General features: G+C 39.5%; 1 protein-coding gene across 1 annotated transcript; it reads right to left on the bottom strand.

Annotated features, from left to right (window-relative positions):
• Positions 1–20658: 20658 nt before the first annotated feature.
• LOC145981286 (protein deadpan-like) lies at positions 20659–90482 on the bottom strand. The gene is made up of 3 exons (XM_083114461.1): positions 90296–90482; positions 46731–46826; positions 20659–24717 (listed from the first exon to the last, which is right to left on the bottom strand). The coding sequence occupies exons 1-3, from the start codon at positions 90362–90364 to the stop codon at positions 23989–23991; spliced, it is 894 nt and encodes a 297-aa protein (XP_082970587.1). The 5' UTR covers positions 90365–90482; the 3' UTR covers positions 20659–23988.
• Positions 90483–144179: the final 53697 nt, after the last annotated feature.

Here is a 144179-nt window from a genome sequence, read left to right on the forward strand (position 1 = left end):
GGAGGAGACGAGAAGAGGGGAGTTGAGAGTAGAGTAAAAGAGAGAACAAGGGAAGAACGAAAAGAGGAGGAGAAGAGTGCAGTGGAGTCGGAAATCTAAGACAGGAGAGGAGATAAGAAGAGTGGAGAAGAATGGGATGGAGACAAGAGGCGAGAACAGGAGGGAAGATGATATAAGCAGAGGAGAAGAAGGGGAGAGAAGAAGGAGAAGGAGAGGAAAAGGAGAGAAGAGAAAGGAGACGAGAGGAGAGATGAGGTATTTGTAGAAAATATCGTCTCAGCGTCAAGAATTGATGCATTGATCAAAATATCGACATGAAACATTCAATAATATTTTAAAATGAATTGGAGAATGTATTAGATCGGTGCGAAATGCCTTTTGGCTTAGTTCAGAGCGAGTTAAAATCTGCCACGTAAGATCTTTGATTTTACCTCCGATTATACCACTAAAAACATGAATGTAATTTTCATATTTATAAAAATTATCCAAATTTTCTCCACTTCTCAGTTCGTTGAAATGGAGGCATTGTTATTTAACATTTCTCCTCCCCTCATCGTCAATTCCAAACAGAATCATTCCGTTTCAAACTGCGTGGACAATGAACACAATGGGATATGTCTAAAACTTACGAACATTTTCTGCCACAGGAGGGGTTTGAACCTACGATCATTATGTTGGCAATTAACCACTACCCTACAAACTTTCGTTCTTGATAATAGCTAGGAGGAGCTGACCAATGTGAAATGTAGATGCAACACTCCTCCTACATGTAATGTGCACAGAATACTTGTTTGTAACAAAGAAAACGAAGGTAGTACGAATCGGCGCAAACATTTAATGGAGAATTGCCCATTTTTAATTTCATTCGATATTTGCGGAGGTATCCTTGCATTGAACTTGAGTGGGAAAAGGGGTAAAATTAGTATGTCCTAAATTACCACAAATATAAATTGTTATTTCATTAATATTTGTCAATGTCTTTGAAGCAGTACACAATTATCGTTAGAGTATCGTAATTCACGATCTTATACGTAACAAAATCCCTTTGAACATGTGTCAATTCATTTATATCTTTAATTTTTTTTAGTAAATTCCAGATGCAGAACAATGTAGCTACTTTACACTGCTATTACAAAGAATGTTACAATGCTCTTGTTTAATAAAAGGCGATTTAAAAAAAACAAGACGTCGTAAAGAGACTCGAACCTGGGACCACTAGATGGCCCGTCGAGAACTCTAACCACTACACCACGCCTTTACCTTCTGCTCATACAACAATTTTTATATATTCAGTCACTCCAATATTGTAAATGTCGTTGGATATTCAAAATTAAAGTAAAAGTTCAACTAAATGAATATCCAACAACATTTACAATATTGCAGTGAAATAAATCGACTGAAATAAATCCTCACTTGAGTTAAATGATGCACTTTGGTGTTTCCTTCACGACATACAAAAATGCACCCAAATGCATCAAATGTGAATCTGATTCTTTGAGGAAGCCATAAAACACACTTTAGTGCATCAATAGATGCATTCTGGTGCATCAATCGATATGATGCATTTAATCGATATTTTCGTGATTACGTAAGTGTATTAAACTATTGATAATATCTAGACAACAGTGAAAGAAAAGTACACGAAAATTCACGTCAATGCTCTAGAAGCAATTCTAAGCGTATGTAATTTTTCATATTTTGAAATATCCAAGAGATTTTTCGAATAGAGAGGAACATTTGAAAAAAATCGCCCATTCGCATGCCAAAGGTCCACCCGAGAGTAACTCTTAGTGTCTTATGACACCTCTGTGTGTGTTACTTATAGGACCCTAAAGCACATCGCTTCCAGTCCTTCGTCATTGCAAATGCCGTAGGCAAGGACCAATGTCCCCTATATTCAGTTCCAACGACCGACGCTCCTAATAAACCTCAGCGGTGGTCACCGCCGATGGAGATGACAGTTTGACAAGCGTCGGACGCACATCACAAGGCGGCGAAACAAAGGGGCCGTCGTAAGGACTCCTGATGGGCAAATCCGCCCCTGAAATTGCTCCCTGGAAACGGACTCTAATTGGTCAACTCCTCCGGACGGCCAGTCGCCATTGTTCAAACAGAACCCTCAACATTTTTGCCTGGCAGCGCTCCCTGTAATTAAAGGAATGGGTACTAATTGGGTTCCCCCTGGTTATGATGTTTGGATTGGGTTTCCAGAAGTCAATTACCGGGTACCGATGGCTTCAGACAGAGACGTCACGAGGCGGGGGCTGCTGAGGATGGCAGACTAATAGTCCACCCCCTTACGTCAAGGACACTTTACCCTCTTGCACGCGAGGAAGCCAGATTGACCCTTACCCCCTCCACCAAGTATTTATCCATAATGGAGCTTTTGTGGTGGGATTAGTTTTCGGTCGTTTGCTGATATTTCTGAACATCCATGCTGTTCCTTTATTCGCCAAGAAGTAGTTCAGACACAAGACTTGGTCCAATTGTGTTCCGGCAACTCGCCTCCATTCTCGGCCTTGTCTCCAACAGTTATCAATACTTTTCAAAAGTTAGAAACTATACCCTGTCCCAGCTAACTCTGGAGCAAGGCCGCGCATAACGGCAGAGAAGGGGAGGAAATCGAGTGGGCAGAGCCACTGTTTTTCGTAAATGCGCTGTTGTCACGTTGCCTGCAGTGTTTAGACATCCATTCAATTAGTGCGACATTATACTCCCAAGGTCTTTATATTGTATAAAAAAAATAGCACAACCCAGAAAAGATAACGCAACTGCAGCATCACGTTCAGTAATCTCTAAAGAAACTGAATTAGCAACACCTCATTTACTCCACGTGGACTTGACAAGTGCTGTCATTTCTTGGACGGACGCTATCGGTGGGAAAGGTTTGAGGGGACAATTTACTGGTTTCCACATGGACTTGACATATAATTGTTAGAGGGAAAACTGATCTTTCGAAACTTTCTTTGAAGTAAAGTGAGGTTTCAAAGCGGACGAACACAATAACCGCAGTCGCTTTTTGCGTCACTACTTGCGCAGAGACTTGTTTTCGTTCGCCTGCTGGGTCCCGGGTTCGAATCCCGCTCGGGTTTAGTTGTTTGTAAATGTCCATTCATCAATTTCATTATTTCATCCCTCACCCCCATCTTCGCAAATTAGACAAGAGGCACAAAATGCGAAGTAAAATGAACTAAATCAATCAATCTATCGTTGGCCTGCTCCAGAGTAGTTGGGACAGGGCATAAGGCAAAAGTTCTTGCATAGTACGTGAAACCTACCTATAAATTAGGTAAGCCTATCACTCACACTCTCTAGCCTTCTTAAACCCGAAGGTCTATGGCTGCAGCAACACAAATCCTCCATCTGTCCCTGGGCAAGATTAATCCAATCTTTTTCATCCTTACAGATTCTCCAGCTCTACTCTCACAATTAAACTTTTATGTTCCAAAAGCTAGTTTAAGACCCAGAAATAATCTCTTTAAAATCTCGCATGGAAGAACCAACATGGTTGAAATGGAACCCCTGAGGAGAATGTGCAAGTTATTCAACTCGGCGTCTAGTAATAACCCTAGTGTCGATCTTTTCAGATTTAAAAGTCATTGTATTTTCTGAGCACTGTAGCCTATACAAACAGGACACAATTAAGATTGTTATGTTCATAATCTCACCCTAAATTAGACATTATCTCTATTTTTGTTTAACATTATTTAATATAAAATACTGTTTCAATTTCACTGTCGTATGTTTATCATTGTGTCTCTTATATGTGCAACTTATTACTCAATATCTCTATTACTCTACTACTATTTAGTGGCCGCGGTGGCTCAGTCGGTAACGCGTCTGACTACCATGCTCAAGGTCCCGGGTTCGATCCCCGGCCGGTTCAAATCCGGGAACTTTTCTAACGGTGGAAGCGGCCCCGGCGCCTACCCAGCGTCGAATAGCGTCGAATAACATGGGTACCTGGGGGAAACCCTGGGGGGTAAAGGCGGTCAGGGGCGTGATGCTGATCACATCACTCCTACTCACGACCGGATCAAGAAAGTGTGGGGCGTTACCCCCACACCCCCTATACGCCTTCATGGCGTGGTGCTATGCACAGGGGAACACTTTACCTTTACCTTTACTCTACTACTATTTACATGTAAATAAGCTCATTACCTCTGTATAACTTATATACAAATATTACATAAACTCTATCAATTCAAGCAATATATGAAATCACTCATGTTTATAAGTATGTTGTAGATTAAAATGTCATATTTCTCACTTGATTTAATATTATTTTTGTATTACTTTCTTGTTTACTCTGTGAACACTGTAATTGGGCATGTGCCTGTGTGTTCGAAATAAATAAATTAATAAATAAAAAAGTAATCCCCGTCCCGAGATCCGAAGGACTATTTTAACTCCGGAATATATTATCTTGGGAACATCCAGGGCCTCATATTACTGATTCTTGACATGTCTTTTTACAGTGCAGAGTTGTCAGCTCTACGCCTAACCCCCAATATGAATGGAGGACCGCACCTGTCGTTGGTCAGCTCATCCCTCGGATCTAGCTGGGAGGACCACATAGTAATCCACCAACCGTACCCCACCTTTGCCAATTGTGGGACGCTCATAGAGCCATGATAGGACAGCTCTATAAATCTCAACAGAGCAAAATTTTGTCAATTTCACTGCAGTGAACAAGCAACAGGGCGATAGGGTCGTCACATCCGGACGCTTAAAGTATACTCGTAGGTAAGCCTATGCCTGAATAAATTGCATACTGAAGCGACTTTGATCAGTGTTGTCGAAGAGGCTTTTCAGAGAAATAGGCAGTCTTTTTCAGATAGAGTGAAATTTCATAAGACTTGTTTTCGGTTTTGAAAACATATGCATGTGTGTGATAAAATCGAAAACCGAAAGATTCTAAAATGTAGACAGCGCTAAATTTTGATTTAGAAGAAAATTGATGCACCTTACATAGTAATTTACTGAAGATTTCAACGAGACGATAATCTCGGACAGTATGTCTCTGTCTCGTCTAGATTTACGAAAATGACGGGCGACACACGTCTCTTGGGAACGAGCCAATCAGCGGTAACGTTTCACACTGTAGCGGCATGACACGCTGCACAAACCTACGTTCGATTGGTGGAGCGACACTTGTCTCCTGTCGCTTCGGTGTGAATTCTCCCACCCCGTGCACAAATAAGGTAATCGCGACTGGGCCTACAGTTTAAAGCGGGAACCTAAGCACTATGTGCCTCTGCCGGGTATCGAACTCAGGACCCCGTGTTAGAGCCACGGCTAATTCGAGTGTATAGCATTTCTATCACTTTTGCACTCCATTCGGCACACCGGTAAGATCTGACAATGATATAGTGATGCTGGGCAAATGACAGAACTGTGATTTAATCACCGGTGATTTGCAATTATTTCTTTCTTTTCTCTTAACAGATTGGAAACTAATATTTATCAAGACATTCCTCTGCACTGATTACGTAATCAAATTTAACAGTAGTCCGATAAAATTTTAACAGACCTACTCGTATAGTCCCCTTTCAACTAACTGCTTATCAGTACAGTATAATGTGATTGATGACCCTGGCCTGACAAGTGAATTTTCCACCATGACAATGCCCCTGCGCATAATGCGTTAAGAATTCGCGTTCATGGCTAAGAAATCCATTGCAAAAAGTTAGCCATCCACCTTATCTACCTGACTCTTTCCAAGTTAATAATGTCATGAAGGGACAAAGGAAAAAAATATTTGCTTACATTTCTGACATCCAACCACCTTACTGCGAGGAATTCCGGAAGACGATTTCCAAGGCTGTTTCCGGCAGTGACAACACTGTCTCGCGAAGTGCAGAGCTTCACAAGAAGAGTATTTCGAAAACGGTAGCAGCTGCTAGTAGACAGGTGGGCAAATTTAGATTTTACTGGACCATTCAGGGAAGTAAATTGTCAAACCTCGTAATGTGCTTCCCTGTGCTTTGCACCACGCCACAAAGACGTGTAGGGGGGTGTGGAGTTAGGGACCCCACACTTTCATCCTCACGGCCGAAGGTGGGGTGGTCAGCACCACGGCCCTGGCCGCCTTTACCCCCCAGAGTTTCCTCCATGGAAACCTGCAGGTACACACTTTATACGCCGTTGGGTGAGCGCCAGAGCCGCTTCAACAGGTGTAAGAAATCCCGGTTCTCCACCGCCAGGGATCGAACCTGGGTGTCTCGCATAGTAGTCAGACGCCAAAACGACTTTATTAAAAAAAAAAAATTATCAACATGAATAATACAAAGACAGGTATTTTTACTTACATAATTTCTGCTGCAAATATTGTATATAATTCTTATAACATTTGTATATAGTCAGAGTTCTATTTTCGCTACCTTATACAAGATTTTTGGCGTAAACATACATAATATATATACACTTTCATATTTTAAATACCTTTTTACACATTCACACCACGGGCCTCCCGATGGCGCAGTGGTAGCGTCGTCGCCTTGTAATCAAGGGGTCCCGGGTTCGATACCCGGTGGAAGCACATAGTGGTTCGGATTCCACTTTAAACTGTAGGTCCAGTCCCGATTAGCCTTAATGTGCACAAAGTGGACTTAAAACACCAACTCAAACTCAAACATTCACACCACAAGTATACAATTAATGTTTTCTAAACAACACTGAGGTAGTTTCCAAAATACTCATACATTTTTGGATATTGTGACATTTTCCATCTAGTTCTATTTAAATACAGTGTGAACACGACTGAGCTACCGCGTCTGAGTATCAAATTGTCAAACCTCGTACCTCTAAGTTCTAAGTAGCTATTGTTTCTCTCTTCCGCTCTCATATCTCTCTCTCTCTCTCTCTCTCAATCTCTCTCTCTCCCCTCCTGTGGGACCTCCTCGATGGCGCAGTGGTTGCGCCGTCGCCTTGTAATCAAGGGGTCCCGGATTCGATACCAGGTGGAGGCACATAGTGGTTCAGATCCCACTTTAAACTGTAGATCCAGTCCCGATTAGAATTTCTGTGCATAAAGTGGACTTAAAACACCAAATCAATCAATCTCCCCTTTTGCACTCTCTCTCTCTCTCTCCCATATTGCACTCTCTCTCTCTCCTCTTGCTCTCTCTCTTTCCCCTCTTGCTCTCTCTTCCCCTCTTCTTCTCTCTCTTTCCCGTTTTGCAATCTTCCTCTCCCCTCTTGCACCCTCTCTCTTCCCTCTTGCACCCTCTCTCTCCCCTCATGCTCTCCCTCGCCCCTCTTGCACTCTTTCTCTGCCCTCTTGCACTCTCTCTACCCCTCCCATAATGTTCTTTCTTTCCTTTTTCTCTCTCCTTCTTTCCCTTCTCTCTCTCTCTCTCTCTCTCTCTCTCCCCTCTTGCACTCTCTCTCCCCTCTTGCACTCTCTCTCTCTCCCCTCTTGCACTCTCTCTCCACTCTTGCACTCTCTCTCAACCTCTTGCTCTCTCTCTCCCCTCTTGCACTCTCTCTCCCCTCTTGCACTCTCTCTCCACTCTTGCACTCTCTCTCAACCTCTTGCTCTCTCTCTCTCCCCTCTTGCACTCTCTCTCTCCCTCTTGTACTCTCTCTCCCCCTCTTGCTCTCTCTCTCCCCTCTTGCACTCTCTCTCCCTTCTTGCACTCTCTATCTCCCTCTTGTACTCTCTCTCCCCCTCTTGCTCTCTCTCCCCTCTTGCACTCTCTCTCCCCTCTTGCACTCTCTCTCCCCTCTTGCTCTCTCTCTCCCCTCTTGCACTCTCTCTCTCCTTCTTGCATTCTCTCTCCCCCTCTTGCTCTCTCTCCCCTATTGCACTCTCTCTCCCCTCTTGCACTCTCCCTCTCTTTCCCGTCTTGCACTCTCTCTCTCCCCTCTTGCACTCTCTCTCCCCTCTTGCACTCTCTCTCCCCTCTTGCACTCTCTCTCCATTCTTGCACTCTCTCTCAACCTCTTGCTCTCTCTCTCCCCTCTTTCACTCTCTCTCCCCTCTTGCACTCTCTCTCTCCCCTCTTGCACTCTCTCTCCACTCTTGCACTCTCTCTCTCAACCTCTTGCTCTCTCTCTCCCCTCTTACACTCTCTCTCCCCTCTTGCACTCTCTCTCCACTCTTGCACTCTCTCTCAACCTCTTGCTCTCTCTCTCTCCCCTCTTGCACTCTCTCTCTCCCTCTTGTACTCTCTCTCCCCCTCTTGCTCTCTCTCTCCCCTCTTGCACTCTCTCTCCCCTCTTGCTCTCTCTCTCCCCTCTTGGACTCTCTCTCTCCCCTCTTGCACTCTCTCTCCCCACTTGCACTCTCTCTCCCCTCTTGCACTCTCTCTACCCCTCTTGCTCTCTCTCTCCCCTCATGCTCTCTCTCCCATCTTACACTCTCTCTCTCGCCCTATATCTTCCCTCTCTCTCCCCTCTTGCTCTCTCTCCCCTCTTGCACTCTCTCTCTCCCCTCTTGCACTCTCTCTCCCCACTTGCACTCTCTCTCCCCTCTTGCACTCTCTCTACCCCTCTTGCTCTCTCTCTCCCCTCTTGCACTCTCTCTCCCCTCTTGCTTTCTCTCTCCCCTCTTGCACTCTCTCTCTCCCCTCTTGCACTCTCTCTCCCCACTTGCACTCTCTCTCTCCCCTCTTGCACTCTCTCTACCCCTCTTGCTCTCTCTCTCCCCTCATGCTCTCTCTCCCCTCTTACACTCTCTCTCTCGCCCTATATCTTCCCTCTCTCTCCCCTCTTGCTCTCTCTCCTCTCATCTTGCACTCTCTCTCTCCTCTCTTGCACTCTCTCCCTCCCTCTGGAACTCTCTCTCTCCACTCTTGCACTCTCTCTTCCCCTCTTGCTCTCTTTCTCTCCCCTCTTGCACTCTCTCTCTCCCCTCTTGCTCCCTCTCTCTCTCTCTTCCTTCCCCTCTTTCTTTCTCTCTCTCTTTCCCCTCTTTCTTTCTTTCTCTCCCTCTCCCTCTCTCTCTCTTTCCCCTCTTTCTTTCTTTCTCTCCCTCTCCCTCTCTCTCTCTCCCCCTCTTCCTCCCTCTCTCTCTCTCCCTCCCCTCCTGCACTCTCTCTTTCTCTTGAGATAAGCGAGATACCAAAAGACGAAATCCTTATACAGAATTCGAAAGCAAGAGTACTTGGTACGATGATAATCGCCATAGTACAATTGTCGTGGCGTTAGCTTCTAAAGTGCCAGTTATGAATGTGTAGTCGGTGCTTTAAACAGAGCTCCAACTAGTCAATTTTCCAGAAAATTTTCTTTTGTATTAATTAACGGGTCATTCCACGTCAATTCATCCAGGCCATGTCACCAACCATCCCCGATTTTGATGAAATTCGGTATGCTTATAGAACTTTTGATGCTGATTACAAAAATGACAACTTTTTTAAAATATGTTCAAGGGGATCAGAAGTTACGCGATTTTTAAGATCTCCGTGTACGCCACATGCGGCTCCACTTTGAATGACACGCATTAGGTTATAAACGATCGTATCTTCCCTCGGGTTTGCCGTAGAAACTTCAACTTTATTTTATTTTCTTCAGAATATTATAAGCTTTTATTTAAATAACGTTTCAGATTAATGCATCAGTAAACATGTATTTTTATATATAGTTTTATGTATTTTTTTAGAAAAATAAATGACTAACTTCAAGAGGGAATTTCATGCAATGCCCCCCTTCAATTTCCCCCCAATTTTATATGTAGGTAGCTCAGAGTGTGTACTAATGCCTGATGGAAAAATTGGGATGGGCGGTTCAGAGACAGGGTGATAAAAAAATCATTTGCATAAAATGACATTAAAAGTAAATCTTATTAAAAATGCTTATGTATTTAGCACAAAGCCTGAAGTACAATATGTTTCAAGCTACAATATTCAAAATTTATGTTTACTATGTGTGAATGTAAGCATAGGCGTAACCTGGCGGGGGCAAAGGGAAGCTCTTGCCCTCTCCCAAATTTATAGATTAATTAAAATTTATAAGTTAAATATATCTTGTTATCCTCCTGGCACTTGAGGAACAAACGAATAAAGAGTAATAATTGTGATTTTTCAAATGTATTTATGAAATAATCCTGGACACACTTTTTATGCGATGGAAAACTTTGTGATTATCTCAACCCAAAAATAGTTCCCAAGTGACACCCATTAAGATAGTACCTAAAATTGTACTCTATGCATTGCCAAAATTTCATGTACTATAAATTGTGCTGTTCACATTTTAGATGGATATTTTGACCATTTCAAACACACTGAAGTATTTGACTTATCACTAAGTACATATGTCCTTCCATTTGTGTTGTTAATGTTCCCACTGGACATAGCATACTTTTTGGCCAGTAGTAGGAAGTTGATGGACCAAGTGGATGCAAGAATTTAATAGCTGCATCTCCATTTTCACGTGGACTTTGAAGCAATCCTACAAACAAGTTTGAGTCACGCACACACATGCTACTACATAACTGTTTACAGTTGGAATTCGGAAAGCCACTCCTTCACAAAAGTCAAACCATACAGTAACAAAACATATTACATCAGCACTTACTATTTTTGCTCTAACTGTTAAACAACTAGTGTTTCGAAGTAACTAGTTACAAAGTTACAAGTAACAGTTACTTTTTATTAGGAATTCTAACTGTAACCAGCTACTTTTAAAAGTAAGTACCTGTAACGTTAACAACGGTAACAGTTACATTTTGCAGTAGGGAAATAGCAAATTGGACAATTCTGTTCCAGACTATAAAAAAAATATGTACCTTCTCCAGATGCTACGTGAAAGGATTTTCTTGGAATTGCTGGCAAGGAAGCTATGCTTTGTTGCATACTAAATTTAGAACATCCATGCTTTACTGTAATTCATTTCTAATTCTATGTGAAAACTCCATTGTTTTTGGTAGACTGCTGCGTTCATTTGGAATGTGGTTGTCCAGCTAGGAAAAAGTCACTGTCGAGGGAGTGGATCTTTGGATCTTGTTGAACTTGACTGTTTTTTCTATAATTTATTAGCAGTAATAATGTAAATATATGAATACATATTATGTACTAGAAACATAAGTAAAATTGGAACTCTTCATGATCATTGATTGTGTGTAACTTTTACACAAATCAATGATCATTAACAGTACGTTACTGTTACAGTAACTGTAAGTCAGTAACTTACGGAACCTGTTAAGTTTAAAATTGTGCATACTTCCTGATACTGTTGTAGTACTTTGCAATTGCTGACACATTGTACTGTGGGTTGTTGTCATTTTACCCTAGATGATTACTAAGAAATTTATGCCTTGAATACTACTTCTATGGAATTGGTACATAATTGCCGTACTTGTTGTTTTATCCTATAGAAGTCTATACAAGTATTTTTACTGTTCCAACCATCCCGTCACAAGGATATTTTCGGTGGTACTTGGCGAAAAAGCTCCATTTGAAAAAAAACTTCAATCAGCACAAATGTGTAGTATTGATTCTTACTTCATATTACGTATCCCCATGTAGAGTAGCCAAAAAAGATCTCCCATATTGAGATAAAATGCACAAAAATAATGTTCACGAAGATAAATTTGCTAAACTTCGGAATGTTAATAATGATTATATATAAAATTATATAATATATAAAATTTAAAAAAAACTGAAGACAGTTGAAACTAACTTAGATACAGTGGAACATCGATTTTACGTTATCCAGGAGATCAAGCTGAAAAAAATTAATACGCGGGAAAATGTAAAATCTTGGAAAATTTCTAAACAATTTGCTATGTTGGGACCACCAAGATTGAATGCAAAATGAAGGAAAATGTAAAATCGAGGAACTTAAATCGGGGTTCCACTGTAATTACTACTTGCAAATTTTAAATTAATCTATAAATTTGGGAGAGGGCAAGAGCTTCCCTTTGCCCCCGCCAGGTTACGCCTATGCTTACATTCACACATAGTGAACATAAATTTTGAATATTGTAGCTTGAAACATATTGTACTTCAGGCTTTGTGCTAAATACATAAGCATTTTTAATAAGATTTACTTTTAATGTCATTTTATGCAAATTATTTTTTTATCACCCTGTCTCTGAACCGCCCATCCCAATTTTTCCATCAGGCATTAGTACACACTCTGAGCTACCTACATATAAAATTGGGGGAAATTGAAGGGGGGGCATTGCATGAAATTTGCTCTTGAAATTAGTCATTTATTTTTCTAAAAAAAATACATAAAACTATATATAAAAATACATGTTTACTGATGCATTAATCTGAAACGTTATTTAAATGAAAACGTATACTATTCTGAAGAAAATAAAACAAAGTTGAAGTTTCTACGGCAAACCCGAGGAAAGATACGATCGTTTATAACCTAATGAGTGTCATTCAAAGTGGAGCCGCATGTGGCGTACACGGAGATCTTAAAAATCGCGTAACTTCTGATCCCCTTGACTAATTTTAAAAAAGTTGTCATTTTTGTAATCAGCATCAAAAGTTCTATAAGCATACCGAATTTCATCAAAATCGGGGATGGTTGGTGACATTTTGACAAAATTCTGGATGATTTGACATGGAATGACCCTTAACACTGTTTTTCCCTGGAGCTTCTATCAGTTCCTTCTTTCCATTTCGTATTGTTGTCTCGCGGGTCACTGCCGTATCGCGACCCACCTCTTCATCAACACGAATAGGAACTCAACCCCCACGTGTACGCACACGTGCCTGCTTCCAGGGGATATGTGGGGCGACATGAGAGATTTCCCCCGGCTCCAATCGCCCCCTCTCCTCCTCACCCACCCCTTCCTTAAGCGCTCTCCCCGTTCCCCCTCGCCGCACCTGACTAGCTGCTCTTTTAATTAAGCAATGCTTGGCGGTTCGGGGGAGGCGGGGGAGCGCTGGGGGACCCTCGTGAGAGTCGGGGGAGGGGGTAGAATTGCCAGTTTCCATGGCAACCGCCGGACCGATCCACCGCATGCGATCAATACGTGAACCACTGACCTTATCCTGACTTATGCCCGACATCGAACCCAGAACCATCAAGAATATACAGGGAAGCAGACACACTGCAAAACATAGCATGTTATTTAACTTCTAAAACCTAACTCAACAGTCTGATATTCCCAAACCCGAAGGGTTATCGCCGCAGCAATTATGAATGGTTTCGATTGATTGAATTTTTATTTTAAGTCCACTTTATGTGCAGATAGGCTAATCGCGACTGGACGTACAGTTTAAAGTGGGATCAGAAGCACTGAGAAATGTGCCTCAACTGGGTATCGATCCCAGGACGCCGTGATTAAAAGGCGACGACGTTACCAACATTTTTTAAGGAAGACCCCTAAGCGTATCATATTAATATCAATTAATCTCAATTCTCTTTTTCATTCAGGACAGACGAACACAAACACCCATGTCTCAACTGGGATTCGAACCTATGACCCTTGGTGTCGTAGCCGCGCTATGCTAACCACTCCGCCACTAAGGTCGACGCTACGCCATTGGTGAAACCTGGGTCGAGATTAAACAAGTTTTATTTTTGTTACTTCAGCGTCACTTTTATGCTAATTTTGGTTAATCGCTACTATGATGATAATATAATGAAATTAATGAAGTAACATACATAAGGAACACATTTGGCTCGTTTAAAGGTTGTGCCATCAACCTCCTGTCAGTGCGTAAATGCTAATCAAACAGTCAACTATTTATTTTTTGAATGTCACTTAAGGCAACAACACCGAGACACTTTATATAAAAACTTACAACACGCACGGGTTCCATTTCCGATATCCTTCTCTACATTAATATCTGAACCTCGTACTGCAGTCATTTGGATACTTTATAGTTTCGCTAGAAAACGTAGGTTTAGAATCTAAACAGCCATGACCCTCACGTTAGTTCTTGCAAAGTCTTTATATCGTAAGAACAGAATGGACAACAGCAATCAACAAGTCAATAGTGAAAGATATTCATCAACAGTTTGGAACATATATAATAGTACCTGAACTTTGGCTAGAAATCGCAAAAATAAGCGGTGTGAGCCAAAAAAGAAAAGAAGAACGCAAATGCCCATGGCGTCATAACGAACTACAGTGCTTTCAAAAGATTTTGTGCCATCCTAATGCGGTCCTCGTAGCGGATGGAAGCACGCCGCTTGCCGGCTGTATCGTTTATACATAACTCCTCAGCTCAAGTGTATTTGAGACCTTTGCAAGTCACGTTTTCATCAAGTTTCTTCTCGGTAAGCAATGTGATTTATGTGCGGCTTCTTTTTCCGAGAATAGATCCCGTTTTACTGAATTTATTAGAAAGATGGCGTACAGTATTTCTGTGTGGAGCAGGAATGCAGGGCAATTCCCTTAAAATTGCCTTCTTACTTCTCTGCAGGAGTTTCTTTTAACATAAGAGACTTGTATCTAAAAATTCTTTGTTCTAAAGTGTACTTATGCATGTGTACATTATATATGTATGTATATTATATGTGCATTATACCAACACTATTCGTTTGTATTATGAACGAAAATATTGACTTAAAGAAGTTCATGAAGGCTCTTTCCCAGGTGAACAATGTGAAGTTCTGTCTCAATTTAAGTTGTCACACTGAGAGTTTTGGGATTTTTTTAGTTCCTTGCATGCACTAGTCTTCCAAATTGAGATGTCTTGAGTCAGGTTCTGTGTTACAATTGACAAGGTATACATCCTTATGCAGTTTGTAGAGTACATACGTTGTAGTCTGATGGGCATGTGCTGTTTTCCTCACATGCGAAGCTTTACTAAATGAATCCCTTGTACCAAATAAGAAGGAATTTTGGTTTGCTCCAGAGTTTATATCTAGGCTCCTCCAGTAAGAACACCGCCATGCATTTCAAGGTGGAGCATCCCAACATGATGACTATTATCGTCTTCATATAGTTGTGGCTAGCCGGGAACCACTGAATCCAGTTCGATATTTTGAACATGTATATATCAATATCAATATACAAAAGTTGGAACTGTAGTGTTTTCAGATGATTTGCATTTTTTTAGTGACGTCAAACCCATGTCACATCATTACGACTTATTTAGTCATCAAGAAACAAGAACAGCAGTGCTGTGACATCACGTGAATGGGTTGAAGTTTGGGTATCTACTCATTGTTATCAACTCATGTAGTTCATAACATGTCAGTAACGGGTGGTTTCTTTACTTGCAAGTTCATAATTCATCAGATCTTGAAGGCTGGAAGGTACTCAGCTCAAGTAACTCGCTCACTTTCTAGCATTTCTAAACCCGAAAGTTTATGGCTGCCCCTATCCTGAGCAAGATCAATCCACTCTTTTCCATCTTTACAGATTTCCTTTAGGTCCATCTCAACGTTATGCCTCCATTTTCATCTTGGCCTTCCTACAGGTCTCTTACCATTAGGTTTCCCAACAAGAATCCTGTAAACTCTTCTGTGAAAAGTGACAATATTTACAGAATCCCGTGAATTCCTTATGGACAACAACTTCAAGTTACGTCCATTCAAATGGAAGTTTCGTCTTTTCTCAACATAAAAAAATCTTCAACCTGTCCTCATTCCGTTCATGTGTTTTTCTACACCATCAATATTCTCATGAGAACAAGTAAAAGAATACTATGAGCGTAATGCTAAGTTTTCTCCCCCTCGTACGATCATCCAGCGCACAGACCTCTGTTTCCCCAGTTCGCCGCAGGAGAGGTCAACGGGGAATGAGCAGTTTAGGATCCTCGCGTCTGGTTGGACCTGGAAACTGTTCTCGTGCCCTTAAGACCGAATTCCCCAACAAGGACCATGTGGTGTGGGCTTATTGTATTGGTTTATCCTAACACAGCTCACGTCAAGAAATAATCAGTCATCTGCGGGGCGCAGTTGCCAAACGTAAGGTGCAAACATAGCGACTGACTGTGCTGTTGCAAGATTCTTTGGAAAGTGCAAACAAATACTATTAGTGAGCTATTCAAGTCCTTAGAGGGCAAATTATTTTGCTCTCGCCATTTGAAATACCAGCTTCCTATGTGTCAGTTGTCTTTTCTTCCCCTTTGCTGCAAATGTGGCAACCAAGTGTTCAAATTCCCCTCGCAAAGGGGACAGGGAGCTCTGGCTGACAGAGAACAAAGCACGCGCTGTCTTAAGCGCTCTTCTTAGTGGGTGGAAGCACTCACGTGATACCTGACAAGATCTTCCAACAGACGAAAGATCACCGAGTGGCGGGAGCGGTACCAGGATAAAGCTGATTTGTATCTATCTTATTGCACACTGTGCAACCTCCGAGATGACGTAGTGGTAAAGCCATGGCCCGATTCGGTCTCCGGCCTAGTTCTGAACTTTAGGTTTAGTCCTCAATCTGTGTGTGCACATACGAACTTTGTGAAACGTTCATCGCAATGTCCCAGTTTCTACGTCACACGATGTTACATTTCACACAAACACTTCAATGATATCTGCCGTAGTTTTTGGTTCAAAAGGCAGCCGATATATCGCGATATTGAAAAAAATATCGTTCAGGCGATATCAACTAGACGATATATCTTCACGATATTTGGCGATATATACCGGGTATCCCAGAAGTCTTTCCCTGATAACAAACTTTATTCATATCCGCTATATGCAATGTAGAGATGTGAAAGTGGTGCCAAAATGTTGGAAAACTAACCAAGTTTATTTGTTTCAGGTTTCAGTAATGTGGCTGTAGTGTAGCAGTGTCAGTGCCAAGGAATCCGGAATTAATGCTCTTGACATCGGGTGGCATCTTTCCATACAATGTTTCTTTGACTTGACAGGTTTTGGGAATCAAGATGAATTCCATTTTTTAAATAACAACTTATTGATGGCAGATATTCTAGACGAAAGAATTCTGTACATTTGAAAGTTCCTCTGCACTGTTATTGGTGACCGGGTCTCGTGATACTAGAGGACATGCTGAGCTTTTTCCTGATTTGTGAACATTTCCGGTTTTCTGGGCACTGACACTGCTACACTACAGCCACGTTACTCAAACCTGCAACAAATAAACTTGGTTAGTTTTCCAACATTTTGGCACCACTTTCACATCTCTACCTTGCATATAGCGGATATGAATAAAGTTTGTAATCAGGGAAAGACTTCTGGGACACCCGGTATATCGTGGCGACGATATCACGATACGGAAGAAAATATCGTACCGCATCGTCTGTGACGATATTTTTTTGACGATATATCGCGATATCAAATTTCCGATATCGTCCATCCCTATTCAGAAGTACATCAAAAAATTGCAAAGGACGGTGTAAGTATTGTGAAATTTTTGCCATTCAGCACTGAGGGCCAACAAAAGGAGACTAACAGCGTTGCCAGTAGCATAATAGTAATTGTCCCCAGTTGCAGCTGTCTTAATTCTGCCCAAATGTTACATGTACAATTAAATTATTGATGTTTATATTAGATAGAGGGGTAAGAAAGACTGCGCACCGTGTTTTGGCGGTGATATGATTCACATGTGGCACTTTGCTCCATCTTAGTTCACGATATCCTGAGTTCGAATTGCGTCCCTTCTTCAATTTCATCATGTCGCTCATCGTCACGATTAACAAAAAGTGCTAGAGAAGCGACGTAAAATAACCTTTTTCTTCCTCTTGCAGGTCTGGCTAACCGAAAGTTGATCATTCTATCAGTGATATGGTCTTGCTAATTTTCTTTTTCTTTTTGGCCTGGAATTTTCGAGGCAAACGGATAATTGATATCCTCAGAACATATTGATTCCACTGATCATTTTGAAGTTCTTACACCATTGTTTCGACCTTAAATTTATTTCGGATTTCTTCACTTCTAATTTTGTGTTATAAGGTTGCTACACTTAACTAAAAGGGCGCGAAAATCTCATTCATGAGCAATTTATTCTAGTTTTATCATGTTGACGAAGAGTCCAACATTCGCTGCCATATAGAAAAGCCGGTTTTGAAATTATATTATGGTGTCTAATTTGAATTTATTTTCTGATTTGTTTTCCAAAATTTATTTTCAAAATTCAATTTAACTATTATATTTCATTAAATTTTTCTCAAAATGTTTGTGGTGTTCTGTAAAATATGGCTTCTGAAATATACAAAGTCTGTTACCTATTCAATTATTTTATTGTTTATCTCTATTTTCACTCTAGGAAGTGTTTACCCTTTATTACCAGTGACTTTCTATCTGAAATTTTCATGCTATAATTTGTAAGAATTGATTGAAGTTTGAGAAGAGTGTAGATAATTTTCACCTGCTGCCATCATCTGCAAATATTACTATTTATAGTATTGTGCTTCCGTCTATATAGCTATATTCCTGAATTATTTTATCAAGGTACAGAATAAATAATAATGCTCAAAGACAGGGCCGTACCCAGATTTTCTTGAAGGGAGGCCAAGCCCGAAACTGTGCATCCATATACATACATACATGTATATGTGTGTGTGTGTATTGCCATTAAATATATGTCAATTATTAATAATTAAATACTCTCATTTAATATAAAAATATAAATTATATATATAATAAATTTCCTACGTTCATAAACTAGCAAATTAATTCCTATACTTCTATTCTGTACATGTTGCTATTGGTGTAAATTGGTTAAAGATCTAATATACTAATAGCATGAACAATGTTTTATGTAACTAGGTGGAGGGGCAAAAATAAGACATTAAGAAGGAAAGCAATTAATTTAATTTAACATGTAAGTGCTATGTTTTATTTATATATTTATTTGGTATGTGTTTCTGATAGCATTAGTACTTAAGTATGTTTGAAGTCAAAAATAATTGCTCATCTTACTTGTTTAACACAAACTCTTCCTCTCGAAAGATTTTGATTGGGGAGCGGGATTTTAGAACAAGGTCGTTGGTGGGAAGGTGAGGGAACACTCAAATCCCCTGGGATTTGGTACCCTGTATGTAACTACCAACGCTATGGTAGTATTGCAGCTGGGCATACAATTATAGAGTTACAATATTAGTCCGAAATAACAGGGAAAAATTCAACTTAGCGATAGCCCCTTCTCCCTGACCCGACAATCAACAATACGGTTGCTTACAGAGCAAGGCTGTCACACGGAGTACAGCTTGGTGCTTATTCCTTACATTCAATTCTCAAAAGTAATCGAATAGTACAGTGTTCCAAAATTAACTATGTTTTCAAATTTCCCTTAATTGCCTTATACCAGGACCACTGAACAGCCATGATTTGATTTGATATGATTTGATTTATAATAATGATAATTCTATGTTTAGGAAATAATATATTTATAAGTTAAATGATAATTAGCATTTTAATGAAGAACACGTCTGAATGTGAATTAACCAAAAAAAAAGTACGTTTTCGCATCAAGACTGCAGTTCGAAAACGTAAGGACAGGGATTAAGAATAATGAACTGTCCCGATCAAATTGGGATGTTTGGTAGCTTTGCACAAATGGTTATAAAACTAAAATTGCTAAATATACTACACTGCAGACTTCTGGAGTCTGCCTCTCCCCAGAAACAATCCATTCATTTAGGCAAGAAGAATTTCGAGATTCTGAAGAATCGTCCATGTTATTTTTGTAGCTTTTCATAGGTTCACATTAAAATATGTCATGGTTTGAGGGGGGCATGGTATAATATGAAATATTGTTTCAAGATTAGGATCAATCTTATCATTTACAGCAGTAATTATTATAATTTTTTAAAAAAATTTATTCTTATAAAAGTTAATATTAATAATAATAATAAAATAATTAACAAAAATATAAATCTTGCCCCCTTGAGTACGGGCCTGCTCAAAGACCACATCCTTGCCTTAGTCCTTGATTTATTTCAAATGCTTCCGTTGTTCTTCCATGTTCTTTGATTTTCATTAATGTAGTTCACAAAGGCTCTTTATTGCATTTACTAATTTATTTGGGACTTGATAATGTTCTAAGATTTCCCATAATTTATGTATTTTTGTGCCTTTTCGAAATCCAATAATAATAGTTCAAGTAGACAACTAAATTCCTTTATTTTTTTCGTGTAATAATCTGATTCAATCAATCCTGACCTTCGTCCGGCTATTGAATCTCAACCGTTGAACATAGGTCGAGAAAAATCGAATTCAATCTTTGAAATCTTACTCTCTTCAATCAGGGTTGTTAAAGGTCGAGGAATTTGAAATCAAATCAATTCCGGTCCAGGAGAGAAAATCAATAAGCGTAAATGGGTTCTGGACCGTAAAGAACCTTTATATCAATAAAGTATTTCAATTCGGTCCAGGAACAGTTTTTCCGGCTAAATTTAAATTCTGTCCAGGAACCTTTTTTTCCGATCAATTTAAATTAGGTCCAGGAAACTTTTTTATTCAAACAATAAGCAACTTGGACCGAATTTAAATTGTGCGAGAAAATAGGTTCCGGTCCTACAGAGAAACCCATTAGAATTTATGTGTTCCTGGACCTTAACAACCCTGTCTTCAATGGTCAATATTCATAAGCGCGCACACACACACACACACAAAGAAATAAAAAATACCCTTTGGAATAATCAAGTAATTTGTAGTGGTGATCAATTACTCGTTCAAATACGCGTAAAGCACCATTTTTAGAAGTAATTAGAACAATTTTGTTTAGTCAAATTTGGTATAGGTTGCCAAAATGTTCAAATCATGTCTGGGTTTCTTCTCGTGTAAGAAACGGGAAAGGTGTGTACAAAAATGAGTATTACATCTATGAAAATACAAGGTTTATTTTCACAAAATATACACATAGGTTACGTGCGGTCAAGGGTAAATAAACATTATGTACATTCACGATACACAAAAGAACTATACAAACATATACGTTAGTATGGGGGGGGAGGCAGGATGTGACCAAGGACAAAACAAGACAACTCATATCGACAGTTTGAACGACATTAAAAGTCCTATTGCCCCAAATGTTCCCTTCATTTGTTTTTGAGCACGCATCACAAATTGGTCCTCTGTTCATCACATATCGAAGACACACTTTAACAAACTTTATGCCTAGTTTCAACAACAGTATGTCTACTATAGAAAGCAGCTTTCACTAATGGGTGGGTAGATATCATCTGGATGTTCTATTTGTGGTTATTGAGACACATGTTATCTTTTTTTCCAAACATCACTATTTCCGAACAATGACAACCACCTCATAGCACAATACTGAATGACTTATATACTACTGGTTATCACGGACTATGCTTATTCATTATTCTAAAAGTCGCGGGTAACTATGCTCCATGTCAAATTCATGTCATTTTTGGGCAGATGAACAAACACACACGAAGTTCCTATGTGATCTCTTTGTTCTGGCAACATTTACTTTCAGTATTATTTAAACAGATAAAACTAAAAACAGTTATATTCCTCTGACCTATCTGGTATTGGAGCATCTTATGACAATGTTATACTGAAAATTAGCGAGCCTAGTACATAGTAAAGATACATGCAGTCGATACATTAGGTAGTTTCGTGATCAATCAAAATAGTCCAGGTCAAGAGAGGCCATGTTGTTTACTGAATGAAAAGAGTAATTATTGAGCGTCATCATTTTTATTACATTTATTACCTACTTATAAAGATGAGAGATACTTCATAATGTGTTCATTTCTCTTAATGGTGGACAAGTGTTAAGTAGATATATGCAAGATCTCTCCTTGAAAATAGAATTCTTCTGTGTGTATGCAAACACGCGGCCACCGTTGCTACTACAATTTAGTCTCCTCCTCCTGTCAGATCACACACTTAAAACGACAGAAGGCTATACTGGCGTCCTAAGCCAAAAAGGATTAACTCCATTTCATATAGTGTCGTGAAAATAGGGAAAGAGTTTTCCTAGATTTTATTTGGAGCTATTGTCACGTCTGAAATGGAGTTAAGGCTGATTTGAACTGGAACTACAGTTTAAAGTTGGATCCAAGTCACTGTGCTTTGACCGGGGATCGAACCTGAGATCCCTTGATTACAATGCCGCGGCGTCATCACTACGTAATCGCGGAGACCCTTAAGGTAACTTAGCAGGGCAGTACAGCAGAGTCCAACATAGCGTTTCATAAATTTTGCCCATACATAATCCTACTCCACAGGAGCTCGACGCATGAACACATTTTATCCATAACAAACAAAAATCTTCGTCATTTTCCGACAGAAAAAGTAATTACAGTGGCAACCCTGAATTTGTGCTGCGTAACATACATAAAAAAAAGAACAAGATATCAAGGTTCAAAACGTTATTAAGATAAATGTTTGACTTGGATGCCATCTACGTACTGTGAAAATTTGTGTGTTGTACGGACAGGTTTCGGTTTAATATTTACTGATAGAAAAAGCTTCTGCACTTGAATAACAATTTGCATATTGGCTTGTACTTGAATTCGAGATATTATTTAGATTTATTACATGACTATATTAGTCAACAGCAAATTCGATTAATCGAAATTCATGTAATGTATGAAGATTCACACATTTATTGTTATTTCGACTTTACTCTTTATCCGCAAGGCCCGTTTATGATACATCGCTTAAAGCTATAATATTCCTCGCAGATAACTTCCCCGGTCATATAAAATAATGAGGGAATTCCCGTATTAGCCGAAGCCTCGAGAGTACATTGATATTCCACTCAGGGAGACAGAGAAACTATGCGAGGAAGAGCGTTTTAAAGGGGAACATACGATATCAGAAACGCAAGACTCTTGAAAACTGGAAGTGAACGTGGAGAGTGTAGTACATTTACGATGTTTCATATTCTTTCTGTATACTCTGTTTCGTGCCACAATGTTTACATTACACTAATGGTCATGAAAATAGGCGGCTGGGCAGAATTGCGCTGTTGCCACATTTGGGAAAAGCAAAGCGAGAGAGTGACAAAGTCGCTGGTTCCAGCGCAATGTGTGGCAACGTCAACCGGGCTGAGTTTCCTAGTTCGAGCGTCAGACCGACTCTCCGGGGCACTTGTGTCTCATCCCTGACCTTTCGAGCAACTACTGTCAGTTTGTATCACATGGATTACAAAAACCAACTCTACAACGAGATCTTACATTCTCTTAAACCTCCGAAACTCACGGAGCTTCTAGAAACAGACAACACATACAGGCCGGAAATATTAATTAGTAATTTTAGTTGTACATTTTGGAAAAAATAACATAATGGAATTCAAGCAATGTATACTATTTTAAGTTAACTAGCGATAACACACACCAATTTATTTTATACCCTTCATGCTAATAACGACACATTGGTTTATGCGGAATTCTGTTTCCTGCCAATGCATATTACAACTAAACAAGATTTTGTCCCATACGTTTACAGATAATAAATTACTCAAATTGAAGACACAAGTTTAAAGACACCATTCTGAGCAGTCGACTAAATGAAAGATGTATATATTTACTTTGCACCACACTGCCATCTAGTTTTTAAAATGTAAAGTAAGAGATGGATAAGTTCGCTAGCTTAGCTACATATTCATCGAGTCATGGTATCCAGATGCGAACAATCTAAGGTACTCTAATAATGTACGAAAACTTTGAATATGTTATTATGTTATCTTGACCTCAACATCGTTGACTCATCGTTGTGAAACTTACACAGTAAATTATCAGTGTTTGGCAACCTTCTGCTCGATAGGAGCACACGAACACAGGCTACAAAAGTTTCTTCGTCGTCTTTTCTGTTGTTTCCAAATCAGTTCTAAACATGCACACAGCTACTGCGCAACTATATGACATTTAGTATATTAATATTAGTAGGCGACAGTTTTGTAATGGTTATAATGTATACTGTAATGCTGTCGTAGGAACACAAGAAATCAAATTTCACAAAGTTTAGATGCCACTTTTGAGATCATGGAATGAACAGTTCTTCAGAACCAACTTAAGATGGCTACTTTGTCCAGAACAGGGTCTTGTTCACTGTCTGGCTACACTGCTAGAAGACAGAAACGACGCCATTTTCCTGGTTGGAGTTTGACTTCTAGGGGATTAAGGTCAGTTGAACGAGGTGGGGATATACAGGGCTGTTTCACACTATACTACGTCACACTTGCGTCCAATGTTACCAGGGCCTCCACACTGGGTTTTCCTTGTCAGGTTCCCCAATTCCAGCCGCCATTACGGCGTTCATGGGGCCAGCTTCGTCTTCGGACCCCCGATGCGAGTCTTCGCTCGCGCTGCTCGAAGATTTCCGAGAACAGTCGAGCGGCTGTTCGGAATCCGAGTCGTCGGCCAGCTCCGGCTGTTCCTGCCGCGGCGACGAGGACCAGAGCCCGGCCGCCGCAGCCAGTTGAACGTAGTGGCTGGGGAGGAGGAAGACGATCTGGCCATCGGGGAGTCTAGACGGGACGACCTGCACGACGGAGAGCAGGGGGTTGCTGGAAGGAGCGGGCGACGGGGTGGAAGCGGGAGGGGTGGGCGACTTCTCGGACGCGCTGTCGCGATTGTTATTCTCGTCCCCCGTGCTGTCGGGACGAACGGATCCGATCTGGCTCGTCGGCGGGGTTGAGGTCAGTTCCTCGCGGTGGCCGGAGTTGTCCGCTTCGGCCTTGATGACGTCGGGAGCGTCCAGATCGGAGACGCAGCTTTGAAGGTGCTGCACGAGGCGCTGCTTGACGCTGGCGTCCAGGCTGTCCGTGCCCTCTAGGAAGCGGGTGACCTCGCGGGTGCATTCCTGGAAGCCCGCTCGGTACTTGCTCAGCACGGCGGTTCCCAGTGCCCTCTGCCGTTGCAAATGTCGAACTGTCAGTTCTAGGATGTCTGCCTTCTCCAGTTTTGAGTGCTTCGTGTTCTGAAATAAAGGAAAAAGAAATAACGCTTAAAAAGGCTGTCATTTCCAAAAATGAGACAATGTACAGTTTTGCTAGGTACAGTCACCGGCAACTTTCTATTAAAACCAATTATCGCCGTAGAGTTAACCAACACACATAACACCTTGGAGGGAAGCGAGTATTTCAGGATCTAGGTGTCCCGACAGAATGTACCAGCGACAAAACGTACCACCTGAGTTTTGGCGACGAAACGTACCACTCAGATAAACACCTACCTTCAAAATATTTACTCCGCGACAAAACGTAGCACTTCAAGGCAAACGCTTGAACTTAAAATCAAAAGAGAATAAAGTGGTTATTGGCCCGTCGAGTGATCACGTTTGTGGAGTCCCGAATGATGCTCAGTTAGATGTGAAGAAGCGTACGCAAGAGGCGAAGAAAAGGGTTCGAGAAGAAGAGTCCTGAATGATGCTCAGTTAGATGTGAAGAAGCGTATGCAAGAGGCGAAGAAAAGGGTTCGAGAAGAAGAGTCCCGAATGATGCTCAGTTAGATGTGAAGAAGAGTATGCAAGAAGCGAAGAAAAGGGTTCGAGAAGAAGAGTCCCGAATGATGCTCAGTTAGATGTGAAGAAGCGTATGCAAGAGGCGAAGAAAAGGGTTCGAGAAGAAGAGTCCCGAATGATGCTCAGTTAGATGTGAAGAAGCGTATGCAAGAGGCAAAGAAAAGGGTTCGAGACGAAGACACGCCAATTACCAAAATTTACAACGATACTCTAGGCAACCTACACGACAAAGATTAGGTTAGGGTAGGTTAGGTTATGTTAGAACTGACATAACTAAAACGAAAATCGAAAAACAGACGAAAAGATAAAACAAAACAAAAAATGTGTACGAAAGCTGATTTTAAACACGCCAAAATAGCTATAGGTATATTCATTATATAGTAATTTTGCCAGTCCAAAGCCTGGATAAAGTGTGATGGAAATCAGCAAAACCATCAAGTGGTACGTTTTGTCGAATCGCAAATATTTTTAGAGTCATTAGAAGACTCTTCGCAGGTAGCCGGTCAGGTGGTAGGTACGTTTTGTCGGTCGCGTTTTCAGGTGTCCAATTTTTATTGCCACTGACTATACAAGAACATACTTAAGATGTCACAACTCTCCTCCCCCTTCCCGAATTCTAAGCTCTCCAGCGTTTCCCAAATGCGAAGCAGTTTGGAATTTTAAATTTCGAATAATTATTTCAATGCTTAAAAACTGTCACATCTAAACCTGTGTACAAAAAGAGGACCATTTCATTTGAAAAACTGTGCATACAAACAAAACACCAAATATTTTTAATTTATACTATAATTCGATACATGCACGAGTAAAATTAAATAAATTATACTTAAATAACATAAATTCTCAAGTGCATGATATAACTTGTAAAGTGAAATTGTTAGTCAAGAATGTGAGTACAAAAAATACACTTCTTCAAGAGCAGTGGCGGCGATTGGGTTCCAAAACTGGTGGGGGGGGGCAAGTTGGCAAAACAAGGGGGCAAGGACAGTTTACTTCTTCATGTTAGATAAGGTTTAGCATAGTGCGGGAGCATAAGTTGCAAAAAGTGGGGGTCAACTGTCCCCTCTAATCGCCGCCACTGTTCAAGAGTAACAAAATATATCTACGAGGTCAGACAAAGTAATGAGAATGATTTTATATTGTGAAAAGTAAACAAAATAATTGAACATTGCTTGTTTATTACTAAAAGTACATCACAACCTGTTGACTGGTCCTGTGCTCATCAAAAGTGCGTAATTTCAGCAGCAGCTTCACTTTTGGGAACGGGAAATAATCACGGGGGAATAAATCTGGGAAGTAAAGACGATGATTCAACACATTCACTTGTTTTTGGACTAGGAATGTATAGACAACCCCTGCTCTGTGGGACCGTGCATTATCGTGGAGCAGGAACCAACTGCCTGGTTCAGGATACTGAGGTCTGATACGGTCAGTTCTCTTCCATAATCATTCCGAGCACTACGATAGTAACAACCAATTACACTTTCACCCTCTGGAACAATTTCATGATGAATAATGTCTTTGCTATCAATAAAAAACACAACATTGTCTTCACTCTTGGCTTTTCGAGCTGCATTTTCTTGCCTCTTGGCAAATTTAGTGACTTCCATTCAGCGATTTGTTAGTTCGTACAAGGACCGTAGTAAAATGTTCTGTTTTGTCCTCCACAACAATAGAATGGCGGCATAATTTCCAGCATGCCTATCGCAAGTTCATGAGGTGTTGCCAGGTTGTGGATTATGAACCACAGTACATCAGGAACGTGTTACTTCAGAGATAGAATGCACATGTGGGACAATATAAAATCATTCTCATTACTTAATTGTCGGTCCTCGTATGAGAAACACACCTGACTGCTTTAATGTCTATGTTTACTGTCCGTAAAGTATAAGCATTCCTCATATAACTAAAATGTACAAAGTTTACTGGGAAAATTACCAATAATTTCTGATCTGATTTGACTGTGAACATTCTACAGCTTGCTTTTTAAATAAATATAGAGGTATAATTATTGTACACTTATTTTTATATATTTACAAATGCAGTATATTTTTTGCAAGGCAAAACCCTTTCCAGTCAATTGTACATGCATTAATTAACATGATTAGATATCAGATAGATGTAGGCAAAAAAAAACTAAAATTGGCTAAAAACTAACGCTTTCCATTTCGAGTGTAGTTAAGAATCTATCCTTAGTTCTTATAAAAATTCCCTCAATATATAGGGTGTTTTTTTTAGAGTGATAGAACTTTGAATTGAAATAAAACACATAAAAAAATAAGTTTAAAGCCAATTTTGTTTTTATTTGAAAGATAACTTTCTGACATTTACTTTTGAAAATAATTTCCGGCATATGTCCACCACGACTAGCTGTAATGAACTGGATTCGATCAGTCCAATTTTGAACCACTTTTTTCAAGTAATTGGGGACGTATGTCGTTAATAACACGAGTTATGTTGGCTTCCAAAGCGTCAATTGTTGCTGGTTTATCAACATAAACCAGAGACTTTAGATATCCCAAAGAAAATAATCCAGGGGCGTTACGTCACATGATCTTGTGAGGCCAATTCACTGACAGCACCGATATTTCCGAAGTGCTCTATACGTTTGCCGAACAGAACATTGATTTTGGAAATATATTTCCACAATTTGTAAACGTTGCTGCGGCGTCAGTCTTTCCATGATCATTTATCAATGCTCACTGATATGAAATGACAAAACAACATGTGATCAAAACAAAACAAATGACAGTTATCCCTATCGAAAGTTCTATCACTCTTAAAAAAACACCCTTTATTTGTCTACGTAGAAATATTAGGGGAAACAGTAGCCGCCCAACAAAAAATCAGTGGCGGAGGCAGAGGGGACAGGAGTACTTTCTGGGGGGTACTAACATTTAAATTTTAATATTGCCCTTAATGCCATGGCCATAGCTAGGGAAAAATTTCATATGGGCTTAATCCACAATTGATCCTATGCTTAGTACTTACTATATATGCTATGCCAAGTTCGTGAAGAGTTCCCCCCCACCCCGCTTGAAGATGTCTGACCATAACAGCCTCTTTTCAGCGAAGAGCGGGGATCGTAAACTTGTGACGTCATCACGGAAGCAAGCTATCCCTCTGTTTTGACAAATTGAAAACAACGACGAGGTGTCAATATTTTCCAATAGTAACAGAAAACATTTGACTCATTATATTCACGTACTTTATTTCTGGGGCATGGCATGGACGGAGGCACTTATCTAGACATATATTTCGGGAAGGGTTTCTGGACGCTGCACATGTAATAATAATACCAAATTGTCTTGATATTACAAACAAAACATATTTATTAGCTAGCTTCTTTTTACTTCAGACCACTATTCCTTTTATCAGAGAGATGTTCTACCTAGAGAATTGATCTCAAAATACTGTAAATAGTAAAATAGGAAATTTATAGATTAACGAAAAGATTTGTTGATTTGTTGTTTTAAGTCTACTTTATGCACAGATAGGCTAATCGAGACTGGACCTAAAGTTCAAAGTGGGATCCCAACCACTAGATGTGCCTCCACCGGGTATCGAACCCGAGACCCCTTGATTACAAGGCGACGACGAGATTAACGAAAAGATTGTTAGTTCCAGGCAGCGGCGGCTCTAAGAGGAGAGCCTCCGTGCCATGGCTCTACCCTCAGAAAAAGAAATAACACTTGCTTTGCCAAAATATAGTTAAATTAATACATTTACGAACGAGGAGATTAGAATCTCGTAAGCGTTCCAGCTTACGGCCGCCTCAATTCCTTCGCCGCATCCCCAGCTGTTCTCTCACTTGCTCTGGGCCAGCATAGTCTGGCCTGTGCGCAGAGGCATGCGCGGAGGCATGAAAAAGTCTCCGCAGTTAAGGAGCGAGGAGGTAGGGTGGTAGCCCAGTGGCAGCCATAAGACAAAGAGCCGTGCCAGCTCGCGTCGTGGCACGACGCGAGAGCTTTCGCATTGTGGTGACATAGTTGCAAACTTCACAGAGAAGTGACTAATCCTGACCGATGTGTAATACTCGTTGGAGAAGTAATTCGCGAGAAAGATACTTGCATACTTGGCAAGAACGAACGTAATATCTTCCCCAAATTTATATAACCATTTAGATAGATTCGTCTTAAGAGCCATCCAGACTTTTTTGTTATCGATTTCTTCCTTAAGAAAAGATATATCTCTTTCTCTCACGCACACAGACACTCATGTGTTGCAACTGACGTTGACAACTTTGAAGACATTTACTGTACAAAAGAATTGCCTAAATATCAAAGGGAATTCGCATCACCAGGGGATTACTTTCATATTTGTAAAAAATCACACTGAAAATCTAGCAGTATAAGAATTTCACTTGGAGATATAATTCAATTTCTTGCATTGAATTCTAAAAATTGTAGATCTACAGTTCATTTAGCAGATAATCATATTTCAGTTGTTAGTAACACCGATTGTTGATGTGCCGTGCTGGGGTTGCAAATTATAAACAAAGCAAGGCGAGAATGCCGTGGTCGACTCTGTGTATCTAATTGTTCAGTGTTTATCTTTTTAGTGAAGTGAAAGTGTCCGATGGTGTGTGAACGGAAGGGTAGTTAGTAAAGATGAGTCAGATTAGAGCATTATTACATACACCGTTTTCCAAGGTACTATACGATATTAAATTAAAATTTAAACAACTTGGCTAACCCACGCTAGATTTAAACATCAATTCTATTTTAAAATATCAAATAAATGGTAAAGGTGACAGGGGTCGAAATTTTAATAGTCGCATTTATTTCCTAGAAACCTCCGCACAGCATGCTACGACGCCAGTTATTGCGGGTTCGAATCTCGGCTTGGGCATCGGTGTTCTTTGTGAGTGTTCACTCACCCTTATATTCGCAATTAGCCAAAAGTAGTAGAAATGCGAAGTAAAATAAACCAATCTTAGGAACTCTGAATTTTTGTCTGCAATTTTAGTAAACAAAGTTCCATTAAAATTACCTCTTTCATTAGATTTCTATGACATATGTTAGCAAAAATTTTTCGATTTCTTGATCACGTTGGCATTACCCATCATACTAGCTGCCAGCCGCCACTGGTTCCAGGTGATAAAAATATAACATATCATCATGCACTAATTTCTGCAGACACTGTCAATACAAAAGTAACTCATTCAATAGCCGGAACGTCAACCACAAATGAATAGACATAATTGGGAACTACCGTACTTTCATTTGGTTTGGTTTGGCTTATTATACTTCGCTTTTCTGCCACTTTTTGGCTAATTGCGAAGATGGGCACGAATGATGATATGATGAAATTGATGAATGGACTCTCACAAACACCCATGCCGGGATTCGATCCGGGACCCCTGACGTCGTAGCACAATGTGCTAACCACTCGGCCACGGGGGCCGGCTCACGGGAACTACTACTACTAATAGTAGTAATAAAAGCGTATTAAAACAATGTCATTTTATTTACTATATTATTATTATTATTATTATTATTATTATTATTAGTGTTTTTTTTCTGGGAAGAAAGGTTTCGGTACTCTTCACTCAAGTTCCTTTGTTTTTATTATTACTCCCTCTGTCCCATAATTATAGTCCGGTATGCCAAAATGGTAGTACAGGAATTGCAGACGAAGAGGCAGATGGATGAGGAGAGGCACAGTACATCAGTCTTCAAGATTGTGAAGAGGAACAACGTGACCTTATCACAACGAGCAAGAAATACCGCCCAGACGATTACCAAAAGGAGGCGTTGGGTTGCAACACACCGGTGTGGCACTGTATGGCAACCGGTCTACCAAGGCACGCTGCAAATCGTTAGTAGAGCACTCCTTCAGTGACTACGTGTGAGAAGAACAGCCATGAACACACAACCCATGATAGGAAGCGACAGGGGTAGCAAGAACCTCACGGACAGTAAACGACAAGCAGTGCACGATTTTTTCTTTGAAAACAGTACGACTGGAGTAGTGAAGAATGGTCACCAAACCATTAACTGTTACCAAAGATGTTTATCGGGACATGCTCATCAACAAGTTAATCCCAGCAATAGATGCACAATGGCCTCGTGGACTGCGCGCAGGGAGAATCCAGGTGTCCGTTCAGCAGGACAATGCGCGTCCGCATATCGTTCCCAATGACCGCGCCTGGATGGATGCTGCAGCGACCAGTGGAATCACTTTGGATCTCCAATGCCAACCGCCAAACAGTCCGGACATGAATGTTTTAGATCTGGGGTACTTCCGGGCAATTCAGTCTCTCCAGCATCAGGCAGCTCCACAAACTATTGATGAGCTGATCGCCGCAGTTGAAAAATCTTTCTATGATCTGACACGCGACAAACTCAACAACATCTTTTTCACTTTGCAGTCCTGTCTCATTGAAATTATGCGCCTCCAAAGGTGGGGACAACTACAGGATTCCCCATATGCAAAAAGCACACTTGAACCGACGAAACGTCCTGCCATCTCGCTTGGAGTGTCCTCGAAACATTTACGACGAGGCTAGAGCAGCACTGCAGCACTAGATCTAGCTCGTTGAGGGGATGACAACCTTCCTGGACCAACAATATCTTTCGTCTTGATGTTTAATTTTGTCGAACTTCTTGGTCACTTTGTATTGATCCTGGATTGATTACTTTTTATTTAGGTTCTTTTGGATACTTGATCGGCCAATTTGTACTGATCCTTGAGTTATAAAGTTGTATGACTCATTCCCGTGTTTCATTTTCTTCTTCTGTATACACGAATGTCACAGTTTGAATATCGGACAATTATTATGGGACAACAAACAAAGGTGTACCGGACAATAATTATGGGACAGAGGGAGTATTTGTTATGTTCATCATGGGCGTTCCGGAAGGGGGAGCAAGGAGGGCCGTGCCCACCCTGGAAAATGAAAGTCAACCAAAAATTATATATTTCACACATATAACTTCATTTTACCCACAATAATATGTGTTAATTATTGCATGAACACCATAAATTCAAATTTAAGCAATGTTTTTTTTTTAGGGAACAACACTATTTTGGGGGAAAATGTGCCTTGTTTGCCCCCTGGAAAAGAAATACCTTCCTTGCCCCTCCCTGAAAAAAATCCTGCGGACGTCCATGATGTTCATCATAAAAAACTACTCTAAATGTTGTGGTATGTTCGTAAATGATCGTGCAGGGTGTAAGGAGTGACCCCTTCTCAACACACCCAAATGTCGCTGGACTACATTATTCAAGAACGTCTGAATCCATGGCCAATATCTATGGGGCTTGTGCTGTCAATATGTACTTGTGATTGTCCCTCATCTATATGTATATATCTCACCATCATTTTTCCTCGTGAAAAAAAGCGCCAAGTAAAATAAAACAAATCCTCATTCATAATTGATCGTGCAAGAGAAAAATGGAGTGATTATATTATTATTATTATTATTATTATTATTATTATTATTGCATCCAAAATAAACACAAGATGTATCGCATCTGTCATTTCAGGAAATTAGGTTCTCAATTACAACTTAAACGAATTACACTGACTGAAATGTATATTTTTTTCAAAATTGCGGACCACTCACCGACAAGAGACAAATTTAGTTCCCTTCTTTATTTACCTATTGTTTACAAGGTGTAACAAAGTATGGACTTTCGTGTATTATGTCGCAGCAGGAACTAAATTCCGACAACAAAACGGAGTTCCGGGGCGTTCCGGCTCACTTTAAACCCTGATCATACTGTAATCAAGTATTTCGCTTATTTAATTTTAGTACTTGACTTTTCCGGGGGAGCTTCACCCCCGGATCCTCCCTCTAAATACGACGTTGCATACAAACACTCCAACAACAATTGCAAACATATAGGTCTGTATACAAATTGAAAACATTCGTGCTTCCAATGCGCTTCCATGTAAGGGACATCACAGAATTCTTGACCCCAGAGGTTGTTAGAAAGCCCAGATATGGCGGGACCTTCTCAGGCAGGGAGGAAAACTGATTCTACGAACCTTAATGCTATGCTATCACCATAACCTCTATACAACTAATAGCATGTGCTTTATGGTAACGAATAGGTTGACCGCTGGAGGTTGCTGAAAAGACAGATCCCAGGTACAAACTCTTGCCAAGAGGGATTAAAGAGCCTTATCCAACAACACGGGGAAATGTAAGGGTTGGAAAGGGAATTTTTGTGCAATCGTAAGGGAATTTTTCAATCTGAACCAGGAACATCACTGGGAAGAGGACAGCCAGACGAGATCGAAAAGATGGACTATGATCCGAAGAATAAAACTGTCTCACACAAGTTTCAGGAATTCCAAACGTTTGACAATTGTGCCTCGTTTGTCTCAAGGAAGGTTTCTCTCAGCCTTGTTTCCTCGTTACTTCTTGTAAAGCTTTGAATAAGCATTTGAAAATTAGTTGCCAGCCGTGTTTCCTCGTTACGTCTTGTAAAGCTTTGAATAAGCATTTGAAAATTAGTTGCCAGCCTTGTTTCCTCGTTACTTCTTGAAAAGCTTTGAATAAGTATTTGAAAATTAGTTGCCAGCCTTGTTTCCTCGTTACTTCTTGAAAAGCTTTGAATAAGTATTTGAAAATTAGTTGCCAGCCTTGTTTCCTCGTTACTTCTTGTAAACCTTTGAATAAGCATTTGAAAATTAGTTGCCAGCCGTGTTTCCTCGTTACTTCTTGTAAACCTTTGAATAAGCATTTGAAAATTAGTTGCCAGCCGTGTTTCCTCGTTACTTCTTGTAAAGCTTTGAATAAGTATTTGAAAATTAGTTGCCAGCCTTGTTTCCTCGTTACTTCTTGTAAAGCTTTGAATAAATATTTGAAAATTAGTTGCCAGCCTTGTTTCCTCGTTACTTCTTGTAAAGCTTTGAATAAGTATTTGAAAATTAGTTGCCAGCCTTGTTTACTCGTTACTTCTTGTAAAGCTTTGAATAAATATTTGAAAATTAGTTGCCAGCCTTGTTTCCTCGTTACTTCTTGAAAAGCATTGAATAAGTATTTGAAAATTAGTTGCCAGCCTTGTTTCCTCGTTACTTCTTGTAAAGCATTGAATAAGTATTTGAAAATTAGTTGCCAGCCTCGTTTCCTCGTTACTTCTTGTAAAGCTTTGAATAAGTGTTTCAAAATTAGTTGCCAATTCTGATGTCTGAACTTGCATTAATCCAACATGACAGAAGTAGGGGGAGAACCATAAACCCACTTTTAAGTATGCCATGCTTAACACCATTTTCAAAACGATATATTCTTGCCAATAAGAGCATTTATTCATCTATTTTCTTCTTCTCAGCTGTAGAGAGACGGACTGCTGTCACAGAGAGGAAAGGTACTATAGATGTCACTACGCGGTGAGAATTTTAGACAGTAAAATTCTCACGAAGCTAGTCGCATATATCGTGTTACCTGACACAATTATCTGTAGTTATATGGTAGTTAATTTACAGAGCTTCCTTTATTTACTCTTTACCATACAGGTAATTTAAGTTTACAAATTCCTGTAGTTCCTCATCTCGATAGTTTAGCACGCTGGCATATCAGTAATTCCTATTCGTATATTATATATAGATTTTTTTTCCTTATGTGCTCCAGTGTTGATAAACAAATATTTCGTTCGGTTTTTCAAATCAATATAACTGGGAATTTCTTTCTCGTGCTTCGTGTTTTTGAAACACTATTGTGTATTCTGTATTCCGACATTTGAAAATTTGTGCATTCTTACATTCCAGTACATACATAACATTTCGGTATTTTGGAATTTAATTTTTCTTTTTCGATGATTCCATTTCTGTAAAGGTAAAGGTAAAAAGGTAAAGTGTTCCCCTGTGCATAGCACCACGCCATGAAGGCGTATAGGGGGTGTGGGGGTAACGCCCCACACTTTCTTGATCCGGTCGTGAGTGGGGGTGATGTGATCAGCATCACGCCTCTGACCGCCTTTACCCCCCAGGGTTTCCCCCAGGTACCCATGTTATTCGACGCTGGGTAGGCGCCGGGGCCGCTTTCACCGTTAGAAAAGTTCCCGGATTTGAACCGGCCGGGGATCGAACCCGGGACCTCCTTTTCTGTTAATTTTCAATTTGATATTTTCTTTCAGAACTTCGATATTTCGTGACTTCTCATCATATCTATTTCAATAATTCGATATTTTGTAATTTCGACAGATACTTCAATATTTTTGTATTTCGATGTATCGGTATTCTCCATATAGACTTCATGTTCGATAACTAGGTTCTAAAAATCAAAGCAGGAGGGATATACACTTAGGCACGAAGTCTAAGCGACCTCTGAATTTCTCGTGGTTTCTTATTTCAGAAAAAGAAGTTCTCCGCCGTTGCTTAGCTACGATCTCCCCCGCCCTTTTCCCCAGGAGTTCCCCTCCTTCCCGTTGAGCGTCGGAGGTGACGAAAGGCGAGGCTGTGACACGTGCGGCTCCCTGACGACAACAATGTATCGTCGAGGCACATCGATCACGGCAATCGATCCAGCTTGACGGTCAGCCAGCGAAGAGGGATACCCGGAACGAAGGAAGGGATTCCCCGCGGCAAAGCGACTAACGAGCGCGACGTTGCCAGATCGTTTGGGCACTTTGAACCCCCAACATTTAGGAATGGATCCACTTCATCTTGCAAATTGTAATTTTATTGAAAATTTAAGCACCCTTTCAATTTCATTCCGAATCTATACGAAGATAAAATAATCCTTGTTCTTAAAAGGAGAATTTCTAAAATCCACTGACTTGATCTACGAATCCTATTCAGAAGGATTCCTGTAGTAAAGTGTCTTGTTTTACGATCTTCATTCTTCAGAATCTACGTAATCCATCGTCTGGTTCCCCGGGATCTACGGAAACTATCGTCTGGTTATGCGGGATGTACGCAATCTATCGTCTGGTTCCCTGGAATCTCCGCAATCTATCGTCTGGTTCACCAGGATCTACGCAAACCATCGTCTGGTTCCCTGGAATCTCCGCAATCTATCGTCTGGTTCCCTGGAATCTCCGCAATCTATCGTCTGGTTCCCTGGAATCTTCGCAATCTATCGTCTGGTTCACTAGGATCTACGCAAACCATCGTCTGGTTCACTGGAATCTCCGCAATCTATCGTCTAGTTCCCTGGAATCTCCGCAATCTATCGTCTGGTTCCCTGGAATCTCCGCAATCTATCGTCTGGTTCCCTGGAATCTCCGCAATCTATCGTCTGGTTCCCTGGAATCTCCGCAATATATCGTCTGGTTCAAGGATCTACGCAAACCATCGTCTGGTTCACTGGAATCTCCGCAATCTTATCGGCTGGTTCTCCAGGATCTACGCAAATCATCGTCTGGTTCACTGGAATCTTCACAATCTATCGGCTGGTTCACCAGGATCTACGCAAACCATCATCTAAACCCCGTACCAGCTAACTGCAGACCAGGCGAACGAGAACAAGTCTCTGCGCAAGAAGTCACGCGAGACGTCTCCACCAATGAACAGTGAGAGAGACGGGATTGCGTAATGGGCGACGGGAATTGCCCGATTTCCTCCTTGGCTCTGTAAGCGTTGCAAACTTTTGAAAAGGATAATACCGAACGCATATGGCAAACTGACCATATTTTTGTCTCCAGGTCCGTACGATTTGTTTAAGATTTCTTAGGGAAATATTATGGATAAAACTCTAAGAGCAAATTTTGACAAGTCGTGTATTTAGCGTACGAACTAAGGTCTGGACCGTACGTCCGCACATGACATGAAATTTCCATACATGTACAGTCAGGACCATACGGTTGGCAACGCTGCACTTTCACCACTCGGTTTCCTCCTCTTCCTTTGCCGCTATGCGCGGCCCTGCTCTACAGTTAGCTGGGACAGGGCAGGGTGCGAAATCCCACGGGGGACACCAATAATCTTGTCCTGAAACTTCCCTCCCACCAAATTCTTCCGGGGGGGAGAGTTTTTGTTTTAACAATGAACATAACCAATTAGTTTGGGATTCGAATATACTTGAGTGGAAAATATCGAAAACATACAAAAGAAAAAACAGACAACAAGAAGCCTCATGTCTTAGGACACCGAACCCAGCAATCCCCAGAACACAGAAATTAGACCGACTTGTTATTTCTTCTCCATTTCTCATCGCCTTTCGTTAGCAATCACGAAGTGTGTGTGTGTGTGGGGTGTGTGTGTGTGTGTTTATATATATACAGGTATTGGACAAAATAATGGAAACCCTGTGAAAGTCTGAACATATTTTCAATGTGCCTGGTAACACTGAGCACAGCGAAAATCAACCTTCTCTTGCTTGTTGCAGATAGTATGGACTGTGCACTGACAGTAGAGTGAGGTAGTGTGGTAGTGGACTTTATGCACGTGTGGTGAGTGACCAGTATGTCCGATCTGACGTAGTTTGAAAGAGGTCGAATTGTTGGTGCCTGTGGCGCTGGAGCATCTGTGAGCAAAAAAGCGACGTTATGCGGTGTAACACAAGGCACGGTCTCGAAAGTCATGACTGCATACACATTGCACAGTAAAACAGGGTCTGCTAAGCACAATAGTGGTCGAAAGACGAAGCTGCAGGAGAGAGACTGCTGGGCCTTGAAGCATATTGTGACGTCACAGAAGGAAACAACGGCCGCCAGTAACTTCAGAACTTAATCAGAACCTAAACACTAGCGTCATGCAAAAAAAAAAAAAAAAAAAAAAGGGGGCGTGAACTGCATCAAATTGGGTATCCATGGGCGTATTAATACATGATACATGATATTCTGACTTCCACAGTTGTTTCCATTATTTTGTCCAATACCTATATATATTAATAAAACACATAATAGCATTTATACGTGAATTTTACACTGGAAACTATTTTCTTAATGTCTCTTAATTTTTGCCCCTCCTCCCTTACGCAAATCATTGTTGATAGCATCAGTAGTATATTAAAATCTTCAATTTGCAATTACATTTTGAATGAAAGACAGTCGATATCATATTTTGTATTTTGTATATTTTATAATATTTATTTATTTAGCAAGAATTCCAAATACAGCGTTAACCATTTTACATTTGAATGTATAACAGCAGAAAAAGAACATTGATTATTTAATAATTGACATATATTTAATGACATATATATATATATATATATATTATTTATTTTGTGTGTTTGTGTGTCTGTCTACTCCTTCCCCTCCACCAATCTGCAGTGATTTCGCACCCTGGGACAGGGTATACTTCCCCGGAATCTCCGCAATCAACCGTCTGGTTCCCCGTGATCAACGCAAACCATAGTCTGGTTCACCGGAATCTCTGCAATATATGGTCTGGTTTCCCTGTGATCTCCGTAATCTATCATCTGGTTTTCCTGATCTGCGTAATCTATCCGCTGGTTCCCCGGGATCTACGTAATCTATCGTCTGGTTCCCCGTGATCTACGCAATCCATGGTCTGGTTCCCAAGGTCCTGCGCAATCCACTATATCTTCTATCTATCGTTATATTTATTTTCACAATGTTAAGGTTCTATGAAGAATGAAATGTGGGGTTTCAAAAATTCTGCTGATTAAGTTAGTTGGTTGTAAATCTTTTCAAGAATGAAATAACAATAGGTATCGGTAATTATGAATAACCGTGTAGTATGAAAGCCTACAGAGCACGAGAATGAACTACAGGGGCGCTGCCTTGGTTGTGTATTGTTTGCTAATTTAAAAGCATATTTTGTTATGGTTAGGTTCTACACAGTGATGTGCCGTAGACTAAAAGTTTACGTCTACATGCGTTGTCTACACGTAATCTAAGCGTAGATTACATTGGTTGTAGTTTACATAGACTACGTAGACAATCTAAGGTGCATTAAAATTGATTTTCAAGGGTTTCATGAAAGGAAAGTGACATTTTCAACTGTATTGGTTCCTAACAAAATGAAAAGAATCATATTTACGACAAAATTTCTCTTCTATTATCAACTATGTATGAAGATAAATAGTATGCAAAAAACAACAGATGGCAGTCGTGAGGCAAGAGTAGTCTTTTTCCCATAAAACACTAGAATATTTCCTATATTACGTTTCTTCCTAGGTGAGAAATTGTTCGAATTTGGAAGAAAGAGCATGAAACGTTCTCCTCACACATCAACAACTGATACGCAGTATAATTTTGTTTTACTTCCACAGCGCCCTTTGCTAAGTTACCACCTTTCGCCATGTTGTTTACATAGATTACGTAATCTACGTGTATAAAATAGTCTACGTGTAGAATGTAGACTATCGTTGTTTGCGCGTAGACGCACATCACTGGTTCTACACCACCAGCCTCTGAGACACAGTAGTTAGTTCAGTGTACTACAAAGTCAGCGGTACAAGGTTCGGACACTGGACGTTAAGAGGCAGAAAAGCCATGTAAAGAGTAACGAAAATACTAACCACACGACCACATGGACTGCCAAAGAATAGAGTTTTAGATTTCAGAGAGGGATGAAAATAGTGGATTATATAAACACCCAAGAAGGAAGTTTTCTGATCAAGGCTGAAAGAGTTTAGTGAGCTTTAGACGAAGGTAAGAGGAAAACGTCAATCTAACGACAAGAAATGAGCGAAGGTTAGCCTTCTGGAGAGCAGCCTAGAGGGACAGCTTCACGAATCTCTAATGAAACCAAATTGACCTGTGGTATTTAGGGCATTTTATTTGTTATTCCTCTTGCCGTGTCCGAAAGGTGCAAGACCGTACTTGAAGCGAACATCCTCCGAGTATGGTCTTGGGAGTGCGGTCTTCAAGTCGTGGACTGGAAGTGAAAGTCTTTCGAATTGCACTTCGACTGCAGCGCCAAATACGATCAGTAGATAAAACTTTGTACTCGTTGTTTTCCCCACGCTTTAAAGACTTTTTTATAACCATAGAAATCACATGGCATTTTCGAATGTTCGTAAACATACCTTTCCACACATAAGAAGAACTTTAACCAACAACTTGCTCACCCGTAACGCACATTTAACCCGTGTTGTTGGCTTTCTATCTCCGCGATTCAAAACAAATGAACAACGAGTGTGGATATCACGTGACCTAGTCACCAACCATCTGCACTGCGAGCTGTGCACTTGCGTGCTGCTGTTCTTGGCGCTTTCGAACTGTACTCGGTGACGTCACTTCCGCCAAGACCATACTTCAAGTATGTACTTTGCACTTTTCGGACAGAGCCTATGATAGCGTTTACTGTACAATCCTCATTCATGTCAACGGGTGGTCCTTTCAGACCTCTTCCACGCGTGTTCTCCCGCCGAGATGGAAACTGGAAAAAAGTGACAAGCGTTGAATCTGAAAAGTTTGAAAACGTCTGGATTCCCTGCAACCCCTGACTGAATGTTCTACTCTGGAGAACAAGAAAAGTGGTGGTACACCAAACGGCAAAGGTAATAGTAGGCGAGGGGTGTACAAAATGTCAACCTCTCTTCCACGTAGTACACCCTGCATATAGGAGCCTAACGAGGCTCTGGCGTCTGGACGTGGCTCTCATCAATTTCATCTTATCAACTTGCATTCCCATCTCCGCGATTAACCAAAAGTGCCAGAAAAGCTAATTAAAATAAAAGTTATCAACCAATAGTAAGCGAGTTTTCACCATTTACCACAATGTGACGAACATGAATTAAATAAAAACGCCAATATGCAGACGACATTATCTGCTTCCCATCAACAGAATTTCATTCCTTGAAACAACATAGAATCAGTGTTGCCACAATCTGAGGACACAATTTCCCTTTCCAAGGGGTAAAATTTCCCTTTTTGAACTACTTTTCCCCTTCACCTAAACAAATATAATAATAATAATTATTATTATTATTAGAATTATTAGCAGTTGTAGTAGTAGTAGCAGCAGCAGCAGCAGTAGTAGTAGTAGTAGTAACATTTCCGTTGGTCCATGCTTGTATGAATAAAAATGTTACACAAATTTTTCACATACATATCAGCTTCATCGCTTTCTGGTCAGATGTCCCAGGTTTTAATCCTGGAAAGGAACCATTATATCGTTAATTCACATCGTTACAATTATCCGAAGATACAGAAAAGCGACGTACAATAAACTTAAGAGAAATATAAATAGATATAAGCTAAGGATAAGAAAAAATAAAAATGTGAATATGAAACTAGAATTCGACAAACTCTAAACTGTAATAATGTAAAGTCAGAAGTCTTAAAATTTCCCTTAAATTGTGATATTTTCCATCGAAATTCCCTTTTCCCTATCCGAATTTCCCTGCAAAAGGGAAATTTCCCTTCATGTGGCAACACTGCATAGAATGTAGAAAAAAACGGAATGCAACTATGGATAGACAATTTGCCTGCTATCATCTTTGCCGTTGACTGTACGAGAGATATCAGATAAGGTAGCAGCAGTATGGATAACTCGCTATCTGACAGGCAGACGTAGAGTATTGGTTATAGCGAAAACGAGGTACATTAACCCTTGTTAGAAGTTGTATTTACGATGTCCTCCCCCTCGGAAGCATTTCGACTAGTTTCGTTTCGACTTGACCGCAAGCAGATGTTTTCTCGCGCATTGAACTCAGTGTTGCCACATGAAGGGAAATTTCCCTTTTGCAGGGAAATTCGGACCGAAATTTTAGCCAAAAGGGAATTTCGATGAAAAATAACCACAATTTCAGGGAAAGTTTAAGACATTTGACTATATTATTACAGTTAATGTTAAGTTCCACTTTCATATACACATTTTCATTTTTTCTGTTCTTTTTAATGCTTCCTTGAATATAGCCTGTATCTATTTAAATTTATTTTAAGTACATCGCTTTTCTGCACCTTCGGATAATAGTAACGATGAAGATTAACGATTAAATCGATTCCTGACCAGGATCCAAACCTAGCACATCTGGTCAGGAAGCGATGAAAGTGACATGTATGTGAAAAATTTAACATTTTTTTCCACACGGACATGGACCAACGGAAATACTACTGCTACTGCTTCCACCACCACTAATAATAATAATTAAAGCTACTGCTACTACCACTAATAATATTATTATTATTGTATGCTTTGCTTAGGTGAAGGGAAAAATTTGTCCAAAAAGGGAAATTTTGCCCCTTGTGGCAACACTGATTGCACTGTGGGTACAGGCTGATCTGGGCCTACAAAGAGACCGGTTTCTTCTGTCCGAGCAGGAACTCATTTTAGGCGTGGGCGGTGTAAACCAGAAGAGACAAGGCAATCGGGCTTTTCTAAATAGGCACATTAGTACAGGCGGGAGAGAGGAAAGAGCCGATAAAATCTATCAATAGCCCGATACAAGATCACAAGACAGTGGATTCTGGAACGCCCGTCAAAATGAATAATCCATGAAATGGGTCAAGTAAGAAAACAAACCAGGGATAGTCAGCGTAAAATGTAATAGTCAAATTGTCCACCAACAAGCAGTGTTGGTAAAACCAGAAAACAAAATATCACTGTTTCGTCCAATTTTCCACTTTATCTAAGAAAGAACGAAATATCGATCACAAAACTTTATCAGCTATTATTATTATTGTAGTAGTGGTGGTGCAATTATTCGTTGTACTTACTTTGAATCATGAAAGTATTATGGTTTATTGAGTGCATGAAAATGAGAGAATAACGAAGATTATAATTTCGACATTTCGTACACAATTTTAAGTTAATAATTATTAGTAGAAAATTGTACACGAAATGACGATTTTTTCTAAGCATTATTACAATAATTATATAAAGTTAGCATAATAATCTTCCCAAATCTCGGAAGTTAAAATATTCGATCATATCTAGGGTATAAATTAAGCGAAAAAGAAAGAAATCAATATACAGGGTGATTCTTTATGTAGTTTACAACTTCAATAAATTATAAGTATTTATTGGAACCACATACAGACTTGGTTTATATGTCATTATGCAGCAAAACACTTCAAGTTTTGACTCACGTAGTGTGTAGTTGCGGAGTTGATCACATGCGGTGCCACCGGTCTATCGTTGAACATGGCGACTTTCACTGGTGCGGAAAGAGCTAAGTGCCACGGTCTCCAGATTACACTCCACTAGAATTTTTTGTGGGGGTTTGTGAAAGATAGGGTGTACACCCCTCCCCTACCTCATAATCTTCATGAACTTCAAGATCGCATCACAACAGCCATCGCTAATGTTACCCCTGAAATGATGGTTAATGTTTGGCAGGAAATTGACTTTCGTTGGGATGTGTCCAGGATGACCAACGGTGCACACATTGAACCATAACAGATTTCTAATAAAAAACTTGAAGTATTTTGCTGCATAATGACATATAAACCAAGTCTGTATGTGGTTCCAAAAAATAATTATAAATTATTGAAGTTGTAAACTACATAAAGAATCACCCTGTATATCACGCCTCAAGGACCTGGACTTTAATAACTAACTAACTCTCTAGCCTTCTTAAGCCCGAAGGTTTATGGCTGCAGCAATACAAGCCTTCCATTTGTCCCTATCCTGAGCAAGATCTATATACTCTTTTCCATCCCTACAGATTTCCTTTAGGTCCATCTCAACATTATCTCTCCATCTTCGTCTTGGCCTTCTTGTTGAGAAACCTGATGGTAAGAGACCAGCAGGTTTCCCAACAAGAATCCTGTAAACTCTTCTTTCCTCTCCCATTCGAGCCACATGGCCTGCCCACCTAAGTCTTCTTGATTTAATCATTCCAATAATATCTGGACATGAATTCAAATTACGTAGTTCAAAATTACGTAACCTTCTCCACTCCACCACTTTTAGGTCCAAATATTTTTCTAAGGATTTTATATTCAAATACTCTTAATTTATGTTCCTCTTTCAATGTAAGGGACCAAGTTTCGCATCCACATAATACTACAGGTAAAATTACTGTTTTATATATTTTAACTTTTACATAGTTTCTTAGATATTATATGACAAGATAAAAGTTTATGAAGAGAAGGTAACAAGAATTTCCTTAATTTTCCCCTTGATATCATTTTCATTTGTTAGTATTACTCCTCAGTACTTGAATTTGGAAACTGGTTCAAACGAATTGTTATCAGTAATTAGATTTTGATTGGAAGTTTCCCTCTTTTTCCCTTTTCACCTAAACTTCTGCCTGAATTTCGCAACTCCGAGGGAAAATTACCTTCATGTGGCAACACTGTCAACAAGTACATTCGCTTTCATGCACTGTGACGAGGTTCAAGAATTGAAATATAGGTGTCAGTCTTGGAGCAGATAATGTCTGCTCCAGGCATAAAATGGGCGAGGATAGTGGTTAGTGCTGGTGGACAAAGAAAAAATAAGGGAATTAGAAGAGAGTAAATGTCGTGGCGTTCCATTGAATTAAAATTACTGTAATATTAATTTAAAGATTATAATCCCAAATATTTACTGTAAGTTTTCAAGGAAACAGATCTAAATCTTTTCACAGTTTCGTTTTTGATAATGTTAAGTTTTCCTTGAAACGTTCTGCTTATAATCGTTTCTGTTCAAGCACATCCAATTTATGTTTGTTGCTTCAAAACAGTTACTGTTTAAAATTTGTTCACAATGACTGTTTAAAATTTGTTCACAATGATCTCATCAATAATATTATCTGTAGGGGTGTGTGTTGTCCTTATAGCCTATGTGCCGAGTGGCCCTCAGCTTGTAATTAGGTAAAGAGATTTAAATTCCGAGACATGTTGAATTTAGCAACGGTATTAATAGGTTGGACCTCGTATAATGTGATGGGTGCAAATATCCTAAGTGCTGACGCACACGCACCCATAATTGTAATTTCAATCAACATTGCATTAAAGTTTTCCACCTGCATCGCGTATATGTATACGCAACAAACCGCATCGTAACGCATTGTATATTGCTAAGGACAGAGCACTAAATGACGCCAAATGTTCGCTTTATATCGAGGAAGCTGGAGTAGTATCTTTAACCAGAGTCCCGGACGGTCACTCCCATTTCCTTTACCCTCTCCCTTCCACACATTATCCTCTCACAATTATAAATTAAACAGCATTCAATGTTAATTGCACATTATACATTCTCTGGTGTTTTTAACTATAAGCCGTGTCCCCAAACTGGCCCACGTCACTAAAATCATATTAGTATTTAACACAGCTAACAGATGGCACTACATTAATATACCCAGTCCCCCTTAGGTGCACCATGCAGAAAACGAACTGTGTCAGGCTGCCAGCAGCCATTTTGTGCAAGTTATTGTGAAACCCCTGGCGCCGTAGGAGATGTGCAGACCCCTCCTCCGCGGATGGCGGCTATTTGTCGCTACTGTATATAAGGCATGCCAACAATCAAAAGTTTGACACCAACAAGTTTCTCTAATAAGGTGTAGAAACGTGAATAAATGTATTATCTTGAGCACAAGCATCATTTTCTAAGCCAACTATAAGCTGTGGGCCACCTTTTGGACCCATGGGACACCTTTGGGACCCATGGACCACCTCGGGAAGAGATGTAATGGTTTTGTAATCCTTTATTCAAAAAAAATTACAAGTAATGTTACAAAATATCAGAGGCGTCTCGTGAACGCATGCGGTGCATGCTGCGCATGTGTCAATTGTGGGAAAAGGGCAGCTTGCTCTGCGACGACATTCATGAGCATTTCTACATTCTAATTTCTTCATATAGGAGAAGTGTTTATTTTACACGAGAGCGCTGAACTAAGCTTATATTACATTTCTTGGATCTGAAGTGACGCATGAGTCAATTGTGGGAAAAGAATTATTACTTTCTTTCCCTTCAGATCCAAGAAATGTAATACAAGCTTAGTTCAGCGCTCTCGTGTAAAATAAATACTTCTCCTATATGAAGTAATTAGAAGTAGAAATGCTCATGAATGTCGTCGCAGAGCAAACTGCCCTTTTCCCACAATTGACGCATGCGCAGCATGCACCGCATGCGTTCACGAGACGCCTCTGCAAAATATCGATTTAGTACACGTTGCTAATTAGTTATGGGAGTTATTTCTTTTAATTTCAGAAATGTGTCTCCCATTACACATTTGTAAATTGCTCTAGAAGCTTAACTAGGGCCACCTATGGTTCATCTACCTTACTTATTCCAACACTATATTTGAAGAGAGCGCCCTTTCTTTCGTCTTCACGTGAGTAAATATATTTTTTGCCGGTGATAAGGATCGAACATACAGCAGACGTGATTTCACTGATAAGGTGCGCTAAGCAACAGCACGGCGCTAACTGGCAGTGGAGTTAGCACATCGTGCTACGACGGCAGGGGTCCAGAGTTCGAATCCTGGCCTGAGCATGGATGTTTGTGTCCATTTATCAATTTCATCATATCATCACTCATCCCCATCTTCGCAAATTAGCCAAAAGTGGCACAAAAAGAGAAGTAAAATAAAGAAAATCAATGAATCACAGCGCTAGTCATGAATCAAGTCTAAATTAACATTGCTAATAGAGAACAATAAATTTAGCACTTACAAAGTTGGTACAGAGTTTCGTTTGACTTAAGATTATAATCCCAAATAATTACTTACCTCTAATCTGGCAGAGTCCAAAATTAAGCTTTTCAACACAGCCAATGATTGGTTGATCCTAGCTCTCCGTCTCTTCTCCATGAGTGGCTTATTGGCCTATAAAATAAAAGATATCCGTGTTAATAAAATCTGCAAATACATCTTATGAAGTATTCATTCTAACTTATGGTACTCGTTATTTTTAGTTGTGTTGACTATATGTTTATGTTTAAAGGGTTACCAGACGTCCGGTTTTTTCCCGGACATGTCCCACATTTTAGCCTTATGTCCGGCGTCCGGGTGGAATTTGAAAAATATCATAAATGTCCTACATTTTGAGCGTCACATAATATTAATTAGGAAAATACGTAACAGAAAGAAATCATTCAAGTTACAAGTTTATGGAGTGCGCTTCCAAACTCAATACTGAAATTTATTTTGATTCAGTCATTGCCCAAAGAGAAAAAAGATCGTCATGCTATTAAACAAACGGGAAAACGGAAGCACTTAATGAACAAAGTTTTGGGACCACTTTCTGATAACGTCACTGTTCAATGCCTGAGCAGAATTTCTTGCCTTGGGGTTTATACTGATGGAACAAGGTGTTGCCCATTCTTATTCAATATAATGTGATTGTAAAGCAGGGATATAGAGAACAGAGTTATTCAGGGTGTCTGCCATTCAAGAAAGTCATGGAAGTCAAGAAAAAGTAAAGAAATCAACAAGTAGGTCAAGAAGTCAATAAAAAAGCAATAAATTATTCTTGTGGTCAAGAATTTTTGCTATAATAATGACTGATTGGTTGATTTAGTTTATTCTGTCTCTTTGGCTAATCGCGAAGATGAGGATGAATGGTAGTAAGATGAGATGGATGAAGGGACAGTCACAAACATATAGGGACAACAGACACAAGCCCCACGTAAGATTATACTGGCTGTGAGTTCAGACGCCAAAGCCTCGCTTGTCTGCCAAACACAGTTCAGGATGCATTAATACGATAAAGCAGATCTAATTCTCTTCTTAAATTCAGCTTCAGTCTTTATCTTAACTGGCCCTTTGGTAGGGGTTTTCATTAAATAAATATTTATTTTCTTAATTACTAATTTCCAACTTACCTAAGTAGGGGTCGAAGGAATAAACGTTAAGAAAAAACGGAAAAAGGTCCAAAAAAACTCAAGAATTCTGGATGTGTTATTTTGGTAGACACCCTGTTATTGAACTAAAAACTACAAGATGAAACTTCTGGAACCATTTCAAATTACGGTAATTGCTGAATATTTGTTTGTCATTGTAGGTCATAATTCAAATGTTGAGAGAGTACTTTCATTACCATCAGCACAACAGACTCACGATAGATATGGTTTTTTCATAAAGTCATTAAAATGTTTGGTACTGGGCCGTATAATTTCAAAGAGTTTGACTGTCCACTCTAACATAAATATAGTTTTACTAAACTTGAAATTTTGATAAAAAATGTCTCCTCAGAGAAGTAGATGTAGTAAGAGGTGCATTGATTAGTATGATTGCATTTAAAAATTCATTGAGAATTCATTTTTTTTCAACTGAAAAGTGTCATTTTTCAAAAACTTTCTAACGTGTTTTATAGAAATATGTAGGCTATTTATTATGTCTTACATTTTGACTTAATGTCCTACATTTTGGGACAGCATGTCCTACATTTCCCTTACAGCGATCTGGTAACCCTATACCTGGTACACTTCGCAACATCTTATTTGACCGCCCTGAAAAATTTCAAAGTCCGGAATTCGTAAATTTGGCAGCATAGCGCTTCAGAGCCAACTAAGAGTAGCCAACTTTGCAACATTTCCTCTTCCTTAATGAAAACGCTCTTGATGTTTTTTCATTCTTTCACATTCCATAAAGTAAAGATACCCTAAAGCAGTAATCAAATATATGAGTAGACAAAAAAATGTTAAGTAGAAATACGAATGTTGAAAATATTTCAAGATTCTTCGTTCTGAATTTGAAAATAGGAAAATGTATGTGCATTGTGAAACACTGAACAGGTTCTCATCCACCTGGAAAGAATTGCGGTCACATTTGAATGCAAGAAGGCAAATTTATGATGATTTTATTCGAAATGTTTAGTAAAGATACCTTGCACAACACCAAACAATTCTGCAAAGTGTGTCTTTTCCTTGGTTCTTGACGAAAAATGGTTCGAAATTCCGGCACAATGTTGCTTCAACTGAGATTAACGTGTTTTACTGATCTTTCTGTTAGCAATCTCCTGGAGTAGTTGGTTAGGTGACAGCACTTTCGTTTTTTTACTGTTTTTTGTCAAGATCGAAACATTGTGGTTCAAATCCCACCCTTTCCTTATTATTTTTTTCCTTTTTATTTACCGAGTACGAAGTGTTCTAATAACGTAATATAATATTATATGATATTACTGTAAATATTTATGCGATGCATGTTCAGTGGCGGCGATTGGGTTTCAAAACTGATGGGGCAAGTTGGGGGGAGTGGGGAGGGCAAGGACAGTTTCTTTCCCTTGGTAGATAATGTTTAGCATAGTGCTGGGTCATCTGCCCCTCCACACTCCATAATCGTCGCCACTGTGCATGCCTCAAGTAATGCTTCTACTAATGTTCTTAATCTTTCAGTGATTGGCAGGATTTTAGGAAATACTTTTCCTTTCATTCAGCTGTTATAAGTTAACACATATTAAGAAATTACATGTCAACTTTCTGCATCCGGAAATGCTGGACATAAATCGCATAAATATCAACGGAAATATCCAAGAAACGTAGATAAGCATTCTCGTCCAAAGCCGTTTACTTCCCGAAAAAGATTTTGCAAAGAAGTAGGTTTGAACCCATGACCTTCCATTCCATAAGCAAACGATCCCCCTACACCACACGGTTCACGTTATTTTATGCACTCGGTTCGGATCCCACTTTAAACTGTAGGTCCAGTCCCGATTAGCCTTACTATGCATAAAGTTGACTTAAAACAGCAAATCAACCAATTCATCTCCTTTCAGAGTGGTGGTCCTTCTATGATACTGTAGTCGGCCAGCATCCGAAAATACAGTTCTGCTTCGCGTATACCAGAGTGTAATTGCATTTAATATTGAGACTAATTTTACTTTAAAACTACAGATTAAAGCGATAATAGGGTCCAGGAAAAGAACCTCAAAGTAGATCTTCACACAAAGTATTTTAATCCATTGCCAAACATTTCAGTTATGAATAACTTTATGCTTTTCCATTGACCGTATTTTCGATTCATGGTGAATTTGCTAAAAGGACAATGTCAAGAAATCTAAATATGTAAGTTTTACTAGTAAATGCATTTAAGATGCAAGAAACACGAAACAACAGGGGAGGAGAAAAATAAACTTCAAAAATAAGTAAAAATGTAACAAAAACTGTTAAAAATACTGACAAATAAACTAAAAGTCAAAAAAGGCTGAAAAATGCAAAAGAAAATGTAAAATAGAAAGTGTTTTCCGGCTCTAACTGAAGGGAAACGGACATGATATCAGGTTTAGCATTGTTTTTAAGGGTCAGAAAAAAAGTTGAATTTTCATCAACTTCCGGACCCTAATTAGTAATTATGACCATTGAAAATTTGGAGGTAGCTTACTTAAAATTTTCTTGATGAGTGATCATACGTCCCATACCTCCACTTCATAATAAAGAAAAACATCAAGTTCATATTTCGAAATTGACTTGGAGTTTTCCACCACGAAAATATGTTTTTCATAGTTCGTTAGTATTATCTTTCATGGTTTCCATTGTATTACATTCACACATATTTTATATTTCATACGTTCCTCTCTCTTTTCATACAGTCTTTGGAAAAAAGCTGAAGTTTCTTGTCAAACGGGGTCTGGTTCAAATGACTCCTTTTCGCTCTCCTGTTCCTACTTTAAACAAACAACAAAATACTTCGTAACTAAACGATTACTTGTTCAAAACACGGAATTTTTACACAATTTACAAAATATGACAAAACGCCAATAGACATGTTCATCATTTTTCCCTTTCAGCGTTTCTCGGTTTTATCTGAATTCGTTTCCTCATGAAAATTGCCATGAGGAAATTATAGATATGACATTATGTGTGAATTGGTTTCTTTAAACTCTTAGCAAATTTTAACATGAGCTACCTGGAGAAGAGGTAGCGTGCTTGATTCGTACGAGGGAGGTCGTAGGTTCGATTCTCCACCTAGGCAGGATTTTTTTCAGGACTATATCGTTGGGTGTAAAGTTTCTCCACCGTGCTAAGAAGTTAACATTGGTCTCTGTATTTCACGAGAGGAAAGGAAATAGTTGGAGGAAGTTATTTCGATGATAGGAGGAAGTCACATGCCACGTGGAATGCGCAGAATCAAGTTACATAGAGCTAAGTCTGTAATGGTGGTTTCGAATATTGCAAAGTTAGTGCGGAAAGTTTGTTATATCTGATACTCGTACTTTCTGTTCAAGGAAGACCAACATTTTAGATTCAAAGCAGTGAGGAATTAACGATCATTATGAGGTTTTGAATTATTTGTTTGTCACTCACTATATAAATACTTATTAGTAGTTTCTTATAGGCCTTCGTCGCAATAACAATTTATTTATGTTAATTAGCGATTTACTATTAGTTTTAGACGCATGGTAAGATGGTGGTGAGGAGATTGACAATAGTCATTACGAAGGAACGGACATAAAGTTACCAATCTTAGAAATTTGAACTCATTAAACGCTCTCCTTCGTTGCAGCACTGCACTACATCACTACTTAACATAACTGTATATCTTTTTTTAGTATATCGAAATCAAATAATCAATAATTTAGGTGTCAGTGAAGAACAAACAACACATAACTTAAATAACATTACATTTTGCATCCTGAATACATATATGTGATTTATGAATTAATCATGATGTGTGTGTTAACACAACATATGAACGATAACTAAAAATAGCTTTTAACTTTAAATCCTGGAAATCCAACTTCTAAGGGGAAATATGCGCAGAAGGGACGTCCCTCAAGTGTGCATCTAATTCATTTTTTTAAATATTCTAATATCAACGGTATCTGTTCAGCAAACAAAGAAAAAGAAAAAAAAGAAAGAGGAGAGGTTGGGATTTGAACCCGCGACGTTTCACGCTTGATGAAAAATAAGAATAGCAGCGCCTAACCAACTGCTCTAAATTAACTTAATGACGTTATACCCTTAAAAACATGTTGACGTATATGAAGACTCCCACCTTCCTGTGTTTTGACCTAAGCTAACACTATTGTTGTATATTATATATGCGTTTCTGCCGGATATGAGTCACAGATGATTTATACAGACGTTGGAGTTTGGAATTAATGGTTTTTCCATTAAGGTACAAAAGACACTATTGTGGAGTTCGTTTTCGGACTATTCTAACACTATTGTTGTATATTATATATGCGTTTCTGCCGGATATGAGTCATGGGTGCTTTATACAGACGTGGGAACTTGGAATTAATGGTTTTTCCATTAATGTACAAACGCCATTTTGGCGTCGGTGGTGAGTCATATTTGGTATAATTGAGGATCCGGATTTACCCGTATTCAACTGGTGCCGACGCGTTCGATCGGAGGTAGAAGGTATTATAACACATGTTCGCTTTAAAGGCGAAGAAATTGAACGATGTATCCTATATGAAAACGAAGTATGCGAGCAGAATCCATGTTATTAATATTAACCTGTTACGGAAGAACCTGTTATGTGGTTGCATTCATCGGCACCCCCAAACCGCGCGCGTTCATGGACACGTGAGGAGAAAAAAGGTTCTCTATTGTTACGGCCCCCATCGCTTGGTCTTCTTCCGAAGTTGAATGGAAGTCAAGTGTCGCCAAATTTTTACACACGAGTATTGATTTTCTTTGAGGTTCCAATTTTTTTTGGTGGAAGTAATCTACGCGGTATTTCTGCCGCCTTTCGTAACATTGCAAAGACTATTTAACCTAAGGCGTAACGAATTTGGCTGAACTAGGAACATCAGATCCAGTATCTACAAGTTAAAGTGGATGCGATCCACTATTTGCCCTTATTTCGGGGTTGCGAACCACAGTCCATTTGATTATTGCCTTATAAACATCAGGATTCACGTAAAATTGACCAGATGTTTTTACTGTTAGAGACAATATTTCGCATTTTTTGTGTATTTTTACTCAGAAAACGCTATTTGAACGATTCAAGCAAGAGTTCGCATGGGAATTTAGACACACAAACTGTGTTTCTTCAACTTTAGCTGAAATTTAGGTTTATTTTTTACTCTAATATCACAATTTCTTCTATTCAGGCAACATTTTTTATTAAATTTTGGACTCACAAAGACATTTTTCAACTTTTAACTTGCTATTTTAAAAGTTTATTTCCATTTTTTACTCTAATATCACAATTTCATCTATTCTTGCAGAAGTGTTTATTGCAATTTTGACTTGCAAAGATAATTTTTTCAACTTCTTTTATTATTTTTTCTATTTATTGCCTTTTGTATCTTATATTTTTAATTCTTAACTTTGAGTTTTGTTCTTTATTTAAAAAATTTCTCTAATCACTAAGGAAGAAGTACTTTTAAGTAAAACTGTACCCACAAAGTGTATTATTATTATTATTATTATTATTAGTATTATTATTATTGTTGTTGTTGTTTTTGTTTTGATGTAGTTGTTGAATCTTGTTGTTGTTGTTAGGGTTTATTGACTTCCACTACGCTATTTTTGGTTTGCTTCGTAGGAAAGTTTGTTTATTTTAGAGTTTCCTCGGTATTTTTTTACTGTTAGGGTAGGTAAAGTTTCTTAAATATATGAGTAGGGTTCCATATATTCTTGTTCTTGCATGTTTTTCATATGATGTGATCACAACAACTCTCCAAGTGCTTTTACTGCATGTTTCCATTTTTATTGAGGCTTAGTGATTCCTAGAGCCACTTTATGCATGAGAGAAAGCTTGAAAATTTCGATCTCAGATAGCCGTCAACCTTATGTCAGAGTATTTTCGAGTATATTTTAGACTTATTATGTGGCAGTAGAATATCACGGCTTGCTTATTTTTTAAGTATGTTGCGCAGTTATTGTATTTTTGCTTTTGCTTTCTAGATAAACTGTATGAAATGTTTAATATTTGTACTTTTTTTTGCACTTATAAGAGGCCAAACTTTTACTGTAACTAAAATTATTATGTCTCTAAGCACTGAAACCCCTTTACCAAGAGTACTATAACTGAATGTTTATTAATATTGTTTCTTTCATCCCTTAAATATAACTACTTAACAATATAATGACAAATCACAGGACAAGTCGATGTTAGCAGATGACTACGTGGCTCTTAAGTCCAACTGCCAAACTTTTCTTACCATGCTATTTACCCTTATAGTCTTTTATTCGGGGTACGTTTCAAGTACTATTGACTTTTTGAGTGTTTGATTAACACCAGGGGTTATTTGTATCTGTTATGCTGTATTATTTGAGGCTTCTTTTTTTATTCTACAATCACTATATGTCCCTGAGAACTAAATTTCCACTGACTGAAGCTTAAAGCTTACGCTCTACAGCATGTTGAATGGTTAAGCACTGGTCAATATGAATTTTACAGAGGCTAGTAGGAGGCATAGGAACACACGCCAGAGCCTTATTAGCATGCAAGAAGCATTTTCAGGGAGTACTACGAGGAAACGAAGTTGATTTTTTGAGTGATTTACCAGTTACACAGCCAATATTTGCTATTTCAAGTAACTACAGGTACCAAAACATTTTAGAGCCCAACACTAACTAGACTTCAATTTATATTTTATTAGGTGCTAAATGTAGCAAGAACACTGATTGTACATACTTTTGAGAATCCAACTATTTCAGGATTTTTTCTATGTAAGCATATTTTTATTGATTACTAACTTTAACAGACCAATCAGGAAGACGCCAAAATTCACTAAATTTAGTACTATAGTGTATGTGATTGCATGAAAAGTAGAAATTATAACAACCACAAGATTTCGCTTTTTTTGCTTTTGGGACTAATCGTGACGCTGAGGATGAATGGATGGCCAAAAATCTTAAGGACTGGATGTATTTTACCACTACAGACGCCTATGTAGAAACACTAGAGTACTGTTAGCTTTCAAAATTGAGGTTATACTGTACTGTTTTTTTTAAATATTTCGTATTTGGCACGCTTAACAAGTTACATTTATATCCATTTCAGGACAAATATTGCTAAAACTCTCAAATTAATGTGTACAACTTTATATTTCGGCTATCAAAGGAATTAACAATCCTATTTTACAAACAAAGGGTATTGTTTACACTTTATTTACTTCAATCTGAGACTAATATTTTACAGTAATTGAATCATTCAGCCCTAGTCAATATTTTACTGCATCAGAAAGTTTGTTATTAATCTAATAAGTATCCTATTTTGTGCTATTCTAACGCAAACGTTGTTTAATTCACTGGTTATAATGCAAACTTTTGCAAAATTCGATATATTCACTACCTTCAAACCAAACAATTGTACTTATTTAGCGCATTTCATTTATATTTCTTGTAATTAACTTATGTTTCTTATAATTAACAATCTAAACTAATTACTTTGGCATGTTAAAAACCTTATTTTTTACTATTTCCTATTCTATCAGGTTCTATATTGCTGTTTTTATCAATTTATGTAAGACCACACTCTGGTAAATGCCTATATATTCTCTTTTATACACACGCACGCACGCTACAAGACACAAAACAAATAGATTCAGTAAACAAATAAAAACAAATAAGGAAATAAACAAAAAAGCAATCAACAATAAAGTTAAAAAAGGATAGTCGTGAAGTCAAACAACCTAACTCAGATAACAAGCGGCAACAAGGATAAACAGAAACCAACATGGAATTCAGAAAGGGACATCAATAGCCACAGCCATAGCAAAAATAATAGATAGTCAAACAAGCTAACTCAGATATGAACCAGCAACATACCTCAGATATCTAGCAGCAACAAGGCATAGAATAGTGTAAAACAGGACATGCTTATGGAGAAACTCAACAACATAGGAATAAAAGGGACAGCCAACACAAATACGCTACATCATACATAGCCCCTGCGAATAGAAAATTAACAACATCAGCAGTAACTACTTATACCTGCTAGAACAACTAAGCGACTATAGTTAATCAGAAAAATACATATTTTCACGAACTAATTTACCTCTACGATAATAATACTGTACTAGCAGAATGCCAAGGCTTCAAAAGATAGCTCCCAGAACAAAGTACAACGTGGAGTATAGGGTCACATGCAAATGATTATTCAAAGGAGCTTCGTAGATCAATAATACAGTAGCGATTATTCTAAGTACTGCAACTTGACCGAAAATAGGAAACCTACACAAGAACATCAACACAAAAAGGAAAGATACTTACTACCATTACAGCACCCACTCAATATCACAAAAGACCATGCAAAATATTCTACAACAATCTGCTTCATAACATAAAAAACTGCTAAGTTCCCAAAAAGTATCCAATCAATGAAAGAAAACTGGTTGAAAAGGGAGAACTCTCTACAGTCTCGCAGAATTATAGGAAAATAACAGCAAAACTTGGAAGCATACACACTCAATAATGCTCAATATGGATACACTTCACATGCAATCCCCTGCAAAAGGCACATAGCAGACTCTCATCTGAACTTGGACACCAAAAACACCACTTTTGGATTACTAATACTCATAAATACTACATTGCCTGCCCTTGATTGAATAGCGTGGATGCAAACTTCATAGCAAAATATTGAAAAACGTCAGATGTATGTTCGTATAAGTGTGTAAATGTGTGTGTGTGTGTGAGTGTGTGTGTAGCGTGCGTGCGTGTGTATAAAAGAGAATATATAGGCATTTACCAGAGTGTGGTCTTACATAAATTGATAAAAACAGCAATATAGAACCTGATAGAATAGGAAATAGTAAAAAATAAGGTTTTTAACATGCCAAAGTAATTAGTTTAGATTGTTAATTATAAGAAACATAAGTTAATTACAAGAAATATAAATGAAATGCGCTAAATAAGTACAATTGTTTGGTTTGAAGGTAGTGAATATATCGAATTTTGCAAAAGTTTGCATTATAACCAGTGAATTAAACAACGTTTGCGTTAGAATAGCACAAAATAGGATACTTATTAGATTAATAACAAACTTTCTGATGCAGTAAAATATTGACTAGGGCTGAATGATTCAATTACTGTAAAATATTAGTCTCAGATTGAAGTAAATAAAGTGTAAACAATACCCTTTGTTTGTAAAATAGGATTGTTAATTCCTTTGATAGCCGAAATATAAAGTTGTACACATTAATTTGAGAGTTTTAGCAATATTTGTCCTGAAATGGATATAAATGTAACTTGTTAAGCGTGCCAAATACGAAATATTTAAAAAAAACAGTACAGTATAACCTCAATTTTGAAAGCTAACAGTACTCTAGTGTTTCTACATAGGCGTCTGTAGTGGTAAAATACATCCAGTCCTTAAGATTTTTGGCCATCCATTCATCCTCAGCGTCACGATTAGTCCCAAAAGCAAAAAAAGCGAAATCTTGTGGTTGTTATAATTTCTACTTTTCATGCAATCACATACACTATAGTACTAAATTTAGTGAATTTTGGCGTCTTCCTGATTGGTCTGTTAAAGTTAGTAATCAATAAAAATATGCTTACATAGAAAAAATCCTGAAATAGTTGGATTCTCAAAAGTATGTACAATCAGTGTTCTTGCTACATTTAGCACCTAATAAAATATAAATTGAAGTCTAGTTAGTGTTGGGCTCTAAAATGTTTTGGTACCTGTAGTTACTTGAAATAGCAAATATTGGCTGTGTAACTGGTAAATCACTCAAAAAATCAACTTCGTTTCCTCGTAGTACTCCCTGAAAATGCTTCTTGCATGCTAATAAGGCTCTGGCGTGTGTTCCTATGCCTCCTACTAGCCTCTGTAAAATTCATATTGACCAGTGCTTAACCATTCAACATGCTGTAGAGCGTAAGCTTTAAGCTTCAGTCAGTGGAAATTTAGTTCTCAGGGACATATAGTGATTGTAGAATAAAAAAAGAAGCCTCAAATAATACAGCATAACAGATACAAATAACCCCTGGTGTTAATCAAACACTCAAAAAGTCAATAGTACTTGAAACGTACCCCGAATAAAAGACTATAAGGGTAAATAGCATGGTAAGAAAAGTTTGGCAGTTGGACTTAAGAGCCACGTAGTCATCTGCTAACATCGACTTGTCCTGTGATTTGTCATTATATTGTTAAGTAGTTATATTTAAGGGATGAAAGAAACAATATTAATAAACATTCAGTTATAGTACTCTTGGTAAAGGGGTTTCAGTGCTTAGAGACATAATAATTTTAGTTACAGTAAAAGTTTGGCCTCTTATAAGTGCAAAAAAAAGTACAAATATTAAACATTTCATACAGTTTATCTAGAAAGCAAAAGCAAAAATACAATAACTGCGCAACATACTTAAAAAATAAGCAAGCCGTGATATTCTACTGCCACATAATAAGTCTAAAATATACTCGAAAATACTCTGACATAAGGTTGACGGCTATCTGAGATCGAAATTTTCAAGCTTTCTCTCATGCATAAAGTGGCTCTAGGAATCACTAAGCCTCAATAAAAATGGAAACATGCAGTAAAAGCACTTGGAGAGTTGTTGTGATCACATCATATGAAAAACATGCAAGAACAAGAATATATGGAACCCTACTCATATATTTAAGAAACTTTACCTACCCTAACAGTAAAAAAATACCGAGGAAACTCTAAAATAAACAAACTTTCCTACGAAGCAAACCAAAAATAGCGTAGTGGAAGTCAATAAACCCTAACAACAACAACAAGATTCAACAACTACATCAAAACAAAAACAACAACAACAATAATAATAATACTAATAATAATAATAATAATAATAATACACTTTGTGGGTACAGTTTTACTTAAAAGTACTTCTTCCTTAGTGATTAGAGAAATTTTTTAAATAAAGAACAAAACTCAAAGTTAAGAATTAAAAATATAAGATACAAAAGGCAATAAATAGAAAAAATAATAAAAGAAGTTGAAAAAATTATCTTTGCAAGTCAAAATTGCAATAAACACTTCTGCAAGAATAGATGAAATTGTGATATTAGAGTAAAAAATGGAAATAAACTTTTAAAATAGCAAGTTAAAAGTTGAAAAATGTCTTTGTGAGTCCAAAATTTAATAAAAAATGTTGCCTGAATAGAAGAAATTGTGATATTAGAGTAAAAAATAAACCTAAATTTCAGCTAAAGTTGAAGAAACACAGTTTGTGTGTCTAAATTCCCATGCGAACTCTTGCTTGAATCGTTCAAATAGCGTTTTCTGAGTAAAAATACACAAAAAATGCGAAATATTGTCTCTAACAGTAAAAACATCTGGTCAATTTTACGTGAATCCTGATGTTTATAAGGCAATAATCAAATGGACTGTGGTTCGCAACCCCGAAATAAGGGCAAATAGTGGATCGCATCCACTTTAACTTGTAGATACTGGATCTGATGTTCCTAGTTCAGCCAAATTCGTTACGCCTTAGGTTAAATAGTCTTTGCAATGTTACGAAAGGCGGCAGAAATACCGCGTAGATTACTTCCACCAAAAAAAATTGGAACCTCAAAGAAAATCAATACTCGTGTGTAAAAATTTGGCGACACTTGACTTCCATTCAACTTCGGAAGAAGACCAAGCGATGGGGGCCGTAACAATAGAGAACCTTTTTTCTCCTCACGTGTCCATGAACGCGCGCGGTTTGGGGGTGCCGATGAATGCAACCACATAACAGGTTCTTCCGTAACAGGTTAATATTAATAACATGGATTCTGCTCGCATACTTCGTTTTCATATAGGATACATCGTTCAATTTCTTCGCCTTTAAAGCGAACATGTGTTATAATACCTTCTACCTCCGATCGAACGCGTCGGCACCAGTTGAATACGGGTAAATCCGGATCCTCAATTATACCAAATATGACTCACCACCGACGCCAAAATGGCGTTTGTACATTAATGGAAAAACCATTAATTCCAAGTTCCCACGTCTGTATAAAGCACCCATGACTCATATCCGGCAGAAACGCATATATAATATACAACAATAGTGTTAGAATAGTCCGAAAACGAACTCCACAATAGTGTCTTTTGTACCTTAATGGAAAAACCATTAATTCCAAACTCCAACGTCTGTATAAATCATCTGTGACTCATATCCGGCAGAAACGCATATATAATATACAACAATAGTGTTAGCTTAGGTCAAAAACGGAATACATAATAGTGTCTTTTGTGCACTAATGGAAAACCATTAATTTCAAACTCACACGTGTGCATGAGTCATCGATGACTCATCTCCTCCTCCACCCACGACACGTGGCGCTAGATTAAATAACAATAGCGTCACCCCTCGATAATGAATAAAAAAGCCATTAATGTCAATTAAAAGGTCTATTGTCAGCTCTTATCTAATTCCAATTCTACTGCGGTCAAATAAGATGTTGCGAAGTGTACATACTATTTTTCTATTCTGTACCAGTCTTGACAAGACTTGAAACAGGGAGGATTGCCCTCCAGTGACAGCGTCAGAAGATGACAAGAGAGCGAACACACACCACCCAAACGGTTGATCAATCCATTTCCACTCACAGACACCCCTGTCCCCCCCGGGGTTTCGCACCCTGGTTTTCACTTTTGTTGGGCGATATATCGCGATTTTGAAAAAAAATATCGTCCAGGCGATATCAACTAGAGACGATATATCGTCACGATATTTTGTCGATATATATCGTGTTTAGCGATATATCGTCACGATATTTAGCGATATATATATCGTGGAGACAACATATCGCCGATATCACGATACCGAAAAAATATCGTATCGTCTGTGACGATAATTTTTTGACGATATATCGCGATATCAAATTTCCGATATCGTCCATCCCTACTTTTCACACGACACGTTTCGCTTGAGGATTTCAGCAATCGAACGCAGGCTTATGTGGCCTGTGAACTTTGTGTGATATGTGTGAAACATTGTTGATTGGCTCGTTCCCAAGCGGTGAGGATGTACATTTCACATTCCGCTCATAATCGAGATTGTTCCAGAAAGATTTATCTGGAAGTGGCAACACTGTCCACGGCAATGATGGTTCAGTGTAGCTGTTTTTCTCTCGCGTGCTGCTCTGTATTGACAACGGCTTTACGTCGGTTGCCGACTTCCAGCCCGCCGCCTGAGGGCGCGCATTGTCAAGTGTGACGCTGACAACCGGGCGCATCGGCAGTGGATCATTGTTTATTTCTGCCTGCACCAAGCTCATGACGTCATACATCACACGCGCTCCGTCGCAGGTGTGGGCGTATTTGCTCGGCGCGCGTGACAGACATCCACCGCAGGTGCATGCACTGTTTTATTCCTCCTTTTCTCTTCGTTTTTCTCTCGAAATCTGTGCCAGGTTCAGGAAATGTGGGGAAAAGCGTGGGAATGCTTGAGCGAAATAAAGGGAAGTAGGTAAGGTGTCGCCATCTGTTATTTGAACTTGCAGTTTCCGTCAAGTGGATGCGAGTAGGTGGCGTGTGGGTTTTTATTATAGGCTGAGACGTGACGTGTCGGCTTCCTGAAAAGAAAAAAAGACTGTCCGGTTTCGCAAAACGAACGTGTGGAAATTGTATAGGTCACCTGAAATTCTGACTTTAATTACTACAAGTAGCCAAAAGAACGGAATACTATAGAAGGAGCGCAAAATTTTTTCAACTAAAATTTACTTTTATAAATGCAAATGATTATGATAGAAATAACACTAAACATATGCATTAAATGTGCGAGTGATGGCAAATGACCTCTATTCATATCCACTCTATTTGGGAAAGGTTCTAGCCCTATCAGCCTCCACTCTGTACGCTAGTGACTAAGACTATTCCGCGTGGGGGCTAGAGCCCACCCAGTACCTACGCCCCTGACACACATTTAAAGTTAAAGTCCTGATCCGAACGCCACTTTACTTTATAAAGGTAGTTCCAAGAGATCGGTTTCCCTCTTACAAGCATGTCGAGTCCACGTGGAGCCCTCAAAACCTTTCCCATGAATAGTGTCCGATTTAGGAATTCAGTTTCTTTAGAGATTTCCTAAGCAGAGATTGCGGTTATCTTTGCTAGGTTGTGTTATTTCTTTTTATACAATGTGGAGACCTTGGGAGTGTAATATCGTCGCAATTCGTGTTGGAAGTCTAAACACTGCAGGCAAATGTGGCAACAGCACTCAGGTGCTGGTTCGAAACGCGGCCAGCCTGCTTCCTCTCGAGCTATGTTAAAAATACAGAAGTGGCGTTCGAATCAGGACTTCAGCTATGTCAAAGATGCCGAAGTGGCGTTCAAATCAGGACTTCAACTATGTCAAAGATACCGAAGTGGCGTTCGAATAAGGACCAGCTATGTCAAAGATACCGAAGTGGCGTTCGAATAAGGACTTCAGCTATGTCAAAGATACCGAAGTGGCGTTCGAATCAGGACTTCAATTATGTCAAAGATACCGAAGTGGCGTTCGAATCAGGACTTCAGCTATGTCAAAGATATCGAAGTGGTGTTCGAATAAGGACTTCAGCTATGTCAAAGATACCGAAGTGGCGTTCGAATCAGGACTTCAACTACGTCAAAGATACCGAAGTGGCGTTCGAATCAGTACTTCAACTATGTGTGAAATTCCTCCGCGCGCGATCATGAAACGAACAAGAAGCTAAAAAGCGCGAAACACGCATTTCCATCACAGTCCGGCCCATATGAACGCCTGTCACTGCCAGGCCATGCACGGCTCGTCTGGTTCGCTCTTGCGAGACGCTAGTTTGTATCACAAGCTGCACCACGCATGCTCGTCCGCTCACTGCAGAGCAGTGTTCCCACAATATGAGGGCACAATTTCCCTTTTCGAGGGGCAGAATTTCCCTTTTTGGACCAATTTTTCCCTTCACCTAAGCAAATTATTATTATTATTATTATTATTAATAATAGTAGTAGTGTAGTAGCAGCAGCAGCATTATTAGTGGTTGTGGTGGAAGCAGTAGTAGTACGTAGTTAAGTATTCCGTTGAATTAGTTATTCGTTTGAATAAAAAATATTTTTTAAAAAAATTCACATTTCAGTTTCATCACTTCCTGACCAGATGTCCCAGGTTTGAATCCTGGTTAGGAATCCATTTAATCGTTAATCCTCATCGTTACTATTTACCTAAAGATGCATAAAAGCACGTACAATAAACATAAAGGAGCAGAAACAAATAGGAATAGCAAAATAAATAAATAAATAACATAAAAATGTGATATGAAATTCGAAATTAACACAAACTGTAATCATGTAGCCAGATTACCTTAAAATTTCCCAGCAATTGTGGTATTTTTCACCGAAATTCCGTTTTGGCTAAAATTTCGGTCCGAATTTCCCTGCAAAAGGGAAATTTCCCTTCATATGGCAACACTGCTGCAGAGATATCGCTCGGCGCAGGACTCAACCTCCCGAAAAACCTGTTCCGTGAATCAATTAACGGCAGACAAAACAAGACGGATGGTGGAGGAGGGGGATCAAACTGTAAACGAAAGGTTTATAGGGAGGCATGTCTGTCTGGGAAGATGAAATATGTCGCACGGGGCACGGCTTTAACGTTCTTGGCGTTGCCTGTTCGGACCAAGGTGGAATGGATCTGCACGTGTGCACTTTTTTCAACGATTCTTTGGAGAGAACCGATTCCTAGATTATGTTTACTTCCCGAGTAAAATTGCTTTGAAGGCATTTATGACTTTTGAACTGGATCGAACTGTGAGAGGTCCTTTGAACTGAATCGCACTTAATTTGATTTGTTTTGTTTTATTTTGCTTTTTGTGCCACTTTTGGCTAATTTGCGAAGATGGGGGTGAGTGATGACATGATGAATGGACACTCACAAACATCCATACCCAGGCTGGGATTCGAACCCGGGACCCCTGACGTTGCAGCGCGAGAATCGCACTTGAACGGTTACCTGAAAGGAATCTGTACGAGGTTCGAAAGAATCTGCGTCGTTATTATATACAGATTTTTCTTTTTTAATCTTACCGATTCTATTGAATTAAATGTATACACTATCCCATCTAACTGTAGAGCAAGGCCCAAGGCCGCGTCGGAGTAGCGGAGGAAATCGAGTGGTCAGAGCGAAGCGTACACGCTGCTCAAAGGCTGGTAGAGTCGAATTACTGTCGGAACATCTCCAGCGGACTGCGTGAGTCTGTCTAGCGAGCCTAGAGGGCGTGTAGAACCTGAGCAAGGGTAGCTTAGCGATAGGTTCTGGGTTGAGATGACATCAGCGGCTCACTTGGTTAATTGGCTGCTTCGAGAGTTGTGACTCGTTCCGAAGCTTCAAATGCATTGAACAGCCAAAGATGTTACGGAAATAACCTCCCTGTAACTGAAGTCACTTTCCCCTCTCGGGTGTTCATTGGTGGAGCCGTCTCGCGTGACTACTTGCGCAGAGACTTGTTCTCGTTCGCCTGCTCCACAGTTAGCTGGGACAGAGTATAGGTCCGTAAGTGAATGGGGGCACTAACGTGAACAAAATTAAACTTGAATGTTTCATTGTCTCGGGAAGTACTCCTGCTTCCTTGATTTGATTTCTTTTAAGTCCGCTTTATGCACAGAAAGACTAATCGGGAATGGGCCTACAGTTTAAAGCGGGATCCGAACCATTGTGTCTCCATCGGGTATGGAACCCGGGACCCCTTGCTTACAAGGTGACGTTTCCACTACGCCATCCTTCCCTACGTCGGCTTATGTTACTCATGAACAAACTTTGTACTCCAAGATCTTTCAAAAACAAACATTCCTACACGACTCTTTCATTTGCTCTTGCTTGCAAATTTTTCCAAGGCCAATTCCTAATTTAACGCATAAATTATCAAAAAATAGTGGAATTGTGACAGATGTATGTAGCACGAAGCTACAAACGACTCATTGGAACTGCAGCCATAGGTGTCATCAGAACTAGCAATATTGCACCGCTTGGAACTGTACTTGAAAATTATTGATTAAAATATAACGCAAAAAATGTACCTGCAAATGTCACCATAATTTATATTTTGGTTGTTTATACGTCATGGCGACAAAAATGAAAGATAATTTGAGGAAGATGGACAAACAGGATTCGAACCTACGACCCAACGCAAATTTACTGATACATCATTGATTAGGCAACATGTATATTAACAAAAAAAACTGTGCAATATTTTATACCCGACCTACTTGTATAAGGGTATTACCACACTGACAATCTAGTGTATCTATCATGAAAATTTGTCAGCAAGGTAATTTACAATACTACTAAAAAACAGGACTGATTTCAATTCAAACTGAACACTAAGGATGTACTTATCACTAACATGTGTCCATACGAAAAGACTATCAATGCACTGGCATGTGTCCATACGAAAAGACTATCAATGTACTAGCATGTGTCCATACGAAAAGACTGTCAATGCACTAACATATACGAAAAGACTATCAATGCACTAACATGTGTCCATACGAAAAGACTATCAATGCACTAACATGTGTCCATACGAAAAGACTATCAGTGCACTAACATGTGTCCATTCGAAAAGACTGTCAATGCACTAACATGTGTCCATTCGAAAAGACTGTCAATGCACTAGCATGTGTCCATACTAAAAGACTATCAATGCACTAACATGTGTCCATACGAAAAGACTATCAGTGCACTAGCATGTGTCCATACGAAAAGACTGTCAATGCACTAACATGTGTCCATACGAAAAGACTATCAATGCACTAACATGTGTCCATACGAAAAGACTATCAGTGCACTAGCATGTGTCCATTCGAAAAGACTGTCAATGCACTAACATGTGTCCATACGAAAAGACTATCAATGCACTAGCATGTGTCCATACTAAAAGACTATCAATGCACTAACATGTGTCCATACGAAAAGAATGTCGATGCAATAGCATGTGTCCATACGAAAAGACTATCGATGCAATAGCATGTGTCCATACGAAAAGACTATCAATGCACTAGCATGTGTCCATACGAAAAGACTATCAATGCACTGGCATGTGTCCATACGAAAAGACTATCAATGATGCACTGGCATGTGTCCATACGAAAAGACTATAAATGCACTAACATGTGTCCATACGAAAAGACCATCAATGATGCACTGGCATGTGTCCATACGAAAAGACTATAAATGCACTAACATGTGTCCATACGAAAAGACTATGAATGCACTAACATGTGTCCATACGAAAAGACTGTCAATGCACTAGCATGTGTCCATACGAAAAGACTATCAATGCACTGGCATGTGTCCATACGAAAAGACTGTCAATGCACTAACATGTGGCCATACGAAAAGACTATCAATGCACTAACATGTGTCCATACGAAAATACTATGAGTGCACTAACATGTGTCCATACGAAAAGACTATGAATGCACTAACATGTGTCCATACGAAAAGACTGTCAATGCACTAACATGTGGCCATACGAAAAGACTATCAATGCACTAACATGTGTCCATACGAAAATACTATGAGTGCACTAACATGTGTCCATACGAAAAGACTATGAATGCACTAACATGTGTCCATACGAAATGACTGTCAATGCACTAGCATGTGTCCATACGAAATGACTGTCAATGCACTAGCATGTGTCCATACGAAAAGACTATCAGTGCACTAGCATGTGTCCGTACGAAAAGACTATCAATGCACTAGCATGTGTCCATACGAAAAGACTATCAATGATGCACTGGCATGTGTCCATACGAAAAGACTATAAATGCACTAACATGTGTCCATACGAAAAGACTATGAATGCACTAACATGTGTCCATACGAAAAGACTGTCAATGCACTAGCATGTGTCCATACGAAAAGACTATCAATGCACTGGCATGTGTCCATACGAAAAGACTGTCAATGCACTAACATGTGGCCATACGAAAAGACTATCAATGCACTAACATGTGTCCATACGAAAATACTATGAGTGCACTAACATGTGTCCATACGAAAAGACTATGAATGCACTAACATGTGTCCATACGAAATGACTGTCAATGCACTAGCATGTGTCCATACGAAAAGACTATCAATGCACTAACATGTGTCCATACGAAAAGATTGTCAATGCACTAACATGTGTCCATACGAAAAGACTATCAATGCGGGACACCTGAGCGACATTCTGGATTCTGCTCCAAGGTAGAGGAACCAGTTGGCAACCGGTAGAAAGTAGCTCTCAGAAGAATTGGTGTGGAACACATCAAGAGCAGGGTTGCCAGAAGGAGCCTAATTTCTCCAGAATGAAATTTATATATTTTTGTCTTCTCTGGCAAGGAAACAGAGGAATCTTTACTCAGGAAACCAATGCCTGGCAATTAATATGTCTTGCAGCACTAAGAGTTTTGTAATTTGAAAATTGTCTCCACACGAACCTTTTCTAAATAATATAATTTTGCCCTCAGAACGAACAAAACTATTCTCGGGTATGATTCCTATGGAATACAATTCAGTGGTGTAAGTCCAGTACCGATTAGCCATCGTTGCACAAGTGAACTCAATCTTCACCAGGCAAAGGACTAATGTCTACACATTGACAAAATGGAGGATACTTCCAAACACATTTCAATTTTATTCTAGTCTGTGTGATCTGATTGAATGATTTGCTTTATTTTACTTCGCTTTTGTGCCACTTTTTGGCTAATTTGTTGCGCAATGTGCTAACCACTCCGCCACCGGGGCCGGCTGTACTCTGTGTGGGAGGGGGGGTACTACAGCTCTTCTACTGTAACCTTCTACTCTATTAGTTACTATTTTTTCCATATGTTTATACCTTTCTATCATTCTCTCTTCCCTTTTACACTTTTCATTCGAGTTTTCGTTCTTTCTTCATTTGTTTCATATTCTCTATCGTTCTGATTGTTTAGTATTCATTATGTCGCTCTGTTTAGGTTTCTTGTCCTCTTGTTCTTGTGTATATATCTCTCTTTTATGTTGGCTTACTCTATCCTTTACTCTGTCGCCATTTCTATCTCTCATTCTGTCGCCATTTCTATCTTTCACTCTGTCGCCATTTCTATCTTTCACTCTGTCGCCATTTCTATCTTTCACTCTGTCGTCATTTCTATCTTTCACTCTGTCGCCATTTCTATCTTTCACTCTGTCGCCATTTCTATCTTTCACTCTGTCGCCATTTCTATCTTTCATTCTGTCGCCATTTCTATCTTTCACTCTGCTGCCATTTCTATCTTTCATTCTGTCGCCATTTCTATCTTTCATTCTGTCGCCATTTCTATCTTTCATTCTGTCGCCATTTCTATCTTTCATTCTGTCGCCATTTCTATCTTTCATTCTGTCGCCATTTCTATCTTTCATTCTGTCGCCATTTCTATCTTTCATTCTGTCGCCATTTCTATCTTTCATTCTGTCGCCATTTCTATCTTTCATTCTGTCGCCATTTCTATCTTTCATTCTGTCGCCATTTCTATCTTTCACTCTGCTGCCATTTCTATCTTTCACTCTGTCGCCATTTCTATCTCTCATTCTGTCGCCATTTCTATCTTTCACTCTGTCGCCATTTCTATCTTTCACTCTGCTGCCATTTCTATCTTTCACTCTGCTGCCATTTCTATCTTTCACTCTGCTGCCATTTCTATCTTTCATTCTGTCGCCATTTCTATCTTTCATTCTGTCGCCATTTCTATCTTTCATTCTGTCGCCATTTCTATCTTTCATTCTGTCGCCATTTCTATCTTTCATTCTGTCGCCATTTCTATCTTTCATTCTGTCGCCATTTCTATCTTTCATTCTGTCGCCATTTCTATCTTTCACTCTGCTGCCATTTCTATCTTTCACTCTGTCGCCATTTCTATCTTTCATTCTGTCGGCATTTCTATCTTTCATTCTGTCGCCATTTCTATCTTTCATTCTGTCGCCATTTCTATCTTTCATTCTGTCGCCATTTCCACCTCTATTCTTACTCTCCATTTTCATCTCTCGCTCTTTCTCTCCGTTTTGCCTCTCGCTTTTCCTCTCTCGTTTTTTTTCTCTCTCTCTGTGGAGGCACATTGAATCCCAATGTAAGATGTAGATCCAGCCTCGATTAGCCTGTATGGTCATAAGGTTGACTTAAAACAGACTTTTGTTAATATCAGTGCCAGCCAGCATTCTCGCCACTAGATTTGGCAACACTGACAAGGCACACCAAGTCTGGAACGTGGTCATGATAAGAATCCAGAGTGTCTCCCCTATCTAGCAAGGCCTGCATGAGCGTCACCAAAAGGAACAAAAAAGCAAGACAGGCCCCTTGTCATAAAGAGGACATCAGACATGGACCAGTCTCTACGCTCCGCTACCTCAAGACATGTACTGCTTCGAGCGTAACAAGAATTCAAACGAAAAAGAAGCACGCGTGTCATTTGTTTAACTTAAAAATTACGCTTCCCTTTAATTGCAAATAAATTACTAGGTTCGGAATTGGTGAGCCGAACGTCACATATTAACTACACTAGTTTGCTCAACCACGTCACGTCAGTCTGTAACACCTGACAAATTGTTTAGCTATCAAACACGATATGTTGGCTCTTAAAATGCACGTGTATTGAATGAGTTAATAACTTACGCTCAGCTTAAGATACATTTTCAATGATTCAATAAAAAAAATCTTCTAATGTTAAGACTAGAGGGCGCTTTCGTGTACTGCAACATTTCTTGCAGAATTATAAAAAAGGAAAGACGAAACAATGAAGTAAAACATAGGACAATATGTAATACATTTCAAAACTGCAAACAGAGTTTACTTTCAAAAATGATCTGAGTGTTGGACACATGTGAAGGTATGTTTTCATTGTTGTCTGTAAACAAAATTAATAGATTAGATTACAAGAATGTACAATACGTACATGTACAATAACAATATAAGGTCTAAATCACCAACCCTGAGACCTTCTGTAAACAAACGGTCTCACCGATTCGATGTATCACTCCGCGTCAGCTGATCCATGACCGCAATCATCTGCTGTTACACTCATAGTTCGCCGCACCTATTCATTTTATATAAGAGCCTCTGAATGTGAGAACCCGCTCGCAAAACATCAGACGAATATGCAGCCGCATACATTGTTACTCTCCCGGTCATTCTCTCTTTCATAACCCTTAAAACTGCAGACACTGACACACCACTGCACTGGGATACCAACTTAACCACTTCATTTACTAGTTTCTCAGGATACTACTGACAGAACGTTACATAAATATTGAGTAGAATCTGTTTCTCACCCCTTTTCAAAGGCTGTCCTTGCTGGTGTTTTGAAAACAAGCTCGGAGTAAACGGAGACTTTCCCTCACGCATAGAACTCGGCATGTTATTTTTCTAAGGATAAGTCAGGCATATATTACTAAGTTGCACTACTTCCTTGCTGTTCACATGATTATTTTTAGAAAATAACCAATGTTATAAAATATCATTATGTACACAAATCTCTAAGCTCATTGAAAGTTACAATGCACATTACTACAAAATGTTCACACTTATCTTGCCTTCCCATGTCACCAAGTTATTTTACTTAGTGCACTATATTTGGCGGAACAAAAATCGTTATTAGGATGCTTGTCAGTGTTTCCAACCGCAATAAATTTACGAACTTTCTTTGTCTTGTTTTCATCATCATCATCAATATATTTATTGTACAGTAATGCATATGGCTCTTTATGCCCATTATATATTTTATTTACATAAGATACAATTTACATAAAATCTACAAACAAATTTCAAATACACTCCTATCTATATCATCCTTAGAAATATACATTACCATGTTATATCATTTTGTCTAAAAAAATGCAAGTAAAATATATTCAATTCGCATGCAAGAAAGAAGCCAAATTTATGGGAAATGATTACTGGTGCAAAGAGTTAACCATAAAGGTGAAGCAATAAGTAAAAAAAAAAAAAAAAAAGAAAGAGCATTGGGTTTAAAGTCAGACGTCATTTGCGGCAGCGTATCCTATACTACAAATTTGCCATTGTTTTACCTTACGTAATGAATCCTGTAACAACGCTGGATTTTCGTGTGGATTATTTTACTTCTATGAGTTTGCAATGCTTTCTGCATGCAGGTGGTTTTGTTTACAGAAGGTGTCAGGGTTTGTGATTTGAACTATGGATCTGTTCATTTGCAAGGGGTCGCCATGCGCATGCAACAGCTGTCACAAAAAATAATTGACTACCAAAATAACAAATCCAATATTCTTGACTTTGTCCTTTTTATTAAGATTAATTGAATCGCCCCCTACTTAGTTATAGTTTGAAATTAAGAAAATGCATATTTTTACTAAATGAAAAACCTCTACCACAAGGCCAGTTAAGATGAAAACTAAAGCTGTACTTTAACAAGAGATTTAGACTTGCTTTAATTACAATTATTAATACATGCTTCAGACTTTATCCTGGATGGGGAATGGCCACATTACTTTATTTAATATTTTTACAAAACTTGACGCACAGAACAATGTAATTCTTAACAAACAAATCTTAACTATGACCAGTGGCGGCGATTGGGTTCCAAAACGGGGGGAGGGGCAAAGGTAGTATATTCCCCATTGTAGATAAGGTTTAGCATATAGTGTGGGAGAAAAGTGGCAAAAAGTGGGGGGCAACTGTCCCCCTGGCCCCCACTAATCGCCGCCACTGACCACAACTCAATACAATTTTAGATTTCCATATATTCTATTTTATCAAATCCCAGTACAGGTATATAACAATGTAAATTCACTATACTGTAAAAAAATATCAAAAATTCTTGACCACAAGCATAATTTCTTGACTTTCTTGATCTGTCTGTTGATTTCTTGACTGGTAGAGCTCTAAACCTTGCTCTCTTAACCTAACCACATATGCACTATTACAACTAGGCGGAATTTTAAGTGAAATATATGCATATAAAGTAAATATTGTCCATGAATTAAGAAAGAATGCTACAACAGACATGAAAAGTAGTTCTCTGTAGTGAGGCACTTCCACTAATGGTACTCCGCTTGCATGTTTTAACCTGTTCAGACAAACTCTTATCTATCTCTCCTTTACACGCCTCTTCACTCATACCACTCGCGTGATTTAATTACTAACTATAATAATTATATTTACATGGTGGTTTATTGTAAGTAATAATGTAAATTTGCCTGTTCTTGGTTAACTTCCCACTGTTGTAACATCGTTATTCATGGAATATCAAAGTCAGTTTTTTGAACAGATATTCCTAAGTACTCCTTATGCTGTGAATATGGAATTTTTATTAAGTCCCCACCAGAGATATCGGGGCTCAAATTTTGAACAAAAAATGAAATACGGGCATTTTCAAAGAACTATAACTAAAGTAGGAAACCGGTAACAGAGCTAAAGTATTTTCTGCTAAAACATTGGCTGTATATCATTCCTATAAAAAAGATATAGCTCTGATATTACATTCTGTATATAACAACCCTGTTAAAAATAATCTTAAACTTTGTTTTGAAAAACGAATACTAGTTTTTGCCCTAAATTTCAGCTATTTGCTTATATATGGTAGAAAAGGAATAGCACATATATATATATATATATATATATATATATATATATATATATTTTGAAATGTACTTGAAACGATGGTATTTTTTACCCCAGATTTCTATAATTCTTCTTAGCTGAGTTATCATAATTATAGCAACTATCTGCAAATGCCAAAAAAATGCCGGAAGCCATAAAACAACAGTGGCTGCCATTTTTAAACGAAGTCAAATAAAAAGAAAATAATGCAGGTTTTGAACTACTCTTGCACAGGGGTTAAAAACAAACAAAGAAATAATTTTAATTAATGGTAAAGCAGCCAGTGCCGTATCTTTTGGTACAGATTAACTGCAATGAGTTAATTTAGTTTTCTGGAACAAATAAAAATACTTCTAAATCTAGTTTAAGATAATATTGCATCACAGAGCCATCTGTGGATCAGTCGCAGTACTAACATTATCCCTCGCTCGACACAGTCATACCACAAAATCCGGTTCGAATACGCGCGCCTGTCTTTGACCCGCATTCTGCATCATGAATTTTTCAGGTACCCTGAAAAAACATCCCGCCATGCATAAAACATTATTTCGCCCCTTTTTAAGCGGACACCTGAACAATTTTCTGTAATCGAACGAGCTTCTAACTGTTATATATGGCACCGGTTGAAAAACAATTTGCAACCGAAGGAAGCGGCAACATAAATAACATATGAAGATCGCTTACTTTGAAAATCTGTTCTGCCCACAAGAAGCATTAGGCCAATTATCGTGTGGTCTGAGAGCTTCCTGAATGATGCGTTAATGATATAATGGCCGTGTGTTGGTTTGTCGTGAGACGATTACTAATTTTTTTCTCCAACGGCGACAAGTGATACTAATTGTCGCACAATGTCCTCATGGTAATGTATTCTGATAACGGTAATGTCAGGAACAGGTTCCGACAGGTAACGTTTTGATGGAACGTCCACTGTAAGAGCGTTTTGCAGTGCCTCCTAGCGGTATGAAATGACTACTGCACTGCAATTGTATAGGGTCAGATACTGACAATTACTATTGTGAAAGATAATGTGGTAATCAATGTAGAAACTGTATTGAACTGAACAAGATGCATTAAACACTGAAATAGAACTGAACAAGATGCATTAAAGAATGAAATAGAACTTAACAAGATGCATTAAAGAGTGAAATAGAACTTAACAAGATGCATTAAAGAGTGAAATAGAACTAAACAAGATGCATTAAAGAGTGAAATAGAACTGAACAAGATGCATTAAAAAGTGAAATAGAACTAAACAAGATGCATTAAAGAATGAAATAGAACTGAACAAGATGCATTAAAGAGTGAAACTGAACAAATACAAGATGCATTAAAGAGTGAAATAGAACTGAACAAGATGCATTAAAAAGTGAAATAGAACTGAACAAGATGCATTAAAAAGTGAAATAGAACTGAACAAGATGCATTAAAGAATGAAATAGAACTGAACAAGATGCATTAAAGAGTGAAATAGAACTGAACAAGATGCATTAAAGAGTGAAATAGAACTGAACAAGATGCAATAAAGAGTGAAACTGAACTGAACAAGATGCATTAAAGAGTGAAATAGAACTGAACAAGATGCATTAAAGAGTGAAATAGAACTAAACAAGATGCATTAAAGAATAAAATAGAACTTAACAAGATGCATTAAAGAATGAAATAGAACTAAACAAGATGCATTAAAGAATGAAATAGAACTGAACAAGATGCATTAAAGAGTGAAATAGAACTAAACAAGATGCATTAAAGAGTGAAATAGAACTGAACAAATGCATTAAAGAGTGAAATAGAACTGAACAAATGCATTAAAGAGTGAAATAGAACTGAACAAGATGCATTAAAGAGTGAAATAGAACTGAACAAGCATTAAAGAGTGAAACAGAACTGAACACGTTGCATCGGAAAATCTGACTCATAACCTCAATAGTGGGATTGACTGACCTTTATCGGAAAACAGACGAATTATACAAAGCATGTGTGCTAATAATTTGTGCTGCTTTCCTACATTTCCGTCCACATAAAGCAAGCATTCCCGGAAAAAGAAGTTCCAAAATCTCTCGCCAAATGTCATATCAGACAGCCAGAATCGTGAATAGCAAGAGTATAGAGGCGAAATTTGGTGGATGGAAAGGCCTATCATATAACACAACGCAACATGAATTAAGAGACAGCAATCTACCAAAAGTGACAAGTACGTATGTAAACTATTTCAATTGGCCTGGCCTCTCTGACTATATCGTATTTGTATTGTTGTCGCACACAGTACTAATTAACGTCCCTCTTCTGTCATAATGGGCAATCACGGCGATTAAGAAGTGATGATGACTAGACGAACGGACTCTCACAAAACAGATCAGGATTCGAACCTGGAATTTCGGTAGTGTGATCCAAAGTTGGCAAATAAACGCGCTACTAATACAGTAAAACCTCGCTAAGCCGGATTTCGCTTAATTCGGACAGGAAAAAGGCCCAAAAAAAGCTGAATGCAAGGTTAAATGTGGCTAGAAGTCAACAAGAGAACTTCCCAAAGAAAAGGCAGTCAACCACTGATGAAATTCTGTTTCCCCCAGACTTTGTACTGTACTGTATTTAGGCCTATGCCCTTTAAATACACCGTAATAAACATGTTTTGTTGCTATAAACGGAGTTCTAATGCACTTTCTACTGTTCTTTTAGGTTATTTCAGTTAATCCGGACTTTCGTTAAACCGGTCAACTTATCCCCCCATTAGTTCGAATTAACGAGGTTTTACTGTACAGTCGATAAACTTCAAACCTGTGAAACAAAACTGTAGGAACGGAAACAGCTTGCAGCCTTGCATACCGATGAAAATATCACATTTTTGTTTGATTAGGTTTATTAACGTCGAATTTCTGCCACTTGGGCTCATCTTGAGATTGATTGTGAAAAGTAGGGCCAGGCTTTTGATGCAAATTCATCTTCTTTTTGGTAAGGCAGAAACGTTGCATAAGTAGGTAGGAACGTGTTTTACACGTAATTGAATAAATTAGGATGCACTTGCTAGGGCATTTTTTGCATTTTTTGGCCCATTTTGGAGTAAAGGTCATTTTTTAAACTTTTTAAACAGTTTAAGTCATTTTTTCGGCCTTTTAAAAGTCATCTTATGCATTTTTCTACATTTTGGTGAAAGAAGGGGCATTTTACATGCAAATGTAACCCTTTGAAGGGGAGAGGTTCCCGACTCTCGTCTCATTGTCTTCAGCGCAGTTCTGAACGATTGTCTTTGAAGAAACAATGAAATTTTATGCAGTATTGTTGATACAAGCTGTTGTGTAACAATTCAGCTCAAACAATTTGATTTCCCCCTCTATCAGTAAATACATTGTCGCCGAACGGATTATTGTTCAAAATTCCTTCATAGTTGCACTCCATGGAATTAAAAGTGACTTAACAGCAAGTGATATTGTTCATTTCAAGTACGCTCCTCTTGCGTCGGTGGAAGTCGAGATAAATTTTTCATGTACAAGGCTCTCTTGTCCAAAAACCGACAATCGTTTACTGTTGAAAATTTGCATATGATTTTCGTTGTCTACTGCAACTCGGTACTTAAAAGTTCAAAAGATGACAAAAAGTGAACTTTCTTACTTGTACTGCCATACGCAATGAACATGTGATAGATACTGTAACGTTAATTTGTAATTTGAATTTCTCTTGGTAGTTTATAAATTTGTTTTACAAATCTTTCAGAATTTTTAGATCATTTTTCTAAGTTTATAGGACATTTTCTTGCATGTATTAGGTCATAAATGCATTTTTTAAAGGTCATTTCTTGGCAATTTTAAGGTCATCAAAACCCTAGCCCTAGTCATAAGATAAAAAGGATTAAGTGGCAGTGACAAACATGTACGGCCTACACAACATAAGCGGCTATGAGTCCAGACGCCAGTGTGGACAACGTTGAAGTAACGTTGGCATTTGTGTGCCTTTCGAACGACTTACATCCAGTCATATAGTTCTGCGCAGGCTAATTTCATTGATTAATTGGTTTGGTTTCTTTTCAGGGTGGATAAATATCAGGTTTTATCATATTTATAGATACGAGGTGTGACTAGAAAGAAACCGGACTGTTGCTACAAAATCTTTTATTGGTTATTTTGTACAATACGAAAATTATCCCCTTCAAAGTAGAGTCCAGCACAGATATTTCTGCCGTGCGATGCGCGACAGAACTAAAGAAGCAGTGTTGCTAATGGAGCAGATAGAAAAATCGCTGCAGTGCGCCGATGCACAGCTGTTACGTACAACAAGGAAATTAGAGAATTCAGGTCTATCTAACGTTGAGTTTTAAACGTCATGCATTATACCAGGACTAGGATTAATATGTACTAACAAGTGGCTTTGTATGTAGCTACATACATATGGACTAAAAATTCGCAAAATATGAACTAACACATACGTAAAATTACCAAAAATGTTGCAAAGAAGACTTCTTCATACGATTCCTTATTTGAGTGATTTCAAACAAAATAAAAAAATATTATTTTTCATTGCATTAATGCACTGGTGGCGTTCTAACTGTTCACTCCCAAAACCCGTATACACTGGTACGGAACTGCAACGGCAGATAACAACATGCCAACGTGTTAAACCGCGACAATTGGACCACAACACTCCTCCTCAAGCAGTATTATTATTTCCTCTCTGTGATCGGCGAAAGTCGGTTGCCTTTGTTCTACATTTACAAACGATGCCGGCTTCCACAACAATAACAAGTACATAAGCTGCACGGCTTTTTCTTTTGCTATGAACCAGGGCTGGCGCTAGTCACTTTGCCTCCCTGGGCGGTGGCGGTAGATGCCGCTCCATTTCGACCCCCCCCCCCCCCCGCCATTACGCAGCAACGGGAAATTGAAAATCAATATATTCCTAAGTAAAACATCAAAATATAAAATAAATAATGAGACTTCTTATGCTATTTCAATACTATTAAGCGCAAAAGAATATCTCGCTCGACCACAGTTTTCAATAGGCTTATTTTTTTCTTCTCTTCAAATTTTGCCGCCCTGGCCGGTGGCACGGTTCGCCCTCCCTTTCCGCCGGCCCTGCTATGAACTTGGTCACCCATCAAAGCATGGCAATTTTAACACAGAAAACAATATGCATCGCATTAAGCAGCAAAAATGACAGCCTCCTCTTCCTCCACCTAAATCATATCTTTCGCAGCAAACGTCGCAAACTCTCTTGACTTCCCGCAAAATGTATGTCCGCCTGTAATTTGACATGCAATTTTTTCAATGTCGGCACTTCATTTTCACGCAGAGCGTAGTCGTATATGCGCCTACGGATAACGTTTTCATCGAAAGCGTCCACTGACGATTTGGTCGCTGGTCTTTGTCGCTCTTTCCCGGGAGTGTGGAATGATGTGGAGGGGCCTTCTGACATCTCAAGAGATTGTCTTTCGTTCATGATAGCCCTGATTGTTCGTTCAGAACTTCAGTCGCAGCCGCTGCTCTCTTGCCAAAATGCTGTATTTGGATGCTAACACCTTGACTGGCTTCCTCCTTCATGAACTCGTGAACGTTGCTTAGAATTTCCCGAGCTTGGCTATGCAAGGTTTGATTTCAACTTTGACAGAACTGGAGGCATTATGGAATTTAACGTTCATTAACAAACACACACTTTCACATACACACACGTAATACACGCACACAACGTCAAACCGGTAAAATACTTAGTATGAAATAAAAATATGGTGCTTCCAATCCAACAAAACTCACCGTCATTTTACCTGCCTTTCCCCTTCCGTGACAGAAATAGTGCTTCATTATTACAGTTGGCAACACTAATTACTAGCTAATCAATGAGCATGCACTGCATAAAAGAAGCAACCACTACGCCGTGCTATATTGCCACATTACCGTCCCTGCCGAACGGTGTGAACCGCGAGCTGGAGCGCTATTCAATTGTTTTCAATGATGTTTGCGCGAGTGTGTCCAGGAATGGAATGACAATATGGCAACAATAGCGAAGGTTGTAGAGCAGGGTAGAACACGTGATACTAAGAGAGAGGGAGACGAAACGAAAATTGGTATCTACGGAACGGCAAATTTATGTGTGTTGTACTCTACTCCCCTGCACTATCGATACACCGCTCCATACGAATCTTCCATTGCTGGAAGCAGTGCTGGAAATCATTTTCTGAAACCATGTTCATGACCTCCGTCGCTTTTCTTTTCACAGATCCTACGGTCGTAAATCTGGTTCCTTTCAGTGCTAATTTGACCTTTGGGAATAAAAAAAAGTCACACGGCGTGAGATCCGGCGAATAGGGTGGATGTTCTAACACTGGGATCCCAGGATTGGCCAAAAAAGCCTTGACTGACAATGCCGTGTGGGCAGGAGCATTGTCCTGATGAAGAATCCATTACTTGCTTTTCCACAAATCAGGTCGTCATCTTCTTACTCGCTCACAAAGGGTCGTCAGCACAGTAATGAAATAATGTTGATTGACAGTTTGACCTTCGCTACCCAATTCGAATCAATTCACCGACATTTGCAATGCTTTTTGACGTGCAAGGCCGTCCAGGACGCGAGTCGTCCGCGATCACTTCTCGTCCCTCTTTAAACCTTTCAAACCCCTCAAACACTTGCGCGTGTGTGATAAACACTCATGTCCGTACACTTCCTTCAACAAACCATAAGTTTCTGTGGCGGATTTTCCGAGTTTCATAAGAAACTTCACATTGATACGCTGTTCCACTTTCACACTTAACATTTTTCCTACGGAGCACAGATGTACGGTTCACTTCGTCCACAAGCTACAGCGGAACTGAGCACTGCGCACCCTGGGAAATCACACAGTCGATAGGCAGGATATCAGGTTATACACTCATGCACCGCTTGACCTTGACGCGCTTGCCGTTTGTCAACAGCAATATCAATCCGGTTTTTTTCTAGCCACACCTCGTATACGGTTTTTATAGATAGGCTTTTTCTAGTAAACTGCTCTGTAAAATATTTGAACAGTTTGATTAAAGCAAATTAAAAATTATATGCAAATATACATTTTTCTGTTTCTGAACCTACTATGGAAATGTTTGCTGGGTGTGTTAATGAAACTAGAATGTGTAATTTCACTACCTTTCCTTCCAGTGAAAATAAAATATTCTGGATGCACTCTATAATTGTAACTTAAAATCTTTTTTAAAGTCTTTGTAGCCAGGCACGTATTTAGAAATATATTTCGGAGGGAGTCCGAATCAAGTGTCTGTCCAATAATAATAATAACAACAATAATAATATAAATATTTAAATTAAAATAACTATGTTATAACTCAATTAAATATTAATTAAAATCTGCAAATTTATTAATATTGCATTTTTATTATTATATGAATACGAAAAAAGATAATGACGTAAACTGCTCCAATTGGTTATGGATTTGCCTTTACCTTGCAATCTTGCAATAAACGAGAGATTATTTTCTCGCAACTTCCAGCCACTAACAAATGTCTTTCTAATTAATAACTCAGTTAAATCACTTGACGTGATTATTTGTACAACCCATCATGGAAGTACAGCACCACATTTCAACCTGGTGGCGGAAAATTGAACTTTTTCTTTTTTATCGCCATCCTCTTCCGCATGGTCTGCATAGTGGATTCACCAAATTTCAGAGTTCTACGATGCCTCGAACAGGCTACAGAGGACTCTGAGTTGGGTAACTATAAAGCTGGCCATCCGGTATATAAACGAAATGTAGAAATAAATATATGAGAAAGATTGGTAAACGTGGTAACATGGACAATAGCGCACCGTGCTAACCACTCCGCCACGGAGGTCGGCACAGGCTTTCTTGCAAGATGGTAGAGGGAGATTATTTCCATAACATATTTGGCTGTTATGCATTTGAAGCTTCGGAACGAGTCACAACTCTCGAGCAGCCAATCAACGAAGCGAGCCACTGACGTCATCTCAACCCAGAACCTATCGCTAAGCCCCTGCTCAGGCTCTACACGCCCACCAGGCTCACTAGACAGACTCGCGTAGTCCGCTGGAGATGTTCCGAAAGTAATTCGACTCTACTGATTCATTTCTCTTCATAGGCGCGTCCAGTTCGCTGCACTTTTCAATTCACTCTGCACTCAAGCGTCTATTTGGTTACACGATGCAACACCGACTTCGTTGATTTGGTGCATCCGCCGTTTGCACTACGTTCTCGTGCGGTGTATGGTGACGTGGTGCGTGCTACCTAATCAAATTAACACTTAAAGCAGCAGACATGCATTTGTTGAATCTTCTGAACTTCAACACCGCTATCAGTCTACTTGGGGTGCGTTCCGAAAGTCTTAACGAAACGAACGCATTCAACGAAAATAACTGGACTCGTGAATCTTGTGAAACCAGTTATTTTACAGACTTACGGGACACTCTAGGCGAAAGCACAGGCGCAGCGTTTTGTTTAGAGACAGTGTTGCCGCATGAAGGGAAATTTCCCTTTTGCAGGGAAATTCGGACCGAAATTTTAGCCAAAAGGGAGAAGGGAATTTCGATTAAAAATACCACAATTGCTGGGAAACTTTAAGGTCATCTGACTACATTATTACAGTTTATGTTAATTTAGAGTTTCATATCCACATTTTGATGTTATTTGCTTATTTTGCTATTCCAACTTGTTTCTGCTCCTTTAAGTTTATTGTACGTTGCTTTTATACATCTTTGGATAAATAGTAACGATCAGGATTAACGATTAAATGAATTCCTGACTAGGATTCAAACCTGGGACATCTGGTCAGGAAGTGATGAAAGTAAAATGTGAAATTTTTAAAAAATATTTTTTTATCAAACGAATAACGAATTCAATGGAATACTTACCTACGTACTATTACTGCTTCCACCACCACCACCACCACTAATAATGCTGCTGCTACTACTACTTATTATTATTATATAATTTGCGTAGGTGAAGGGAAAAATTGATCCAAAAGGGGAAATTTTGCCCCTTGGAAAGGGAAATTGTGCTCTCATATTGTGGCAACACTGTTTAGAAGGAATGTCCTTTTGGCAAAAATAAACTCTACTGTTGACACTGTTACTCATTTTAATCACATTGTAAGAACGGTGAAGGCATACTCATCTCGCGCATGTTGCTTCATATCGGTGTCTTAAAATTATAATACATTTTCCGAACTAGTGCAGTTTGAATCCATCAGCACGCGCGTTGTCTGTAGGCAGCAGACGATTCTCACAGAACAAACAAGCCTCCTGGTCCTTGCGTTTGGTGTACCTCGTTCTTGCACGAAACGCACGGAATGCGACATTTGGGACAGCATAATGAAACTCACGAAACGCACGGAAGCACTTATGGGACAGCCAGTTGCCATAACTCGTTTAACGCGTTAAACTCGTGCGACTTTCGGAACGGGTCCTTGGTTGAACGTCATTTCTTTGCAACAGCGAGAGACCGGGATACACCTGCACTACACCTGGTGTCAAAAAATTGCAACGAACTGGCTCATATATTTCGACTTGTCCACGACCAAACGTATTTACGTTTCCAACCGAAAATCTCTGCGACCGTTGAAAGCAAATCCGGCAGGTGAAAAATTCCAGCCATGCGTCACGGCCGAGAGCCGTCTGCGAGGGAGGGAAGCTGCCATAATTATTACGTTACCCCTTCCTCCCCCCTCCCGCCCCCATTGAGCCATGAGATCATGCCCCACGGGTAACGGGTTCATCAACGATGCACACCTACGCGGCCAAAACAGTGTTGAATGGGACATGAGATTTGACTGTGAAATGAAGCCCCGCCTAGCTGAATGAATCACTCGTTGACGAACATATGGTTCTCTTTACAGAACACATGCGCAGTCCCACTGTTCATATGAACGTGCAAGCATCAGGCTGTAATGCGGTAATAATTGAACGATGACGCAGAGCTAGATATTGGCTCACGCCCCCTACATGCGTCTAGTGTTCGAATCCAATATGACGGTTCTACAGAACTTCTCCCAGATCTGGATTTATATTTGAATCGTTTTATTTCAGAAACCGCCAAAAATAACGTTTGTGAGAAGTAAAGTGCTTCCCTGTGCTTTGCGCCACGCCATGAAGGCGTATAGGGGGTGTGATCAGCACCACACCCCTGGCCCCCTTTACCCACCAGAGTTTCCTCCAGGTATCCACTTTATACGACTCTGCGTGGGTGCCAGAGTCGCTTGAACAGGTGGAAAAAATCCCGGTTCTCCCCCACCGGGGATCGAACCCGTGTTTCTTGCATGGTAGTTCAGGCGCCCTAACGACTTTAAGGAATACCCCTATGCGGTAGTATCCCACGTCACTCACCATATTATCAACTTTCACACGTATCAATTTTTACTATATTCTCGGCTTTTCTCATTACGGACAAACACAAACATCCATGACCTAGCCGAGATTCGAACCCGGAACCCCTGGCTTCGTAGCGCGCTGGGCTGACCCCTCCGCCACGGAGGTTGACTAACGACTGAGCTACCGTCTCGCATAATATTTGAGCGCAGTAAAACAAATTGTCAAACCTGAAGTCCCATTATCCAAACACTTACACATAGATATTGGCAGTGGGAGAATAAATACTTTTCTAATTTTCACTTGGGGGTTGTTTTTGCAAAAAAATCGCTTTTATACATTATCTGCGCGATTTAACAATGCTCATCTGTTTGATTAATTGATTGAGTTGGTGGTTTAAGTCCACTTTATACACAGTAAGGCTAATCGGGACTGGACCTACAGTTTAAAGTGGGATCCGAACCACCATGTGCCTCCACCGGGTATCGAACCCGGGACCCCTTGATTACAAGGCGACGACGCTACCACTGCGCCATCGGGGAGGCCCAATGCTCATGTGTTATTATCTTGTTTTGCGAAGGGAAAATCTAAGCGAATCACAAACAAGACTTTTGATCTTTTTAATTCATGAAATAGATGACACCGAGCGTGAAGAAAATTAAAAACAAAATTGAAAACAGAAATATGTTGTTTTCTTCAGAATAACGTGAGGTAAACTTCAAGGGAACAACAGAATAAAATCTTCCACGTTAAAAGATGAAAATTTTATCTGTAAAGAACCAAATAGCTAGTATATTAACGGTCCTAATCTTCTTCATAGTCCGAGTTGAAGCATTCAGCATTTGTTGTTGGCCACAGCCTGGGGCGCCGACTTGTCAAAATTATTGGGGGGCTCCGATCACTGAAATAAATAAATGAATTACTCACTCCCTCCATTTTTTAAAAATAAAAATTACGTCTTCGTATAGCAAATATATTATATTCCTCATGCAAATGAAATGTAACATGTTAGAAAATGTTTCAAAGTCTCCTTATGTCTTTTGTGTTTGCTCATTTGTTTTTTTAGATAACAATTAACATTTTTATTTAAAAGTAGGCTATGTATTTACATTAAGAGGCCAACATAACAGTTTTATGCCGGCCTCGGTAGCCGAGCGTGTTGAGTGGTCGACTCAACTCGCTTTGATCCGGAGGTCTCGGGTTCGAGTCCCGGCGAGGGCATGGGTGTGTCTTAAGGTCCGCAACAGACTTGTAGAGAAAGGACATGTGACGGGTGCAAATAACCTTAGTGTTGACGTACCCATAAAAATAACGAATGTTTACAGTAAATCGCAGTAAAATTAGTTTTACTTTTTTGTTCTTGCTACAATATTTTACTTTTTTAATTTAATTTTGCAAAAATAAATAAACACATAGCACGCCGTGCTTTAGTAATAATGCCTTTGATCATAGCCGTTCCCGCTTTCACAATACAGACTTTTCATAAGCTTTCCTTTACTGCAAGCCAGTGTTAAATAAACTCAAAGACTTTAGAATTATTTTCCCCTTATTCTTTGGATTAGAGGAAGAGATTTCGAGGATAACTAAATATCGTACATATCAATATTGACTGAAAGTCTTGTTTACGACCTTAAATTGTTCAGAATTCACTAAACAACATACTGGTATAATTATCATATTAATTCGTTATTTTGAAACTCTTTTTAGTAAAAATGTTAACAATACTCATAATTATATACTTACTATTAATAACTCATGTGTTTTGCTGTCTCCGGTCATAGCCCCCCCCCCCCCAAAGTTGATGGTTTAGCGGTCTCAGCCCCCCAAAGTTGATGGTCTAGAACATTTCAAATGTGTATTTAAAGTTAAGTTCATATGGCACAATTCAGAGTAAACTTTACAAGAGAAGCAAAATAATACATAAGATCATCTTAAGCAAAATTATTTGAGGGGCTCTACCCCCATATCATGAACATTGGGGGGGAGGGCCTCGAGCACCCCCAAGCCCCATGGAGTCTGCGCCTATGGCCACAGCAGAATGTTGTCGTAGAAGCTCTCATATCCGTATGTGTAATCCAACAACTTAGGAATATCATCTAGTTTCTTCCTGTTTATGGGGACCTTTCCTGCTGGGTAAGCTTTTGCTGAGGAGGAACTTTCGTCTTCCGCAAAGTGAACGTTGAGGAAGTGAGCCCGTCGAAGAAGTGCTGATCAACAACTTTTCCCTTAGCTCTCTTGCTGAAGTAGAAGTGGTGCTTCAAGAATACCTTGAAAGGTAGCCGTTGTTCCTTCGGTATACCTCTTCGTGATGTTTCATCGGAGTTGGTTGCTTTCTTGTATGAGTGAGGCCAACTGAATTTACGTATTTACTACAGAAAACGTCTAAGTCGCGGCGCTCGAGGGGTTTCTGCAGTAAACGGACATTTCAAGGCCTCTTGCCCGCGTTACGTACTCGGTCATAATGAGCTGTTTTTGCATCAAACGATTCGTCTTGGCAAGGGCTATATGAAACTGTAAATATATAGTTTTCGCCAGAATTGGGGGATAGGGGAGTTGCTGTAATAAACGATTCATTTCCAATCAGGTTTGGCATTTTCCAAGCAAAAAAAAACAAAAAAAAAACTAAGAATGGGCAGAATTTTTTTGAAGGAAAATATCGAGTTTCTCCCAGGATACTTTTTCTGTTTTTTTTTTCAGAAAATGATAGAAAATATGTTGTAAGTGCAGTGGCGACAATTGAGTTTCAAAACTAAGGGGGCAAAGTGTCGAAACTGAGCGGGGGGGGGGGCAAGGACAGTTTACTTTCCCTTGGTAGATAAGATTTAGCATAGGGCAGGGGCAAAAGTGGCAAAAAGTGATGGGCAACTGCCCCCACGCCCCCCCCTTAATCGCCGCCACTGTATAACTGTGTTATTATTTAACATTATTCTTTGAAATCTATAACACGTCCTCTTTCCAGATATGCAATACGTTACATTTTATGCAAATTTTCTCACGTTCATTTTTATTCTGTTAGCATTCCTAAATGTTACTGAAAACATATTTTGGTAATTATGCGATATAGCCCGAACACCTCTCACTCGTTTATTTCGTTAATTTTATCATTGATACTTACCTATTCTGCATTGCGAAAGATTCTTTAAGGTGAAGTTATGCCTTTTCCCATAAAATAGTGTCAACTTTTCATATTACGAGTCATTATTTGTCTTCCTTGTTCCGCTTGGGTAACAGACAATATGGCGTGCACTCGTCATGGATCATCGCGCGTCGTGCTTGTGTTTTGTCGATTTGGAGTGGGTATGCAGTGTTTCAACCTTCTTCACCGAAAAATACCTACTTTCGTGTTCATTATGTCATCACAAACCATTGACGGATAGCCCCCCAAAAAAACATTCACGATAGCCCCACGAACCATTGCCGGATAGTCCCAAAAACCATTCACGATAGCCCCACGGACCATTTCCGGCAAGGTTAGGTTAGGTTGGGTTAGGTTAGGTAAGCAGTTAAAAAAATTCTCGTAAAAAAAGGGGGGGCACGTTTGCAATCACTGGCGAGACCGCGAGACTTTCGACGCTCGCGCCATCTGCAGGTACATAATGGAAACAACGGCATAATGTTGTCGCTTTACAGAAAAATGCAAGTTCCTTACATAAAATGTGATTATTTCTTGTTCTGCAGCATTCTATGGTGAAGTTTTCAGTTTCCGCGAAAGAAAATACCTCGAAGAACTTCGACAATGCTACAGAAACTGATTTCAGTAAGTAGTTTCTCCTGTAAATTTGAAGAAATCCGTTCGGGCGATATCGCATATTTACCCATATTTTGAATAAGTACATAATTAATCAAAATAACCTAAAAACTTCGTACTTAGGAACAAAATCGTCCTGCAAAATTACAAGCGGAATCCTCGTAAACAATTTTCACAATGTGCATGTAAATTAGTCAATGTTATTCTCGTGAGCATAAACAAAAGCGCAACGTAATTCGACACGAGTACAAGTTAAATTTAGCAACAAAGAAAAGCGGATATCTAGTAGCGGTTAACACGCACACGAGACGCGGTGCAATTATAGGCCGTCGTTCATTCACAATAGAATATTATAGTGAACGGCGGGCTAGGTACTTCACCCGTCTTACTGTACGGTAGTTATACAGTGAGATTACTTTCGTAACATCTCTGGGCGTTCTGCATTGAGAGCGAGTCAAAAGATTCGAAGCCTCCAATCAAGGAGCGAGCCGCTGACGTCATCTCAACCCAGCACCTATCGCTAACTATCCCGCTCTACACTGTTGGACTCGCACAGGAAGCTGGAGATGTTTTGAAAGTAATCGGACTATACCACGGACAAGTGGCGGTGATTAGGGGGCAGACCCCCCCCCACTTTTGCCCTCGTACTATGCTAAACCTTATATACCAAGGGAAAATAAACTCTCCTTGCCCCCCCTCAGTTTTGCACCCCAATTGCCGCCACTGCCACAGACTGTGCCCGTCGCTTGTCCGGAAATGATTAAATGTGTGATAGGTATCTTTAATGTTTTGTTATTTAATGAACATTCCTTGTACCCATTTAGTATGTTTAGTAATAGAAGAGTTTTACATGTGACCACGCAAAGCTAATCAGAAGGCCGGAAAACAACACCTAGTTTGATCTTTTGTCCACTTTATGCACAGAGACTAATCGGGAATGGACCTACAGTTTTAAAGTGGGATTCGAATCACTGTGCAAAGTGCCTCCACCGGGTACCGAACCCGGGACCCATTGATTTCAAGGCGACGACGAACAACAGCTAGAATTTAGCACAGGTAACCACCGCCCCTCAAAGAGTTACCTAACCAGATCTATGAACACAAGCCGTTGTTTTCCGATGTGCTGATTCGCGTTGCTGGTCATACTGTAGGCTCATATGTATTGTATTTGTAGCAATTACGAAGCGAATTAATTTGTGCCCGCAGATGTTAAGGATAAAAAGGGGTATATCGAAGGTTCGAAGCGTCAAAACGAGGCGTGAATGAGGGAAAAGTTACTAAGGAGCGTTGTCCTTTAATGACCTATACATGCAGTAACATATTTTTTATATATTCTCTCCCTCTCTCTCTCTCTCTCTCTCTCTCTCTCTCTCTCTCTGTGTGTGTGTGTGTGTGTGTGTGTGTGTCAGATTAGTAATCAACTTTGAAAAATCGCTTCCAAGGATGTAGAGAAATTTACTCTCTCTTGAATAGTCTGGTTTCTTATTAGTAACAGTCAGTGATGTGCAGTAGACTATAAGTTTACGTCTACATGCGTTGTCTACGCGTAGATTACATTGGGTTGTAGTTTACATAGACTACGTAGACAATCTAAAGTGCGTTAAAATTAATTTTCAAGAGTTTCATGAAGGGAAAGTGACATTTTCAACCATATTGGTTCCTAACGAAATGAAAAGAATGCTATTTACAACAATGGAAGAAGATAAATAGTATGCAAAAAACAACAACAGATGGCAGTCGTGAGGCAAGAGTGGTCTTCTTCCCATAAAACACTAGAATATTTCCTATATTAGGTTTCTTCCTAGGTGAAATTGTTCGAATTTGGAAGAAAGAGTATGAAAAGTTCTCTTCACACATCAGCAACTGATACGCAGTATAATTCTCTTTTAATTCCACGGCGTTCTTTGCTAAGTTATTACCTTTCGCCATGTTGTTTACATAGATTACGTAAAATACGTGTATAAAATAGTCTATGTGTAGAATGTAGACTATCGTTGTTTACGGGTAGACGCACATCACTGGTAGCAGTGCCCATTCCGACGAAATTGAAATAAATGCACCCCTGCTGCAGTCTTCGTCTTGAGTTGGGAATCATTATTATTCACTGTATGAATGAATTAACTTCTCATCTCTATTTTTCAAAGCTTTCATTAACTCGAGCTTATAATTTATTGTAACATAAAACTTCTTAGAATATTGATAAAGCAGCAGTAGCTAGACTTCCAGTTTTCTCTTGAAAATATACCTGTGTAAGTGTGTGTCGAATTGTACAGATAATCAATTCATAGCCATTAAAAGTACATTACTGCTATTATTATTTATATTATAAAATTTAATTTGTATTTTTGTTACTTAGCGTCTCTTTTCTGCCACTTCTTGCTAATCTCGATGATGATTATATGATTTGATGTTTTTTTAAGTCCACTTTATGCGCAGGAAGGCTAATCGGAACTGGACCTACAGTTTAAAGTGGGATCCGAATCTCCACCGGGTATCGAACCCGGGACCCCTTGATTACAAGACGACGAGGCTACCACTGCGCCATCGGGGAGGCCCGATGATTAGATGAATAGACACTCACAAGTGCACAGGTCGGGATTCGAACCGGGAAACTTCGGTGACGAGATACGAACCACCGAGCCGCAGATGAAGTGTTTATATATCTTACAACATTTTATAATAAATATTTCCGACATTATTTGAAAAACATTGAAAAAAATGTTAAAATCAATTAATGGGATGAAGATTGAGTAGAGGTGTTGGTTTGGCTTCGAAAAACAGGGCATTCTTGTAGTACGAGATGATTGAGAAACACTGTGCTCTAGGAATAACCTCGAAAGCAAAATTGAAAATTGGAATAAGCGCACACGATGAGAACTCGAACAAGGAACTATGGGTGACGAGAAGCTACCGAGACCAGTTTGCGGTATGTAAAAAAGTCACACACACCCTCCTCCGGTGAGTCATGGAGCGACTGGGGGGGGGGGGCAAATAATTCTCAATCGTGACAATCTACTAGGCACTCGAAACATCATAAAATGTGCCTACTATTTACTTACATTATCACAGGAGATATATATTCTCTGCGACAAGGTTTGACGACCATCGTCTTTCCTACATCAAGCAAAATCACAAACAAGTCTGGAGGTTGACGAACAACCTACAAAGGAGGTGTTGCACGTGTGGTACTACTTCCCAGGCTCGTTCAAGTCCACTTTGGCCAACCGAGCCAGGCCGTATACATTCGAGGAGAAGCCGAATTACAGTGCAAGTGTTCGAACGGGTATCACACAGTTCTGATCTCCCCTGTACGTCTACTGACGTTATCACAGAATGCCTTCGATGTTAGATTACGTCTCTTAGCATGAATACACCTGCAATATTTCGATGCTTGGTTAAAAAAAAGTATTATTTATGCTAAGAGAACCAAACCTGACAACGAGAACATTTATCGTGACGTCACTAGACGAGAGAATTAAAGCATGTTCGAACCCGACACGTCTTGATTACAAGGCGTGGCAACACTTTCAGATGTCACTGTGGTTTCTGCAGCGGGATGGAGAGGGACGTCAAACCTTGTCAAGGAGAATATTCAGTCACTAACACTGTGCCTTTTAAAAAATGGGGGAAATTGGATTTATACACCTTCAGATGTCACTGTGGTTTCTGCAGTAAGCTGGATGGGGAGGAACGTCAAATCTTGCGAAGGAGAATATTCGAATGTCACTATATTTGCAGGGATGTCAAACCTTGTCAAGAAGAATATTCGATTATTACTATTTTAGCGGGGATGCCAAACCTTCCCAAGGAGTATACTTAGTCACTACTATTTTTTAAAGAGAAAAATAGTTGAATTTGTACTTACCCTGCGGCCCTCAGTGGACCTGGTGGCGGCGCTAGAAGTCTTGTCTGCTGGGGCCAGCCTGGCGGTCATGGCTCAACACTCATCACTCAGCAAGAAACTCAAGTCTGTCCGGCAGCGCGAGAAAAGCGCCACCAAGCGTCGAAAACTGGAAGCTCGAACCTCTACCGACTTCCTCACCGGAGGAACACTCGCGCTTCACTGCGAAGCATCGCCTACCTCGGCTCGCGGCACGCGTGTGACCACGTGATCAGCGTCGGCCAATGGGGAGAGCGCGAGGCACGGTCGCGTGCCGGCGGCTCTGTCTCCCGTCCCTCGCTTTCCCCGCTGCACGCTCCGGCTCAACACTGCCGTTTGTCGTACGCCTACGAGAATCAGCGGGTGCGCCGGGCTTCATGGGAAAAAGGTCACCTTCCACGCAACCTGTTCGTTCCGTAGACCAGCGCCACCCACGCCCGCCCCTTCCCTCGCAATTATTCACCTCCACGAAAGAAAAGCGAGGATAAAGAAAGGGAAGCACACGGGAAAAGAGAAAAGTTCCATCCTCAAATGCACGGAAGCTAGCCGGAATTGGTCCTTCTTCACTCTCCATCCAGCATTACAACGGGCGTTACCCAAAAGTTCCCAGACTGATAAATTATACATGATTGAACATGGCCGGATCAATCAATCAATCAATTTATTACTCCACATAAACCATATACATTGGTATTTGGAGGGTTCAGTACAGTTCATATAAAAAAATATATAATTACAAAATTTCTATAATTTACAATTTAAATATTCACTAACGCTATAATATTCCTTATTAACTAATAGTTTATTTAATTTGTTTTTGAAACTTGTCATACTTTCTGCTTTTATATCGTTTGGTAAATGGTTGAATATTTTAATTGCCATCTGTTGGGGGCTTCTTGAACTAATGTTAGCCTGGTGAAGTAAGGCTTTAAGAGCTGTTTATTTCGGGTGTTATGTGTGTGTTGTCTTGAACTTCGCAGCTCAATATTTTTTCTCGCATATAATGACATTTCATATATGTACAGTGAAGGGAGGGTTAATATTTTGAATTTCTTAAACAACGTTTTGCACGATTCCCTAGGTTTTATACCTGCTTGTTTCTGTGAATTTTTTCTTAACGTTCAGCAACTCGATCCCTAAACAGGGTGTCTACCAAAATCAGAAATTCAAAATTCTTGACTTTTTCATTTTTCTCAACTTTTATTTATTCGACCCCTACTGAAGTTATTAGCGAATAACAAGATATTGATTTTATCAAAAACCTCTACCAAAAGGAGATGAAAACTGAAGCTGTATTTAACAAAAGACTTAGACTTGCTATATCAATTAATGCATCCTGGACTGAATTTGGTAGACTTGGGAGGCTCACAGACAATGTAATCTTGTGTTTGGCTCATGTTGTCATCCCTATATATTTTGTGATCGTCCCTTCATCCATCTTATCTTACCGCCATTCATCCTTCATCTTCGTGATTAGCCAAAAGAGGCAGAAACGTGAAGTAAAATAAACAAAATCAATCAAACAGTCATTGTAATAGCAAAATTTCTTGACCACAAGTATCACTTATTGACTTTTTATTGACTTTCTTCACCTACTTGTTGATTTATTTACTTTTTCTAGCAGCATATTGAAATATTTCGATCAGTTCACGCCAAATGATTGATTTGAGTTTTGTTATTTAGTTTTCCTTTTCTGCCACTTTTGGCTAATCGCGACGATAAGGATGAGGTGAAATTGATAAAGGGAGACTGACAGAGAGCAACCAGGCCGGGATTCGAAACCGGGACCCCTCGTGTCGTAGCGCACTGTGTAGCCTCTTACTACTACAGTTTTCATCAGATTCATCTCTCTTGGTATTTCATACATGCATACCAGTGGCGTATGCTAAGTCCGAGATCTCGGCTATCTCAGTATGTCACGTGGTCCTAGACTATGAATAGAAATACATTTACCAACTCCTAAGAAATCAGGTTGCCAACTCATAAGAAATCTGGTTGCCAACTCATAAGAAACCCGGTTGCCAACTCATAAGAAATCTGGTTGCCAACTGATAAGAAATCTGGTTGGCAACTCATAAGAAATCAGGTTGCCAACTCATAAGAAATCAGGTTGCCAACTCATAAGAAAACAGGTTGCCAACCCATAAGAAATCTGGTTGCCAACTCATAAGAAATCTGGTTGCCAACTCATAGGAAATCAGGTTGCCAACTCCAGAATCAGCATCATCATCTCACTCATATGAATAATATTATTAACAATTTATCGATTTTTCTTCTGTATTTTATTCTCTAGACTTCAGGCTTCGCAGATAGCCTAGCTGGCCCAGAACATACGCCCCTGACGCATACAAATACCTAATCTGGAAGAAGCAATGTTGCGGAACAACAAGTGCTTTGAAATACTTTCTTACTTTGTCTTCAGCCTCTTAAGGCTAATGAAGGACGAAGAGAAGAACTTGACATAAGACCGCTCGCAAAAGCTGACCCCCCTCTCTTTCTCTCTTCCTCCTCCTCCCCTCTCTCTCGATCTTTCTCTATCCCTCTCTCTCGAAGAGAGAAAGGGGGCGGCTAGAAATAGAGAGAGAAGATATCTTTCTCTTTCTCTCTCTCTCTCTCTCTCTCTCTCTATCTATCTCTCTATCTCTCTCTCTATCTCTCACTCTCCTTAGCAAGAGAGAGAGAGAAAGAGAATGAGAAAGGGAGGGGAGAGAGAGAGAGCAAGGAAAGAAGGGGAAGTGGAAAATGAAAGAAAGAAAAAAAGGAAACTGGGTGGGGTTTGCCCTGGGTGGGGAGAGAGAGAAAGAGAAAAGATGTACTCTCTCTCTCTCCCTCTCTCTCTTCTTTCTTTCTTTCTTCTCCTCTCTCTCTCTCTCTCTCTCTCTCTCTGGGAAAAAAGATAGGTTTGCAACATCCATTTTTCTTTCGAGAAGGATTGTACCGTTGAAATTCTGAAATCATGCTTTTCTGGACCTTATCCGAAGTTCAAAAGTATTTGCTGTTTGTTTATTGTTAATGTTTTTATTAAAATAGTGGTGACACTTGACCCCAAACTACACCAACCTGAGAACTCCTGATTCGCCACTTTTCTCTCAAGTCTGGAGACGAACCTTCGCTGAGCATGCGCAACAAACAGACCGAAATGACACGACGCAGGGTGTATGGAAATACATTTGTTAGGTTTCGTGTTCTTAGGCCGATTTCACACAAATAAATGTGTGCTTTTATACCTCTTACACCATCAATTTTACCTATTCATGATATGAAGAAAAGAAGTGCTCCCTTATACATTGCACCACGCCATGAAGGCGTATAGGGTGTGTGGAGTTAGGGCCCTACACTTTCTTGATCTCGGCCGAATGTGGAGGGGATGTGATCAGCACCACGCCCCTGCTCGGCTTTACCCCCCAGAGTTTCCTCCACGACGCTGGGTGAGCGTCGGAGCCGCTTGAACCCGAAGGTTCATGGCTGCAGCAATATAAGCCTTGCATTTGTCCCTATCCTGAGCAAGATCTATATACTCTTTTCCATCCAGTTTTTCCAATCTTCTTGAGACACCTCCAAAATATGGTTTTTGAACGCATCAACGGTGTCTTCCGCCGACGAAAATCCTTGTCCACGCAATTTATTCTTGACATTCGGGAACAAGAAGAAGTCATTGGGTGCCAAATCAGGACTGTACGGCGGATGACCCATCAATTCCATTTTTTGACTGTTCATAAAGTCGGTTGTTAGACGAGATGTGTGACAACTGGCATTGTCTTGATGAAGAATGATCCGATGGCGTTTGTTTGTTTTCCGTATTTGACCGAAGACCTCTGGCAAACAAATTGTTGTGTACCATTCAGAGTTGACCGTTCTACGTTCCTCTAAAGGCACATTGCCACATGACCAGTTTTCCCGAAAAAAAACAGGCGACCATTTGTTTCGATGTGCTTCGAGCGCGAACAACTTTTGTTGGATTGGGTTCATCTTGAAACACCCATACAGTCGACTGCTGTTTACGTTCCGGCTCATATGAATATATCCATGATTCGTCACCTGTTACAATCTTATATACGTCTTTTGAAGCACCACGATGGTATTTATTGAGCATTTGTTTGCACCAATTGACGCGAGCGTCTTTTTGAGTCTTTGTCAAATTGTGTGGGATCCAACGAGAACATACCTTTCTCACAGCTAAATGAACATGTAATATTTTATATATGCTGGTGGAACTAATGCCTATGGTTGCCTCAATCTCACAGTATGTCACATGACGACCTTGCAGTATTAGGTTTTGCACAGCATCAATGTTTTCTTGAACAACAACTGATTTTGGACGACCATCGCGAATCTCGTCGGTGAGCGAATGGCGGCCACGATTAAATTCGTTATACCAGCGTTTCACAGTGGCAAAGGATGGGGCTGCATCGCCAAATGTGGAAGTAAGTTGATCGATGCACTCTTGTCTTGATAATCGACGTCGAAAATCGTAAAAAATCATCGCACGAAAATGTTCACGAGTTAATTCCATTTTATTGTTGTCGCGCAATCTCCAAGGCAACATAAACAACACAAATCAAGCTATTGACAAAACATTTGAAGTACGTTATGGTCAATAATGCCAGACGATTCCGTGTAAACGTCAAATCGCGCCTAACTTCAATCAGTGTTGCCAAGGCTCAAAATATAAATAGTGGCCCTCGTAATTAAAAAATATGCATATCCTTAATAAAGAAAAATAAATTTATGTGCAAAACGTAGTGTCAGAAGGCTCTCTCGATATGTATTTCTAGATACGTTCCTGGAGAATAATAGTATGTATAGAGGATATCGCTTTTACACGTTGTAAACGCAGATCCAACTCGTTTTATTCTAAGAACGTAGAAATGGTTTGGGATAAAATTTGCCTGATGAGTAGGGAGTGGAAGTTGATGAAATGTCATCTTTTTTCTGACATCTCGGACACGATGCCCATTAAATATACACAATATTACACTTCGTCTAGAACCCAAAAAAGGTAATTTTAAAGTGCATTTTTGCCAACTTTCAGGTTTTAGGTCATTTTCCCCGATTTTCGGCATTTTCCCGTTATTTTTCGCAATATTCGTTGTATTGTTTCGTCATATTTGTCACTTCTTTCATTTTGGTAATATTCTTGAGTCTTTTCACCACGGTGAACATAGGCCTATATAGATCTCGCAAGATTGCAATTTACAAGCACAGATGCGGAGGATTAATGCATTTTACACCAATTCATTCAGTGTATACGACCTTTTCATTAAATTGTTTAAAAATTATTCGGTTGTTTCCATTGGACATCCTCGTTGCATATTTTGATTGAATGTGCATGTGGCATCATTTGGCGCCTTTTTTTCTAAAAGCAAGATTGCATTTTGTTTAATTTCCTTTTCATTTCAATTTTCAATCTGAAACTAACAAATTTAATGGTCATTTTTTTGCATTTTTTACGTCATTTTCCCCATTTTTTTAGGACATTCTATTTGTCATATACCTATTATTTTTAGGTCATCAACTTCCGCTCCCTACTGAAGTTGCTTGCAACAGCATGTGTACATCTCAAGACATGCGAGCAACGTCCGCATCGTGAAATTACTTATCTTTGTCGTAGCGAACGGGTTCGGAGTGAGTGGTGAGATGCAGAGCCGAAGCCAGCGTTAAAGACGACCAACTACTCTATCTGGGCGAGGCGATTCTGGAGGGACGGTCTCTCGCACCGAAGTGACAAGCGACGCATTGGCTTCGCACCAAGGTACGCACGCGGCAACACTCAGTATTGCAAGAGCTGCACCCTTCAATGTGTTATGTCTGTGATATTGTTTTAAGTGTTAGGCATACACACAGAAAACTAAATGCATCATATCGCACCAGAATGCATCGATTGATGCACTAAAATGTGTTTTATGGTTTCTTCAAAGAATCAGATTCACATTTGATGCATTTGGGTGCATTTTTGTATGTTTTGAAAGAAACACCAAAGTGTATCATTTGATTCAAGTGAAGATTTATTTCAGTCGAAATGCACTTCAATGCATCAGTTGATGTTCCTTGATGCACCTTCCTGCATCTTTTTGAATGATGCACTTAAACGTTTGGTCTGAGATACAGAGTTTATGTAGCTCAGACGAACCGTTTAAGTGCATCATGAAAAAAGATGCATTCTGGTGCATCAAGGTGATGCATCAACTGATACATTGAAGGGCATCTCGACTGAAATAAATCCTCACTTGAATCAAATGATGCTCTTTGGTGTTTCTTCCACGACATACAAAAATGCACCCAAATGCATCAAATGTGAATCTGATTGATTGATTTGTTGTTTTAAGTCCACTTTATGCACAGTAAGGCTAATCGGGACTGGACCTACAGTTTAAAGTGGGATCCGAACCACTTGTGCCTCCACCGGGTATCGAACCCGGGATCCCTTGATTACAAGGAGACGACGCTACCACTGCGCCATCGGGGAGGCCAATGAAATCTGATTCTTTGAAGAAACCATAAAACACACTTTAGTGCATCAATCGATGCATTCTGGCACATCAATCGATATGATGCATTTAGTTCTCTGAGTGTATTCTTATTGAATGTGCCTATTTGACTTTCCACAAGCAGAATTTTCATCATTCCAACTGTTCGTCATCCCTGTTGGGAGATGACGACAGTGTTTTAACAAATGTTTTTAGCTTTTCACAAAGAACTGTTCTCTTCCACTTTCTGTGAGGAAGCTTTTGGTACAGTGCCTTCGTTTCGGCTATGGGCCGAGCTAACGCGTGACATGGCGCAGATGCCGGCATTTTCGTCCCGTAACGTCTCGCTTATTTACGCACACATCTTCAGCATGTAAAAAAGTAAAGGGCCCTGTGTTTTGCACCACGCCATGAAAGCGTATGGGGTGTGTGGAGTTAGGACCCCATACTTTCTTGATCACGCCCGAAAATGGGGGTGATGTGATCAGCACCACTACCCTGTCCGCCATTACCCCCCAGAGTTTCCTCCAGGTACCCACTTTATATGACGCTGAGTGGGCACCGGAGGTGGGAAAAATCCCCGGATCGAATCCGGGTCTCTCGCATGGTAGTCAGACGGCCTACGACTGCTCAGTATCTTTATCATGTACACAATTATCCTCATATTGCATAACGAGTACTACCTATGTTATAAGTAGGGCTCGGAAGACCCATAAATTGCCAAAAAAGACCTAAAAATATAAAAAAGGACCAAAAAACTGAAAAAAGGACGTATAAATGTGATCCAAATTAATTAATAACTTCAGTTTTAATTACATATTTAATGCATAAAAAATACAAAATTCTGATGGTGTGGAACACAGAATGCGAAAAAACAATATGAATGAAATGCATCTTCTTTCAGACATTATATATTTTTTTAGATTAACATAATTTGAAAAATCATATTTGAAGAATCATATTTGGCCTAACAACACTAGGGTTACAGAAATAGGACTTCGGAAACCTTAACGCAGTTGGTAATATATATTTCTTTCCTACAGAAAGGATGTTTAAGAGGTGATGAACTGATGATGATTCGAATTGAGAATGGGCAGTAAAAACGTAGTCGAAAGAAGGTGAAGTTGCATAAAAAAAGCCGTTAAGACTTAAAATAAGGCTAAAAAAGAACCAATAAGCCAAAAAAAACGCCGAAAAAGGCAAAAAAGGACAAATAAAACCACCTTTTTCTGGCTTACAATGACCCAAAATGAACATATATTATGTTGGGCCTCGTCTTCGGACACTAGGAAGAAAAAGGATTTTTCCTCAACTTCCGAGCCTTAGTTATAAGTAGGGAAAGGAACTTTAGGTAAATAAATGTTTTTTCTGCGATAAGATAGAGACCCTCATTTTTGCCAAAATTCTTATCATAGCCTTATATGTCAACACAGCAAATTTTATTTTACATAAAAACACATATTTTCCAGTTTTCCGTATGTAAATACATATTTTGCGAATTTTCATTTTAAATACATAAAATCGCTCGTTGACTTCATCTACCTCGAAATCCTCCAAGGAAAAATGTTTATTCTCCGCACCTCTTTCATATCGAGAGTGCTAGGTTTGTTTTGTCTTTGAAAACGCTCGCTGGCAGACTTCTGGCACCTCGCCTACGATCCTATCGGGAGAAAATAGCTGTAAGTAGCTGGGGCTGGCTACACGTAACGATAGCAAGGCTTTTTAATGAAGCAATGCAGCTATTGTGGCCAGAAGACATAAAATTTGACAATGTTCTTCTCTTGACAGATGCTGCAGCTTACATGCAGTGGTCTTGCCGTTAGCTACCCCAAAATGGTGCACGTTACATGTGTGGCGCATGCGTTGCATAGAATATGTGAAAAGATAAGAGCTCTTTATCCCAATGTCGATAAACTGGTTTCAAATGGGAAGAAAGTTTTTATCAAGTCGCCTAGAAGAATAGACATTTTTAAACAAAAATGTCCTGAGGTTCCCCTTCCCCCTACACCTGTAGTTACGCGATGCAGATGTTATGCCCAGAACTTTGAAAAAAATTGTATCTGTTGTAAATGATCTCGACAAAGAAGAATTCTGCAAGAACTGTTGATGGAGCCCTCCTTAAAAGTCGAATTGGCATACATCTCAACAAACCTGTCCATTCTCTCTAATTCCATATGAAAGCTTGAATCGTCCGCGAACACTTTGGCAGCTTCCATTGGTGAAGTCCGTATAGTAGAAACGAAACTGAAAGAACTCACTGGATCTAATGTCTAAATGTACAGAATTTTTGGGGAAAAACCAAGGTTTTCAAACATTGTGCCAAATTGCATGTGTTTTGGAAGGAGGTGAAGTAGAGGAAGAGGAAGCTTTGGAAAACTTCAGCGTTAGTGACATTTCGTGCTTCAAATATGCAAGAATTGTTTCTTGTGACGTGGAGCCATATTTCTCACAATATAAGATGCTTTTTAGAGATAATCGTCACAGATTTACAATGGAGAATTTGGAAGGAACTATGGTGATCCACTGCAACTCTTCCAAAAAATAGCTCGCTAAGAGGTAATCATTTAGAAACTAATTTCAGGTGTTTAAAATGCATGTTATAGTTTGTTTTTGTTACCAAATGTTTTCATTTTTGTCACATATTTTCCTGTTTTTATCACATATTTTCAACATTTATGACACATAAAAAATAAATATTTCTGAGTTTTTTAGCACATAAAGTTCCGTTCCCTAGTTATAAGAGTAGTTTAGAGTTGTTCACGGCACTGTATGTATATTCTTACTTTTAATATGTTATGTTTGTTTTGTCCAGGTCCCTTTGCCACCTCGGACTGTTAACCTTTCTTAAGGGACTTCTTACACCCTTTGTTTTAACTTTTCAGTAAGAATTTTAGATAAGGTGATATTTTCCCATGTACATTGAAGAATGCAAAATCAATCCCACACACAATGTCTCATTCGGAATATGAGCATTGATTGGTTCAACGGAGGGAAAGTGGGTTTATTAATCATTTTAGTCAAGCATTGAAAAAAGTGAAATGCAGGAAAAAATGGCACAATATAGGACTGGCTACTGGAAAGAGAAGACCTCCCAGCCACGGATATACGCTCCTTACGACAATCTTTGGTACGACATTGGAAGTTAGGAATAATCTATTCCGTGGGAAGGGCTTGACTGATTGGTTTAGTTTAACTTACGTCGCTTTCCTGAAACCTTTGGCTAATCGCTAAGATGAGGATGAGTGATGATATGATGAAACTGATGAAGAACCCACAAAAAGACAAACGAGGCTCTGGGGACTGGCACTATGGCCAGCATAATTCTGTGTGTTGCCCTGTTTTTTGTCCTTATGTGTGCTGAGTGCCCCCTTTTAGCCTCAGCTTTTAAGAGAAGTCAGAATATTTGAAGATTTTAGTTATGCAACGTTAGAGTTGTTATTTGCAACAGTAAGGGGCTGGACCCCGTTTAATGTGACGGGTTCAAAATAGCCTAAGTGCTGACGCACCCAAAATTTTAAATTCAAATTCAAAAAATTTTAAATCCATTCGAACCCGAAATTTTTGGCGTCGTAGCGCACTGTGCTAACCACTCCGCCACGAAGTTCAGTGGAGAGCGTTGGCGTAGGTAGAAAGTTTTCTTGACATAAATTTGAAGTTTAGAAACAGGATTGTATCAAATAACTAATGTTTTGTTGCCAACTCGGAGAAAGCAAAATTAACTTGTAGGGTGCCACAAAAAATAGGAATACGGGAGAAAATTATGATAGGAGAAAGATAAGAGAGAGGGGAGAAAAGGAAACATGAAGAAAAGATAAATTGGGAAATGGGAGAAGATGGTAAGAATTAAGGAAGATATAAAAGGAAAGGGACAAAGAAGAGAGGGGGAACATAAAGAAAGAAGAGAAGTAGTTGTGAGATAGATGAGAGAGAGAGAGTGTGTGTGCGTTAACAAACCAGCTTCCAATATATTACAATTTTCAATCTTTTCCTTACATAAAGAACTGGAAGGTGGAAGATATTCAGTTACAATTGTGGAGTCCAAGGGAAAGCACTTCTGGTGGTTCTATGCCCTACAGCGCTGATTAAGGAGCCTTCTGCTTATGGAGCCCGCAAGATGCAAATGCACGGTTGGTTGCATACCACGTAGGCGTTACAGATTCTATTATGTATCTTGCTAGCGGGAGTGCTGTGAACCACAGATAAATCTATTATACCGTAGTACAGGTATATACATACATTTATCTATGTTTGAACCTAATAGGAGCCTCCCTGTGGCATAGTAGTAACTTAGGGTATCAAAATGGTATAGAGAGAACAGGGGTGACGCCAGATAAAGTCAAAACCGCTTGCGGCGGCCGCCTGTTGCGTCCATTTGTTAACATTCAGCGAGAGGGAATTTCGTTGGGGTAAGTGAGGCTGTTGGTTATGTTTCCTTGCGTTAAATCATGAAAGTGTCGGAAAAGTAACGCATTAGTAACGAAAGCGCCTGAAAAGTAACGCGTTACTAACGAAGGTCCCTGAAAAGTAACGCGTTACCAACGAAAGTGCCTGAAAAGTAACGCGTTACTAACGAAGGTACCTGAAAAGTAACGCGTTACTAACAATGGTGCCTAAAAAGTAACGCGTTACTACCGAAAGTGCCTGAAAAGTAACGCGTTACTAACGAAAGTGCCTGAAAAGTAACGCGTTACTAACAAAGGTGCCGGAAAATTAACGCGTTACTAACGAAGGTGCCGGAAAAGTAACGCGTTACTAACGAAAGTGCCGGAAAAGTAACGCGTTACTAACAAAGGTGCGTGAAAAGTAACGCGTTACTAACGAAGGTGCCGGAAAAGTAACGCGTTACTAACGAAAATGTCTGTAAAGTAACGTGTTACTAACTAAAGTGCCTGAAAAGTAACGCGTTACTAAGGAAAGTGGCTGAAAAGTAACGCGTTACTACCGAAAGTGCCTGAAAAGTAACGCGTTACTAACAAAGGTGCGTGAAAAGTAACGCGTTACTAACGAAGGTGCCGGAAAAGTAACGCGTTACTAACGAAAATGTCTGTAAAGTAACGTGTTACTAACTAAAGTGCCTGAAAAGTAACGCGTTACTAAGGAAAGTGGCTGAAAAGTAACGCGTTACTAACTAAAGTGCCTGAAAAGTAACGCGTTACTAACGGAAGTGCCTGAAAAGTAACGCGTTACTAACGAAGGTGTAGGAAAAGTAACGCGTTACTAACGAAAGTGCCTGAAAAGTAACGAGTTACTGAAGTGCCAAAAATGGAAGGCGTTAGTAACGAAAGTGGCTAAAAAAGTATTATTTAAGTGTTGTTTGTAATTGAAAACGTTAGCCCTTATTTATAGTCCGTATGTTGCTAAGAATTTGTTTCTTATTCGATATTAATTTTGATATTGCATGCTGTCTAAACGAAACAAACAAGATTATGGAAGAAAATATTGAAAAATCTGGACAACAATGTTTCATTCTGTTCTCCAGATATGGCTACACATATATAATTAGACTTTATCCATAAGCATTACTTACCTATAGTTTCCACAGGTTCAGCCTTCTTGGAGTTTCTGCAGTGGCATCTCTTTCATACCTGTGGAAAAAAAAAATAGAAGTGACATCAAGAGACTGACAACAAAATTCCGAAAAAGTGCTTAACGTTACATTACGGTCATTTCTTTATGTTTTCTATCACCTGCCGATAGATTGAGAAATTGGAACATTCCCATTGGCCTACATTTTCTTCTGTTACTCGCCAGGTCCCTTTGACTTGATTCACATCTACGCTCAAGTAACGATCAGATCACCCTCCGCTCACGGGCTGGTGAAATATTGTTGAATGATTCTTAAACGGAAGCATTCACACTTAGCGGTCCGGTCAAGGTTCGCTCCGATCACGCTCAGCTCGCGGTCCGGTCTCGATCAAGTGGAAAGAATATTTGACTGGAGCGTGAGGGGGTGGAGCTTGACTGGCCGAAGCTTGATCGTTGATCTGAACGTGTGTAACGCTCAACCCACGGTTCAGTAGCAATCTTCAGCCACGTTGCAGAGAATAAGTAATCCAGTTTTGTGCGCAGAAGATGAGCGGTCAGAAGTCAAAGACCTATCGAAACACAGTCAAAGGCGAGCATAGATAAAATTGATTCATTGGCAAAAATAGTGTGACAAAGTAGTGTTTACCATTGTTGACATTGACTGTTTTGCACATTGTAGCTGCAAATAAACGTTTCAAACCGAAAGTATAACATGAATAAACAGTATTTATAATAGCCTTCCTCCGTGGCTACGACGCCAAGTGCCCCGGGTTCGAATCCTCGCAATTAGTCAAAACTGTCAGAAAAGGGAAGTAAATCAACTAAATCAATGAATCCCTTCTTTCGCAATTCTCCTTCTTCTTTGTCATTTTCCTTTAATTACCGCCAGTGCTGTAAGAGACAAGTCCATCGCTGAAAATCTCTTAAACATTGTAGTTAGCACAATCGGCAAGCTCTTTATACCGGAAAAATCTGTGCAAACTGTCAAGAAACCAACACAAGACTGACGTTGATTGTACGTTGACCGGAGCAAAGCTTGAACGCTAGTGTGGATACCCTCTGACCATGAGCGGAGAGTGAGCAGTAACCTGAGCGTAGATGTGAATCAAGCCTTTGGCGTAGTCGTTCGTGTAGAGTACCACAAAACTTGGGGTTATAGGTTCGAGTTCAGGGAAAGGCAAGGAGTTTAACGAGTATATACCAAACCATAGGCGTAGCTTAGCGGGGGCACAGGGAAGCACTCCCCCCCGCACAAATGTTCAAGTTACTAAATTTAAAAATTAAAGATACTTTTGTTAACACCGGGACAAGGCATTGATGAGTATTTTTAATGATTGCTCAAATGTAAATTATTTAGCAAAATAGTTGTGGACTTTTGTGGATGGAAAACTTGTTCATCCTGCCTCCCGATGCCCCAAGTTTTATTCTGCCCTCGAAAGTTAAGTCCCAAGTTTGATTGTGCCCTCGAAAGTTAAGTCCCAAGCTTGATTCTTCCCCAAAAGGTAAGTCCCAAGTTTGATTCTGCCCCCAAAAGTTAAGTCTCAAGTTTGATTGTACCCTCGAAAGTTAAGTCCCAAGTTTCATTGTGCCCCCAAAAGTTAAGTCCCAAGTTTCATTGTGCCCCCAAAAGTTAAGTCCCAAGTTTGATTGTGCCCCCAAAAGTTAAGTCCCAAGTTTGATTCTGCCTCCAAAAGTTAAGTCCCAAGTTTGATTCTGCCCTCGAAAGTTAAGTCCCAAGTTTGATTCTGCCCCCAAAAGTTAAGTCCCAAATTTGATTCTACCCTTCCAAAGTTAAGTCCCAAAATCGATTATGACCCCCCCCCCAAGTTACACTCATGTACCAATCCCATTGCTTTGATTGTAACAGGTTACACCAAACGCGGTTTGGTTCACCTAGCTTTTCCAATGACTTGCTACATTCACCACACCAAATTATTTTGGTTCACCTCTTCTGTTTATAAGTTACTTCCCCCTCACGATTTTAAAACAAGGAGAGAGACGGGGATTAAGTTATCTGTACAGCGGAAGTTATTCAACTTTATGACTTTAGGTAGTTAATATAGTCAATTAAAAACTTCATTTCACTCCCAAATTTTGATAACAGTTATTTTGATTAACTATGAATACCACAATCCTATATCAAAAACCATTACAAATTTATCTGATTAACAAACGTTAAACACATTTTTCCACATTGAACAGGAACACCCTATGCATGTACCATTCTCCCATTACTTTAAAATCTATAATTATACAATTAGCATTTGTTTCCGAAGGAATAACACTTAATGAAAGTCAGTCCACGTAAATCAGTGAAGCTGTAACAGCCTGTAAGAAACGCTGCTTCTAAAGGTGGAGGAATTTTAAATAAATTCGATTCCGGTCCAAGAGAGAAAATCAGCAAGTGTAAATGGATTTTGGACAGTAAAGAAACTTTTTATCTGTAAAGTATAGGGGTCAAGGGTCCCGGGTTCGAATCCTGGCCTTGGCATGGATGTTTGCGAGTGTCCATTCATCAACTTCATCATATCATCACTCATCCCAATCTTCGGAAATTAGCCAAAAGTGGCACAAGAAGCGAAGTAAGATAAAGCAAATCTATCAATCAATCAAAAATACGACCCAAAAACTTTCTTCCGGCTAAATTTAAATACGGTCCAGGAACCTTTTTTTGGCTAAATTTAAATACGGTCCAGGGACCTTTTTTGGCTGAATTTTAATACGGTCCAGGGACCTTTTATTGGCTGAATTTTAATACGGTCCAGGAACCTTTTTTTGGCTCAATTTAAATACGGTCCAGGGACCTTTTTTTGCTCAATTTAAATACGGTCCAGGGACCTTTTTTTGGCTGAATTTTAATACGGTCCAGGGACCTTTTTTGGCTCAATTTAAATACGGTCCAGGGACCTTTTTTTGGCTGAATTTTAATACGGTCCAAGGACCTTTTTTTGGCTGAAATTTAATACGGTCCAGGAACCTTTTTTTGGCTGAATTTAAATACGGTCCAGGGACCTTTTTTGGCTGAATTTAAATACGGTCCAGGAACCTTTTTTTGGCTGAATTTTAATACGGTCCAGGGACCTTTTTTGGCTCAATTTAAATACGGTCCAGGGACCTTTTTTTGGCTGAATTTTAATACGGTCCAAGGACCTTTTTTTGGCTGAAATTTAATACGGTCCAGGAACCTTTTTTTGGCTGAATTTAAATACGGTCCAGGAACCTTTTTTTGGCTGAATTTTAATACGGTCCAGGAACCTTTTTTGGCTCAATTTAAATACGGTCCAGGAACCTTTTTTTGGCTCAATTTAAATACGGTCCAGGGACCTTTTTGGCTCAATTGAAATACGGTCCAGGGACCTTTTTTTGGCTGAATTTTAATACGGTCCAGGAACCTTTTTTGGCTCAATTTAAATACGGTCCAGGAACCTTTTTTTGGCTCAATTTAAATACGGTCCAGGAACCTTTTTTTGGCTGAATTTTAATACGGTCCAGGAACCTTTTTTGGCTCAATTTAAATACGGTCCAGGAACCTTTTTTTGGCTCAATTTAAATACGGTCCAGGAACCTTTTTTTGGCTGAATTTTAATACGGTCCAGGGACCTTTTTTGGCTCAATTTAAATACGGTCCAGGGACCTTTTTTTGGCTGAATTTTAATACGGTCCAAGGACCTTTTTTTGGCTGAAATTTAATACGGTCCAGGAACCTTTTTTTGGCTGAATTTAAATACGGTCCAGGAACCTTTTTTTGGCTGAATTTTAATACGGTCCAGGAACCTTTTTTGGCTCAATTTAAATACGGTCCAGGAACCTTTTTTTGGCTCAATTTAAATACGGTCCAGGGACCTTTTTGGCTCAATTGAAATACGGTCCATGGACCTTTTTTTGGCTCAATTTTAATACGGTCCAGGGACCTTTTTTGGCTCAATTTAAATACGGTCCAGGGACCTTTTTTTGGCTGAATTTTAATACGGTCCAGGAACCTTTTTTTGGCTAAATTTAAATACGGTCCAGGGACCTTTTTTGGCTGAATTTTAATACGGTCCAGGAACCTTTTTTGGCTCAATTTAAATACGGTCCAGGGACCTTTTTTGGCTGAATTTTAATACGGTCCAAGGACCTTTTTTTGGCTGAATTTTAATACGGTCCAGGAACCTTTTTTTGGCTGAATTTTAATACGGTCCAGGAACCTTTTTTGGCTCAATTTAAATACGGTCCAGGAACCTTTTTTTGGCTCAATTTAAATACGGTCCAGGAACCTTTTTTTTGGCTCAATTTAAATACGGTCCAGGGACCTTTTTTCAATGAAACAACACGCAACTTGGACCGAATTTAAATTGTGCTAGGAACAAGTTTCCGGTCCTGCAGCAGAATCCAATAAAACCCATTAGAATTTATGGGTTGCTGGACCTTTAACAACCCTGGCAGAAAATATAACTTTAACGAGTCTACTGACACAAACCCATCTGACCAACATGACCCGAAGTAATCTACTCTTACTAAACACACAAACTTCAATAATTTAAACAAGTGAAATATCTATTAAAGAACCATGTAGGTCTTCAAGTAGGCAAGGTTCTGCCACGTCAAAGCTTTCGCTCCTACAGCTCCAAGGTCTAACCAATGGCAGAGCTTGCTTTACTCACATGATAATACAAGTCTACTTGCATGAGCCATACTACCACAGATAAGGGTATGTGTAATGCAACACTATATGCTTATATGTTCTACGTGCAAACAATACTTGATACTTTTCTTACCTACCTTCCACTTGTCTTGCCCCTTCTTGCTACAGCAGCAAGATGGAGCCAGCCAAGCATTGTCACGTTCCTGTATATCAACCAACAAACTTTAGGGGTCATTTCGTGGTAAAATCAACCATAAATCTGAACCTTAACGTCTCAGAAATTGATAATTTTTGACACAGTGGTGTCAGTCAAGTTAACAAAAACATTAAAATTTCAGACGTGCATTATAATACAAAACAATCATTTTCCATAGGAACCCACTGGAGTTCCATTATGGAATTTGGCACACAGATAGTCAATTGATTTATTTAAAACATATTATTTTCCAAAAAAAAAAAAAAGTTGTAGGGCTAAGTCTTAAAGCTTTCCCAGCGACGAATGATGAATAGCTAAATTCCCTCAGGCTTAGAAACTGTTTCAGAATTGACCTGGTCTATAGACCGACAGAATTAACCATAATTAATAAGAAATTAACCATAAATAATAAATATAGTTTCAACTAATTACTTTTTTGAAAGTCAATAGCTTTGAAACTAAGAGCTCAAAAAGTATTAAATTTTATACCTTTTGTCCTCTTCATAGGTACGTACAGTGAACGAACCAAACAGTCTTACACATCTTAATTCTCCAAGTTCAGGAATATATTTTTTTGTAACACCATTAAGCCTTGTTTCCATGATATGAAAAACTCAATATGCTGACCAAGGCAGAAATTTATTTTATTATAAAGTGCATTTGTACTTGGTGCAGAGTCTGAAGAAGACCTTGCTAGAAGGTTGAAACGTTACGTTTAGTTTATGTTTTATAATAAAATAAATTTCTGCCTTGGTCAGCATATTGAGTTTTTCATGTTTTATTGGTTGATTGACAAGGAATCAGTCTTAGGTGCCAAGATTTCCACTAGAAACTCCTCACCAGGGGTAGAGAAGAGAACAGATATGTTACAAGTCTAAAGTCCACAGCATAAACCTTGAAACAAGGTGTGATTTATAGTAACACTTGCTCCAACAAATCAAGCATTTCAGAAGCTCTTCAAAATAATGAATAAAAAAACTTGCATTTTGTTCCTTCTCCTTCTTTCCCGTCGCCATAGGTCAAGCAATTGTATTCCTTCATTACACACAGAACCCAAAACGTGTCAGTTGACACATATATTTTTATTTCAATAACACATTAACGTGCATAATCTGCAAATGATGCACCTTTTAGTGTGTCAAAATACACATAGGAATGTATTAAAGGGTATTTTTATGAGATGAAGTTCCGTGTGATGCACTAAAATGCATCAATTTGGAAGATCAGACAAGATCATTTAAAAGATAACAAAATTACACATTCAGCTGTGTCAATTGATGAATTAAAAGTGAAAGTTTGTTATCTTCGAAATGATCTTGTCTGATCTTCCAAATTCATGCATTTTAGTGCATCACACGGAACTTCATCTCATAAAAATACCCTTTAATACATTCCTATGTGTATTTTGACACACTAAAAGGTGCATCATTTGCAGTTTATGCACGTTAACGTGTTATTGAAATCAAAATATATGTGTCAATTGACACTTTTTGGGTTCTGTGTGTACAGCTTGCTTATGTTCCACTGCAACGTGTGACTGCCATACAATGCAAAGCAGGGAGCATTCCTCGGACACATATTAATAATTGGTTCAGCCCTCACGTTGTATGCGTTAACTATTACCAGCATGTATCGCCCTAGGGTGGTAGTTTATTCCATTACGTGCAACGAACTCATAAAAAAGAGCAGGTTTCTGGCCTGACGACCATTAGGCTTCAATTGCAATTCATATGTAAATCTTTTGCCTTCAACTCTAGCATCTCCGTAAGGAGGGATAGTAAATGTATATATCTCGTACACGCAAGACTGTATTAATATATGCATTGGAGGTGCATAAAATAAACGTGATGCATTTTCTTCTCTTGTGTGTATTTTCAAATACAAAATTACATATGGCCATACCACGAGAGAGAGTCTAGGAGAAGATATCGCAGGCCGTCGAAGACTACCTGGTGGAACGCAGTTTGAATTGTTGTTTTAAGCCCACTTTATGCACAGAAAGACTAATCGGGACTGGGCCTACAGTTTAAAATGGGATCCGAACTACTATGTGGTATCGTAACGAACTGTGAGGTTCGTGGGATCGTACCAAGAACGTTAACCATTGAGGTGGGTGTTGTAGCTACCACCCCCACAATAAACCAATGGGTGATGTAACTTATTTATCATTCATCCTTAATGATGAGAGCAGTCGTCATTGATATGACAAGTCAAATGCTTGGCAGTGCGAAAGGCACAACTAAAACTAAATAGCTTAACAACTAGAAAAGACAATGGTCACTCATTCGGTTTTATGAACCTTCGAACCTGAATCATGGCTGGGTTAGGATAATTACCTGTCTATCTGAAGAGTGGTGATAATTTCGAAGAATAAAATAAACTAAGACCTCTCTAGGCTTCGTTGCTCGTTGACCAGGACTCGCCTCACTTTCCCTCAAGTCCTTTCTCCAAGCTCCTCTCTCTCCTCAATCCAAAACAAAAGTCAGTCCCTTCTCAGTCTGTCTCACCTCTATATCACCCAGGCCATGGAGACCTTCCTCCATACCGAATCGTGATTTTTACTACCGTACCTCTATTGCAAACAGCTGACTACATAGGCTGATGGAACTTCCTACATCTTGTATACATCAGGAAGTTTGCATAGCACAACACTGTGCATTATTCACATACCACAGAGGTTAAGACAACTGGAGTAAACAAGTGAATGCCCTCGTCAACATGAAGCATCGAGAGAGAGTTTAAATAAAATATAATCTTATAGATTAATACGGTATATAACCACCGGGTATCGAACCCCCATGCCCGTTGATTACAAGGCGACGACTACACCGTTAAATGATTCACGTTCGAGCTCTTAATCGAAGTTGGGAGGTTTGATCACCGGTCTGGTCATGAATGTTTGTTTTGTTTATTTATTTATTTGGTTTATTTTACTTTGTTTTCCTGCCACTTTTGGCTAATCGCGAAGTAAGGCGAAGCTTTTCATGACTTAGCATATTTTTTTTTTGGTTAAGGGTGATGTGTTCCCTAAATATATAGAAATTCATATTGTGACGAAACTAATTGAATTAAGGTGCTCTTTAAGGTCATATCTTGGGCATATTTGGCCATTTCTACATGATAGAGCATATTTTAATGGATTTTCGGTCATATTCAGCATATTTTTGCTTTTTCAAGAAGTATACAGTCATTTTTGAACTGGATTCGTTCTTAATACCATGTTCACTTGAGGGTACTATTTTTTTACTGCAGCAAAATTGTTCCGCAACACTCCACCCTTACCGGGCCGCTTCTGGCAGGAAAAAAACCCAATAAACAACTAAATAGGCTCGTTAGTCCTGGGTTTCCATCCCGTTCGTCACCAGAGCGCTCTGAACCAAAGAATCAATCACAGGCAAGAACTTACTGAAATTAATGTTGCAGGGTGATTGCTGAAAACTCGCAGAAATGGCCTTTATACATTTATTTACAATTTAACAAAACAAGGCTCGGATTCTTCCAATAATTCTCTAATTTACATTATTTACATTCCTCTAACTTGAGCCCCACGCCAGAACTGCCAAGTGGAAGCTGAGCATCAGCAGAACTGCCTCGGGATGCTTTTTCTAATGGAGGCCACTGGAGCTCGAAGATCACTCTCCCTTCTGCTATCCAGTTCAAAAACACACTCTCCCTGTCATCTGACACAGGCCATATTTATACTTCCTCCCGCGTCGCATGGGGGAGGGCTGAAAGTTCAAACCTTATTGGCTCTTATAAGCTACACAGAACCATGGAAGAAACCCAAGCATACAAATTCATACACAATCACAAAAAGAAACAAAAAAACAAATACTGTTTGTAACAAAATCTTTTTCATTGAAAATTTAAAGAAAGTATTATTCATTGTGCATTGGAACTCACCAGGGCCCATAAAGTGAACAAAAATAGTATGTATATGAAAATATTACAGCATAAGTTAGATATTGATGTTTGAAATAGTCCAGTTACAAGGGCATATTTCTCAAATTTTAGTGCATATTTTGTAAAACTTTAGATCATAAGAGCATATTTTATTTTGCATATTTTGGTAATTTTTAGGTCATAAAAATTCTAACCCTAAATAATGAGTGATGATATGATGAAATTGATGAAGGGATACTCACAAAAAACACCCATGGACAGACCGGCGTGACCGCTGGTGTCGTAGCGCTAATCACTCCGCCACGGAGGTCGACAGATGTTGACCAGCTTCATCTAAATCACTCATCCCCATCGTCGCGATTAACCAAATGTGGAAGATATGCGATGTAAAACAACAAATATACATAGTACTCAGTCATTAACTTCAGTATCTGTATATATGCGTTTTCAAGGACGCAATAAATGTGCTAACTTTTACTTTTATGTTTTATGCTTTGGGGATTTTAAATAAAAAAAAACAAATGTACAGTCACCAGCAATAAAGATAGGACACCTATATCCTCAAATACTCGCTTCCGTGCAAGGCGTTGTGTGTGTGTGCGATAAGTGAATTGTACTAGCAAATTTGCAATGGCATCTACCACCGCCGTAGAGGTAGACAACACACATAACGCCTTGCTATGCAGGGAAGCGAGAATTTCAGGATATAGGTGTCCCATCTTTATTGCTGGTGATTGTACTTTCATTACTAGGGACAGAAGTTTTCGTAAAGTGTCTAAAATATATTTGGGTAAGTTAAAGCGGCAAGTTTTCGATGTTTCGCAATTGCGAAATAACGCGAATTATGCCATTTTTTTTCAGAATAACAGCGACTTTTGCACTTTAACGCGAAAAACTAGGCGAAATATGCAATATAAACTAGGAATAACACCCCGTTTGTTCAAAAAGAACTACCTGAAGTGCTATTTGATCTGTCGTTTCTAGTCTAGTTGGTAAAAGTTCGATTCAATAGAAATTGTCACGCTCCATTTATTGCAGCTTGGCGCAGACATGACATGTGAAATAGAATTTGCTTGCCAGAAGTGTTATTAGGAACAGGAAAATTTTCATGGAGAAGCACCTGTTGTGTTTCGGGGGAGGGGGAGGTTGTGTATATGTGTGTGCGTGTGTGTGTGTGTGTGTGTGTGTACATAAAACGATATTTTGAGGTCCCAGAGGGATTTTCTTGGCATTGTTGGGAAAAGTTATATGTATGACTATTTTCAAAGATTTGGGTAATATCATTCAATAAACATTTCATATTTACTGGCTGATGAGATGAAATCGTTTTTCAAATGGAAGTCATTTCTCACAAAGGTAAGCCTTCTTTTTTTTATATTAAAACTAAAATTTGTCTCAATTTTCCAAAACTAAAGCAATGTGAACCATACAAGGAACAGTAAAACTAAAAATGTAAAAATAACATCAATTTTAAAACAATAACACCGAATTTTGCCCTAAACCACGAAAAATAGCACCGAAATGCAGTAAAAAATAACATCGAAATTCAGGGGGGAGAAACGAAAACTTCACGTCCCTAGATATTACTTCAATATATTTCTATTGCGTGCTTATGCCTTTTCGTGAATTTGCATTCAAAACTGTACAATTATTTTCAGTCACCCTGTACATGTACATAGATATAACGCAAGGCAAAGCGCGTTGAGCATGCGCCGTAGAATGTGCCGCAACACGGAGTTTAAACCGACTCCCAGGCGGCTCTGCTTTATCCCAGACGCCAGGATGACGTAAAACGCACGACGCCTCGCCATCACAGCGATTTAGCCGAGACCGCACGAAGCATGCCAACGACTGGATCCATTAGCGAGTCAGCCAGCGCCGCGGCGCGGCCGTCGGGGGAAATACGCTAAGCCCGACACCGAGCTCGGCGCTTCATGGTGGAAGGGGGAGAAAGGGGGAGGGGAAAGTGGAATGGGGGATAATCTGGGAAAAGGAAGGTGGGGGCAGAGTGCCACGCGCGAGCTGGGGTGATTTAATCCGGCAGTGTCTGCAACTGGAGGAGCCTAAAACTTCGCCAGGAGGCGCTGTTTAACTGGGCCACTCGCAAAAGAGGGAAGATTTTTTTTAAAAAAAACTAAAGTGAAGCAGACGAAATTCGAATCATACACCGCTAGAGCAATACACATATTAAGCTTCTGCATGTGTAACTATTATTAAACAGAACACGTTCGGGTGGCTGAAGATGGGTGACGATCTCGCATTCGGGAGATCGCGGGTTCAAATCTTCTGATTAACTTTTTCCGCAGTTTTCCTGTTACTCCTGATCGATTGATTTCGTTCATTTTACTTCGCTTTTCTGGCTAATCGCGAAGATGAGAATGAATTGTGATATGATGAAATTGATGTAGGGAGAGACACAATTGACAGGCCACGATTCGAACCCGAACCTTTGGTATCATAGCGTGCTGCGCTAACCTCTCCACCACGGGGGCGTCAGTTTGTTTGATCTGCCTGATAAGAAGAACTCCATTAAGCGTTGTAATACGCAATTTCTGCATAAAGTTTCTAACACCATTAAGCCTTGTTTCCATGATATGAAAAACTAAATATGCTGACCAAGGCAGTAATTTATTTTATTATAAAACATAAACTAAACGTGACGTTTCAACCTTCTAGCGAAGTCTTCTTCAGACTCTGCATCAAGTACAAATGTAACAAGGTACAAAACAGGACGATATATATACACAAACATTACTCCCCTCCAGACTATTAGAAAGTTGTTCTGGAACATTCTAGCAGGTGGCTTTCCCTTGTCAACTGTACTTTCATCTAAAAGGCTAAACATATATACTTCCATCTAGAATGTGGTTGGTCTCTTTATCTCACGCTATTTTTCCTTCATTCTTCTCTCCTCTTTCTCTCTTGTCCTTTCCACTCTTTCTAACACCTTCTTCCATTCTTTGTTTAACTTCAGTCCCCCATTCCAGTTCATTGTGTCTTCTTCACCTTTCTTCTCTATTTCCTTGGCCTCCTTCCACTTTCTCACTAGCATTCTCTTCTCTCTTCCTATCTGCTTAACCTCATCCCACTCTATGTCATGTCCTGTTTCTCTCGTGTGTTTAAAATATCGCATTTCTCTCTCTCTCTCTTAAGTCGTAAGCGAGAATGCAAACAAGAAAAAGGAAAACAGAGAAGAGGAAGAGGAAGGGATTATCTACGAAGTGAAATGTAAAGAATGTCAGAGTGTGTACATAGGAGAAACGAAAAAGAGGCTGAAAGACAGGTTGAAACAACATAGTGATGATGTACGACTTAAGAGAGAGAGAAATGCGATATTTAAACACACGAGAGAAACAGGACATGACATAGAGTGGGATGAGGCTAAGCAGATAGGAAGGGAGAAGAGAATGCTAGTGAGAAAATGGAAGGAGGCCAAGAAAATAGAGAAGAAAGGTGAAGAAGACACAATGAACTGGAATGGGGGACTGAAGTTAAACAAAGAATGGAAGAAGGTGTTAGAAAGAGTGGAAAGGACAAGAGAGAAAGAGGAGAGAAGAAGGAAGAAAAATGAAGGAAAAAGAGCGTGAGATAAAGTGTGCAACCACATTCTCTTTGAGGTGAAAGTACAGTTGACAAGCGAAAGCCACCTGCTAGATTGTTCCAGAACTACTTTCTAATAGTCTGGAGGGGAGTATTTTTGTGTATATATATCGTCCTGTTGTGTAACTTGTTACATTTGTACTTGGTACAGAGTCTGAAGAAGACCTTGCTATAAGGTTGAAACGTTACGTTTAGTTTATGTTTTATAATAAAATAAATTACCGCCTTGGTCAGCATATTTAGTTTTTCATAAAGTTTCTGTGCAAAGGCAGAAAGCACCTGTCGCGCATCATGTTTGATTGAGGTAGTGGATAAAGTTTGGCAAAGCGTACCAGCGCAGTCCCAGGAACTCGGTTCTAAGAGTCGTGAGTTGGAAATGCCCCAGTCTCCGGTATGTTATGTGCTTCATAAGCGTGTGCAACTGAAGACTAGTACTCACTGAACCAAACAAAGCGCTTCGCTCGGTCTTCAACGTGAACATGCAGGAATAACCACTCCGGCACGGAGTGCGGCTGAAAGTAATCTTGCAAGGTAAAGGTAAAAAGGTAAGTTCCTTGTGCAAATTGCACATGCCACGAATGTGCATTTAGAGGATATGGGGGGTAAGACCCCCGCTCATTCTCGACCTCGGCCATTTTGAAGGTGATGTGATCAGCTCCATGCTCCGGCCGCCCTTATCCCCAGGGACCCATTGATTTGAGGCTGGGTGTGCCACAGAGCCGCTTTTTGCGGGGACAAGGCCGGAAAAAGTCTTACCTTAGTTTACCCACCCCGGGAATCGAACCCAGGTCTCCAGCATGACAGTCAGACGTCCTACCGACTTCTTTTATAAATATACTAGCTGATTGCCTGGCGTTGCTCGGGTATTTATTTATCCCAATCTTCTATTAAACAGCAAAACATTGAATTCTAACTATAGTGCAAAATAAACTTGGAGTTGAATGGCATTGGGAGTGTCACTATTAATCTTAGCGACCCCGAAAAATAAGGTTGCCACACTAATATCGGTCGTTTTCGATTATTTTTACATGTCACCCCCTTCCCACCCCCACCCCTAGGGGTACCAGGGTTGTCTTACCCCCACAGTATTTCATTCAATATTGCAACTGATACGTGTACCAAGTTTGGTTGAAATCGCTCCAGGCGTTCGAGAGTTATGCCGGAACAAACATACACACCCACACATACATCCATTTTTATGTATTATATATACAGGGTGTTGCAAAATACCTGTTACAACGCTTGGGAGGTGATTCGACAAGTAAAAACAAGGAAAAAATGCCATGTGAAAAAATGTCGAAATCGGCACCGTTTTCGAGTGACAGGCGTGCGAAAATCGCCTCACACCATGTTTATGGCACAATAACTCAAGAAGGAATAAAGATATCAATGTCGGATTAAAAACATACAAAGAAAGTCGTGCCTGAGGAATACAATGGTGCATCAATTGAGGCCCAGTGTAAATTGCGCAAGGGGACTCTCAAAGAAAGTGGGGAATCCCTTGATGGAAAATATAGGAAATTTACTACTATTTTCTACATTATGTTGAGATCGGAATGTAGCCAGTAAAAAATGACGACGTATGTCCACATGTCCCACTACTGCTGGGACACCGTCCCACACTCGGGAAATAGGAAATTCACTCGAAAATGACGCTATGCCGTCAAATTACGCTCAGATTGATTTCAGCTAATTGATACAGAAAGCCCCACTAGAGGCGCTGTGAGTGTAGGTCACCTGTTACGTATTAGTGTTGGTGGATACTACGTAGAGAGTGTAGTCGGCCGTTGTTTTTCCTGTCTTGTTCTGCGTCTCGCAGCGTGGAGTTTAGTCTGGCGTGTGTGTATGGATGAATTGCGCCAAGGAATATTGTACGTAGAGTACGTATTCCCGTGTTCTTTCTCGGTTTGCAACAACTGCGTGGACACCTGTGTGACATTACGTGGGTGCTAATCACGGTAGTTGTGATCCGTCACTCGGAGGGAAAGTGCCCCTGTTGCTGGGCAGTTCTCGAACAGGACAATGGTGGAGTACTCTACCCACGAGCTTGCTGATATGCATCTCGTTTATGGAGAGGCAAACCGAAACAGCCGTGAAGCACGGCGTTCGTATCACGAACGATTTCCCAATAGGCGGTTACCAGCACATGCACTCTTTCAAAGACTTGATGCTCGACTGCGTGAAACTGGATCTCTACTACCCCGTAGGTGGGATTGTGGAAGACCCCGCACTGTGCGCACTGTGCAATTTGAAGAGGACGTGTTGGACGCGATACGAGACCGTCCTGACACCAGCACACGTGTCATTGCTCGTACTCAACAAAATTACCATAGCAATGTATTCCGCGTTCTTCAGGAGGAGGGATTGCACCCATACAAATTTTTGTGTGGTACTTTGTGTGGTGGGAATTATCGGGTGTTTCTACATGACGTGTTAGCTGAACTTTTGGAAAACGTGCCACTGGCAGGTAGACAACGTATCTGGTTTCAACACGACGGCGCCCCCGCACATTTCGACCGGGGAGTCAGAGCCTTACTCAACGATATTTTCGGCGATCGTTGGCTTGGCAGGGATGGACCTTTACCGTGGCCACCTCGTTCCCCCGATCTCACACCACTGGATTTCTTTGTGTGTGGAGAAATGAAAAGGCTCGTGTATGAAACCCATGTGGAAAGTGCTGAGGACCTCGTTGCTCGTGTTAGTGCCGCTGCTGGGACAATTGGTGACATGCCAGACAAGTCCAGTGCGTACCAGACAATCAGTGCTTCGCCGATGCCATCTTTGTCTTGAAGTCAATGGCGGACATTTTCAACAACCTCTCTGAGTATACCGGTGTTTGTGAGCCCCTATCAGCACCGCATAGTGTCCTTTAGTGAAAGGTGCGAGTGAAGATGCTGGATATTGCTGTACTTCATACCGTCGATCTGCATGTGCGGAGGTTGTGCGCTTCTCAGTGGAATCCCTTCCAGATGTGCTGTGCCTGGAAATGTTACATGCCATTGTGTGCATTTTCTCGCCATTCTCTGTCTTCATATCCTTCGAGGATTACCCACTTTCTTTGGGGAGCTCTCTTGTAGTATGTACAGACTGACGACATGTGGCCATTGTTTAACTTTTGTTTTTCATACTGCAAAGTAGTGTGTCAACATTAAGGGATTGAAAACGTTTATTTATGATTTTCCCGTATTTTTTTTCCATTTGGGATGGTGTCCCAGCAGTAGTGAGACATGCAACAAATTGGTTTCTTTTCTTCTTCGTACCTCAATGTGAACTGTGTACAACAGGAGATTTGCAGTTATTTTCCAATTTCCCGAGTGTGGGACGGTGTCCCAGCAGTAGTTGGATATGTGGACATACGTCGCAATTTTTTTACTGGCTACATTCCGATCTCAACATTATGTAGAAGATAGTAGTAAATTTCTTGTATTTTCCATCAGAGGATTCCCCACTTTCTTTGAGAGTCCCCTTGCGCAATTTACACTGGGCCTCAATTGATGCACCATTGTATTCGCCAGGTACGATTTTGTTTGTATTATTTTATTCCGACATTGATATCTTTCTTCCTTCTTGAGTTATTGTGCCATAAACATGGTGTGAGGCGATTTTCGCACGCCTGTCACTCGAAAACGGTGCCGATTTCGACATTTTTTCACATGGCATTTTTTCCTTGTTTTTACTTGTCGAATCACCTCCCAAGCGTTGTAACAGGTATTTTGCAACACCCTGTATATATATATATATATATATATGTGTGTGTGTGTGTGTGTGTGTGTGTGTGTGTGTGTGTGTGACAGCCTTCCCTACACGTCATACTCATATCAATTAATCTCAAATCTCGACTTTTTCATTCAGGACGGACAATTACAAACATCCATGTCCGAACCGGGATTCGAACCCGGGACCTCTGGCTTCGTAGCGGGCTGCGCTGACCACTAGGCCACGGAGGCAGATACCGACTTCACCACCTTATAAACTTGAAACATATCTTAACAAAACTTTGAGAGATTATCTTACTTTTGTTATAGAAATACTGCTCATACTAGGGCTGAGATTGTTTTGAAAAGGGTGCACTCTTTTCCGGACACCCTGTATTGTTAAAAACTGAGTCTCGTATAAATTACGGCTTTTTAACACTTTTAAAACGGTAATGGACTTTTTCAACGGTGGATGATAGCGGAAATTGACAGTTATTTCTTATCTCAACTCTTTTACAGTATATATGGAATTTTAAAAATAGTTTCACAACTCCCATTATAAAAATGTTTACTTCTGTTGCAGGTAGGCTGTTGTTATATAGATCCTTCGATATGAATAGGAAGGCCACCCAGAGAGATCACACAGCTGGAGCTCCTACAGAGACGAGACACTGGCCACTTGTATAGTTGCACCAGATCCCATTGTTGACTCAACAATACAAGCGGCGGGCCTGTACAAGTGAGAAATTCCATGATTCCCTGTCGAAAGTTACCGCTAACGTGTGTGGACAGGGTCCTCTTGTTTTAGCGGCCGTTATCTAAGCCTCGGCTGTCCTTATCTCTTGGCACTTGCAAGAGGGGAAAAAATCCCAGAGCTCTTAAGTGCGTTTCGGTGTCCAGGGAGATTGTAAGGCGCAATTAGGAGGCGTTATCAAAGCACGGCGCGTTGTTAATTAGTCTCTTGGTCTTGTTTCTTGTTTGCTCCTTCTGTGTGCCAGAGATTCTCATCTTCTCTCCTTTTCCCGAGGTGGAATAGGAAACGATGCTTGGTGTTCTGTATGGAGTCGAGATGGTCTCTTCGGAATCGGTGCGCGTCAAATCTCCTGCAAATGGCGATAGCTAGGGACATTGAATTTTCGCGATGCGCGAAATCGCGAAATGTGAAAAAAGATGCAATTTTGAACATTCTGCACGTAACTACACCCCCAATGATGAAATATGCATGAGTTTTATTCGCGAAGTAATGCGAAATGTGTGCTTTTTCACGATATAACCGTGAAATATCATCAAATTAAGTAGAAAACGCGCAAAAACCGGCAATCGAGGTTGTGCGCGCAAACTGTCGATTTGTAACGAAACGTTTGCCTAAAGTTTCCTACCACTTGCAGCTGAAGAACGTTTTAATCTTCGATCACGTCAGGAAGACGCTGCAAATTGGGATCACCCATGCACATAATATCAGTTCGAAAACTTCGCTTCCTGTCAAGCTGCATTCCTTTCTTCCCCCGAATGTCTACTCAACTTCCAGTTTCATTGAACTTGCTAGCTGTAGCAGCGATAAGATTAGTCTGTTCCCGCACATCAAGGGAAACAATGGTGTAATTTGTGTTCAGTCATGAATGTATTTTGTTTATCATCATGTGATTTTTAACATTGTTTTATGTGCAGTAGTGATTATTTTATTTGTTGGACAGCAAGGATGTCCTTTAAATACATACAATGAATAAATCACTTGAGATATGTAATTTAGAAATGAAGTGATTTTGTGTTGATGTTTTCTTTTTGGTTGGACAGCTAAGTAGCTACTTGTGTGTGTGTACAGTATATAAAAATGAAGTAGTTTATCAATTTATAGCTCTTTTGCATGTTATTTGGTCTTATAATGAAATTTTTTTTCCACCGCTGGTATATACCGCTGATCTAACATTTTATTCACCGCTCTCCTCAGTTTTTATTTGCCATAAATTTGTCTCCCTAGCGATAGCCAATAGCAGCGCACTGCAGCGGTGCCATGTCGAAATCTCACACGGAAAAGAGACAGCGTGGTTGAGCGAAACGCCTTGTCACGGCGAGCACTGAACATTTGATAATATAACATATAATAAACTCAATGGGAGAAAGAATATACCTGATTATGCCAGAGGGACTGCCAGGAGCTCCTCGTCACTCCAACAACTGCCGTCGTTGTCCTCATCGTCACTGACCACACTACTTTCGCCCTCTGTGTCGCCCTTCAAATTTATTATAATTGGGTCAAAATTTCGTCCCGATCTATCTCCCTTACAAAATCGTTTTCCTGTCATTGTTTTGCATGTTTAACACCATTGTTCTTGTGTTACATTGTCAAGTTCTTCGTTAACAACACATTTTAATGTGTGGTTCTGTTTTACCCATGTCTCGTCAAGGTAAAAAAGATTGGTCCCGAATCACCAGACTAGAATTTCGTGCATTGTACGAAGGAATTTTACCCTTGACGTAACAATGTCACTTCTCTCCATCAGAAATTTACTACCGTCATTAGTTTTCCTGTACCTGAAGCCTAATTGCTTCAATATTCTCAAGGTGGAAGTTGTAGAGCCTTTGTAAGATATTTTGTCCCGTAAAGAGTACGTTATCATTTTGGCAGTAGGAAATTCGCCACGATCGTAAAATTCAAAGACGGTTCTACGAACTACGTCTTTTTCAAAGTCATCTAAGTTTGTCGTTCTTTTCGGTACGTTAATGCGCTTTCTAGGTGATTGAAACATTTGAGCAGGTCCCGATCCACGTTGTTTTGCCCCCGAACATATCCGAGAAACGGTAGCTTGATGCACACCACACGCTTCAGCTGTTAGAGCCTGGCACTTCTTACGTTATACAAATACGTTTATAATATCATTGCTTCTACAGAAGGAACGGTATAAGCTACAATCACGCTTGTTTTTCGTACATTCTCGCAAATTCATTATCTCTCCATCTGTTGAACTACTGACACTTGAAATAATCTATTTATATCCGAGCGCCAGGTACACGATTTAGTAGCGAGGTGAAACAGGTTCTGAACTAGGCAACGCCGCACGTCTGTGATTCGCTGGTGCTGTTCAGCCGTTCAAGGCCATATGCAGGAGATTTGACGCGCACTTTAGAATGACATCAGATCCTTTGAGGTTTGCCGAGGCGAGATTGAAACAATACTGTAAAAATCGATATCAGAACCTCCGAGAATCCCTCCTCGTCCAGATTTTAACAAAGACCTTTTTATTCTGGCTACCATCAGTGATATTTATTTTCCGGACACCCTGTATAATCATGGTTCACCATCGCATATAATAATCTATATTCATGCATGATGAAATAGTCAATTTTAATTTAAAAATCTGTTAAGTCACGTTTTTTGTACATTAACAGGCAAACTGTTATTTTTTTCTAGAAGGAAAATAATGCAAGTGTCGTTCCTAATCATTATTATACAGTAAAAACTGCATATCCCGGAACCTCTATAAGAAGGAAACCTGTAAATACGGAAAAAAAAGTCCCCTGAACGGACCGATTTTATACCTGAAAATGACCTGCCTAAGGCGGAAACCTCCTTAACGCGGAAACGGAAAACCATTTAAAGACCAACGAGATGTTTTTATTCTCAGTAAGACAGAAATTTCTTCCTTTATGTTTTTCGCTCGCAAGAAAACAATGCAATACTGTAAGTGGAACACGCCTCTGTTGCCACTCGCTTATCGGTAACATTGTCGATACGAGAGAATGCGCTACAATACTCATAGCTGTTTCTTTCTTTCATCTCTTACCCTCTTTCTCCACCTTTCTTTGTCTATTTCCCCTCTGTTCTTTCGTCATCTTTCTATTTTTCATGTTATCTCTCTTTGTTTATTTCTTCACTTTTATCTCAATCTTTCTTCACCTCTCTTATTCCATCTTTCAATCTTTCTCTTTCCCTCTATGCACATCGCGCTATGACGCCAGGGGTCCCGGGTTCGAAAAGATACATAAGTACAAGTGTACGTTCTTACAATACTGTAGAAAGGGTACCAAGATGTTGTGTAGTTACAAAATTGCAATCTCTGCTATGCTTATTGCGACTGTATCGCATTTTTATTCATGTACAGTGGGATCCATGAGTATTACCTTGCAAATTGTCCATCACCATGTTTGTGCACTTCATTTGGCCCAATAAGAGCTTCAAGAATTAAAAGAAAACTCAAAACAAGCTGCTGACAACTTCTGCACCAGCATACATAAAAATCCATCGCTTAAAAACGCATAGAATGTAAGAGAAAAATTAATGAAAATAGTCATGGACAATTTGCACGGTAATACTGATAGATCCCACTGTACGTACATGCATTAGCACTCTACATCATAAGTAATGAGAAATGTAAATCTGTCTTTCCATTTTTCCTGCAGCGCTCTATACTGTATTTAAAGTCAACCCTGTATAAGAAGGAAAACTGTTAAGATGGAAAATTTTGCTCGGAACCATCATGTTCCGGGATAGACAGGTTTTACCGTAGTTTTGATTCCTTTATTTACAAGTTTGAGTAACATATTCAAATAAGCACATAAGGTTTGAAGTGCATATGCGCAAAAGTATTTTATTAAGAGGTGAGCTCTCGACTTTTTGAGAGGCGGGGATTCAGTTCGTCTCTAAAGAGCGAACGATCTAGTCTTAAAGGGGAACTGTTGATATATGGAACTGCAGGCACGCTTTGCGGAGAAGTAAAATTCTGTTCTTCTGCTGTTATTACTGTTAAAGGTTGAATGATACACGTATGCTGATGATATGTTACAATACCGGGTGTCCCAGAAGTCTTTCCCTGATTACAAACTTTATTCATTTCCGCTATATGCAATGTAGAGATGTAAAAGTGGTGCCAAAAGTTGGAAAACTAACCAAGTTTATTTGTTGCAGGTTTCAGTAATGTGGCTGTAGTGTAGCAGTGTCAGTGCCAAGGAATCCGGAATCAATGCTCTTGACATCGGGTGGCATCTTTCCATACAATGTTTCTTGGACTTGACAGAATTTGGGAATGAAGATAAATACCAACTTATTGATGGCAGATATTCTAGACGAAAGAATTCTGTACATTTGAAAGTTCCTCTGCACTGTTATGGGTGACCGAGTCTCGTGATACCAGAGGACATGCTGAGCTTTTTCCTGATTTGTGAACATTTCCGGTTATCTGGACACTGACACTGCTACACTACAGCGACGTTGCTCAAACCTGCAACAAATAAACTTGGTTAGTTTTCCAACATTTTGGCACCACTTTCACAGCTCTACATTGCATATAGCAGATATGAATAAAGTTTGTAATCAGGGAAAGACTTCTGGGACACTCTGTACATCTATTCGGTCAGAAATTACTCCACTGGTGGATCAAGAATGTGATAGGTGGATGTGGAAGTGGTACCAGATTTAGCGAAAACTAGTTTCCCTCTTCCACGTATTACATGCTGGAAACTTTATTCCTTGAGGCTAACGAAGCTCTGGGGCGTGGACCACAGTCAGTATAATTGTCTGTGGGCGTCATCATTCACCCTCATCGACGCGATTAGCCAGAATCAGAAGTGCGAAATGCACATATTTTTCCAGCTCTTTGAGCGCTTATATAGGTGACGAACGCGAAATGAACTGAATTGAGCCAAGTTTAGAAAATAATGAAATTAACTGCGTAATAACAAAACTAACTTGTAAAGAACCTAATTGGAAACTAATTGAATAAAATGACATGAATTGGACCACTCCGAAGACCAAGTAATTGAATGTTCGAATCGGGAGGTTCAAGGCTCGAGTCCCGGCTTGGAAATGGGTGTACCTTCATGAAATGCATCCTCTTCATCGTATAATTAGCGAAAAGTTACAGTAGATCGATGTGAAATGAGAAAGTTATAAAGTAATATGAATTATTAAAGAAGTTTTAAAGGAAGGGAATGAAAGAAATTGATACAAGAATAAATGTTTTGAATAAGACGGAATAGACTCTTAGGAAATATAAATGTACGTGCGTATACTTAACGATCAACATGTCACAGATTACTGGTCAGTGGCCAGGGAGGTGGTCTAAGCTACGTTAATCAAGCTCTCTCTCTCTCTCTCTCTCTCTCTCTCTCTCTCTCTCTCAATCTCTCTCCTTCATCTTATCCTGTCTTTCTCGTCATCTTCTTATGGTTCTGTCTTACATTCTTTCTATTTTTCTGTCTTCCTTAATTGTGGTTATCAATCTCCTTCTATCTCTGACTCTCCTCTTCCTCAATTTGTTTCTTCTTCTATCCTTCTTTATTCTTATATTTCTCTGTTTCCCTCGTTCTCTCCATATTTATTTTCTTCTCCGTTTCTCACTCTCTCTCTCGTTCTATCTTTTGTTCTCTGTCTGTTCCTTTCCCTCTATTTTTCTCAGCTCGCTTCTCTTCTTGGTTTTTCTTTCTTCGTGTATATGTCGATCTCTCTTTCTTTCTGTCCTCCGCTATTCCTCTGTCTCCATTTTTCTTTGTTCATTTTTTTGCTGTTCCTTCTTTCGTTTCTCTATCACTTCCGTTCTCTTTATTTCTATCTTCGTCAGTTCCTTTCTTCCTGCCTCTGTCTCGTCGTGATCAACAATGATAACAGAGAACTGACACAAAGTAAGGAAAACATGAAAAATACTCAGGGTCAGTGGCGGCGATTGGTTGCCAAGGCTGGGGGGGCAAGGACAATTTACTTTTGTTACAGGAAGGTTATCATAGTGCTGGAGCCAGTCTGTCCCCTAATGACACCACTGCTCAGGGTGATATTCAACGGAGGGTGAAGGAGAATTCTCCCTTTGGTTGCAATGACGTATTTAAGGAGGAGTTCAAGGGGTCCGCCCCCCCCTCCCCCGAAGACTTACCAAGTAGGCACTAATATTGAATAAAGAAAATATAATACTTTTAGCATTTGTTACATAATCGATGGTTATTTATTACCGCCGAGCTTATTGAAATACAAGGAATTAGGATGATACGGCTTTGAAAGACATTACCACGGATTTATGCACAATATTACTTGTGATAATATCCATAAAATATTAATCAAAAACTACTTTTCTTCAATTGGATCTAACTTCTTTTTGGTTTTTCAATAAATATTCCATTCATAATCTACTTGGCATTTATTTGTTTGCCAGAGCAGTTGTTTTTATAAAATTCTTGGCAATCTTAACTACTGTACACGTAAGGTAGATAATGAATAGGTGCTGTTATATATCTATTCTTTTAACATTTGTGTTCCTATTTATGTATTAATAATACAATATTAATTAAATGACATATTTATTATTATTATTATTATTATTATTATTATTAATATTAAGATACTTGATCAACCCCCCCCCAAATACATTTCTAAATGCGTATCTGTCTGCTTGCTGCTAATTTCTGGTATTTGGGCATTAGGGTGGAATCATTCAAGAGTATTTGCTGGAATCCCCCCCCACACACACACACGCGCGCGCGCTGGAAAGTTTTCAAACGCCACACCGAAAACAATTAGAGGATAAGGACTAAATATGGGCCCCCTTTTTATTTTGTCATTTTCGGAGGGAAAAAAATTAATATATCAAGCATCTGCCTTTAAAATGCATATCTATGAAATATATATTTAATATATATAATAGCATGGCCGCGGTGGCTCAGTCGGTAACGCGTCTGACTACCATGCTCAAGGTCCCGGGTTCGATCCCCGGCCGGTTCAAATCCGGGAACTTTTCTAACGGTGGAAGCGGCCCCGGCGCCTACCCAGCGTCGAATAACATGGGTACCTGGGGGAAACCCTGGGGGGTAAAGGCGGTCAGGGGCGTGATGCTGATCACATCACCCCACTCACGACCGGATCAAGAAAGTGTGGGGCGTTACCCTCACACCCCCTATACGCCTTCATGGCGTGGTGCTATGCACAGGGGAACACTTTACTTTTTATAGCATGCTAAAGAATAGAAGGTCTCCATTTAAAAAAAAAAAAAAAACAATTTCCAAAAAATTGTAAAATGATGTATTTCAAAATTGTGGTCTAAATATGTGGCTACTAGTGGCAATATCTCAAAAAACAATTACAATTTTTTAAAAAAAACAGTCATTTATCGCTAAAACATTATAAAATTCATATTTTGAAAAACACGCGGAATGGGAAAAATCGAAATTAAGAAAAACATCCAAGTATTTGTTGAAAATGTGATCTCAGCATTAGACCATCACGCTATCTTTCTTCTTCATTTTATTTTCGCTCTCTGTGGTACATATTTCTCAAACAAATCATGATATTATAAAAGCCCACATTTGTTTCATGTACCGCTAATATCATAACCTATACAAAGCAGATGAGAATTCAGAAAACGCTGAGTTAAAACATACCTGCAAAAAGTTTTCGGAGGTCGCAATTCTATAACAGCGTCCAAGGCCAAAACTAACCACAAGTTTCTCTTGCGAATTGGCGCCGCAATCTTTGTCCTTGACAGATAACCAGTTCCCATAGCGTCCGCCAGGCTGCAGCACCCGGGAGCGCTTATAACTCCAAAACCCACATTTAAACCTTCGCCCATATTTAGACCTTCTCCTCTACTAATACATACTTATTTGTATAGCAACTCATAAACATGACGCTGGCAACACTGCCAGCACTTCCAGGTACGCAAGAGTTAACGAACCCCTCAGCCCTTGCCGTGTCCAATTCGAAATAACGCATCTCCTACCGAAGTTACTGACAATTTGCGGCCCTTTTATGTCATTTTTCTTTTTCGGCGGGGTAACAGGCTAGCGTGTGTGGCTTTCTTAATTGAGCACAAAGATTCCGAAATGGCGGTAGTAGAAACATGGATGTGTTTCCGAACCACGCTCCCCAATTTGAATCAGAAGTCGTGGAAGAGGAGGGGGAACCCCTCTATCTTTTCAGGAGCACTGCTCAGAGTCAAACGTGTGTGGTCTCACTCCCACGTTTCTGCCCCGCGCTCGTAACGACCGTAATAAAGGCCACCTCGTTGCTGCAAGCAGAAGCTGTACAAGCCTACCTTAGGGCCGACGTGGGAGATTAGCTTGGCTTCGTTTGTACTCATTGCGCATGCGTTGTGCAAAAAGAAGTCTTAGTTCTGTCATGTAAGTAGGGTCAGGATTTTGATGCCTTTGCATCCCTTTCTTTCTCTTTTTCTCCCTTGCTTTCTTTCTTTCATCTTTTCTTCCTGTCTTTCCATTTCTCTTTTCTGTTTCTTCATTCTCTCTCTCTCTCTCTTTTTCTGTTTCCTATTTCTCTCTCTCCTGTTTCTTCTTTCTCTCTCTTTTTCTGTTTCCTATTTCTCTCTCTCTCCTGATTCATCTTTTCCTCCCTCTCTATCTTTTCGGTTTATTCTTCCTCTCTCTTTTCTGTTTCCTATTTCTCTCTCTCTCCTGATTCATCTTTTCCTCCCTCTCTATCTTTTCGGTTTATTCTTCCTCTCTGTCTGTTCTGTTCTTTCTCTCTCTCTCTCTCTCTCTCTCTCTCTCTTTTCTGTTTCCTATTTCTCTCTCTCTCCTGATTCATCTTTTCCTCCCTCTCTATCTTTACGGTTTATTCTTCCTCTCTGTCTGTTCTGTTCTTCTCTCTCTCTCTCTCTCTCTCTCCTGTTTCTTCTTTCTTTTTCTCTCTCTCTCTCTTCTCTTTCTTATTCCTCTCTCTTTTTGTGTCTCTTCTGTCTCTCTCTTTTCTGTTTCTATCTTTCTTTCCCGGTTCGATACTAGGGATGGCCAAACGGATCCGGATCCGGAAGTTCCAGATCGGGATCCGGATCCAAAAATACCGGATCCGGATCCGGGTCCGAAAGTTCCGGATACGAGAGTTTCGTATCTCAATCCCATTATAATATTACCACACCTTAAAAGGTATTATGATCTTCGATTACAAAGAAATTTTTCATTAGTTAATCCTACAAGATTTTTTTTTTCAAGCGTTGTTCCTAAAATACTTTGCTACACATCGGCTAACACACTCGTGCACAAAAATAATCTTACTTGTTTAACATGAAATGTCAGAGGTGATTTTGTAAATTCCATTGAAACGAATATGTATTCATTCGAATGTATTGGAAATGGAAACACACATAAATGTGAGACATTCCATTCCAGGATGAAACCTTTAACACATTTAACAAGATAGAAATGTTACACAAAAATTATACAATTGTTCTACAGTTACAGTTTTAAAAATTAAAATAAAACATTATAATATATGCAGTGTTATATAATTACAAAGTGGGCCTCCCCGATGGCGCAGTGGTAGCGTTGTTGCCTTGTAATCAAGGGGTCTCGGGTTCGATACCCGGTGGAAGCACATGGCATAGTGGTTCGGATCCCACTTTAAACTGTAGGTCCAGTCCCGATTAGCCTTAATGTGCATAAAGTGGACTTAAAACAACAATTCAATCAATCAATCATTAATTACAAAGTGTAAGACTAATAAGTGTATTAATTACAAATCGCACACACACACACACACACTATATATATAATGATGTATGTATATTATATATATATATATATATATATATATATATATATATATATTAGCAGGTAACAATATGTTATAAACACATTCTTACTTTACAAAGAAGCGCTCATGTGGGATGGCTCAACGAGTCCGGATCCGAAAAATTTTAGGACTAAGCGCGAAATGAATTAGAGCGAAGGGATAAGGGCGAAAAGATTAAGCGCGAAACGAGTTGAACGCGAACGAAATAACCGTGAAAATTGCACTTTCGCCCTTAATCCCTTTCCCGGTTCTTTTGACGACCGCCGCTGACTCAATCCCGATTCCCCATGCAATATTCGATTCCATTGCGATCCACACGTTCCGCCCATCTGAGCTGCAGCGCTGGTCTGCCCACGCTTCCCCACGTTCTACAGTATATTAGCGCCTCGCTTCGCGTGCACACGAAAGCTCGCATGGCCAAGCCAGCTTGCCCTCGTGTGTTGAAGCACGTGCTCGCCCCTATAAATCATTCACGCGTCTCCACGTGTCATTTGTCCCGCGTTACAAAGCACAAGACGATATGAATCATGTTCGTAATTGTAGCTCTCGCGCACTTTACGATGCCGTTTCGCACTTAATTTTGCAACAAAGTGATCTGGCAACACTTTAATTACAAGCTTTGTAAATCGGAACACACCGATAGCATCTTTTCATCAAATTATGGAGTTTTGTGCGTGTATTTTCTTTGGTGAATTGCGAAGTACAAAGATTACATGAAATAAATGAATTAAGAGGCACAATCCAACATCCATTACCTTTCACTATGGTATATACGCTCAGATACAGAATAATGAATTCCTGGGACGTATAATATCACAACTGGTACTTTAAAAACGGATAACCGGGAAGGAGGGGTTCGTCAACCCACATCTCCTAGACGTTTTAGATCATTTCCAAATTTAAAATAAAAAGTTCCGCAACTTCTATAAAATTCACATTATACAGACTCATCGATTTTTTATTTTTAGTTACTATACTATATTTATCTTTTACACAAAGCCAAAAATGATCGGGGGCCCTCCCCGATTGCGTTGTGGCACCGTTGTCACCAAGGGGTCCCGTGGAGGCACATATTGGTTCGGATCCCACACTTTAAACTGTAGGTCCGAACGCCAGAAAAGTCAAGTAAATAAAGCAAAACAGTCAACCAATTAAACTGTAGGTCCAGTCCCGATTAGCCTTTCAGTGCATGCAGTGGACTTTATTAATAACTTAGTGAATAATTAACTGGCTATCAAATGTAAATAAATACTGTAGTTGGGTTATGCAAGGGTAGGAGTGCATTTGTTTGTGCTTTGTATGAGTGGGTGTGATACTTTTGAAACACAAGTTTCTGTTATTAAGAAAGCCACCCCCGATTATATGACTCCTCCTACCCCACCCTACCTATCTACAGCTAAATCTGTTCTAGAACGATAATGAAACCTTAACATTTAGTTAAACGTGTAGAAAACACTTGTGTACGGAATCGAATTATGTGAAATTATATTATTAAAATTATTCTATTCATTGCTAATAATAGCGATCAGGAGCGTATATTCTAGGTTAGCTGGGCTATCTGCGAAGCCTCAAGTCTAGAGAATAAAATACAGGAGAAAAATCGATCAGAAATTGTAACTTGGGAACCTGATTTCCTATGAGTTGGCAACATGATTTCTTATGACTTGGGAACCTGATTTCTTATGAGTTGGCAACCTGAATTCTTATGAGTTGGCAACCTGATTTCCTATGAGTTGGCAACCTGAATTCTTATGAGTTGGCAACCTGAATTCTTATGAGTTGGCAACCTGATTTCTTATGACTTGGGAACCTGATTTCTTATGAGTTGGCAACCTGAATTCATATGAGTTGGCAACCTGATTTCCTATGAGTTGGCAACCAGATTTCTTATGAGTTGGCAACGTGAATTCTTATGAGTTGGCAACCTGATTTCTTATGAGTTGGCAACCTGATTTCTTATGAGTTAGCAACCTGATTTCCTATGAGTTGGCAACCTGATTTCTTATGAGTTGGCAACCTGATTTCTTATGAGTTGGCAACCTGAATTCTTATGAGTTGGCAACCTGATTTCTTATGAGTTGGCAACCTGAATTCTCATGAGTTGGCAACCTGAATTCTTATGAGTTGGCAACCTGATTTCTTATGACTTGGGAACCTGATTTCTTTTGAGTTGGCAACCTGAATTCTTATGAGTTGGCAACCTGATTTCCTATGAGTTGGCAACCTGATTTCTTATGAGTTGGCAACCTGAATTCTTATGAGTTGGCAACCTGATTTCTTATGAGTTGGCAACCTGAATTCTTATGAGTTGGCAACCTGATTTCTTATGAGTTGGCAACCTGATTTCTTATGAGTTAGCAACCTTATTTCCTATGAGTTGGCAACCTGATTTCTTATGAGTTGGCAACCTGATTTCTTATGAGTTGGCAACCTGATTTCTTATGAGTTGGCAACCTGATTTCTTATGAGTTGGCAACGTGAATTCTTATGAGTTGGCAACCTGATTTCTTATGAGTTGGCAACCTGATTTCTTATGAGTTGGCAACCTGATTTCCTTAGAGTTGGCAACCTGATTTCTTATGAGTTGGCAACCTGATTTCTTATGAGTTGGCAACCTGAATTGTTAGGAGTTGGCAACCTGAATTCTTATGAGTTGGCAACCTGATTTCCTATGAGTTGGCAACCTGATTTCTTATGAGTTGGCAACCTGATTTCTTATGAGTTGGCAAAATGATTTCTTATGATTTGGCAACCTGAATTCTTATGAGTTGGCAACCTGATTTCTTATGAGTTGGCAACCTGAATTCTCATGAGTTGGCAACCTAATTTCTTATGAGTTGGCAACCTGATTTCTTACGAGTTGGCAACCTGATTTCTTATGAGTCGGCAACCTGTTTTCTTATGAGTTGGTAAATGTATTTCTATTCATAACCTAGGACCACGTGACATTTTGAGATAGCCCAGATCTTGGTCTCAGTATACGCTACTGATAGGGATAATATGTATTTATGACATCACAAAATAGATTCAATTTCAACCACCCTACTCTCCTTCATGGAGAAGTCGTAACGTTGTGGCCTTGTAATGAAGAGGACCCAGCTTTTCCCGTGGAGGCACATTCCACAGTGGTTCGAATACTGCAGGTCCAGTCCCGATTAGCTTATCTGAGCATAAAGTCGACTAATCGGGTCTGGACCCAAGACTACTAGAAGGAAAGGCTGGGGTCAGACACGCCTCTTTTCGCGACTGCTGCGGGTGTGACGTCATGGGCGGACAAAACCCAGCTGAGTCTTTACCCCATACGGAAAGAAACGTGGAAAGGCTGATCTGTTTTGTTCTTTTCGCTCCATTTTTCTTGTATTTCTCGATTGTTGGGTTCAGGGTGCGAAATCCTGGAGGGGACGAAGGGGATTTCCCCCCACCAACAGTCTTGGCCACAAAAAAAAAACCACCAAAAATTTCCCGCGGGAAAGAGTTTTTGTTATAACAATGAAAAGATAAGCAATTACTTTAAATTTCAAATATACTTTACTAAGAATAATATTGAAAACACACACAAATTAGTGTAGTTGTGAGTGTTGAATGCTTTCTGTCTCAAGAGATCATTAACAAATCTACATCAATATGTATGAAAGTAACAAATTAATTTCTAATTAATAATCACAATAATTATTTTAATTGAGTAATTTATTTTTACTTTTAACAACATTACAAATATGTACATCGTATAATTCACACATATGTTTGTGGGGAGGGGGGTTGTAGGTTACGAACTTTCTCCCCCTCACTAGTTTTCAATGATTTCGCACCCTGGTGGCTTGTGAGGTGTTGCAGTTCACAATGCCTTCAGTGAGGTGTTGCGACGTGTCGTGATCTCCGATGAAAAAAATAAAAACAGCGGGCGACAATATATAACTGAACACATCGCATCTAACGAGACTTGTTAGTGGATTGCAATACCAGTAGTCTCATTACACAACATCAGGCTACCATACACTTCAAAATACACAACTTGCTATTTATATACGAGTGATGTTTAAATGACAACGTAGTTCAACTTCCGTCCTCCATTGTTCTATTATTTATTCAGTCAAATTTTCATCACAATCCCCCCCCCCAAAGTTAAGTGGACTCAACCAGCTTTCACATACCCGCCTGTAGGCACCCCTGTTCGACATTCCACTGATTATATATACGTATAAGTATATAAAGTGACCCTCGACTTTTTTCAGTTCTATGTCTCAAGTTTTCGTTCAGCGAAAAGTTTTTTAAAGTGTGTGTTACATAATACACACGGAACTTCCTCACATTCCTCCCTGTGTAGTTCAAAGATTCATAAGACTCAGAATTGTAATCTGAATAAGGAAATTTAATTAAGAAATAAATACCAATAGTCGAAGCAAAGTTACCAAATTTGAAGAAGTTAAGTGAAAACAGCTCCTCTCTCACTCCTAAAAGAGAGCAATAGACGAGATTGTTTTCTTTTACATATTCAACTTATCCATAATTTTGGCTTTCTGCCTTTCTTTATTTAACAAAATTATTTTACGCATTCAACATATATATTTTTCTTTCTGCCCTAACAAAATGCATTACTAGGTGTATTAACCGCAATTTTACATGAAACTAATGTTTCACAGAGGAATGTGACGACTTATAAACTACCGATAAAATGTGTGCGTAAATGGCTGTGTAATCCAACTGTAAGGACATACGTTATGTCGGATCCTAAGTAAGTCTGTGTATTCACTCCCAATTAGCTTCTGGGCATAATTACGGCTCTTTTTTGTTCATAATTACTGCTTTGATTCGGCTGCGAAACCGGAGCGTAGAGCGATCTGTCCGCGCGTGACGTCACGCCTGACGTCAAGGACCACGTGATCAGGTATGGCCCCAGCCTTCTACTCTAGTAGTCTTGGTCTGGACCTACAGTATTGTCGACTTAAAACACACTCAGATTGGATTTCATTGAAAATTGTTTAGACTTGAATGCAACAATGGATTACATACCCTCCTCCCCACCCGGACAGTCCTGGTTTGTTAGTGCTGTCCGGGGTGATGTCCGAGATTGCAAAATGTCCGGAGTTTTGAGAATCTGAACATGAAAATAGCTACCGGTATTGAATATTCACGACCGGAATTTACGACCGGCAAGGATCGATCGATAATAAGGATCGATTACACCTTTTCTTTCTTCGAGATATCGACTTCCGAGCGGTTACGTTTCCGTACTTCCGTGAGCGTCTTGGTGGTCTTGCTAGCGTGTGAAGTAACTCGTCTACACGTTTTTGATAATTATAACTATTTACAAGGGCTTTGCATTTGGCAATGGACAAAAGAAAGTGTGTATTTAACGTTAACCTTCAGCAGGAATATAAATTCTTGAAACTGTGTAACGACAGTGACAGTGAACGTTTGCAATGTACACTCTGTAATGGAGTATTTTCTCTTGCACATAAAGGAAGAGGTGATATTGAAGGCCACGTGAAAACAGTTAAACATAGGAGTGGTATTAATTTCTGAAAGAAATCATGTATACTGAAAAGTACAACTGAATCAACTAACAGATAATGCTACCTAGAACAGAGAGGTTTCCTAAACATCAGAAAATGTATTATGCAATTAAACATTTTAAAATTGATTGCTTGATTTTAGAAAATAATGTTAATATTTTTTCTTGTATGATTTATAGATTAATGTTCCAATAAAGTGTTAAGGCTTTAAGTAATTTCAATTTATTTTTGTAAAAAAAAAAAAAATTCAGCAATAACGAGTTGATCGCAAATACGTCCTGGGTTGGACCCCAAAAAAATATGGTAAGTCTATGTATAAGCAGTAGAGTGGTGTACAGAGAGGGTTTCGATAGAGCGTCAAATAGTTCGCACGGACGACGCTAGATATCGCACGGAATTGAGAGCTTCTTCGCTCGAGCAAATGACGCTTAAACAGGCAAAATGAGCGGTATACACTCGTGCTGAGGTACTTCAAGGAAATAAATTTTAGCACGGAAAAGCAAAGTTACATGGCTGGTGAATGTTGAAGGTAGAAGATCAGTTGAAATGGATACAATGCAAGGAAGATAGATATCATAGTGGAAGTCAGAAGATGGAGGAAGATAATGATTAGGGATAGGATTTTCATGACCAAAAATCACTAAAATATGCAAAATAAAATATGCTCTTATGACCTAAAATTTTACAAATATGCCCTTATAACTGGACTGTTTCAAACATCAATATCTAAATGCTGAGATATTTTCACATAAGTAGCTACTATAGTTCACTTTATGGGCCCTGAGTTGCAATACACAATGAATACTTTGTCTAAATTTTCAAATAAAATTGAAAAAGATTTTGCTACAGTGCAAAAAAAAAACTCTAACAGTAAAAATGGGAGTGAGAAGTAATCCACGTCGAAAATGACTATATTTTTTGAAAACGCAAAAATATGGTGAATATGACAGAAAATCCATCAAAATATGCCCTATCATGCTGAAATGGCCAAATATGCCAAAATATGCCCTTAAAAAGCACCTTAATTTAATTAGGTTCTTCATAATATGAATTTCTATGTGTTTAGGGAACACATCACCCTTACCAAAGAAAATATGCTAAGTCATGAAAATGATAATGATGAACGAGTACATCAGTTTTCAACCATGAAAACTTATTTATAGTTGGAAGAAATGGAAATAGTGATACAGTACGGGCTGAAGTTTCAACGCCAGGCGACCAACCGTCTACGTCATATTCAGCGAAAGTGGTCCCATGCCCATGCATTACTCTAATAAGCAGTGAAATTTCATATGAACACTGGCAACCTTGTAAACGGTTTCAGACAATGTAGATGTTGTTAGATCACTTGCAGAAAATAACCGAAGATCCTGTTAGTATCTTGATTCAATTTCAATTGAAGGTTAAGTCTCACGTCCCAGAAGAGACAGAATGAAAAGAACATTAATGATGGGAGATGATGCCTTATTTAATCCAACGACGGAAATTAAAACAACTTTTTTCGCAACCAGATTCTTAAATAACTGTGCATGACCGTTGTCGTCAATTATTATTCTTAGTTGGTGGCCGAGTAGCTTCGTACAGGCTTTACGTTCTCAAGGTCAAACTTGCATGGGGGAGAGAGAGAGAGAAAGAGAGAGAGAGAAAGAAAGAGAGAAAGAGAGAGAGAGAGAAAAAGAGAGAGAGAAAGAGAGAGAAAGAGAGGAAGAGAGAGAGAGAAATAGAGACAGAGAAAAGCGAGAGAGAAAATAGAGAGAGAAAGACAGAGAGAAAAAGATAGAGAGAAGAGAGAAAGAAAAGAGAAAAAGATAGAGTAAAAGAGAGAGAAAAAAGAGAGAGAGAAAGGAGAGAAAATAGAGATAGAGAGAAAAGACAGAGAATGAGAGAGGGAGAAAATATAGAGAGAAAAAGATAGAGAGAAAAGATAAAGAGAGATAAAGATAGATACAGAGGAAAAAGATCGAGAGAAAAATATATAGAGAGAAAGACAGAGAGAAAAGAGAGGGAGAGAGAGAGAAAAAGAGAGAGAGATATAAAAAGATAGAGAGAAAGAGAAAAAATAGATAGAGACACGAAGAGAAAAAGATAGAGAGAGGGAGAGATATAGAGCAAAAGATATAGAGAAAAAGATAGAGATAGAGAAAAGTAGAGACATTGAAAAGGAGAGAGGAAAAGAGAGAATAGAAAATAGAGAGGGAAGAAAGGAGAGAGAAAATGAGAGAAGAAAATAGAGAGAGAAAAGATATATAAAAGAGGAAAAAGATACAAAAAGAGAGAGAAAAGAGAGAGAAGGTGAAATAGATAGAGAAGAGGGAGAGAGAGAGAAGGAGAAAGAAGAGAGAGTAAGAGATAAGGAAAGAGAGATGAAGAGAGAGAGAGAGAGAAAGAAAGGGAGAGAGAAAGAAAAAGAGAGAGAAATTTGATTTCCTTTTTTCGTTCTTTATTGATTTTTGCTGTTACGTCAGGTCTACATCCATCAATTGGCCTCAAATATTTTAACATTAATTTTACATCAATTTATAGTTTCCTGTGTAATTTCCTTGAAGTCTACATTTATGTTAGGTATGAATTTATACATAACGAATACAATGTCTATATCTGGTGCTGAAATTAAAGAGGATAAACAATTTTGTAGAGACTTTGCATAAATTTCTCCATTTGTGTTTCATAAACTGGCGAATTGATAACCTTAATTTTGTGCAGATAGTGATTTAATTTGATATGACATGATTATAAGCTTAACATTTCAATTTAAAATTTCCATGATAAATCAAATTTGTAAAACTACAGGGTGTCCCATGAACGGCGCAACTGGGAATTAAGAGTGACGTTACTTTGTAACCGAAACCTGTACATACATAAGTCATACACCAAATGTTAGACCTGTCCAAGTAGATATTTTTAAACATAGAAACAACAAACGGGGTGCAGTGTTGTTCATGCAGTGTTGCCAAATGTAAGTGAAAGTGTAAATTTATTTTTCCACAAAGCATGGAAAATTGCATGTCAAACATTCGTACGGAAATTTGGACGTCAATTTCCACCTTGGGTAGGTGGACTATTTCGTCATCTATAGTTCAGAGAAGAAAACCGATCGTTTTCGCGTATAGCCAATCCTGAAATGCCTCGTAAAGGCGTACCGGTCCAAATGGGTGTTAAAAAAATTATGAGGTACAGTGGCAACACTGTTGATGTTTGAAGGCAACAAAAGGTGTGTTTAGTGATGGTCTATGACATGGAAATACTGGAAACAGGAAAAAAAGAAAATGAAAATTTAGTGATGGTCTATGACATGGAAATACTGGAAACAGGAAAAAAAGAAAATGAAAATTTTCCTTTTTTCCTGTTTCCAGTATTTCCATGTCATAGACCATCACTAAACACACCTTTTGTTGCCTTCAAACATCAACAGTGTTGCCACTGTACCTCATATATTTTTTTAACACACCCATTTGGACCGGTACGCCTTTACGAGGCATTTCAGGATTGGCTATACGCGAAAACAATCGGTTTTCTTCTCTGAACTATAGATGGCGAAAGAGTCCACCTACCCAAGGTGGAAATTGACGTCCAAATTTCCGTACGAATGTTTGACATGCAATTTTCCATGCTTTGTGGAAAAATAAATTTACACTTTCACTTACATTTGGCAACACTGCATGAACAACACTGCACCCCGTTTGTTGTTTCTATGTTTAAAAATATCTACTTGGACAGGTCTAACATTTGGTGTATGACTTATGTATGTACAGGTTTCGGTTACAAAGTAACGTCACTCTTAATTCCCAGTTGCGCCGTTCGTGGGACACCCTGTATTACGTTTATCTATGAATGGTTAACTCAAACCTCTCAATCATCCTTTATTTCGCTGTATCGTTTCTCCTTTTTTCACTTTGTAGTAAGTCTGCATATGATAACAATACGAGTATATTTGGTTTTCTAATCAATTGATCTGAAGTTCAAATCACCAACCCTGAGACCTTCTGTAAACATAACCACGTGCATGCAGAAAGCATTGCAAACTCATAGAAGTAAAATAATCCACACGAAAATCCATCGTTGTTACAGGATTCATTACGTAAGGTAAAACAACGGCCAATTTGTAGTATGGGATACACTGCCGCAAATGACGTCTCACTTTAAACCCAATGCTCTTTCTTTTGTACTTATTGCTTCACCTTTATGGTTAACTCTTTGCACTAGTAATCATTCCCATAAATTTGGCTTCTTTCTTGCATGCGAATTGTATTTTTTTAGACAAAATGATATAACATGGTAATGTATTTTTCTAAGGTTTGGAATTTGTTTGTAGATTTTATGTAAATTGTATCTTACGTAAATAAAATATATAATGGGCATAAACAGCCATATGCAATGCTGTAAGTCCAATAAATATATTGATGATGATGATCAAAACAAGACAAATAAAGTTTGTAAAGTTCGTTGTTCCGCCAAATATAGTGCACTTCGTAAAATAACTTGGTGACATGGCAAGGCAAGATAAGTGTGAACATTTTGTAGTAATATGCATTGTAACTTTCAATGAGCTTAGAGATTTGTTACCCTGCCCCCGTGTCAGGGCAACAGTGGTTTTTTTTCCTTATTGAAATATTTATTAATATGTTAATTAATTGGGTAATCAAGTATTATGCATTTTTAGGTTCGTATTATTCCATGTATAAGTACCATGTATCTCTCTGTTCTTTTCTTCGTGTTTCGAACGTTCGAGGAAAAGGCGGGCAGTTTAGCTGTTAAAGATTAAAAATTTTGAAAGAAGGGCCGTTGGCAACAGACGCCAACAAAACGTATATAAACTCCCAGATGAGAGTGGGGGAGGTCGGCTGTTGGAACTGAGACTTGGAAGGGAGATGCTGTTTTTGCTTCGGTCAGCTAGGACCGGAGGACAGGTCTCCCGAAACGGATGCTGTAAGAGATTGGATTGCCGGGCAAGCTAGTGCCTTGGTGTCCAGTTTACAGGTAAAAAGGTAGTTTGTACTGGATGTTATTTTGAAGTAATTACGGTGCGCCGGGCAGCCTAGTGCCTTGTCACCGTGGAGGTTGAGAAATGTACACGTCGGGCGACCTCGCGCCTGTTAAGACGTTTCTTGGAGTAACGCGAGTCTACCTTGTGACAAGCGTATTCCTGATGTAATTGATAAAATGTAAAGCATCCAGGTACAAACATTAGAGATTTCCAACATCAAAATTAGAGTTTTGGCCCGATAATAATTAGAGAAATGAACGTTCGGATACGACTTGTATATACTTCAAATTTTACGTTAATTAAACTATAGAAAATATCCAAAATTTCCGTTCTTTTAATTTCACAGATGCTGGACAAGGTAATTTATCACCCTATAGCAATAAGGTTTCGCAAAGGTTATCCGTTGTCTGAGCCGAGTACGAAGTGCACCGAACCTCGAGTGCGGAGGTAAAGTGTGGGGGGCAGGCGAGTAACAGATTTGTGTACATAATGATATTATATAACATTAGTTATTTCTAAAAATAATCATGTGAACAGCAAGGAAGTAGTGCAACTTAGTAATATTGCCTGACTTATCCTTAGAAAAATAACATGGCGAGTTCTATGCGTGCGGGAAGGTCTCCGTGTTATCCGAGCTTGTTTTTAAAGCACCAGCAAGGACAGCCTTTGAAAAGGGGTGAGAAACAGATTCTACTCAATATTTATGTAACGTTCTGTCAGTGGTATCCTGAGAAACCAGTAAAAGAAGTTGTTAAGTTGGTATCCCAGTGCAGTGGCGTGTCAGTGTCTGCAGTTTTAAGGGTTATGAAAGAGAGAATGACCGGGAAAGTAACAATGTATGAGGCTGCATATTCGTCTGATGTTTTCAGAGTGGGTTCTCACATTCATAGGCTCTTATATAAAATAAATAGGTGCGGCGAACTATGAATGTAACAGCAGATTATTGCGGTCATGAATCAGCTGGCGCGGTGTGATACATCGAATCGGTGAGACGGTTTGTTTACATAAGGTCTCAGGGTTGGTGATTTACACTTTTAGTTTCATTATTTTCATAAAATTCAAGAATCTAGTACAAAAAGTCATTTGAAATATGCGAGGTGAGGTTAACTGGCAAGGTGTGTACATACAGGGTAGTCAATCAGGAACAGCGAAACTGCATTGGGTGACATAGATTACATCATCCTAATGAATGAGATTAAGAACTGCATTGGTACAGTCGTTGAAAGAAATACTTCTCCCATAAGACTATTGGTATTAAGGCTGTGTAGGGGAAGTATTTTTTTCCATTACTGTACGATTAGTGGAAGGAGCATTTCCATATTGGGAAGCAGAATTGTTCGAAACCAAGGAAGTCCGCAGAAATATTTTGAGGGAGGGACAGAAGTTGAATGCTCTCTTTACGCATGCGCGTTGAAAGAAATTCTTGTAGGGAAGGCCAGGTTTATTGATGTAAAATTAATTTAGTTATAGTAATTCAAAAAAATAAAACAATCGTCTGCACATTGAAACATATCGTGAAGGGATGCTGTGGAGGTAGCCGCACATTTCCAATCTCGGCCGTCGGTGGAGGTGATGTGATCAGCACAGTCCACCCGCCATTGTCCCGGATGTGTAGAAGGAACTGAATGGTCCAACGCCAGAGCAAAGACGAAGATTATACGAGTTCGTTACCCAACATCGAAGAAAGAGCTACATCACACCTCCAGCCTCAAAAAGACTCGTCCATTTTCTTAGCAGGGTGACTAATCTAAGACAATAAAATCCATGTTCAGTTCCCGGTTTTCAATAAGAACTTTCCAGAAATTCAAGGGTAAAAATTCAAGGGTACAAGCAAATGTTTCCTCTATTTAAACATTACGTATTACCGTATGTAATCATAAGCATATTAGGAAATTGCTGATAATTACACAAAACGATATTTAAGAAAATTAAAACACTTTCGTCTGCAAGAACATGCAGAGCGATCAACACACAACGAACTGAGCGCTCAGTCGAATTTCGGTCATAAAGGAACTCGTAGCTTCGAAGTTCCAAAAAGGTTAGACTTGGCTTGCTATGTCTGTCAGATTGTAAAACATATCGTAAAACCAAATATCTGGATATGTCAGGGTCACACCACCATATGTTGTAAAATAATTAATTATTGTAATCAAATTAAATAAGAACAAATAAAGAACACAACAAAACGGGGGGACCGCAATTCCGAGGATACAGACGGCCCTGGTTTTGATTTAAAGGCACCAGGGCAATAAGCGCATACCCTTGAATGTATGTGGCTGGAGGCTGGGCGTCTTTCGGGGGTACCCCCCTTTTTTTCTTCTATCCGAGACTCGGGAAGCGAATACAGGAGACGAGACTCGGGAAGCGAATACAGGACTATGGCATCAGTTGCCAGAAAGCACTAGAACAGTAAGCTCCGTCGCTTCCTTTAGCAGACGTGTTCGCCACTCTCTTCAGAGTAGTCGTTAGTTCTTCCCCTGTCAAGCAGACCAAAGGGCATATGCAAGTGCATTAATTCTTAAAATACTTTGCAATTACTTCTATACAATTTTAAATTTTGTATTCCATATATCGTATTTTGTGTATTATATATTTTGTATTTTGTGTGTTATATTTAGGGCGTTAAGACTTGTGTGTATGAGTATAATGTGTGTGTGTGGACCTATGTGAAATGACTTTATGTACTTTGTGTATAATATAATGTATAATTTTGTGTGTATGGTTGAGTGGAAGAAAAGACTTTGTACGGCCTTAACTCCGCCATTTAAAACAAGGCGTTAATAAATAAATAAATAAGACTCGGGAAGCGAATACAGGAGCCGAGACTCGGGAAGCGAATATAGGATCCGAGACTCGGGAAGCGAATACAGGAGCCGAGACTCGGGAAGCGAATACAGGAGCCGAGACTCGGGAAGCGAATACAGGAGCCGAGACTCGGGAAGCGAATACAGGATCCGAGACTCGGGAAGCGAATCCAGGAGTAGTGTTGCCCACGGGACGAGACGGGACAGGCTTTTAAAAATTCGAGACGAGACGAGATTGATCATGTGTCCCGAGACAAACGAATATTTTCGAGACGAGACAGCATTTCACAGCATTTCCACGAGACGAGACAGGCTAAAGTCTCGTCTCGTGGGCAACACTATCCAGGAGCCGAGACTCGGAAAGCGAATCCGTGAACCGAGACTCAGGGAACGAATTCTGAATTCGAGATTGGACTAACGAATCCTGGATTTGAAATACAGGTACAGGATAATTAGGCTTCGGATCCGACCACCCATCCCTTCCTGCTGCAGGGGGCGGGTGAATATTCAGAGAAACGGCCAAAACTGGCGTTAAGGATCTATGCTGAAACATAAAGGTTACTTGTCAGTGATAAAGTATAGCAATGTGGACCTAATGCTCGTACAGCTGGGCCATAATCATCGACTCGCGGCGCTGTAATCAGTTGCCGCTGTCGAGCGAGCGCTTTTTTTTCCTTCTCGTCTTCCTCTTCGCTCGCCCACGTAATAAAGCGCGCAGCCCGGGTGGCGACGGGGAGAGGGGATGGCTCGCAAAACCAATTCGCGCCCGACCATTCTCTCCCGTATTCCCTCCCAAGGATGATTAGCTGGCACGAGACACGTGGCGCCCCCAACTTCAGGTCATGTTCGATCTGTCTGGCCAGGACTGTCACAGTCAGTGTTTCCAGGAAAAACTTTTCCATGGCAAAATTTCCCGTTTCGCGTTGTTTCTTACAGAAAATTCTTATTTTGCTGCACAATTTTCCATTTCACTGCGAAATAGAATTACTCGTTCTGCTAGAAATCCCTTTTGGTTTTAACAGTGGTCATTTTTGCTCTAAAAGATTCTACTTCACACTGAAATTTCCCACACGACGCAAAAATTCCGTCAATTAAACATTTTCCCTTTTTTATTGCAAATATTGCCAATTCGCAATAAAATTTCCCATTTTATTCTCTTTTTACCTTTAAAATTATCTGCTTGTTTATGAGACTACATTGGGTTCTAAATTTCAGTTTCATCCATCTTTTGGTCTACCTCAACAGTAGTACCGAGTGCTCGAAAATCAAATTGTTGAGTGTGGTACGTTTGATCAAGTTTTAGGGGTCAGAAATGAAAAATTAAAAAAAACGGATAAGAGAAAAAACTTGGTATCTCACTATATATCAATACCGTCACCAGCAATTTTTTTTTTGTTTGGCTCAAAGATGGAAGAACGATTTTTTTTTCAGGTATCTTCCGCTTCCATTGTGATGGCTAATTCTTCCTTTTTCCTTTTCTTCCTCTCTCTCTCCCTCTCTCTCTCTCTCTCTCCCTCTCTCTCTCCCTCTCCCTCCCTCTCTCTCTCCCTTTTCCCTCCCTCCCTCTCCCTCCCCCTCTCTCTCCCTTTCCCCTCCCTCCCTCTCTCTCCCTCTCTCTCCCTCTCTCTCTCCCTCTCCCTCTCTCTCTCTACCTTTTCCCTCTCTCTCTCTATTCCAATAACTAACTAACGAACTCTTTAGCGTTCTTAAACCCGAAGGTTTATGGCTGCAGCAATACAAGCCTTCCATTTGTCCCTATCCTGAGCAAGATCTATATACTCTTTTCCATCCCTACCGATTTCCCTTAGGTCCATCTCAACGTTGTCCCTCCATCTTCGTCTTGGCCTTCCTACAGGTCTCTTACCATCAGGTTTCCCAACAAAAATCCTGTAAACTCCTCTTTCCTCTCCCATTCGTGCCACATGTCCTGCCCACCTAAGTCTTCTTGATTTAATTATTCTAATAATATCTGGACAGAATACAAATTCTAAATTTGTAGTTCTAAATTATGTAACCTTCTCCACTCACCTGTCTCCTCATCCCTTTTAGGTCCAAA

Source organism: Lepisma saccharinum, chromosome 29 (genome assembly GCF_977018435.1).
Source record: "Lepisma saccharinum chromosome 29, izLepSacc3.1, whole genome shotgun sequence".
NCBI lineage: Eukaryota > Metazoa > Arthropoda > Insecta > Zygentoma > Lepismatidae > Lepisma > Lepisma saccharinum.

Bases quoted from the DNA above. Each gene is read 5' to 3' on its own strand.
- LOC145981286 (XM_083114461.1), bottom strand. From the start codon at position 90,364: ATGACCGCCAGGCTGGCCCCAGCAGACAAGACTTCTAGCGCCGCCACC. The intron at 46,827-90,295 runs GTAAGTACAAAT...TTTATTTTATAG, and splicing joins GGTCCACTGAGGGCCGCAGG to GCCAATAAGCCACTCATGGA. The intron at 24,718-46,730 runs GTAAGTAATTAT...CCTTTATTTCAG, and splicing joins TGGACTCTGCCAGATTAGAG to AACACGAAGCACTCAAAACT.